A 144,179-nucleotide genomic window follows, 5' to 3' on the forward strand; every position below is an offset into this window, starting at 1 on the left:
AGAACAATCCAGAATGAGTAAAGCATTCAAAGAACCAAACTTTCAAAAGACCTGTTGGATTTAAAGATTCTATCCAAGAAAATAACTCCCTGGATTACTTAAATGGCCATGCAGTTCTTCAAGGCTCAGATGAAAGACACCATCAAAGTAGAGTGTTATTAATAACCCTTGGTGTCCAGCCATCTTCTTCCCTTGCTCTTTTGGGCAAGCATCTGCCTAGTTCTATTTTGTTATTTGATTTCATTATGTAGTTTTCCGACATCTGCTCCCAGGCTCTCTAAGACAACAGTGAATTCTCCTTAGAGAAGAAATTGCACAAGAAGGGAAGGTAAAGCAGAATTCCTGAAACCAGATTATTTAGTTAAAGGAGTTTGGGGAACTGAATGCACTGTTTCTCCTTTAAATATTGCTCCACCAGAGGCCAATGAGTCTTATTACTGAATAACTCCTTGAACAAACATATAAATAGAATAACCCTCCCATAAATAAGATCCAGTTTACTATGCTGAATCAAACACTGTGCTCTTTGGTTGCAGAGATGACCTTGTCAGTGTATTGCCTCTCATCCCCTCAGATCTCTCTCTCATGTTTGCTGGATGCACCTGCTGGTTGGCATTTACTCTCTGTAGCCAGGACCTGTGTCACTTATCAAAGGGATGTTCCCAGAATCCTACTTTGTCTGCAAGTCAGGGAGCCTAGGAATGATGCCCTTCTCACCTCAGGCAGCCCTTAGTCAATGATTGGCAGGTGTGAGGGTGTAAATACTTCAGCTCCAGTGCCCCTGATGGAACCATTTGGAGGGGTTAAACTTTGTTATCTTCAGAGTTTCCCTGCAGGACTGAGCTGAAGTTAATGTAGTGGTTTTAAAATATATACACAAATTCTTCAATACTCCCCCCTTCGAAAGGTGGAACCTAATCCCCTCCCTTTAAATGTAGGCCAGACTGAGTGACTTGCTTCTGAAGAGCAGAAGATGGGGAAGTGATGTTAGATGAAGTCCAAGGCTGGGTCATAAAATGGATGGTTTTTGCCTGGCTGTCTCCCTTGGAACACATAACTGGGACATTCCCATTGTTGAGGACACTCAAGCAGTCCTGGGAGAAGCCCATGTGGAAAGGAACTGAGGCCTTCACCAACAGCCAGTGTCACCTCAGCTCATGGACTACAGGAAGTCAGACAGGTGATGGGATAAGCCAAGCATAAAGGGAGAAGGCCCTTACTACCTACCAGCTGGCAGTGTGAGCCTTTCGCCACCTTGGCAGAGAATGCCCGTGCCATGCCTGCATCCTCAGAATCCTCAGAGTAACCCATGGAGGGCATGGGTCTGTCACCACAATGGAGGGATCCCTGCTGCCCTGCCTGGCTGTGACCTGGGAAATGGGAGAAGCCTCATGAACTTGGGCCTCATGAGCTCAGACCACGTGTGAGGCAGGCAGAAGTCCATGTTCAAATGGAGTGCTTCCCTGGGCATTTTGCAAAGCAAACTTTTGAAACAATGTCAACTCCTTTTTATAAGTATACTTAAAGGGGGACATACATTTTACAAAATCCAGGCTCTGTCAGTCTCTCCCAGTGAAGAAAAAAAACAAAAACACAAGTATTTTTGGGGTGTTTCCAACTCCAGAAACTGGTGGACTTGGGAAGCAATCCCTCTGTTACACAGACTGTCCCGAATGTCCGATGCTGCAGAGAACACGCTCAGCCAGAGACTAATGAGAAGGAAACCCGCAATGACAGTCCACACAAAGATTTCCTGAGACAGAGAGAGCCAGGGAGGGTTCATGTAGGAGATTATGTTTCAAGATGAGCCTGTTTTCAAACCCAGAAATATCTGAAAAAAAAAACAAAACTAATTTGAATTCTTTCCTTTGTAATATAGGATCATTTGCCTGTACTATATATAAGCTTATTTTTCTACTATCAATGAAAAAGTAAATAATCTGCTGAATGAATTAACAGGATAGAAAGTTTGTGGGGAACATAGTTGACCTACTTATAAGGAAAATCTTTCAGGAAATGTTAGCACATTTAGAGTTGATCTGTAAAATGTAGCTTCAAGAGGAAAAATACCTTCAGGAAAAACATAGTTCACAGATGCTTAAGTGAATATACTAATTTTAAGTAAATTTGCATCCCTTTAGAAGGTATGTTTCTTCTTCTCAAGGAGAGTGAGTTAGTTTGCGCAGGCTGCCATAGCAAAGTACCAGAGACTGGGGGTGCCTTATACAACAGAAATGTATTTCCTCACAGTTCTGGAGGCTGGAAGTCCAAGATCAAAGTGTCAGAAAATTCAGTCTCTGCTGAGATCTCTCTCCCTGGCTTGAAGATGGTTGTCCTTTCCCTGTGTCTTCACGTGGTCCTCCCTCTGTGCATGCCTGTGCCCTGATCTCCTCTTCTTATAAGCACAGCAGTCATACTGGATTAGGGCCCACCCCACTGACCTCATTTAACCGTAATTACCCCTTCAAAGATCTATCTCCAAATATAGGCACATTCTGAAGTACTAGGGGTTAGGGCTTTAATGTATGACTTTGGAGAGACACAGTTCAGAGAGTTTTTATTTATAGTCTAGCTTTGCCTCTAAAACAGTTCCTTGAAAATGAAATTTTCTGTGTATTAACCTTAAAAAAAAAAAAAAGGACTGGACAGGATAATACAAGCCCAGTGGGGGCCATACTTGTAATAGAGACGAAAGAAGAAACATTGTGTGTAGAAAATCAGATATCTTTGTAATCTCTGGAAGGGAGAAGGGTGGGAGGGAAGCAAAAATCCTGATCTGAAAAGATCTATGGAAGTAACCCATCCAGTTTTTTCTTTAGGTTTGCTTTGACTTCCCATGTCCACTAAGGCTCTAGGCAAGTCTCTAGCCCTCTTCCTCGTTGCTCTCTTCCACATGATATGCTCAAATTCACTAAGCACAGCGTGGACCACACTCTTCACTTTCCTGATAAAGAGGAAAAGCCAACAATTCCATGGCAAAGTCTACATTTACAATGGTACCAATTTGTAGTGACAGGCTGGACAGATCTTGACCGAAAGCTGGCCCAGGGTGAAGTGCAGAAGCCCATGGCAACCTCTCACAACAGCTTGTTTGCCAGCTTCAAGGACTGACCCAATTATGTAGACTCAGAACAAAGAGAAAATATTTCCAACCCTATTGAGAGATTTTACATGGTCAAAGCCGGGCGCACCTGGAGTAGCAGCAGTCTACTTGGGGGGAAGACATGATGGAAAGGCTGGAAGTTTTATCCGTTTTATTTATCTGAGAAGTGTACTCACATGCCTCGTTATGTTCCCAGATCCACAACTCATAGCCAGACCAAGAAATGTGTAAAGTTGTATGGTGGGAGCTGAAAATATCCAGACTTGTGAAAAACACAGAACAGGAAGACTGACCTCCCTCTGGAGATGATGAGAGAGATAGTAAAAACTTGAATTTTCACACGGATGCACACACACACAGACATAATAGTGCACAGAGAGGGAAACCACCAATGTGATAAGAACTGTGGGGCTGGAAGAGTCCCTGGTAATATGAAGGAGCTGGATACCAGCTGATACATGTTACCAAGCATAAAGAACATGTAAGAGGATTTGACTGGATGAATCAACAAGATGCCTGGCTGGAGAAGGTCCCTAGGGACGTGTGGGACATATTAGTGCTTTGAACTCAAGGGATCAGAACTTTTTTTAACAGGCTTTTGAAAAACAAGACATAGAGATCATATGGGAAGGTGCTAGGCTCCTATTGTTTCTGGGCTTGAGTCCTAAAAGTCAGGGCCAAAGGGAAGAATTAAGTGTGGCTTAACACGCACACACAAACACATACACAGTGATTTTTTATATATATAAATTGTGTCTGCAGAGGATTTTTCAACCCAGGCTGCCTGTGATGAGAAAGCCGTGACTATTTAAATACCTCTCCAGGGAAGGAGTTGAAGGAGACAGACGTTTAGTGAGCTGGAAGCAGAACCCATGTGGCCAGTGCACCCCTTCACTCAATGGAAAGGGCCATCACAGGGGGCTCCTCCTTCATTTGGATTTGAACCTGTTTCTAACCTTTCTTTGTTTGACCTTTATAATCTGTAATGTTGCCCTGTCTTTAAAGGGGATATGAAGTTTAATAGCCATCTGTGTGTGCCTGCAATAATTTACTGCTCAATTTCTTTATGTGTATTGTGATTTTGAAAAGACCAGATTCACTTAATTTCAACCTCAACATATGTTGACTTTAGAGGACATGAATTCTTATTCCAATAGGCTTTATCATGCTTTGGCGGCAAAGAAAACTTCCTTCCTTGACCAATTGTGATTAAGTCTGGTTAAAGAGTCTTAAAGAATCCATCAACATATGGCTACATGTTAGCAGAAGAAAATATGGTCTAATCTTGAATCCTTGACAAGCATTTTCCACAGAAGAGCAAGGGAGAAAGAACACTGATTTTCTCACCTGTTTGCTTAAATTCTTACTGTCTTTACGTGTTTTCCATTCATTAGTTCATCTAATCCTCACAAGAACTGGGGAAAGAATATTTTTAAATGAGTTCTCTATAAAGCTCAGAGAGGTTAAGGAACATGTTTATCATAACACAGACAGTTGGTTTGACTCCAAAGCCTAATTAAGTTCTTTCCTTTTCAGTCTTTGGAGATGTTAGCTATAGATAATGAACATGACATTTTCATCATAAACAGTCATGATATGATTTTTCTTTATTCAGAACTGTAACGTTAGGAGAAAAGAAAGTGCATTTAGGGTGGGGCCTGGCAGAGTGTGGGTCCTGAATAAACTGACTGAGTGAATATGTATGGAATTTTTGTAGTTATCTACTGCTCTGAATAGAAAACAGGACATTCTATGACACCTTCCTATCAGTGTCTTTGATTTAAATTCCCAGCTCCTTTCTGCTTCTCCTCTCTGCTCCCTATCCCACACTCAACTGCTGAAGAAGTTGCCAACTGTCATTCACCTATGATGATGCCATGGGGCGGGACTGGCTTGGTGATGATAGCACCACCACTGGGCACCAGCAGAGGCAAATGGACTCCCAGAGGGGCAACAAACCCATAAGCCATACTTGCTACTCCCTGGCAATATCCAGCTTTGCAATGGTGGCCCACACCCCTCAAGTTCAGATCAAAGTGGTGCCTGCTCCCATTGTAAAATTGCAGTGTCCTTATTTTCTGAGAGACAGAAAGTATTTAGAGGGTGTTCCTTTTCACATCATCATAACATTTATCTAAAAGAGCCTAGTTCATGCACACATATAGACATATTCTTACTAGAACACACTTCAGTTATTTTACTTCAATAAAAGTTTCATTGCCTACAGGTTCTGGGCCTCTTACATGAGCAGTGACAATGTAACTGGCAGTCTTGTGCACCAATACAATATCCTCTGGTACCAGCCATTATGTGGATTCAATTAGTCTCTGAACAACTAATGTAGTTAGAGCAGATAGAATATTCTTTGCATACATTGGGGATGAGCCCCCAGGGGTTGGGGGAACTGAATCTGATGGGTAAAGACAAGACTAATCAGATTTTCAGGTGATAACTTAGCTAAGCTTCCCAATTTTGCAAAATTAACTACAAATCAGAAAAGAATCCCCCTGGCCCAAAGACAGAGCTCTGGCAATTCAATGGAAACCACAATTCTTTAGAAATTTAAGACCCAGACAAAACCCAGAGGGATTCAAAATCACACCCAAAAGGAACTAAAAGAAGAAATAGTCTGAGTTTCTTGTTTGTTTTTGCACAATAAATTTTCCATCTTAAATTGTATCTCAAGTCATAAAGTGGTTTTTCTAATTTTAGATACTGACGGAGATATTAATGGAAAAGGAGACATGGGCTAATAAACTAAACATCACAAACTCATCTCTAGGCCTGTACTCATGCCTCCAATGAAAATAATGTTGGACCCGCCATCCATGTGTCCATGAAAGAGCAACCCCAAATATTTCTAAAATCAAGAAAGCCTCCATGGCTATGTATTAGCATCCCACTGGCTGTTTATTGACAACTTGGCATGTTCTCTGGCAGTGGGGCCACTTTAACATCCTTAATTGGTATTATTTTCCACACCACTAGAACTTCAAACAGCAGCTTCTACGCCCTTTCCACATAAAACCCTAACCACTAACATGCCTCACAAAGGCCCACTAAAATATGAATCTACTTGAATACATAGTGAACTTAATTGCTAATATTCCTTGGCAAATCAGATACACTATTAACAGCATAATAATGAGTATGCATAGAGGCTCCCCAGTGTGACCAGATGCGTGTGTAAAACAAATAAATAAATTAAAACTGCCATGCTAAATAAAGTTGTCCTGCCACCTCAGGTTACCATCTGTTTCTACTTTTCCTCAACAGTTTTCCCTGAGCCTATTTTCTCAGCCCTGAACAACCCCAGCTGGCAGGTCTTACGATACAACGTGGATAGGCCCAAGAGCGCCTGGGTTACCTCCGCTCTGTGAGCTCTGACTTGGATGTTACCTCCACAAACAAGATCCCTGCCATCCTGCAACTCTTTGGTCTCACATCCCCTCAGCTTAGAAAGAAGGAAGAAGGGCAAGGAAGTAAGTGGGGGGCGGTGGGGGGCAAAAATTAAAACATTTTCCTGTTGGGGGGATATTAATAATAGACAAGTGTTAGATTTGGCAATAAATTATTGTCCAGATGAAGGGAAAACAATTACAAATTAGAAACAGATTTATTCACACTCAGTGCATTAATGAAAACTTTAAAAAAGAAAGAAAGAAAACTAAACTGTGTGTACTGTGTGGAAAAAAATAATGGCCCAGCAGGCCTACTTTTTATTAACAACTCATCAGTAAGCAGGTTGTAATTCATAACAAAGAATTCACCCCAAGGAACACCACATGACTGTGAGCTTTTTGAGTTTCCTAAGAAAATACATATGTTGTTCCACTTGGTTTCCTTTCAATAAAACCCACCAGTTAGCACTTCATTTTCAAGCTGTTCTGACAAATCAGGTGAGTTAGCTTTGTAGAAAAAAACAGAAGCCAATTTTTCAGCTGAGAATTTTAGGGAATTTTTTAATAACTTAAATAAATTTCCCAAATGGCAAGCAAGCCATGATAACGGCTATGAAATGAATTCATTTGGAACAGGTTGAAAGAAGGTCTGTTTTAATTCACTTCATTAATTTTTCCTGAGGAAATATTTAAGGATACATCCCTTGCTGCTAAGGTATGTGTCTGAAGGGAGGAGAAAAAAGGACTGTATGATTTCTGTGTTTTTATAATCCCTCAAAACATGATTAAAGATTTTTGGAATGTCCTCTCAGCAACTCCAGTAAGTAGAAGACTTTAAAATGATAGCAGCAGGGGCTTCCTGCCCCCAAGTACTCACTGAACTAAATACAAATTCCCAGAGACTCTCTGCATATGACCACGCCCATGATCCCCACCTCATTTCCCACAACTCCCCTCAAGGCTCCAGGTAAACTTAACCGTTTGATGTTCCCAAGACAGAATGAGTACCTTCTGCCTTTCTCTTTGCAGTTAATGGCCTCTTCATTCTTTCAAACCCACTTTACATCCAGCTGCCAAAGAAATATTCCCTGATCACCCTAAATGAACAAAGCAATGCTCTCTTGGAATCTGCGTGACAAAATGTTTCTTCCTCTGTTATTCAGTCTTGTATAAAGTCCTATGTAAAAGAGTTATTTGAGAATTCAGCTTTAGGAATAGATTAGCATAGCCTGTATGTGTGGCACATGACCAAATATTACATTTCTTGGTCCCTTGTAGTTATGCACAATCAGCCATATGACTAGTCCTGGCCAATGAGCTATGAGCAGAAGTGATATGTTTTCTACTTCGCCTCCCTCTACCTCCCACAGCCATCACAAAGGCCTTGGCTTGAAATGCTAATCCACAAATGGAGATGGCCTGGATCTTTGAGTCACTGGTGCATTTTACTGGGAGCTGCTGTACTTGAAGCCTATTTATGGGATAAGTAATAAGTATTTGTGGTGATGTAAGCCTCTGAGATTTGGAGACAGCATGGCCTGACCTGTCCTGGTCCACTCAGTGCAGACCTTTGTCTTGATACTGAGAATTATGTATTTGACCATGTTTCACTTTTCACTTTGGATACCAGGAAACTCAGAATTTGAAGCCCTAGATTGACTTCTGTGGTCACTATCCATGTTTTTCCCCTTCTCATATGCTATCATGATTTTTTATTTTAAAATTTTCTAATTTAAAATTATCATGTGGAGGTTCTTCTTGTGAACAGTTTCACATACATTCTTTAAGGTGAGCCATGGCACACACACACACACACACACACACACACACATAATCTAGGTATATAAATATCTATATATCTAGATGAAGAGAGTGGGAGGGAGAGAGAAAGAGACAGACAGAATGAATACATTTGTTTATGTATGGGCTTGTCTTACCCTCAGTGCTGGACTGTAAACTTCTTCAGAGCAGGGACTGAAATCGACCTATCTATACTTCCCTCAAAATTGCTAACATCATGCCTTGTTTAAGGACTATTTCTTGAGTTAAATGAACTATTAGGAGCCTGAAGATGAAGATAATGAAACATTGCAGGGTCACTATATCTGACTGTACAGTTTGTGTTCTATACAAAAACACCTGCTGAAGGGACAAAAGGGATACAGAGGGGCTGAAATCCAGCCCATGTTCTGTTAAGTCTTATATCTTAGCCCTGGAGGAAAGAGTCTTTTTGTCATTTTATCACTGGGAGGGGGCATCATTTTTTACTTTATTCACCTAGTGGGAACATCCTTTTATAATTTATAGAGCTAGCAATGCTAGCTTCTGCCCACTGAGAACATGAAACACCTAATTATGGAATTAAAATATATTGCAGTAAGCATTGATTATAAAGTAAAAGAAAAAGATAAAATGAAAAAAAACACCAAAATAAAGATATCACTACCCCAAAGAATTATATATCACTGAACAGACATACCAAGTTCCTTTCAAGATACAGTATTTCAAATTCAATTTGATCTTAACTCTTAAAAAAAGAATATGTAATACTTTTGGATAATCTCAATGTCAAAAATTTAAAACAATGGTCTGTTGTTCTTAGAGATAATATTACCAGAAAACCTGTATTTGTCTCTACATGTTTAGTTAGTGTACTGATGTTTCTTTTATTTGGTTTCATTAAATAGCACCACTGTCTAAAGCCATCCTCCCCGGGGCCCCACCTTTCTCCTTTGGTGTGTAAATAACACACTGTGCTGCTGAACTGCAAGCATATGGCTGCTATGCCTGGCTGAGGGAGGAAAGGTTTCCAGATCTGTGAAACTGTCACAGTCCAGAAGCTTACCCTATGACACAGGTGACACCTAGACACTAGCACCAGACCTCAGCACACTTTCATAAAAATGGTCCACTAATTCCAAAACCAGGTCAAGACACAACAAAGAAAGAAAATTACAAGCCAATATCACTGATGAACACAGATGCTAAAACCCTCAACAAAATATTGGCAAACCGGACCCAGCAACCCATTAGAAAGATCAGACACCATGATCAAGTGGGATTCATCACAGGGATGCAAGGATGGTTTAATATTTACAAATCAATAAACATAATACACCAATAAACAAAATGAAAGACAAAAACCACATGATTATATCAATAGATGCAGAAAAAGCATTTGATAAAGTACAACACCCATTTATGATGAAAACTCTCAGCAAAATGGGAATAGAGGGGGCATACCTCAACATAATAAAGGCCATATACGAGAAACCTGAAGCCAACATCATACTCAATGGGCAAAAACTGAGAGCATTCCCCCTGAGATCAGGAACAAGACAAGGATGTCCACTCTCTCCACTCCTATTCAACATAGTCTTGGAAGTTCTAGCCACAGCATCAGACAAGAAAGAGAAATAAAACGCACCCAAATTGGAAAAGAGGTAGTAAAACTGTCATTATTTGCAGATGACATGATAGTGTACATAGAAAACCTATAGACTCCACAAAAAAAACTACTCGATCTAATAAGTGAATTCAGCAAAATAGCAGGGTACAAAGTGAATATTCAGAAATTGAAGGCATTTCTGTACACCAACAATAAAATCTCAGAGATAGAAACTAAAAGAAAAATCCCATTTACCATAGCGACAAGAAAAATGAAGTACCTAGGAATAAAAAATAAAAAAAAATTTAAAAAAGGTCCAATGTAATTTTCCTTCATACTTTTTGGGAACAATGCTCCCAAAGTGACACAGTCTTGACAATAAACTTTGAGCTGTGGTTATTGATTAGATTTATAATAAATGCACAGGAATTACTAAAATAATTCTGTACATAACCAAAAAAAAAAAAAAAAGAAGAAGATTACAGAAGAGCCAATAACCTTCCCAGCTGAAACTTCTCCCCTGACATTTATGATGAACCTGTCTCAGAGAAAGAAGTATTGCTCCTGAGATCCACTGGAGATGTCATGTACCTGAGAGGATACAACCCACAATCATAGCCCACATGGAAAAACACATAAGCTCATACTACTTTCTTTCAGACCACTGGCCACTATATACGACTCTTTGGATAAAAATAAAATTTTTATACAATTTACAAGGCCCCACATGGTCCATGTGCACCTCTGTAGCCTTACCTGTACCCTCCCTTCCTCACTCTCTACTCCAGGCATGGGGAACTGTATCAAGTTCTAATGGCCTCTCTCTTTTTCCTCCTTCAGGTCTTCATGTGCTAAAGCAACAACCCACTTCACTGCCTCTCTTGCCCCACCTCTTCTTGCCTTGCTAGCATGTCCTGGCCCTGCAGGCCTTGCTTTATAAATATCTTCTTTAGGAAGGCATCCTGGAGCCTTGGGCTACGTTGAACCCCTGCATTCCCTACACTTCTCCTTCATAGCACTCAGCCATCACTCATATTCTCATCAAGCTTCTTGAGGGAAGAATTACCTCAGTCTTTCTCCTCACCATACCCCTAGTCCTAAGCTCATGTTTAGCCCTTGAATACTTACTGAGTAAATACAGATGCAGGTGGGTGAAAGTCAGTAGGGAAGAAAGGAAAGCCAACAGCCCTGCCCCTCCTATCACCCAGATTATGAAATGTCAAAAAATTTTGCCAAATGAAGAAAGTCATTCCCTGCATTTGACATTGACCTCATCTCTGGGCAGTTTCCTTTTCTGCATCTCTCCGTGTTCAGAAAGGGGACACAAGTTCATCTCTGGCGTGAAATTGTCCATATTTCAGCATGATTTGCACAAGGACATATTAGAAAGCAAACTTTGTAAAAGAAATACAGTATTCCCTCACTTATCATGGGTATTATGTTACAGACCGTCCCATGAAGTAGGAACCTTACATTTATTCTACACTTGTAAACCTACATAACTTTAACAACATACATATAAAGTACCACAAAATCCTGCAATATAGCAAAAAATCCAAGATAAATAATTAAATATAATATTTTTTAAAATCCCGCGATACAGTGAGGCCATGAAAAGTGAACCGTGACATAGCTAGGGACTACTGTAAACAAATACAGGTTTGATCTTTTAGTGAAGGAAGACATGGCTCTACTGAAGGCTGCTCAAACTGTCCTACCTACTGGGGACCTCTTAGGTCCAGCCCTCCTGCCTTGAGGATAAGACAGAGCTCAGCACCAGATAGTGTCTGTCCTGCTAAGCTCGTGCACACTTCCTCACTCTGCCACACTTGCATTTCCCATTGCCTGGTATTGGTATCTCTCTCCTGCCACCAGCCCAGAGCCACCATCATTTGGATGATCCACTTGGGGCCACTGTTCTCATAAGACCTCATCTTGATCCATGATCCTTGATTACCGATGTCACTCACCCTTCGTCTAATGCTCATTTTTACAGATAAAAGACTCTCTTGCCACTAGCTCTAGACCTGCTGAGGCCACAGATGCCAACCTAACTCCTTAAATGACCTGTCAGAGAAGAGGAATCAAACTCAAAACACTCACCATTGCATGCTGGTCTCAAGTGCAGGGATCTCAAACCCAGCATGCCTGACTCATTGGCTCCCCTCCTCTTCTAAATCTGCTCATCCTCTTGGTTAAAAATATCACCATTGACCCACCCTCTTAAACAAGAAACACAGACTCACATAGGGTTCTCTTTCTCTCTAATAAGCCTAAATCAGCCTTATATCTGATCAATTCCACCAATGAACTATCTCTGATTTCCATGCCCTCCTTTACATTATAACACCTATGCAATCACCTATTTTCTCCAACCCAGACTGCTGTGATCATCAACCACCTGCCCCCTCACCCTTCAGTCCCATTTCCCTGTAACCATCTTCTACAATATTATCAAAATTGACTTTAAAACACGAATAGTATCATATTATTCCCCTTCTCTGAAAAAGTCCATTACACATGGCCCCAGGATGAAACTTATATCCCTAGCATTGGCATTCAAGTCTCTCCCAATCCAGACCTGAAATCTTCAGCCACTTTTCTCTCCATTCCTCTGTCTTATATTCAGTTTTATCAAACTATTATCTTTTTCACCCTGGCTGGTTTGGCTCAGTGGATTGAGCGTCGGCCTGCGAGCTAAGTGTCGCTGGTTCGATCTTCCAGTCAGGGCACATCAGAGAAGGAAAACTCTGACTCCAAAAAACCTCCGCTGCCTTGCGGCATACCTCTTCAGGGGAAAGGCTAAGGGAGTAAACCCCGACAGAAAATCTGGAGCCGGAGTCCCTAAGCCGGTTTGACGTTGTAGTCAACACCGGCAACTCCTGCGGCGCACCTGAAGCCAAGCTGTATTGACTCCGTCTTTCCCTTGGACCCTTCAGCTGCGAAGAGAGGGGGGGTCTGCTGCATGGGCAACCGCAGACCCTCCATATCACCCTGCCCAGGCTCTGTAGCTCCAGCTTCACTGGAGAGGACACTCCAGTGTCATCACAAGATGTCGATTCAACACGGGAGGAGACAGATACCGTGTCACTCCCGAGTTGGACTGCACAGCCATTCTCTGCGGTGCAGATAGACTCTTAAGAAGCTACACCATCGTCTCTCGAGACGGACGGCTGCCGACGACGATTATCTTTTTCTTGTATCCTTGCACCTGTCTGGAATTCCATTCTCTCCCCATCTCCTTCCCCCACCCCAGCCCCACCTCATCACAGATTTTTCTACTTTGGTGGGCCCTCACTTTATCTTTAACCCCTGAAGAGTAAGTTATTTATTCAAACACCATTCACTGAACATTTATTAGGGTCCTTTCTTTCTGTCCCTATGGCTTTTCCTTGATGCCTCTACAATAATATTTGGTGGGGTGTGTTTATTGTTATTGTTTACATATCTGTCTCTAGACTGAGTTCTATTAGGCACAGAAGATATCTCATTTACCTCTGTCAACATAAGAAACATTCAAACCTGCAAAGAATTTTTATTTTATTTGAGCCAGACTGATGACAATTGCCAAGAAGCAAAATCTCAATAGCAGTTTTACCACTTATTTTCTACATCAGAATCAAAGGGGAAGAGGTAAGTGGGGTTACTTGATATTCATTGGTGATAGATTAGGGAGGCAGGAGAAAGCAAAGCAGGGAAATGGCTGGGATTGGATAAAAATAAAGTGAATAAACACATAATTCTTTTATACTTGTAGGTACAGGAGAGTTAATAGTCAATGATTAACATGATAACAATAACAATGAGGGGATCTGTAGGCTCTGCTCTGGAGCATTGTGCCCTGAGGGTCTGGGAAGAAAAAGAAAACTACCTTGACAATGCAAAGGTATGTTAATGTAGATGCAAAAAAGACAATAAACAGGCTCAGTTAAGGTAAAGAATGACCTTTGTCAGGGAAGACGGAGATCTAGGACATGACTACCTGCCATGAACTGCTTTAAGTTAGAAAGTTTTAATTTCTGACCATCCTATGTAGTTGCTTTCAGTCTCTGACTTTGTAAGGCCACCATGCTGGCCTCAGAGCTTGTCAGGGTTAGTGTGTGTCACCTTTTTTGTTTACGCCTACAAAACCAAAGCACCTGAAGTAGTGCATAATTATGATTCTGATGAGAGCGTGAAAGAAAAAACACTCAGGTTAATCATTTGATTCATGGAAACTTTCAGTTGAGAAACTTAATTCCTAGTATACTCTGACACACTGTTCATGAGAGCATCACCATGCAACATTGATGATGGCGACCATTTCCTTACAGTTTCCTTGGAAAAGTACATCTGGTCACCTTACCTCCTGCCACCCCCACTCTGTTCCTGCTGCTCCCATTTTCCCCCTCTTGATTAGATGCCCTGGGAATAATCTTGGACTCTTTCCTTCTACTCCCTCATCCTGTATATTAGCTTTTCAATAATCCCAATTTTATTTTTGGCATATCTTTTAAAGCCATCACTTTTTTTCCTATTTCATGATCACTACTATGTTTAAGGATCTTTCTCTTTATTTGAATCCAAGGTGATTGTAATCACCTATTTTCTCCATCCCTGGCTTGCTCCCCACTTCAATCAAGAGGAGCTGTACAACCTTCATATTAATCTATAAATGTGAAATTCTCTTGTTTCTCCCTTGCTTAAAGCCCTCTGATGGCTTTCCAATGATTTCAGGACAACATCCAATAATCTCTTGGATTTGGCATATAAAATGTGTGTTTGTTCATGCAATGAATACCTACTAAGTGTTTACTGTCTGTCAGGCACTATTGTAGAAGCTGGGGCTACAACAGTGAACAAAGCATTCAAAAGCTCTGTTCTAATGAAGTATTTATTTCAATTGGAGAGGTAAACAGTAAACAAAATAAATAAGTCATTGAGTACTTATGATGAGTACTAGAGAGAAACAGAACTAGAAGTGCTGTGAGGGAACTGCAATGTTAAGTGAGAGGACAGAAGAAAGGAGAGAAGAGGTCAGAGTGTTACAGAAACAGGGGAGTCCAAAAATCCCCAGAGTTTGCGGCTGGGGTATGGGGAGAAGGAAGCAGCTTTTAGAATGCCTCCACATGCCTGAGACTGGTGGCTAGTGTCTTTTTTTATGCAAAATAGCTTTAATGCATCCAAAGCCTCAGGTAGAAGGGAGGGGTCTTGGACCAGGGGATGGTATGGAGAAAGCACACAGAGCCTGCGTGAGGTTCTGTGAATGGTCAGAACTGGTTACTGCACCCACTGCATCAGAGGACGCAGTCAGGGATTTAAAAATAAGCGGCAGACATTTTAGCCAGGCTGACTGTGCGGATTTGACTGAGGCTGAGGCTGAGGCTGACTGTGCGGATTACAAAAGGACTAACTATGCAGTTTACAAGGAGGCTGAGAATCCATGAGATTCTGGATTAAAAGCTGGCGGACCCCATAACACAGACGAGGTCTCCCCAATCAGGTTTGAATGATTGGCAGCTACTGGTAAAGCTGAACTGTGTTTGGAAAGTAGGGAACCAGTTTCTCTAACTTTTCTAAAACTAGCCTGGTTTGGTGGGGGAGAAGCAAGGATATGTGTTTATGGGTGTTTTAAAGAACATAAGACTTAACAACAGAAATCCACAAATAACTAAATCTATATAACTGTTAAATAAACTATTCTTTTTCTTTTCACTAAACTCTGGTGTTGAGAGTTATAATTTTGGCGGCGGGCAATCGGGCCCCTAACTAAAGAGCCCGTGGGTTTGTTTTCAATTGGAGCAGCCCAGGAGTTCTGTAACAAGAGAAGAAACAGGGCAGATTACGAAGGGCTTCACAGAGCCTTATAGACCCTAAGTGAGGGGGTCGTTGAAGTAGGATATAATCTGATTTCCATTTTACCAATTTTACCAGGACAACTCCAGCTTCTTTGCTGAAAGTAAATGATAAGATGGTGAAGGTGTCTTTGGCCCACACCCAGCCGCATCTCCCATCACCCACTGCCCCCTCCTCACCTCACACTCACACTTTATGATTTAACAGCCTACCTGATTGTTTTTCACACTGTCCTGTGCCTGGAGCTCTCCCACATAGAATCCCTGGGCCTGGAATAACTGAGCCCAACCTCTGGGCCTGACATGCAAAATCTCTTGTGTATTTTGCAAAACCCAGCTCAGAGTTGCCTCCTCTGGGATACTGCCACATTCTGGAAAAATCCCAAATGGGATTAATTTTGCCCTTCTCTGGGCCTCCTCTGAACCTCTGTGCTCTGTTTATTGCTCTTCTGCACATTTGTCTTCCTATTAGACTGTGAAAAACTTAACTTTTATTTATCTGGATCTTCACATCACTAAACTGAGTGCCTGAACTTTATAGGGGTTTAGTAGATTTTTGTTGGATTAGGAAAAGAAAAAAGAAGGTTCAGGAAAGGCCTAGAGTTGGTCTGAGGGCCCTTTGGGTACAGTGTCAATCATGGTTTTAGATTTGCAGCTCTGCCTTCAGGGAAGGTTGTAAACAAGATTGTGAACAAGGCTGTGATGATCTGGGAGACGGAGTGGTAAATGAGGATGATGATCATGCCTATGTGCTATATTGTGCCACCCTCTGTGGTTGTGTTATGGCCTGTACAACTGCAGGATTGGTGGGATGCACCCAGCTCAGGTGAAGTGGTCCCCAATACACATCTGGACTGGCCTAATGCAGAACCTCTCTTTGTATAAAAGGCTGGAGTTTGGGCTAAATTGAGCTTCTACAAGTCTAATGTGACCCACATTTGCATTAACTTTGTCATCCACAATTGTGCATCACCCCTGACATAAGTTTTTGGGGTCTGTAGGCTTATAACCAGGCCCACACTAAATTTATTCTATATCTTTTGGAAGATATTTAAAAGTTAGAGGTCAATTTGATTTGATTTATTTTGATGGTACTTGTGTCAGACCCCTCCATCAATCTGATTTTACTATTGATATTTGTCAATACATTGATCATATGGTTGGAAAGAGGGAGAAAGAAAGATGAGGCTTACACTTATGACTGAGTGGAGCTCAGCTTCTCCACGAGGATAAACAGTACATTCAGAGAACATTTAAAATTGTACCTGTCTCAGTATGTAGTAGACCAAAAAGCCATGTGGAGGCTATGATCCAAGAAGCTCCTGGTTCCTGTTTTGTACTGCCAGCATGGCCTTGGTCTAGAATCCTTGTGCATTCCAGTAAATACTGCCATTGCAATAAGAGGACATACCCCCTACTCCAATCAGAGTCTACTCAATGACCTCTGACACATAATCTGACGATCAGATGCAGTGATTTTGTTCACAGGTTTTCCCTGATCTACAACACCTCCCTTTCCTGATCGTGACCTATCCAAATATCCCAATCCTCTGGAAAACCAGTTGGAACATCATCTCTCCCATCGACTGAAAGACCCACTAGACGTCACATAAAGAAGTTAGATCCACACTGAGGCAAAGAAACCAGAAGAGACATACACTTACCTCAGCTTTCACTCTTAGAGACTGTGCTGGTTCTTCCCTCCTCGAACCTCCTATGGTACATAGAGGCAGGTGATTCTGGATCCTTGTTCAGACCTACAAAATCAGCAATCTGTGATTTAATAAGCTTTCCAGTGATTCTTGTGCCCACTGCAGTTTAAGTACTCCTGGAACAGATAAAAAATAGACTTTGTTCTCTGAATCACTTCGTGGATTTTATCTTCCTTCCCTCATTATCTTTAAGGGAGAGTGTCTTATACACCAGCACAGGGCCATGCACTTAGTAGGCACTCAAATGTTTTATTGAGTTTTATAAACCACCCCTTAACAATACTTTACTGGATACCCACAGCACCTGGCATGAGCTGAGCATAGACTAAGTTTGGCTTGTTTTGTGCCCTAAAATTAGATACAATTCAAGAAAGAAAGAAAAAGAAATGGCCCCCTAAAGCAAATTAGAATAATTGACCACCCTCTAACAGCCACCTGCAATTCACTCTCTCACATAAACAACCAATTTTTCAGGAGGCAGGAAGAAAAGACTAAATTACCTGACTGCCACCGGGCTGAGAACAGCATTGTCTTAGTGGAACCACATAGCCTGCCTCCCAGAAGAGACAGCAGGGGAAGGGTCATGGGTCTTGGGTGGGCAGGAGAGGAGAGGGGACTGGTGAGAGCCAACTAGAATGTTTTTATTTTGTTGGGTAAAGAAAAGTTCATGTCCTACCCCTAGAGATTCCTGTAAATAAAGATAAAAGCAGAGGCAGTACATTATCAAGTTTTAATACAGCTGCTGGAGCTTGTTACCCAAGGCTCAATCAACAGAGCACAGAAACAGCTGGCTTTGAAGCCAGAGCAGGGAACCCAAAGGTGCTGATGTTAATATGACTAAACCCACATGTTCTATTAAACCTCTTCCAGCCTTTCTCTCCAAGGCCTACAGCAAGGCCTTGTCATGAAAACCCTCCCGGATGTGAAGAAATTGAACCAAAAGAAATTGACCCAGAGCTGGTAAATTATATAAGATTTAGAGGTTTGATTTAAAAGGTGGCCCAAATGAGGAAATTTGGTTTACCTTTTTTTAAGAAAAAAAGTAGGACAGCACACATGTAATAAGACAAAACCATAGCTATTCACTTCTAAGCACACATGCACACACGCATGCACACTCACTGGAACCCCTTTTTCACTTAAAATTTCCAGACAATTAGGATATTATCTAGTTGTTGAACTATTGATTCTCTTTGCAACTCAGTTTGTTCTCTAGGATCAAATTTCTTCACATTTTTGCAAATCATTCAATTTATAGAGTGGAACTTTCCATAAAAGAAAAACTGTGAAAATTATTACGATCAGTTTCATTTTTCAAGTGGGAACTATGGAATGTATGCTCATCCACCCATGTCTTACCTGGGAGCTCAGCAATATGGCAGATGACATGCATGGGTGGGGCAAGGGTGCCTGCAGGCTATACAACATGGATGAGGATTAAGAGGTGAGGGAATATATTCTTGCCTCTAGAAGCTCTAATTCTGGTGGAGAAGACCAGCAAATCAGTACTTATTGTAGAGTGTGATGAGATAACACAGGGTGGCATGTACACAGAGGCTGACTTTGAATGACCTTGGAAGAGGAGCTTTGACAAGAGAACAAGAACACAGATCATGTATTTGGGGAACTATAAGTAGCCTCAGAGAACTGGATCAGAAGAGAAAGCTTTGATTGCCAAAGATAGGACATAGAAGTTAGTTATGATGAGAAATAGTAAAAGAGTAGAAATGGGAGGGAAAAAATTCATGAAAATCTCATCAACAGGGCTGATTGATGGGCCTGTTGCAAGTGGGGATAAGGAAGAGAGACCTTTTTTAAAGTATATTTTATGGATTATGCTATTACAGCTGTCCCAATTTTTCCCTTTCCCCTCCTCCACACAGTATCCCCCTTTCCTCTAGCAATCTGTCCCCTTTATTTCATGTCCATGCGTCATACATATAAGTTCTTTGGCCTCTCCATTTCCTATACTATTCTTAACATCCCCCTGTGTATTTGTACTGACCAATTATGCTTCTTAATCCCTGTACCTTTTCCCCCATTCTCCCCCTTCCTCTTCCCCACTGATAACTCTCCATATGATCTTCATATCTATGATTCTGTCCCTGTTCTAGTTGTTTGCTTAGTTTGTTTGTTTTTTCTTTTAGATTCAGAGAGACTTTTCTAGGACCACCTCAGCTTTCTGGAATGATGGCTCTCTGCCACCTTCTCTCGTAGTGGGAGAAAAACCTGTGGCTGAGAAGATAAGAACAGAGGAAATTCTACTAAAAGTTCTTAAAAAGGAGGTCCCCCCACTATAAGGCCTGCCCCTCAATCTTTCTTTGTCCAAAGTCTCTATCTATTTACGAAAAAGTGGCCATATTCACTACATCCAGCAGACACTGTGGTCCTTTTCTTCTAGGAACATTCATTCATATCCCAGCCCACCATGAGGGAGCAATAGAGAACAGGTGCATTCATCAATTTCTGGCCTGGCAGATGGTTTTTCCACATCCAGCCTGGACAACGGATACAGTTATATTGCCCATAGCACTTTGTGTGGCCAATTAGATAAGAAAGGCTTATAGTTTGCATTACTCCACACACTATGCTTAGGTTGGATCACTGGTAGAAAGCTGTACTTTTCAATCAAATTTTCCAAAGTCTGTTTCTCAAAGTATACCTACTCAGAATAAGACAATATTCTTGACATTTTATAGATGTGGGTACAGGCACAAGAAAACAGATAATTTGCCAACAGTCATTTAGGTAAATAGTGTCTAAATGGATTAGCTTTCAAATCCATGGTCTGCATCATTGAACTTCATATCTGTATCTTCCCAAAACCATACACTCAAATGTTTGGTTGTAAAACCTAAGAAAAAAATAATATGTTTGGGGAGGAGGGGGAGAATCATATGAACAGTATTTAAGAGTTTCATTTATACATTACTAAAAGGACATAATTCTCTTTACTATAGTTTTGGTGCATGTATTCTATGTGCAAAACACATTGTTAATTACAGAAAAATTAAAGAATACAAAATACAAAAAAAAGAAAGACAAAGAAAATTATTAAAATCCCCATTGGTAACATTTTCTAAAACTGTATTTTACTGATTATGCTGTTACAATAGTTCCAATTTTTTCCCCCTTTGCTCCCCTCTGCCCAGTACACCCCTTCCCTCCAGCAATCCCACCTCCCTTAGTTCATGTGCATGGGTTGTGCATATAAGTTCTTTGGTTTCACCCTTTCATATATTATTCTTAACTTCCCCCTGTCTATTTTGTACCAACCGATTATGCTTCTTAGTCCCTGCACCATTTCCCCATTTTTCCCCCTCCATCCTCCCAGCTGATAACACTCCAAATGATCCCCATACCTATGATTCTTTTCCTATTCCGGTTTGCTTAGTCGGATTTTGTTTTTATTTTTTAGATTCAGTTGTTGATAGTTGTGAGTTTGTTGTCATTTTAGTGTTCATAGTTTTGATCTTCTTTTTCTTAAATAAGTTCCTTTGATATTTCATATAATAATGACTTGGTGATGATGAACTCCTTTAACTTCACCTTGTCCGAGAAGCACTTTATCTACCCTTCCATTCTAAATGATAGCTTTGCTGAATAGAGTAATCTTGGTTGTAGGTTGCTTTTCATCACATTGAATACTGCTTGCCAGTCCCTGCCTGCCTGCACAGTGTCCTCTCAGAAATCAACTGATAGTCCTATAGGCACCCCCCTGTAGACAACTCTCCGCATCTCTCTTGCTGCCCTCAGGACTCTGTCTTTATCTTTCACCTTTGGCATCTCAGTCATGATGCATTCTGGTGTGGTCCCCTCTGGGTCCAGCTTACCTGGGACCCTCTGTGCTTCCCGGACCTGCATGTCCATCTCCTTCGAAAAATTTGGGAAGTTTTTCTCATTTTTTTCAATTCTTGCTTCCTCATTCTGCACTGGTTGACTTTTTTCTTCCTTATGTTCCAAATCATTGATTTGAACCCCAGTTTCTTTCCCTTCACCATCGGTTTTGTGTGGATTTTTCTTTGTTTTACTTAGCATAGCCTTCACTTCTTTTCTTATGCATTTGCCATACTCAAGCATAAAGGTCAAGCCTGTGAGCATCTTTATCACCAGTGTTTTGAATTCTTCATCTGTTAGGTTGGCTATCTCCTTGTCACTTATTTCTCCCACTGGAACCTTGATCCATTTCCCCTTTTGGGCCATACTTCTCTGTCTCCTCATTCTGACAGGCTCCTGTGTTTGTTTTCCTCCATGTCCCAGGTAGAGCTATCACTCCTGGTATGTTGTAAGGGGCAGAGCCTTAGGGATTTGTCAGTACAGGGCGGCCTGTTTCACCAGGTTGTGATGCTGTATGTGGGGGAGGGATCCAAAAGGGAACAATGCCGCCTGCCCAACATTCGCCTCTTTTCTAGGCACCTCTCCTACTTGCGCACTGGACTGGCACCCCTTTAGCTACTGCCCTGGCCGTCGTTCTCTGAGTGGGTGGATCCATGGATGTTTTAGGACCGTTGGGGCCCTTTAAACAAGCAGATTCTGCTGAGACTGGCAGTTTCTGCCTCCAACCCAACCCCCACTGGTCTGCACAGTCAGAAGCAATGAGGCTTGATTTTCCCCAGTGCTGGGACCATGAGCTGTGAGGTCCGGGGAGGCGCTGGAAATGCTCCCTGGTATCCCTCCTGACTTTTTAAACGTGTGACTGCACTTTCTGCTGTCCTGCCACTGCCGCCGCTGCTGCCACCACCACACCAGGCCCTCTCTCCCCTGGTTCCACCCCTCCTACCTGTCTGATGAGTATTTCTTCTTTCTCTGTTTGCTGGACTTCCATGCAGTTTGATTTTCTGGAACTTCTGGTTGTTTCTAGTTCTAAAGTAGTGTATTCCTTAGTTGTGGAGGGAGATGCAGCATGTCTGTCTACACCTCCTTCTTGGCCGGAAGTCCCCCATTGGTAACATTTGAAATATGTGTGTATGTGAATGTGTTTGGACACATACTTTTTACAGATCTGAAAAATACTAAGTGTATTTTTATTTTAGATAAAATATCAATAATCTTTCCATAGGAACAAAAATACTTTTGCAACATTGTTAATGGTTACATAGTATCACATTTTATAGAATTATCTTAATTTATTTAACCTATTGGACAGCTAAATTGCTTCCAGTTTTCTCTATTATAAATAGTTCTCACTTGTGTCTACCTGGAAATTAATATCTATTCACTTTCTTTGTTCCTATTCATTGAAATATTTCCTTCACTGAAATGTGTAAAAATCAGGTCACATTTAATTGATTTAATCTCAAAAAAATCCTAGGTAACAAATTATAATTTGCTTTTCTAGTAAAAAAAACTTTAAACTTTCCCCTTTCTTTATTTAATTGTAGTTCACTTTCAATAAGAACTTTAAATTTTTATATTATGTACATTTTCCATATTGTGTTGTATAATTTACAATGTAAATGCATCCTATGAATAATTGCTTATAAAATTTAATTCAACAAATATTAGGACTGTGCTGGAGACAACTTCAGGACATTGCTCAATGATCCAGGTTCTTGTTACCTGAGAATATGTAATGGAAGTAAGATGGGGGTACAAACAGCTGCAAGGTGGACCATTTGTTCCATCAGAAAGGCACATATGATTACAGGAATCCCTGGGGGGAGGTCACTGCTGGTTGGGAGGATGAGAGAATGCTTCATGGAGCAGTAATCATTTGAAAAGTATTAGATTTCATATGTAACACAGAAGAAAGTCAACACATTAAAAAGATAAATTATATAGAGAATTCTTACTCATTACACATCTTTTAAAAATTTCAAATCTAAAATGATTTATTTTAGTTTTACTAAGACGATAGGAACTGGACCAAATAGAATATTTATTATCAGAAGAAAACTTTCCTTTGAATTCCAGTGAGGCCCATTTCCTCCTCAAAAAATAGAAAAGAAATAGACAATCTATGACATATTAATTGATACTGTTCTCTAATTTTCCCTTGGAGGAAACTGAAGTTTCCAGAGGCTATGTACCTCATCTAACCTCTAAGTCACACATCCTGATTTGGCTGAGCTAGCACTAGAATCCATGGATCCAGACTCCCAGCTCTGGCTCCTTCTGTCACCTGAAGTGGCTTTCCCAAGAGCTGCTAAGCAAATTTATTAAGAGCATGATTTCCAGTTCAGCAGGTGCAGAAACGTGAGAGGATTCTTCACCTGTCACATAGAGTTGATAAACTTTTTCCTGCAAGTTTGTGAAACTGAGGAGTTAATTCAACATTCATTCATTCACCAAGTGTGTACTGAGTGACTGTGATGTACCTGGCATTGCACTAAACATGGGGCCAGGCAGGGAACAAGACACATCTTTGGAAACATGCCTGTCTAAAAATCAGTGTCTGCTGCTTGACTTGGGGAGATGTAGGTAGGAGTGACCAGGTGTTGATCTGGCTCCAGGGAAAATGAGGGGAGTTCAAGTGTTCCAGTTTAATTCATCCTGTTCCACGAAGATCTCCACAATGTAATCAATAATCTGAAAACTACACTTCAACATGTGAATGATATTTCCACACAAAGATAGACAACCATGTCCTCCTGTCACCTGCCTCTTGGAAGCCCACTGGATCACTTCTCCCACATTCACACTCTCTCTGACTTTGTTCATGAGCAATAGTTTTTTCAATGATAAGCTGTGTGCTTGGCTCCAGCCCTTAGTCTGTCAGTTTGTGGTCAGTGATTTTATCATGTTCTCTCAGCTTTACAATACAGTATTCCCTCACTTATCATAGGTGTTATGTTCTAGACCCCCCTGTGATGGGTGAAAATCCGTGAAGTAGGAACCTTACATTTATTTTAGTATTTATATATATTTTTAAGGCTTTATAAACCCTTCCCAACACTTATAAACCATACCCAGTCTTTTATTAACCTTTCCCACTCCCTTATTAACCTTTTCCACACTTTTATAAACACTACTTATGTTTTTAAACATATTCTACACTCTTAAATCTACATAACTTTAACAAGATACATATACAGTACTGTAAAATTTTATATGGGTACTCATCAGTGAAGTATACTACAACTTGAATGATGAAGATAATGAATTAGCTGTGCAGTACTGATGATGAAACCCTGGCTGGTTTAGCTCAGTGGATTGAGCGTCGGCCTGCGAGCTAAGTGTCGCTGGTTCGATCTTCCAGTCAGGGCACATCAGAGAAGGAAAACTCTGACTCCAAAAAACCTCCGCTGCCTTGCGGCATACCTCTTCAGGGGAAAGGCTAAGGGAGTAAACCCCGACAGAAAATCCGGAGCCGGAGTCCCTAAGGCGGTTTGACGTTGTAGTCAACACCGGCAACTCCTGCGGCGCACCTGAACCCAAGCTGTATCGACTCCGTCTTTCCCTTGGACCCTTCAGCTGCGAAGAGAGGGGGGGTCTGCTGCATGGGCAACAGCAGACCCTCCATATTACCCTGCCCAGGCTCTGTAGCTTCAGTGTCATCGCAAGATGTCGATTCAACACGGGAGGAGACAGATACCATGTCACTCCCGAGTCGGACTGCACAGCCATTCTCGGCGGTGCAGATAGACTCTTAAGAAGCTACACCATCGTCTCTCGAGACGGACGGCTGCTGACGACTGATGATGATGAAGGTGATGAAGATGAGATGAATGTACTGCACAGCAAAGAAGAGCATTACAGCTCTTCCAAAGGCAACAGTTCATCAGGCGGTGCAGTAGTATCTTCAACCTCATCTGTAACTTCTACTTCCATTAAAGGCATAGGTGTAACTGACCTCTTTGTTCAAGTGATGAACATAGTTATGGGGAGTTGCTGGAACTGCCTCTTCTTCTGATTGAGAATGTTTTTGTAAATTGACATGGCACTGTCGACTGAATTTGCAAACTGCAATGAATAAACCATATGGGGGTCCCATTTTTCAGCCAGTCATTGAAGTTCTTTGGCTGTTCTGACCATGGCTGCAAGAAGATCAAGTGTTAAGCCAAACTCCTCTTCTTCTTCAACCTGTTGTTCATCTTGTTCCTCATCCTCTTCTTCACTTGCTGACTTAGCTCCTCCAGGTCTTTGTCAACAGTTGAGACTGCACATTGATCAGGGTATTTACATCTTCAGTAGTCATGCCACTGAAGCCCTCTCCTCCCAGTATTTTTGCCAGCTTCATGGCCTTTTCCACCACAGAGTGATGGATTTCATCAGGAGAGAATCCCTTGTAGTCATGAACCACTTCTGGCCACAATTTTTTCCAGCTGGCATTCAAAGTCTCACTCTTCATCTTCTTTATGGCCTTTTGAATATTTTGGAGACATGATGCAATTGTGTACTTATGCCAGTCCGCCTTTAGCAAGAAGTCTTCATCTGAGGCCATAGCTTCAATGAGGTTTTGCAGGATGCTTTGGGTGCAGAGTGCCTTAAAAGTGCAAATAACGCCTTGATCCATTGGCTGAATGAGCGATGTGGTTGGTGTTTGGCGGCAAGAAGTCTATTTGGATGCCATCATATTTCAGGTCGACAGCATGGCCTCCAGCATTGCCCATTATCAGAAGCACTTTGAAATCAAGGCCTTTCTCTGCCAGATAAACCTTAACCTCCAGATAAAACATTGATAAAACCAATCAGTCGTGAGGAGTTTTGTGATCCAAGCCTTAGGGTTGTGCATCCAATACACAGACAACACATTCTTATTTTTGTTTTTTAGAGCCCTTAGGTTCTTGGACTTAGAAATAAGCCCTGGCTTTATGATAAAGCCCACAGCATTCTCACACATGATTAAAGTTACCCTATCTTTTGGGGCCTTGAAATCAGGGGATTTTGCTTCTTCCTTCATAATGAAAGTGCGAGACGGCATCTGTTTCCAGAATAAGCCCGATTCATCCATGCTGAAAACTTGTTCAGGCTTATAGCCTCCTTCCTCAATGATGTCTTTGAACATGTTGTTCACATACTCCTCGGCTCTGGCTTTATCCACAGAGGCAGCCTCTTCATGCAGAGAAATGCTCTTGAGTCCAAAGAATTTCTGAAATTTGTCAAACCAGCCCTTGCTAGCACTGAATGAGGTTGGTCTGGTTGGAGAAGCACTCGAAGGTCCTGCTTCAGCATTGTCATTGTTATCCTCTTCTTCATTCTCATCACGTTGTGATCATCCCTTTTTGCTGCTAAACGGTCATACAGTTGCTTGGCCTTCATCCAGATGGTGTTTGTATCCAGCGAGATATTCTTTTTTCTGCAATCGTTTATCCACACAGCTAATGCAGACTCCATCTTCACAATGATCTTATTGCAGGAAGTAACCACCCTCTTTGCTGTTTTTTTGAAAGCCACTGATGCCATAGACCTGATATTCTTCTTGTCCTTCTTTATATAGTGAACTGTAGACTCGTTGATCCCGTAATGGTGGCTAACAGACGCATAGCTTCTACCTTCCTTCAACATGTCGAGAAGTTCCACCTTCTCTTTTATGGTAAGCCTCTCCCTCTGGTGGTTGGGTTCACTGCCAGAATCCTTAGAATATGCAGAACCTTTGGTTGGCATTGTAGGGCTTGCAATAAATTCAGTCTTTAAGGAAAATTTCACAAAACAAAACACCACAGAGCAAAACTATGCACAGTGATCGGAGGTAGGAATGAATTGGACAAGGCGAGCTGCTGAAAGTATGTGCACAGTGCAGGATAGCAGATAGACTGATGCTACGGTCACTGAGCGAATCAGCACCCAGGATACACAAGACAATGCTCTGGTTAGTCGCCTTCCATCAATCAGCCAATCGTGTGCCATGTACAATCTCACATAGGCAAACAAGCTTGAGTGTACATCTCATTTTCAGCGTAATGTATGTGTTTATCCATTAAAAAAATACATACTGACACAAAAATGGGGAGACAGAGAAACAACCCCCCATCGAAAGGAAAGGCAGAGTCCCCAGAAAGAGTGCTAAATGAAAGAGAGGGGAGCCAACTATCAGATACGGAATTGAAAGCATGTATTATGGAGAAGCTCAATGAGCTCAGCGGAAACTGCAAAGAACTCCAGAAGAACTATAAGGAACTTACTGAGCACTATACCAGCATCAAAAAGGACATGGAAGCTATCAATAAGAGCCAGGAGGAAATGAAGAATATGATCTCTGAATTGAAGAACACAGTAGAAGGAATTAAAAACAGGCTAGAGGAAGCAGAAAATCGGATCAGCGAGCTGGAGGACAATGTAGACAAAAACTCACAGACAGTGCAACAAAATGAAAAAAGGCTGAACAAGACTGAAGAGGCTCTAAGACAGCTGCAGGACAACATGAAACGTAATAATATCCGTATCATAGGAATTCCAGAAGGAGAAGAAGAAGAGCAAGGGATAGAAAACCTCTTTGAAAAACTAATGACAGAAAACTTCCCTAACATGAAGAGAGAAAGAATCATGCAAGTCCAGGAAGCACAGAGGGTCCCAATGAAGATGAACCCCAACAGGCCCACTTCAAGACACATCATAATTAAAATGGCAGCATTCAAAGACAAAGAGAGAATCCTAAAAGCAGCAAGAGAGAAACAACTAATAACATACAAGGGAGCTCCAATAAGGCTATCATCAGATTTCTCAGCAGAAACACTACAAGCCAGAAGGGAATGGCAAAATATATTCCAAGTAATGAAAAACAAAGGCGTACAACCAAGAATACTCTACCCAGCAAGGCTCTCATTCAAAATGGAAGGTGAAATAAGGAGTTTCCAAGACAAAAGAAGGTTAAAAGAATACATCTCCACCAAACCAGTATTGCAAGAGATGCTAAAGGGTCTGCTTTAAGAAGATGAAGAAACAGAGAGAGACAGAGAGGAACAGGAGTACAAAGGGGGAAAATGACAATGAATAAATACTGAAAGAAAGAAGGAACTTCTACCATTTGCAACAACATGATTGGAACTAGAGAGAATTATGCTTAGCAAAATAAGCCAGGCAACAAAAGAAAATTACCTTATGCTATCACCTGTTAAAGGAAACTAATGAACAACACAAACAAGTGAGCAAAATTGAACCAGAGGTATGTAAACGAGGAATAAACTAACAGTAACAAAGGGGGAGATGGGAGGGAGAGAAGTGGTAAAAAGGGGAAGGGTCTAGTCAAGGAACATGTATAAATGATCCATGGACATGGACAGCTGGGTGGGGACTGAATGTGGGAGAAGGGAGGGAAAGGGTGCAGAGAAGCAAGAGGGGGAAAAAAGTGAGACAACTGTAATGGAAAAACAAACAAACAGAAAAATTTTTAGTGGGGGGAAAAAATAAAAATATAAAGAATAGAAATGCAAGTTCAGTGAATATTAGAAGGACAAGGATTTTCCTTCACACTGCATATACTTTCTCCCTATCTGATCCCTCCAGAACTTGGCATTCTAAAGAAGTAAGTAATGACCTAAGTTTCTTTGCATAAAACTAATAAGACCAGTTGTCAATAGCGATTTTTTGACTAAGACTTTGACTGGAATGTCATGCCTAAAGGAGACATGCTTGGGCTTTGGTTGTTACCAAAAAGCCCTGAGCAACTGGGACTGACTTTCAAAGGTAATAAAAGTCCACGAGATAAAAGGCCTGGTACCTTGGATGGATGAGCGGTCCATAGCAATCTTTCCAGGGAAGGAACGAAGGTTGTTTTCCTGAAAGATTGCTGGAAGGGACCTTAAGGCACAATGGAAAACCAGGAGGACCTGGAAAAGACAGGTGTTTACAGGCAAGGCTGAATGCCAGGTATGTGGCTCAGCTTCTGTGCCCTGAAGGGCAGACTGAAGGTCACCCTAAATGTTCCTTGCGTAAGTTCCAGCAAAGCAAAACTAAAGATCATAAGTGATCATTTGCTGCTCTTGTTGTGTTTATGCAAATGAACAGGATAAATTAAAAATGGACTTAATGCAGTCCCTTTAATGACAAGGAGGGTAATCCTAGGGAGAAAAATCAAGATTCAAGGAAGATCACAATGCCCAGTGGCAGACTATAAAGTAGTGCAGCTAACCGTCTTTAAAGTTTCTTTTCATTTAAAATTTGTTTTCATTTGAAAGTTAAACTATGTCTGTGGCATTATCAAAGATGTTTAATTTACAGGCAAGAAGAATGTCAAATGCCTTGCAACTGGATGTCTTTCCGATAAGACAGTCCTACAGATCTATAAACTTGTGTGTGGGTTATGTTACATAAATTAACATGTGTTTTCTGTTTTCAAAGGGCATAAGCCTACGATCTCATTACCTGAGTGATTGTCTGTACGTATAGGCCTCACTTAATCCTGTCTGCATTGCTGCCTCCAGAGACTCAATGGTTTGGCTGAACTAAGTGGCTGGGTTGGTGAAGAATGGGGTGGTCTGTGGGCTTCACTTTAAAACTGGTTTCTCTTTCCTATCCTAATGGCTTGGATAGAAAGAGCCCAGAGGCCTGAGAGGGGGGAAACCTAAAATATTTCCCTCAGTCCAAACTAAGTATAATGGGCAAAAGGGTTTTGGACAGGTGAGATGTACCTGGAATACCTTCCTCTAAAGAAGCCCTTCTTTTCCCTAATGTGGGACATTGAAAAATTAATACCTGTCTTTTGTCATCTAGTGGTTATGGATTGAATGATGTCCTTTAACCCTGTTGCCCCCAGAATACAACAAGGATGCCAGCCTGTTAAACCAAGCATGCCGTTGTCCAGAGACAGCCAACCAACCTGGAGTCTGCACGATCCTTCCCCTTGTGGGAAGGCCACCCTCCCCTCCACAACCCCACTCTTATTAGGGATTTCTTGACCCAAGGGTAGGTAGGACGACGACCATGCCCAGCTTGAAGCAGCTAGAGGAGCTCGAGACCTTCGTCCATTGTCCTTTATAAGATTGTAAAGGGTCTTAAGTCTGAGAGGGAGGGATTGTTATTTTTTATTGTTCAAATATTTAACTAATTAATTAATTATTTTTAAAAAAAAAAAAGAAGAAGAATATATGAAAGCGTGAGCAATGGGCATGGACTTGGGGGGGGGAATGTCGGGGAAGGGGGGTGCTGGGCGGAGGGGAGCAAAGGGGAAAAAATTGGAACTATTGTAACAATATAATCAATAAAATATACTTAAAAAAAAATAAGTATAATGGGCAAAAGGGTTTTGGACAGGTGAGATGTGCCTGGCGCACCTTCCTCCAAAGAAGCCCCTCTTTTCCCTAATGTGGGACATTGAAAAATTAATACCTGTCTTTTGTCATCTAGTGGTTACGGATTAAATGATGTCCTTTAACCCTGTTGCCCCCAGAATACAACAAGGATGCCAGCCTGTCAAACCAAGCATGCCGTTGTCCAGAGACAGCCAACCAACCTGGAGTCTGCACGATCCTTCCCCTTGTGGGAAGGCCACCCTCCCCTCCACATCCCCACTCTTATTGGGGATTTCTTGACCCACGGGTGGGTAGGACGACGACCATGTCCAGCTTGAAGCAGCTAGAGGAGCTCGAGACCTTCGTCCATTGTCCTTTATAGGATTGTAGGGGGTCTTATGGGAGGGTGAGGCGGGAGAGCTTGTATGTACGACCCATGGGCATGGACTTGGAGAGGGGATTGTTGGGGAAGGGGGGTGCTGGGCGGAGGGGAGCAAAGGGGAAAAAAAATTGGAACTATTGTAACAATATAATCAATAAAATATACTTAAAAAAAAATACATACTGTAAACAGTGTGCAGTATTTTATTTAGATTTAATATTCTTTTAATATTAGAATCATTTATTATATTTTTAATATATTTTTTGAAAAATTTTAGGCAAAAATCATTAAAATCATAAATACTACACATATAAATATGTATACAATACCACAAAATCCTGCAATACAGTGAGGCTGCAATAAGTGAATCGCGATATAGAGAGGGACTACTGTATACCTTCAATGAAGAGGAAACTTCTCATAGAATAGTGACAGCTTCATAGAACACAAATAGAACAAAATCTTTCTTGGGACTCTAATTGAGATCATAGCCCTAATCATCTAAAATATAAAACCAGATCGATATATATGGCAATGAATGGACACAGTGGAGCAGGAACACTTTATACTAAAAGATTCTCACCTGAACACTGTGCTTTTCCTATTGTGCTGGCTGCTCCATTTCAGTCTCCTTATCCTGTTCTCTTTACCTCCTATGGTAGAAACAGAAACAGAGATTTGGTCTTTGTCTCTGGTTCCCGGCACACAGCTCCTAAAACACCTGAATCTCCAGAGCGATAACAGTGTCTTTTGTATGATCATGAAAAGACTGGTGTCTGGTAGATTGAGGATAGGGCTGATCTCCAGAAAGATCAAAGCATGATTAGAGGCTTGGAACTGTCAACCCTACATCCTGACCTCCAGGGAGGGGAGAAAGGCTGAAGACCAGCTTAATCTCCAATGGCCAATGATTTCATTAATCATGTCCATGTGAGGAAACCTCCATAAAAACCCCTAAGTGATGGAGTTTGGAGAGCTTCCTTGGTGAACATATATGGGAAGGGACCTGCTTAGAAGGGGTGTGGAAGCTCTATCCCCCTTACTCAATGCCTTGCCCTATGCATCTCTTTCATTTGACTGTTACTGAGAGGTGTCCTTTGTAATAAGCTGGTAAATGTAAGTATTTCCTGAGTTTTGTGAGCCATCAGGTAGAATATGTATTTTACTTACATATTTTGTAAATTTTATATGTCCTCCCATTAGAATGAAGGCTATGCAAGAACAGGAATTTTTCTGTGGGGGGGACTCCATATTATTCATTGTGTGTCCCCACAATAAATAATAGTTGCTTCATAAATATTCTCTGAGTCATTAATATTCCATAATTTTTATATCAGTGCCTTCTGAAAAATAAATTCTAAAATTAAAATATTTGGATGAAGATGAAAAACAACTGAAAGCATTTAAAGCCCTGAGACTTCCCTGTGCCTGAGATCTGGTTTGCATGCAGACATTGGTCATGGCAGGTCCAGCATAATGACAAGAGAATAGATTGAGCCAAAGACCTCTGATGTCAAAACTTATATTAAGAATGCTCAGAGACTTCCAGCCAAGATGGAGGCGTAGACAGACACTCTGTGTCTCCCTCCACAACTAAGAAGGAATACAACTACCTCAGAACTAGAAACAACCAGAAGTTCCAGAAAATCAAACTGCATGGAAGTCCAGCAAACAAAGAGAGAAAGAAGAAATACTCATCTAGACAGGTAGGAGGGGCGGAGCTGGGGCAGAGAGGACACGGTGTGGTGGTGGCAGCAGCGGCAGCAGCAGCAGGCTGGCAGAAAGCGCAATTACATGTTTTAAGAAGTCAGGAGAGACACCTGGGGAGCATTCCCAGCTCCTCACCAGACTGTGCAGCACTGGGGAAAATCAAGCCTCATTGTTTCTGACTGTGCAGACCAGTGGGGGTTGGGACAGAGGCAGAAACTGCCAGTCTCTCAGCAGAGGCTGCTTGTTTAAAGGGCCCCCACGGACCTAGAACATCCACAGACCCACCCACTCTGGGAACAATAGCCAGGGCAGCAGCTACAGGGGCCCCAGTCCGGTGCAGAAGTGGGAGAAATGCTTGGAAAAGGGGCAAGTGCTAGGCAAGTGGCATTGTTCCTTCTCAGACTCCTCCCCCGCATAGAGCACCACAACATGGTGAAACAAGTGACCCATTACTGACAAATACCTAAGGCTCTGCCCCTTACAACGTAGCAGGAGCAACAGCTCTCCCTGGGACACAGAAGCAAACAAACACAGGAGACTTCTGGCCAAGATGGAGGCCTAGACTGACACACCCTGTCTCCCTCCACAACTAAGAAGGGATACAACTTCCGCAAAACCAGAAATAACCAGAAGTACCTTAAAATAAATGGAAGTCCAACATATGACGTTATAAAGAAGTGGTGCTCATCTGGACGGGTAGGAGGGGCAAAGCCAGGGAGGAGAATTCAAGCTATGCTGTCCATGGCAGCAGCAGCAGCGATGGAGGCAGGACAGCAAAAACATCATAGCATGGTGAGACTAGTTGCCCAGTTGTGATGAGTGCATGAGGCTCGACCCCCTATAGCGTAGGTGTGACAGCCTTGCCCAGGAAACAAAGGTAACCACAAAACAGTCAGGATGGCACAGATCATGATAGAGATCCCAATCACACAGCTGATCAGACAGCAAATATCTTATCTAATGAAGCAGCAGATAGGAAATCTTTCTGAGGCACAGTTCAGAGCTTTGGTTATAAAAATGCTTACTGACTTAACAGCAGATCTTAAACAAGACAGGGAAAGAATGAAAGCTAGTTCTGCTGAAATGAACAAAAACACATATGAAACTAGTGGTGAGGGAAAGAAAACTGGGGATCAAATCAACAAATTGGAACATTGGGAAGTAACAAACAGTTAACCAGTGCAGAAAGAGGAAACAAAAAGTGAGGAAAATGAGGAGAGGCTCAGAAACCTATGGGACAGCTATAAGCGGGCCAACATCTGAATCATAGGGCTTCCAGAAGGTGAAGAAGAACTAGAAATTGAAAAATTATGTGAAAAAATAATGAAGCAGAACTTTCCTAACTTGGGGAAGGAAATACGCTTACAGGTCCAGGAAGCACAGAGAGTTTCAAAAAACTGGACCCACAGAGAACCACTCCAAGACACATTATAATCAAAATGTCAAAAATTAAGGATAAAGAAAGAATCTTAAAAGCAGCAAGAGAGAAGAAAAAAATTACATACAAAGGGGTCCCAATAAGACTATCAGCTGATTTCTCAAAGGAAACTCTGCAGGCAAGAAGGGACTGGCAAGAAATATTCAAAGTAATGAAAAGCAAAAACCTACAACCACAATTACTCTATCCAGCGAAGCTGTCATTCAGAATAGAAGGGCAGAGAAAGTGCTTCTAGGACAAAGTAAAACTGAAGGAGTTCATCAAATTCAAACCACTGTTATATGAAATGTTAAAGGGACTTGTTTAGGAGAAGAAGGATCAAAACTATGAACATTAAAATGAAAACTGTATCACAACAACCAACAACAGAAGCTAGGGAATTGAAACAAAGGCAGACTAAGTAGGCAACGAGAGTGGGAAAAGACTTATAGGTATGGGGAACATTTTGGGGGGAGGTCAGTGAGGAGGGGGAAGGGGAGAAAGGGAGGGAGATGGTACAGGAATTAAGAAGCATAGTAGGAGGGAGTAGAGTAGATAGGAAGATGTTGAGAATAACTATATGCACAACCAATGGGCATGGACTAAGGGGTGGGACAACTGGAGGGAGGAGGGTCACTGGGAGGAGAGGAACAAAGGGAAAAAGTATTGGGACAACTGTAATAACATAAACAATAAAGCATATTTAAAAAAAGAAAAAGAATGCTCAGCCCCAGCTGCTGTGGCTCAGTGGATTGAGCATCGGCCTGTGAACCAAGTGTCACTGGTTCAATTCCCAATCAGGGCACATGCCTAGGTTGCATGCCAGGTCCCCAGTGGGGGGCGCATGAAAGGCAACCACACATTGATGTTTCTCTCCCTCTCTTTCTCCCTTCCCCTCTGTCTAAAAACAAATAAATAAAATGCCAAAAATAAAATAAAATAAAGAAGAATGCTTGGATCCATAAAATTACAGGTTAAAGTAGTTTTATCCTCAACTAAAAGTAAGGGGAAAATGACAAAAGAAATTTACGTAGTAGCAGAAAAATATTTCCTGAAGAAAATGATTAAAAGTGTCAGTACAATTTTTAACCAAAATTTAACCCTACATGGTTAAGTCCATTATTTTATGATTTGTTCAGTGAATTTTGGTTACTAAAGGCAACTCTGTAGACCAGAAGAATTCTAATAGATCTCAGCTATTCCATCACACAGGAAAGTGGGGCACAAACACTGTCGCTCCAGATTACCCCAGCACTCAGCGGCTCAAGGTTTTCATTTATGAAAGGAAAACTGGGAGAAAACAGAATGTCTGAGCACAGCAAAATGTAGGAGAGCAGTGCTGAACTAGAGTTTCAACAGTGAGCAATTGAGAGTGGAAATATATTGTGCGTTTATTATCTCTTCTTGGCAACTCCAGCCACAGAGGATCACCTCTAATTCACCAGAACTTATTTGGGATCTCCTAATTGTTCAAATGCTACTCCACTGGGAAAGGAGAGGAGACCCAATCATTTGGACTTCTGAAGAGGAAGTAAGGTTAGAAGTTTACACTGAAGGAAAATGTAACTAGCAGGTAAAATGAAGTTGTGGCTTTGATCTATCTATGATGCAAACCACAGTTTGCTTGTGGAGTTTATTTCCATATTGGTATATTTTCAGTGATGTGGATCATTAAATGACATAAGAGGTGGCATGGATCCATCATTAGTCCCCACTGTACAAGAACATTTAGAAACATTTCACTTATATTCAAAACTAACTCCTGATCTTCTCACTGAAACCAAGTCATCCCCAGTTTTTCCATCTCAGTTGGTTGCAACTTCCTTTCAGTTGCTCAAGTCAGAAGTCTTGGAATCATGTGTCTTAGTCAGTTTGGGCTGCTATAACAAAATACCATAGACAGGGTCTGAGTTCCTGGCACAGCATGGTCAGATGAAGGTTTTCTTTCTGGTCATAGCCAGTGCCTTCTCGCTGTGTCCTCAGATAGTGAAAGGGGCTGGGGACCTCCTTGGAGCGTCTTTTATAAGACATTTTTCTCATTCATTAGGACTCTACTCTAATGATGGAATGAACTTAGAGCAAATGCCAAAAAAGAGAAACTCTAGTCACTACTGCTTTCCAAATATCCCTGCTGAGAAACAAACTGTTTAAAGCAAATATTGAGTGTTCCAAAGGCTCCTGTAGTGTTCCAAAAATATAAGCAGCACATCCTCTCCATCATAGTAGAATGGGCTCACAATATCCTCTGTAATTTCTATAATTAGAAATTGCTAAATAGTTTAAGGATACAGATTAGAAGTTCTGGGCAATCGGCATCTGTGAAATCATCATAAGCTATAACACTTAATCCTTTGAGTCTAAATCCAAATTGTAAACTACCCAGGAAAAGAATGAGATCATATATCTGCTACTCAAGTCATTTTCCTATCTGCCAACAACTGTCTCTCTGAGGAGAATTATGTGTATGTACATGTGCACATACAATACCCACACACATAAGCACACACTCACTCCAGCAGCAAAACTGTTGAAAACATTAATATATATTAATAAAAATGTAAAGGCAACAGCTGTTTGAGTTTTAGATAAACTAAGGACAATTTTTTACCATTTAAGTCATCAAGAGTGTTGCACACATGATTGAGCAAAAACACAGTAAAAGAAAAAGTAAGTAGGCTAAGAAAGAAAGTTAAAGAATTTGAATTTAAAAGAATTTATCATACGTTATTAGTTATCTTGCTTGGTTGCAGAGGGAGATGCTCTGGTGAATTAAGAGTTATCATTTGTTCCACATGTGAATTAACAATTTAGACTATAATAAAATACACTTAATACTGAGTACTCTAAAAAGAATACAGCCTTTCTTTGATGAGTCAGCTAACGATTCTTCAAGCTATTCCTGGTTCTTAGTCACCATAGTTAGCAAGAAATATCATTATGTTATAATTGCATGCCAGTGCCAGTTAAAAGAATTCTGATATTCTGATAAATAACAGAAAGTTTACTATAAGAGGGAAATTCAGGCATATGTAGAGAGATATTTGCCTCAAAATGTGGCCCTCCCAGTTTTATTAATGACAAGACTTGGAATCCTCAAAGTGCCTGTCTAAATACAAGCCCACAATGCACTGATCTAATTCACTGTGGCATTCAGCTCTTAGGACTCTTAGTTACACCTGCTGACATTATCAGAAATGGTAATGACTGGAAACATATTCTCTCATGGCCAAAATGCTTACATCTAATATCCCCTCCCTTGAGTTTATCTTTTATGATTGCATCTTTTAAAAACTATTTTCCTAATATAATGAGGTCCAAACACCTCAGCAGGACCCAGAAAGTCCTTCACAAGCATTCTTAAGAGTAGGCTGATCTCCTGACATTCTTTCTATCCCAACTCTACCAAATCCCTACCCCGAAATATATATACATGATGCTGTAGCTACACTGTGCCTGCCTCTATTCCCTATGCACTTCACAGCCTCCTTGTCCCTGCTAAGGCAATTTGCTTTGCCCACATCTTGTCTACCTAGAATACTCTGATCTCAAATGTCACATCTTCCCTAGAAAACCCATTACCAACTATATCCTGTCATAAACTCACTCCTCGCCACAGCCTGACCCAGAAACCCTCAAAGACAACCTGGAAAAACTGTCTGATCCTTCATCTGAAATTTTAGACCACTTTTATGGTATCTTCAATGTGGTACATTATCTCCAAAGGTCACCAGTAACATCTCCCATACTTGTAGGCACATGCCACTCCTCCAGTGTGTCTTCCTCTCCTTGAATTCTGGCTGGCCTTGTGACTTGAACAGAGGCCAGTGAAAGTAACCAACCCTGTGTCAGTTCTAGGCTTTAGAAGAAACAGCCCTCCTATAAGAAGCTTGACTATGACTAACAAGAGACCATGTGGAGGATAACTAAGGGCCCCCAAACCATTCCTAGACACCCCATCTGAGGGGCCAGACATGAGTGAAGCCATCTTGGGCACTTCAAGTTTCTAGTTAAATGCAGTCACATGAGTAACCTCATTCAACACATATGACACAGAACCACCCACTGCATAATCAATAATTGATCTTCTAAGGCTATCAATTATGGGGTGGATTATTCCCAGTGATAGCTAACTGAAACATTTAATGTTGGGTATTATAGTTACATGTGTACATGTATAATTCCTTGGTGCAACCCATCCCCCATGCTTTTTTTACATGTTCTGTTATTCCACCTTCAAGAGATAGAGTCTAATTCCTCTCCTGAGGAAGAAGTAACACTGCATGACTTTGAGGTTAGTTTCAGCATCCACCTTGGTCTCTTGGAAAGCTCTTTCTCTGGATGGAAGCTCTCTCTTTGGATATTCCCTCTTGGGTGCTTCTTTCCAACCCAGTTACCAGGCTAGAACAAATTGAAGCTACATGGAACATCTGCCATGTGTAGATATTCCCATTAACAATGCCAGCCTAAATCAAACTTCAAGTTATCCCAACTCAGGTACAAGATATGGGAGTCAGAAAACCTTCAGATGATTCCATCCCCAGCCATTCATGTCCCTCCCAGCCACTGGAGCCTTCCCAGCTGAGTTCCCAGATGTAGTGGAGCAGAGATAAACCAACTCCATAGTGACTTGTTTGAATTTCTGAGCCACAGAATCTACAAGCAAAATGATAATTTTTTTATGCCACCAAGTCTAGGGTAGTTTGTTACTCAGTAATAGATAACTGAATAACTTTCTAACCAGACTGTGAGCTCCTGGAAAAGTTCAGTCATCATTGAGTTCCCTAGTTAACAGCATGTTACTCAGGACATGAAAAATACAACCATCAAATCTCTGTTGAGTGTAACTGAAACACTGAATGTCTTCTACATTTTTTTTAATGTTCAGCTTTATGAAATTTTGGAAATCTGTACATTTGAACTAAAAATACTATAGGAAATATATCTATGGACTATGTTTATCATAATCTGGTTTTGAGTTTTTTTACTAAAATGGCTCTCTACTTTTCCTTTCTTCGTTGTATATAATCTTTTAGTAGAAGTTAGACTTGCTATTGCAAAGCAAACTGAAATGGAACAAAATAGAGGAAAGTATTCAGTAATAAGGTAAAGCAATCCAATTCAGTTAAGTACAGCTCATTTGTTCCTTTTTCCAATCAAAGTTTTCATCCTGTGTTCTTCTGTTCCATTTTACATAAGGGAAAATTTTTTCTGAATTGTGCTGTGTACCCTTAGTTTTTCTGTCTCCCACAAATCAAAATTCAATACCAAAATGCCACACTCAAGTTTGATAAGATGTCTGTAACATTGAAAAGTTTTGTTGAAAAAAAAAAAAAAAAAGGATTTTGAAGACACAACACATGATGACTGGCTTTCCTTAGGTGGCATGCCGATTTCTCCATTATCTGACTTTGTCAGGGAATGGGATGCATGAAGTAAGTGAATTTTCCAGATAGCTTACTTAGAAAGTAGACCTTATTTAGAAAGCCTATTAATTCTCCCAACACATGAAATTGTTCATCAACTGTGCAGATTTGATATGTTTCTACTCTCACTGTGACTCACTCAGTCAAGGTTCTTTTTGATGCCATTAAGTGTTTAGTTTCCAACTTGATATTAATTCATTTATTCATTTACATATTTATCTGTGTAGCATTGTTAAGCAGCTACTATGTGTCAGGCCCAGATTAGATGATGACCATAAAAAGGTGAATAAGATCAGCACTCTCACTTAGGGAACTCACAGACTAGTGAGCAAAGGGACAAGTAAACAGTTGATTTGAATACATCAGGGGTCAGCGAGCTACAGCCCATGGTCTAAATATAGCCACTGCCTATACTATATGTGACATTGTATAGGAACAGAGACATACCCATTTGTTTAAATGATATCTGTGGTTACTGTCCAATTATAACCTCTAGCCCTTTACAGAAGCAGTTTCCTGACTTATGCAATCCAGTGTGATGAGTACAATAATAGAAGTATATTCCATATTCAACAGTCCACAGAGAAAGGAAGGAGCAACCAAGCAGTGTCCGCACAGGGCAGGGAGTGCCTGAGCCATGTGCTGATGGGTGAATAGAGGATCAATCAGGTTAACAGCAAAGGCAGAGGGTCAACAGGTAAAGTGTTGGAGGTGAAAAATCAATGGAGCCCTTTGGAGAATGGCTAGGTAATTGGGGTGGGGAGTTGAAAATCAAATCGATAGTGGAGATGAAGCTGAAGAGGGAGGAAGGGCAGTTGTCAGCAGACCATGGGTAGGCATACTTGCTTCCATTCTGCCAGCAATGGGGGTTCACTGAAGGGTTTTAAGCGGAAAGAAGCTATACACAGAAAATAGATTGAAAAGAGATGAGATTTTATTGTAATGGTCTAAGGAAGACATAATGAATCAGAAAAAAAAAAAAAAGAAAAGGCAGTGGTAGTGAGGGCGGAGAGGAAGATTCAAAGGTCTTAAGGAAACTGAATTAATCACGGTACAAGCTTTGCATATATATTTAGTAAACATTCTGTGCATCATTGTAACTGCGGGTGGCCAGGACAGACAAGATTGCTTCATTCAAACCCATCCCTGAAAGGCCCAGACAAGAATCATCACTTAGCATACCCATGGGGTTCAAAAAGAAAAATCTTCAGTCAGTCTTTTTTTTTTTTAAATAATAAAAACTATTGTTCAAGGGCAGCTGGTGAAATGAGTGGAATGGTGACTTTACTGTTGATCATGGGACACCTTTACTTATATTTGATTACCTGCTCCCACTTTCACTTTGTGAAACTAGCCAAACACGGAGGCAGTCAGGGTACCAGGTAGTCATAAGCACAGGCTCTGGATCCAGATTGACACTGGGGGAAGACCTGACACATTCCCTTAATCAATCTGTATTCTTTGGCAAGTGACTTAGCCTTGCTGAACCTCGGGATCCTCCTCCGTAAAATGAGGATAAGAATAGTAGGAATCATGTGGATGAGACAGGACAGCACAGCTGAGTGCCCAGCACCAGCCCTGGCACAGAGAAGTGCTCTGTGAATGTCAGTGCAGTTCTGTGAGGTGAGCACTGGAATCCCTCAGATCTCAACCAGCTGGGAAGCCTCAGCCCACCTCCCCCAAATAGGTGAAATCCCACTGCGGCTGTCACCTAACACACTGCAGTGGAATCACTGAGTTACTGAGTACGTTGTGTAATGTCTCTTTTCCGAGCTATAAAAACCATGCCTCTTTTGCGAGCTGCTCCATGCTCAGGGCTAGCACTGCACCAAGCATGCGGTAAGGCTGCCAAATGGATTGCTGAACAGCAAGAGAGGGGGCAGAGGGGAAGAAGGGCCCGGGAGGATGGGGGAGGAAAAAAGAGGGAGAGAAGGAAAGACACAGCACCTCTCTCCTGTGTTCTTCCTCAGTCTCTCAGAATTACTGCCCCTAAATGTAACTGTATAGAAACAGTATAGGGCAAGGGACTGAGTGCCTGAGGTGCACAACACACTGCTCTGATCCCTGAGGAAACCTTTTGGGATGCAAGGTATTCTCAGACTCACTGCCTAGCTGGAAGCAGCTTCCTTGGGCTTCAGTTAGCAACAGACTTCCCCAGGCCTGGGAACAGGGGAGTTCTGGCTGCCATGGGCCAAGGGCCAAGGCAAAGCATGTCAGGGTAACACAGCAGCTTAAAGGGACTTCAGAGGACTTTGTCCAGGAATTCATTAAATTCAAATCCCCTTATAGGCAGCTCAATTTTTTTTTAACAAAATTGAGGCTTCTAGAAATCTCAGTGGGAGGCCTTGGATTTAGCAATCTGGGCCCCTGGCAAATGTAAATTCTAGAGCAGAAATCTTAAATTGAATAATGCTTTAATCACCAAAACAATTTTTAACTATTTTAGTGGAAATCCTTCTAAAATGTATTACATATTCCCAGCCATGATAAACAGTAAATATATCACACCTTCTCTTGGTGACCAAGGCCACTGTCATAAACAGCAGAGACTCTCCCAAGTTTGAGGTGCTGTTGATCATTTCTCTAAGGGGCTCCAGGCTTCTAAACTATCTTAATCTGTGGTACTTCTTACCCACTTTTTTGGCATTTCTGTCTATGTGGCTACAGTGAGGACAATCAAACTATTTTCCCTATATCAGAGGCACCCAGAAAGTAATGGTGTTCTAGTTGATATTTCTTCTATTTCTATTATCTACGGTTACCTCTGTTTTCCACTGTTGTTTCTCATGTTGCAGTTGAGCATCCACATTTCTCCTGACTCTTTTCTGACTGTCTGCTGCCCCTCACACCTCTGGGTTAAAACTAGAAGAAGGTGAAAACTTTTCAGATAACCCACTACCACATGTAAAAATTAAGTCTCCAGTTTCTAGAGTTAGAGACACCATGTAAGCTCATGTTTAGCTTATTACAGATATAAATGATTACCTAAAGAAATATCTAGAGGTATGTCTATATACATGAGTTGGTTTACACAGACATATATCCCTGCTCCTCCAGCTGATAAAGCCTAGAGGCAATGACATGCCAGAAGCAACCAGCACACCGAGCACCCAGATCCTGTTTTCTAATATCCTTCTTTAATAAAAGGAACCAGAATCTTTGGAGAAATTGCTAATTCTAAGACTGTAGTGGAAAATGCATAATATGAGCCTGGATCATCTTATAGTGCCAGAAAGTAAGGAAAGGCTCAAAAAATGTAAGTCCAAATAATGAGGATATGTTGAAATGGTATAGGGACCAAATGAAAGTGCTCCCAATGTTCAAAGCTAGAAAAATTTGAGCAACAAAATAGATAAAGAGTACTATTAGATTAACACCCTGGCTGGTTTGGCTCAGTGGATTGAGCATCGGCCTGCGAGCTAAGTGTCGCTGGTTCGATCTTCCAGTCAGGGCACATCAGAGAAGGAAAACTCTGACTCCAAAAAACCTCCGCTGCCTTGCGGCATACCTCTTCAGGGAAAGGCTAAGGGAGTAAACCCCGACAGAAAATCCGGAGCCGGAGTCCCTAAGGCGGTTTGACGTTGTAGTCAACACCGGCAACTCCTGCGGCGCACCTGAAGCCAAGCTGTATTGACTCCGTCTTTCCCTTGGACCCTTCAGCTGCGAAGAGAGGGGGGGTCTGCTGCATGGGCAACAGCAGACCCTCCATATCACCCTGCCCAGGCTCTGTAGCTTCAGCTTCACTGGAGAGGACACTCCAGCGTCATCGTAAGATGTCGATTCAACACGGGAGGAGACAGATACCGTGTCACTCCCGAGTCGGACTGCACAGCCATTCTCGGCGGTGCAGATAGACTCTTAAGAAGCTACACCATCGTCTCTCGAGACGGACGGCTGCCGACGACGACTATTAGATTATAACTCAAAGTGAAAAGTAAATATCCATGTGTCCTTATTGACAGAAATGACTGAATATATAAATATTTGGGAAAGAAAAGACAAATCAAATATCCAGTAGAATTCCAAATGATTTATGTAGATATTCTTCCCTCAAGGAGATGGACCATAATTTCTCACTCAAGTGTGCACTGCACCAAGTGACTTCCTTCCAGAGTACAGCACAGAAAGGTGGCAGAAAAGTAAGTTCACAGTGGAGAACCCTGACAAACATGATCTCAGCCCGGTGATCAAGATTAACATCAACATCGATGTTGATGATCCGTACCCTTGCTTGGACATAAAGATGGCACTTTACCTCTGTGATCTTCCTCCCCAAAACTATTAACCCCAGTCAGATCATGAGATACACATACCAACTGAGGAACATTCTATAAAATACTTTACTAGTACTCCTCAAAACTGTCCAGCTCATAAAAAAATAAGACAAGTCTAAGAAACTGCCATAGCCAAGAGGAGCCTAAGGAAACAGACATGATGAGAAACGTAATGTGGGATTCTCTGGGATCTTGGAAAAGAAAAGGAACATCAGGAAAAACTAAGGAAATTTAAGTAACTGTGGACTTAGCTAATAGTAAAAATACTGTGTCGATCTTGGTCCATTTATTACAACACATGTACCATACTCATGTAAGATGTAAAGAAAAGGGATAACTAGGTGTGGAATGTATGATAACTCTTTGCACTATCTTAGCAATTATTCTAGAAATCTGAAACTCTTCTAAAATAAGTAGTTTATTTAAGAAAATTATTTCATGGGCCTCAAGGGCTGGGAAGGGAGGGTGCAGCACCCCACTCCTGCAGACCATGCTCTCCTGGGGCTGAGGTTCCTGTACATCCTGGTGCATTTATACCCTCAAGGTACTAGACTTCTGATAGTGGATTCAGGCAACTCTCATGCACTTAGACTATGCATGACTCAGCCTGGAAAGCTTTAAAAGGCTGTGTGAACAATTATTTACCATATGCTCTCTTTCCCAATTTATTCTTCTTCTGCAAGATAACAGGGGTTGGATTCATCATGGAAGAAAAGTCTCCCCCCAGAAATGACAGAAACTCATGTAACATTAGGAAGCCAATTGTTCAGAATTAGTTAGGGAAAGACCACTTATTGCAGTTCTGATTTACAAGCTTCTCAAACTGGCTCCTAAACTAACTTCCAGCTAAGAAAATGTGTTAAAGCATCAATAAAACTATTCTAATAAGCCCTCCATAATCAAAACCTAATTGAAGCTTATAAAGAGAGAGAACACCAAGTACTCTTTAAAAAGCAAAGGGAAAGACATAATTTGGCTGCAGCAAGAAAGTTAGGTTCTAGAAGGTAGAACTCTAGGTAGATATGTGAGATTCAGTTCTATTTTTCTGTCCTTGATTAGACCACTTAATTGCTCTAGCCAACAATTGTCTCATCCACAAATGAAGAACAATACAACACTTATCATTACTTACCCACCTTAGTGGCATGATAATTAACGAAAACATTTTTGTGTAAGCCTAAGAGGGCATGTCTTACTTTAAGGCATTTGGAGTATATAATTTTAGTAGAATTTTTACAGAAGTAAATCTGTACTTTAGATTTAGTAAATGGGTCTTTGTTTTAGCCCATTACTTGACAAACATCTCTTAATCCATGCATTTGTTACATACACTTTCTCTTTCATTGCATGAGTTCTTATTTGTAGATCTAAGTAAGCCACAGTCCAAAGTCCTCTTCCATCTACTCTGACCCCTCTTCCAGTACTCCTGGGAACATCTGAAATATGGAATTAAGATTCATACCACAAAGACACATACAAAAGTCTTGTGGACCAAAAACATCATATTCTATAACATATCTTAAATTGTCCATGGATGGAATGCCTGGAAACACTGAGGATTTCTGGTGACTTCAGTCTACATCACCTCTTTGCCTCATCCACAAGCAGAGATATTTCACTGTATTCTTGGGCTGGCATGAGGGTCTTGGTGTTGCTCACATGCTTCTGTGTTCACCCTCTCCCATTTCTATAGCTTCATTCTGAGTCTTACTTTGGCAACACCTTTCTTAGGTCACTAACTCACACCATCCCCAGAGATAGCCTGCACCTTCTAAGCAAGCTCTGGTTCTTGTAAATGGCCAGGAAATTCTTCCCAGACCTTCCCAACTCCAGCCGCATCTTTTCTCTCTGCTGTTACCATTTTGGCCCAGGCAGAGGTCTCACCCTTTTCCTTTTGGTAACTTTCATACTACATACAAATAGGGATTTCCTGTTCTCAGTTTTCTTGGTATTACTTTGGGTAGAGCTGACAGTGCATTTAAGGGGTAGAAATAGCCACTAGAAAAGGAGGGGTGATGTTAAATATAACAGAAAATAGTAGATCTTTCAACAATGTCTTAGAAGAACCAGAATGGACTTAGATTTTGGAGCCTGGGTGTTTGAATTGAGAAGAAGAGTAGGATGGAGAGAGATGTGAGAGCAAAGTGGGTAGGATGTTAAGGTGTTTCTTTTCCATAGAATCTTCTTATTTTTAATGAAAGGAGAAAGGATTCCAGCTGACACTGCATGTGGGCAAGAATTATGGAGAGTAATAATATGTTAAGGAACAGCTGTTGAAGAGAATAGGAGAAAGGACTGTTTGGGGACAAGGATGAGGATTTCTCCCATCACAGTGCAAGTACCACTGAGACTAGCCATTTTATCATGTAGATCTTTTGTTTTCACAAACTTTGTTTGAAGGGAGCTGTGACCCAAAAGGTGAAGCCTCACTGCTCTAGACAATCTAGTAACTTTTTCTGACAGAGAGCTTCTTTCTTGGAATAACTTTCAACCATAATAAAGTTACTCAACCACTTCTATCTAAATTTGAAGTCAGAGACATAAGGCACTAGAAAAAATGTTTACATTCTCATAACTTTCCTTCATCATAGGGATTATTTTGGTGTGTTGCCAAGCACCAATCAGCTCTGGGTAGTGCCTGCATTCCAAAACAATTCTGCAAGAATATATTATTCTATGAACAATAAACTATTGTAATGTTTCTTAGTTCCAATATCAGACCTAAAAGAATACCACATCGCTTAGTCTCTTGATTATTTTCTCATGAACCTGTAGTATTTGATTTATGCTCAACTATTTCTACATCTAAAAACATTCGGGTATTTTATAATCAAGTTTTAATCTTCTAAACTAGATGATTCAGGAAAAATACTTAATCCATCAGAATGACTCCAAACCATGTGCTTTTCAAATCACCCCAAAAATGGCATATAGTTTCCATCATGTTTGGATTGTAAAAGGTTTTGTAATTTATAACCATTGGCTTATTTCCAGTTCTCTGAGTTGCCAGTGCTATACTAATGCCATCCTCCAAAGCACCCCTGGCAGGATTTCACAGGGATATTGGTGAGTTCAGATTGGTAGGAATAACCAATGAATTTATTAAGAAATAACAATCAGTCTTGAAACTTGTTCCTAAATAAGCATCTCTAGTTCACTAAAATTCTGCTTTTGAATAGGAAATAAGCTTGATGAAAAGAAAATATCTAAAACTATTATGTGCCACCAATAGACAGGTACTCCACATATATAATCTTATTTAAATTTAGGAAAACATTTATCATACAGAGAGAAAATTAAGGTACAGAGTCTCATAATTTATGTAAGGACACAGCTTGAAATTAGATCTCAGGTAGGTCTCAGTCTTAAGATCTTGGTCTTTCTACTACTCCATTCTGTTGAGTCCTTCTAATAATTGTAAATCAAGAGTAAACCATTCCAAAGCCAATCCTAAATTATTTCTGCTGAGGATGTGATCATATTTTTTTCATCAAATTCACACAAGTTCTGTGTATTAGTGAGTATATATTCTACGTGTTAGTGGGTATACTAATATACAAGACATGTATGAATTTCATTCACCAAAATAGTAATAGTTAGGAAATGTGTCTTTTCCTAAATCACAGGTGAAAGTAATATACAGAAATAAATAACTTCTAATAACTTCCCAGACTGAGTCTGAAAATACAAATTTAGAAAAAGAAATATCATAGTTAATAGTACACTAAGTGATTAAAAATAAGGAAAATTATCTCTAAGTAAATTTCCCAATGAAGACAGCTTTTCCACTGTAAGAATTTATTATTCATATTGTTGGGAATAACTGCCCTTGTCTTAGTTCTATCTTTAGAATGTGCACACAGACGTTGTTGAATATAAAACATGTACAGCATGTAATCTTTTGACATAATTCATGTCTGAAGAAGCAAAACAAAACCACTCCTTCAGAAATTCCTTTCTGGATTCTTATTTTGTTTTGAAGAAGTCTATTTTTAAAAAATAAAGAATTTTACTGTCTATAGAACAGTTTCTTACTTCAAATTATTCCTTAAAATATTTTTAGTACTCTACTACACAAATAAATATATCTTTATCAATAAAAGGCTCTTAAGAGGGTTTACTTCTTATTAAATTCTTCCAATTATTTTTTCCAGGGAACATGTTGTAATTCTCCTTTTTCTTATTCTTTTAAATGCATTTCTATATCTTGCCTTTGCAAAAAAGCAACAAAAATAATGAAAATAACAACCATAACTTAAGGGGCAGTACTTGTAATTGATAAAAGATTTCAGGGCTTTGTATTAAACAGTTAAAAGTTCATCACTTCTGAGCCATGTGATCTCCACAAGTTTCTTAAACTCTCTAAAGCTCAATTTTCCCATCCCTGAGCTGAGATTCTAGCACTCTTTATATAGAATCATCAAAATAATTACATGAGGCATGTCAAACATTTCTGATACTATCAGTCAATTAATGTTAAGCATCATTAGCTCTTCATTTCAGATAGGTAGAGCCTATTCATCAGAAGACTCAACAATCCAAGAGACATGGTCACATGAGCATTTTCATGACATTGTCTACTTTGAAGCACCATGATTGATCAGACCTCTCCTGCAGAAACAACTTAAGGGGCCATCCTTGAGGTTCCTGTGAATGCCCTGAGATTTTACAAAGAGATCCACATCCATATAATTGCAAACATGAGAGCACAATGACATTTTCAAATGTTATAAACATTCCTAGGTTTTTTCTCTGATTCTTAACTTGTCTGTCAAATCATTTGTTCCTTCTCATCTATCAATCAATTGAATTATATTTCCTAAGTGCTAAGTTTGATGCTTTAGGAGGAGAATTATATGTTTTGATTTTGACATTAGAGTTTGGAACCTGTGGTTGAGGTAAGAACTATATGCCAGAGAAACAACGAGAGTGCAGTTCAAGATGGTGGATTACTTAATGTGAAACTGAAGATACTAAGGAGTTTATAGGAGAGAAATAACTGTTGGTGTGAAAAATACAAATTATTGACATTACCTGCCCTCCAGACTGACTGTCTCTACCTTTCTGAGAGTCAACAAATGCACTAGAAAGTGATTTGTTTGTTTCCCTTGGGTCCTGGGATATTTAAGTTTAGGGAGTATGAGCATACATGTTCCAGCCAATTTTAAGAGAATAGGGAGGGTAAGAGAGGTTACTCCTTAACTCTCAACAAAACCCATGTGTGTGCCTCTCAACATTCCCACCCAACTCCCTGTGTACAATATTCAACATTCCCTCACACTGCCAACTTCAAACTCACCCAAACTAGAAGGAGAAGGAAGGGGATCTGCTGTGTCACAAAGTATTAAATAAATTGTGTTAGCTCAGCTTGAAAGTAACCTGTGAGGCTTTGAGTGACTTGAGCCAGAGCACCATTTTTTGCAATTAAGGTATAAATCCTACGATTTTACTTTTCTCTTAGGTTGTTTTCCAAAATGTTGTTGTGTGTGCCGTTGTGGTTACCTAAAGTTCACTTCTTTGGAACACTATTTGAAAGTCCTGGCAAGCTCTTTACTGGTCTCTTTGTGTCTCCAGGGCTTAAACTTTTTACAACAAAGGTGCCTCAGAAGTGGGGGGAGGAGTAGGGAAGAACAGGACAAGGGGGGAGGAGAGGAAGGGGGAAAGGAGGTGGCATTATTCTTCACAGTCTGGGAAGAAAAAGATCTCAGTTTGGGCTTGTTAATAATGTGTTGATGTTTCTTAGCAGAAGCTTCTTGCCTTCAGTTGTCTAATGACACCTCTTTTAATCATTTGAAGTTCCATTTTATTTATAAAATCTGAAAGTCACTAAGTACGAGTTATTCAGTGGCAGAGAAAGGATAGGAAAGAGTGTCCTAAATAAATGGGAAAGGATGTGTATCAGAATATATATAGAAGACTTAAATTTTAATGGAGTATGTTGTAACAAGATAGACTCTTAAGAAGCTACACCATCGTCTCTCGAGGCTCTGTAGCTTCAGCTTCACTGGAGAGTGCAGATAGACTCTTAAGAAGCTACACCATCGTCTCTCGAGACGGACGGCTGCCGACGATGTTGTAACAATGATCAAAATTACCACTTTGGTCTCTGTGATTCTCACCCTTTTTATTTCAGACTCCCTCCCAGGAAATCTCCAAGTTTTAATAATTTCTGAACAATAGCAAAGAGACATAGCTATTACTTCTAGTAGCAAAATCCAAATAAGAGATACAGAGAGGGAAATCAAAGACGGCAGAGTCAAAAAGAAAGGAGTCTGGTGCGCAACCTATATCTTCTATAGGAGCTCATATAATTTTCCAAATAAGTTTGTGATGTGCCTAGTTATAATGTGCTAGAACTCATCCAGAAAATCATGCAATTCTACCTAGAGGAGAATTTATAGATATTTTAAAAATAAAATAAAATGAATAGATCCACACACACACAGGTTATTCAATACATGCTTAAATTGCTATATGAGATAACTAATGAGTAGACAATAGAAAAGGCATTTTAATGATGGGAGACAAAGGTGAGGCACACAGTGATCAGAAAAATAATTCCTGAGGCCCTTTTCCCAGTTCAGCAGTAAGTATCATACGTATTTGTCTTCTTAGTAGTTTCTGTGTCCCTGATATAAGCCAGGGGTTTCTATGAGGAATTGTTTTAATCTTTAGTTTTAGATGGATGCCATAATTCAGTACTTGATGACTATTCTTTTACTAATTTATTCCTTTCATTCTATGTCTGTGTCATGTGCCAAGATCTTAGCACCTTCTTTCATTGAGCTCCCACTCCTACTAGGGAGGCAGACCTCGAAAATCTATGTCTGTTACTGGGAGATCTGTGGAAGCCTAGTGGTGGAAGGGGGAGTTCTTCTGCAGGAGCATCTTTACCTGCTCACCTACTAGTGGGATATTAACTCTGTCTCCTTCTTTCCCTGTAGTGCCTTGTTTTGTAGCCATCCCCCAGATCCCAGCTACCACAACTCAATTCACTGCCTCCATCAGTGTGTGTTTTGAGGCAAGTAAAATGGAAACAAAAGGAACCCCTTAGGAAGTAGTAGAGCTCTGGAGTTGAGATACGAAGTACAATTCCTCATACGTAGTTCTAGGCCAATCCTTTCTGTATCTCTGTCCTATGTCTGTTTATGTATTTATCACCTCCATATGTATTTTAAAAGCCACCAGAATTGTAACAAGTACATATTTCTAATTAAAGAGAGGCTGTGAATCTTTCAACAGATATTTATTAAAAGTCTACCATTTGCCAAATGCTGGGACTTCTCTATTAACTTCTGCTTTTTTGTTTAAACATTGGCCAAGTAGACATTAATAATTACAACAACTGAGCTCCAATCCTAATGCCAATAATTAGCTGTGTAACCTTAGACAATTTATTTTTCTGGGTCTCAGTTTTTTCTTGGCAAAAACAGAGACTATGATATCGTTAATGGGTTGAATTGTGTTCCCTCCCAAAATTCATGTGTTGTATCCCTAATCCCTGATACCTCAAAATGTGACAATATTTGGCACTAGGGCTTGTAAAGAGGTAATTAAGTTAAAATGAGGTCCCTAGGATGGGCCCTAACCTGAGCTGACTGGATTCTTACAAGAGGAGATTAGGACATGGACAGGCACAGAGAAAAGGCCACGTGAGGATATACGTGAAGGCAGCCATCTACAAGCCAAGGGAAGAGGACCCAGGAAAACCCAAGCCTGTCAACACCTTAATCTTGGACTTCTAGCCTCCAGATTATAAGGAAATAGTCTGTAGTACTTTGTTATGTCAGCCCTAGCAAACTAATACAGATACAAAACTTAGGTTTCCTTCAGTTGTACAATTCTGGGGCCATCTCTTCCCTTAAGGGAAGTAAAAATATAATACACCTTAAGTAACAATTATAAGTATTTAAAAAATATGTTTATCATATCACTTCTCAAACAATTAACACTGGCAAAATGAGTCCTATAAAGATTTTTTTTTTCTTTTTTTTAAATATATTCTATTAATTATGCTATTACAGTTGTCCCAATTTTTTTCCCATTTGCCCCCCTTCACCTGGTACTCTACTTCCCTCCAGCAATTTCCCCCTTAGTTCATGTCTATGGGTTGTGCATATAAGTTCATTGGCTTCTCCATTTCCTATACAATTCTTAACAACCCCCAGTTTATTTAAAAAAAACTTTTTTATTTAAGGCTCCAATTGCTCAGTAGTTAGGTTAACCTTTAAGGGAACACATTTTGAAGTGTTTGTTTCTCTATAAGCAACTGGTTCCTGAAATTTTACTTCAGTACATTTCTGGCGTGAAATTTAGCAGAGCATTAGGTTCCCCTCAGACCCCATGCACGTGACTGAAGGAACAAAAAGCATCCAGGGTGGTGAAGCCACCCTGGGTGCTGAAGACGGTGAGGACTGTTGGTCCTGCTGGAGCTCTAGTGAGGTTGTATGCCCTGAAAAAACTGATAAACTGTAACTAGCTGGGCGTTCTAGTTGTTTGGGTTTTGTTTTGTTTTGATTTGTTTTGTTTTCACCGAATTTCTCTTCCTTACCCCATTTCACAGTGATTCCACTGATAATGGCTCAGGAATCTGAATTTAAGTAAATGACACCTCAACTATTATATTGAGTGTCAGCTTGCAGATTTCTGAACATTTTGGCTTGCTAAGTTTGACAGGCTGATAAACTTTAAACAAAGGTGAAAAAACTAACTGTAAGACAAAGACCTATAAATTTGAAGGAAAGGGAGGGTGGCCTGGGTAAGGGTTATGAGGGTGACATTTTTTCTTTTATTAACTGCTAGACAGGAAATGAGGCTTAAAGTATTGAAGGGATGATGAAGGAGAGGGGAAAGAAGGATCAGGTAAACGGATTGCAAAAACACCACAGCAAAGGTTAAAGGGTGTGTGCTGAGAAATTGGTTTTAGCAACTGATTCTGTTACACAGAAACAGAAGCCAATAACCTGGAATCCTGTGATATTAACTCGTAAATATTTTAATTGGTATACTCCTTCAGGCAAAACCATCAAAAAAACATGTTTTTCTTCCCATTCCTCAAACCCATATTAATATATTTGAATGGTAAATTTATTACTTGGTGATCATTCTTGAAAACCATCACTTTATTATTCTGTTGTTTCAGGCTTTCCCAAATGTCATGACTACCCATCCCAGGAGAGCAATAACTGCAAGGAAATATCAGTAGCAATGTTGTAACTATTAATAGTGTTTGCACTCTATCGTGATTGGATGTCACAGCAAGGCATTTTAAAAGAAAAGGTATTAGGAAAAGTTCTGTGGGTTTGGGTTAGGTCACTATGGTAATAAGACCAGGTCTATTAGCTGGTCATTTAAAAACTTCCATGGAACTTGATTGCCTTCCAGTGAAATACTTCATTTAATTTCCTCATAATCCATTCCCTCTCCTGCCCATCACACCTTTTATAACCCTACGTCATATGCTCATTAATCTTTCTACCTCTACATCATAGAGTTTTACATTTTAATATTAGAGCTGGTCATCTTGTTAGTTTGATTTATTGTTTTCCTCTTTCAAAAAGTCCACACTCTTTTTCTATGTACTATAAATAACAAAGCATGGCTCCAGATTGAATAACAGGGCTGTAATTCAGGCTGGGGACTTAGCTGCCTTTCCTAAAGCTTCAAGCCGCACCCCTGGGGATCCTGATGTCAGTAGAGGCTGGTGATTGATTTATGGCCCTGCAGTCAATCAGGAGCCCTATACTATTCAAAGTATTTCTACAAATGACAAGTTATTAATGCTTTGAAATGAAAGTCAGAACTACAGTAGATCAGATGTTAATTTAATGAGGATAGCTATTTTTTCCCTACTTAATGAGGTAGGAGCTTTTTAAAAATTTCTTAAGGAAATCATAAGCAATAAATAGTCAAGATTTATTGTTATTGTTGTTGTTACTATTACTTATAATATTGCACAGGGTTCTTTGCAAAACACATTCACTTTTAGAGTACTAAAAAAAAAGTAAAATGAATAAAACAAAAAAGAAGGAAGGGAAGGAAGGAAAAAAAGAAAGAAGGGAAAACAGGAGGGAGTAAGATTATTTGAATGCTGTCCTAAGGCTCCAATCACCTCATAACTGAAGTGCACTGTTGAAGAGCTATGAATGTGAACACTTGGCAAACAACAAAGTAAAATCAAACAACTAAATTATAAGCCCTAAGATGTCAAGTCAAATAGAGTCATATATCTTGCTTATTAATGCCTCAGGAAAACAGAACATAGTTGCAGAACATTGTAAAATCCTGGGGAGCTCCCAAGGGCTATTTCTTAATTGAATTTATTGGGGTGACACTGGTTCACAAAATTATACAGGTTTCAGGTGCACAGTTCTACAACACATTATCTGTACACTGTATTTTCTGTTCATCACCATTTATCACCCCTATATCCTCCACCTCCCCCCACCCTTCTCCCATAATCGCCACACTGTTGTCCATGTCCATGACTTCTTTAGTGTCCATGTTCATAATTGCATGTTTTAATTTCTCAAACATTAAGGTTTTTTATAATAAAGATTATTAGAAAAGACTATGTCAGAAATATAACACAATCTGCTACCATCTGCAAAATAAAGGTTCTTACAGCTCACCTGAAAAAGTATCCTTACCTTTGGTCAGGAGTCCTTAATCAAGGACATTTTTGGGGAATTTGATGAAAGCTGCATAACTTTATCCTGAAAAACAAAAGACATCAACAAACACAAGTTCCCTCCTTTCTCTCTCTCTTTCTCACAATTACTCACATACAAAATTTTGCACATTTCAGGGGATTCATGGCCTTGCCTAATGGGGTAAACTATATCTAAATTTAGTATCCTAAAAAGGAACCAAATTTTTCTCTAGTTTTTACATAGATTACATCTAATTTTGGTCAATTAATAAAATATTTAATTCTTAATATAAAGAGAGAATTAAAGTTAGTTCCACGGGAAGCTAAACTTTATTAAGTGTTTATTTTGTTCTGGAGAGAGGAGGGAATCTCATATCAGAGGACCAAAATGCTTGATAAAGGCCTGCTTTGTATTCTTGACAGGAAAGGGTAACATGGACCCTTAATAATCTAAGAATTAGTGTGGTTTTTTTTTTTATTGCCAGTATTCTAATCAAATATATCACAGGAATAATTGTTATGATATTTATAATGAAACAATAGATGTAACTTAAAGTATTCTCCAGTCTCATTTGCTGATCAAAAAATAAAGCATACTTATAACTCAATCTAATGTAAGCTATTTAAATGACAAGACTGAGTAAGAGTCTAATATTGTATAATGTACAGTATAAGCTTACTAATTAACCTTTGCATGACCAGAGGCCAAAAGCAATGCAGGTAAAATCATAATATGCTCTTTAATGAACTTTGTCTTTCCCCCAGAAATTTATTTGAGCTACCATATTCTTTCTTTCTTTGATTCAAAACTTTTTAATCATTGGTAAAAATAGTTCATTTACATTTATTCTTTTGTTTTCATTACCTTTTTCAATATATTTGTGTGTACATATTATAAAGGATATGAGAAGGGTATGTGCTGAAGATAGTTTTTTTCTGTAGCCTTAGTTAAGTCACATGAGAAGCAGTCCAATTGCCAGAGAGTAAGCCATGGTCATGACCAGGTGACCAGTTGGATTCTATTCTCTATGTCATTCAAGGTCTTTGAAACTTGCAGTGACAGAAGCCCTTGATGTCTTTCCTCTGCTCTGACTCACAGGGCAGCAGTGCCCAGAGGTTACTTCATCAACTTTTCCTTCTTCACTGAGCTCAGAGTCATTTTAAGTTTCATTCAAGACAGGGAAGATTTTAATGGCAACTAACCCTGCCAAACCAACTATCACAGTGAATTGGAGTTCTCAGTTTAAAATAAACTGGAAAAGACTTCATTCCTGTGGCAGGAATGTCCTCATTTAGTAAATGTCAAAGATAATCTTCACTCACCCTGAGTGAGCCAAGTCGAAGCCTCTACATTTTGCCTGATACTAATGCACACTGGGGTTCCCAGTCTGTGTACCCAAATGACCCTAAGTCATTTTCTGACTTTCAGCAATTAAAACCCACTCTGTAGACAAAAATTACACATAAAAAAATGGTATAAAAATGCAGTCAGTAAGTTGGAACATTTTATCCTTGATTCTATGATCCAAGAAAGTGTCCCACATTTACCACAGTTACAAATGAGCAGCCCTGTTGAGAATCAAAGTAACAGGCTGATGTCTAAAATCTATCAGGCTTGAAGAGTTCATGTTCCTTAGAACTTTGTGGGAATTCTTTGAGACCTCTGTTTGAAGGCCACCCACTGGAATGTTTTCTTCAGGGTGATTTTCCCCCTACAATTGTCTTTCATCATTCTATTAGATTTAGTCTAAGTTCTCATTTTGAGATTGTCACACACCTGTGCATTGACTATGTCTCTAAGAAAACTCTGGAAAGCTTCTATCAAAGTCCTATTAAGAGGCTGAGTCAGCTTCACCCCCTATTTACTGAGTGCTTACTGTATGTAAAATTTCATGTAAAGTATTTGTGTATGTTTCCTTATTAAAGCTCCACAAATCTGGGAAGAAGCAATATTCATATCATTATATTTATAGAAACTGAAAGAGAGGAAGAAGTAGAAATTTTGGAACTGGCTTGGCAGATAGAAAAGAACTTATAATGATAACTCATCCATGCTCTGTACTTCCTTTTTTCATTCATCCTTTTCACTGCACTATTTTCTCCCATACTCCAGAATAATACAGCTGAAAAAGTAAGTCCAGACACATTTTCACCTGAAATCATAGTTCAATGCTGGATTGCTCTATATTTTTAGTTTCCAAATTATATTATAGACTCATCTTTCTATCAACATGGGCATCCTTCCAAGTATTGCACAAAGAAAGATGCCGGTTAAAATATAAAATTATGATTTTAATGCCTGGATAAGTTGGCCAGAGAATAAGAAAATTCCTCAATGTCAGAAATGATAAGAAAGCACAAATCCTCAAGGGTAAGTAAATGCTGGAGCCAGAATTTCCCTGGGAGATAAATGCCAATTGTCAGTACTCTGAGCGGAGCAGAAATCAGGTCACAGACGCCAACTTAAAAGCCAGAATCTCTGGGAAGGAGTTTTCTCAGTGGGTGAAGTAGTATAAAATCCACCCCAAGGAGTGAGCCAATACCAATATATGCCTTTCTCTGCCTCTCCACTGGGAACTCCTAACCTCAGGCCACACTCACTGTGGACCAGAGGTAGGGACCTGAAATTATTCCATCTATGTGGTCAAAGTGAGCAAACAAACTCTAAATCAAAGATATAGTTTATAATAGTCTCAGATGTCAGTGGTCTCTGTGCCCAACAGAGGCTAAGGAAGATCTGCCCAGGAGGAATGCGCTTACAAACAGGCATAAAAGTCAAACCAAAGTTCACAATCAGGACATTAGAAACATACTGACTGCCCCAACTGGTATGGTTCAGTGGGCTGGGTGTCATCCTGAAAAGCAAAAGGTCACCGGTTCAATTCCCAGTCAGGGCACATGCCTGGGTTGCATGCCAGGTCCCTGGTTGGGGACATGCAAGAGGCAACCAATTGATGTTTCTGTCCCTCTCTTCCTCCCTTTTCCTTTCTCTAAAAATAAATAAATAAAATATTTTTTTAAAAGAAACATACTGAACATATGATAACATGATGCAATATGGGAACCACACAAATATTGACCTTAAGCCAATAGATATATATAGAAAATGACACCCACAACTAAAAAATACACATTCCTTTAAAGCACACAGAAACATTTACAAAAATTAAGCAAGTAGTAGGCCCAACAATGCTCAAAAAAAATTTAAAGATTCTATAGCCTGTTAATCACATTTTATGACAACACAATTAAGTTGGAAGTTAAGAGGAAAGTGTATCTTAAAAATGCACATGCATTAGGAAATTGAAAAACATACTTCTAAATAATATATAGATCAAAGAAATTTTAAAATACTTAAAAGTGAATCGTCATGAGAAATACTTCTTATCTAACTCTTTGGAGGCATCTACAAATAATATTTGGAAAGAAATTTAAGCCTTACATACTTGTATTAAAAAAGAAAGAGTATAACTGGCCTACATACATCTAACTTAAAAAGCTAGAAAAGAAGAAAAAACACAATAAAACTAGAGAAAAGAGAAGAAATGAAATTAATAGGAGAACAGAAATTAATGATATATTAAAATGATACATTAGAGAAAAGCAACGGAATAAAAGCTGGCTTATTTTGGTTAAGTCTAATAAAATGGATACAACTCATTCAAGATTAGTCAATGACAAAATAGAGAAGGCACAAATAAACGGTATTAAGAATTAAGAAGATTGCAACTCCATGTTTGTAGCATATATTAAACACATAGTAAAAAGAATATTATAAACAAATTTTGCCAACAACTGTTAGGTCATAAAGCAAAAATTAAAAACACACTTCAGAAGACCTGTAGTAAATAGACTACTTAAAGTGTAGTGAAAAGGAAATATTCTTTTAAGATATTTTAACACACTAATTCAAGAAAATCTTGAAATCTGACTCATCCTATAGTGATTAAAGAAATTGAGTCTATAGCTATAAATTCTACACAAAAAAGATTTTAAACATGATTTTTACCAAATGCTGAAAGAACAAGATATTTCTATTTTTATAAACTCAGGGAACAGAAAAAGAGGGAACCCTTTTTTTCTATTTACTTTATAAAACTAATAGAGCAATGATACCAAAACCAAAGACAGAACAAGAAAGTCAAGAAATCTAAGCAAAATATCTGAAAATCAAACCCAGAAATGTATAGAAAACATATGTTTATTTCAGTATATGCAGAATTAATTTTTAAAATATTCAATGAAAAACCTTATTAAACTAGAAATACAAATAACTTCCTTAGCCTACAACAAACCTCAAACAAGCCCACAACAAATTTATAATGAAACATTGGCCTTTTAAATATGACAAGGGTGTTGGCTCTCACTGCTTCTAATGGCATTTTATTGGAAATCCTAGCCAGAACAGTATTACAAAATATATATATATTTTTTATTTTATGTGTATTATAAAGAAAGAAGCAAAATTGGTAAAATTTACAGGTGCTAATATTGTAAAAAATTAAAAAAACGTATACAAATATGTTTTTAATTAATAAGAGAGTTTAATAAGGTGGCAGGGTACAAAATCAAATTTTAAAAATCAATTTTTAACAAGATGTTAAAAATAAAATGTAATAATGTAGTTCATAATCAATAAATATGTAAATAATGTTACTTACAATAATACTAATATTATCAAATACTTAGAAATCAATCTAACAAACATTTACAAGACTTTTACTAAAAAGTTATACAATTTTTTCAGAGAAATTGAACAAGAATTCTCTATTATTGATTACTGTTGTTATATAACAAAACATCAAACATAAGTGTCTACAATAACATTTTATTTTTACCTATTTTCCCATGAATCAGAAGGTTTGTCTCTGCTTGGTGATGTGTAGACTCTTAGCTGGGGAGATTTGAAAGCTGGGAGTGGCTCTACATTTGGGACCTGGAATCATCTGAGGATTTGTTCACTCACACACCTGGCCACTGGGCTGACTATAAATATTTCAGAAGATCATACACAAGAATTTAGAAGCTGATTTTAGATTTAAAAAAAAAAGATTTTAGAATGAGATGTTTTCATAACTTCATGGAATGATAGAGTTTTCAACATAAAAAGAATCAATCATAAATGATTGATGATTTTGATTACATTAAATCAAGAAAGTAGTTCATTAGAAGACACTTTACAGGGACTTAGTAAGTGCACAATAGAGTAGAAAAAGATATTTCTGGAGTTATGGCCAAGATGGAGGCAAAGACAGACATCCTGCATCTCCCTCCACAACTAAGAAGGAATACAACTACTTCAAAACTAGAAACAACCAGAAGTTCCAGAAAATCAAATTGCATGGAAGCCCAACAAACAAAGATATAAAGAAGAAATACTCATCCAGACAGATAGAAGGGGTGGAGCTGGGGCAGAGAGAATGCGGTGTACTGGTGGCAGCAGTGGCAGCACCAGCAGGCCAGCAGAAAGCACAGTTACACGTTTTAAAAAGTCAGGAGGGACACCTGTGGAGCATTCCCAGCTCCTCACCAGACTGTGCTGCTCATGGTCCCAGCTCCAGGGAAAATCAAGCCTCGTTGCTTCTGACTGTGCAAACCATTGGGGGTTGAGACAGAGGAAGGGACTGCTGGTCCCTCAGCAGAGTCTGCTTGTTTAAAGTGTCCCCATGGTCCTTGAACATCCGCAGACCCATCTACTCTGGGAACAACAGCCAGATCAACAGCTAGAGAGGCACCAGTCCCATACGGAAGTAGGATAAGTACCTATAAAAGGGACAAGTGCTGGTCAAGCAGCATTGTTCCCTCTCAGACCCCTCCCCCACATACAGCGCCACAACATGGTGAAACAGGTCGCCCTATACTGACAAATCCCTAAGGCTCCACCACTCACAACATAACAGGAGCAACAGCTCTACCTAAGACACAGAGGAAAACAAACAAAGGAGCCTGTCAAGATGAGGAAACAGAGAATTATTACCCAAAAGAAGGAACAGATCAAGGTAACAGTGGGAGAACTAAGTGACGAGGAGATAGCCAACCTAACAGATAAGGAGGTAGACAACCTAACAGACGCAGAATTCCAAACACTGGTGATAAAGATGCTCACAGCCTTGACAGATATGCTTGAGTATGGCAAACACTTAAGAGAAGAAGTGACGGCTATGTGAAGTGAATGAAGAAAAGTCCACACAAAATCAATGGTGAAGGGAAGAAAACCAGGGTTCAAATAAATGATTTGGAACATAAGGAAGAAAAAAACAGTCAACCAGTACAGAACGAGGAAACAAGAATTGAAAAAAATGAAGAGAGGCTTAGGAACCTCTGGGACAACTTTAAACATAACAACATCTGAATCAGAGGGGTGCCAGAAGGAGAAGAGAGGAAGAGCAAGAAATTGAAAACTTATGTGAAAAAATAATGGAAAAACTTGCCAAATTTGGTGAAGGAAATAGACATACAAGTTCAGGAAGCACAGAGAGTCCCAGGCAAGCTGGACTCAGAGGGGACCACATCAAGACACATCATGATTAAAAAGCCAAAGGTGAAAGATAAAGAGAGAATTGTAAAAGCAGCAAGAAAGAAGCAAAGAGTTGCCTACAAAGGGGGTACCTATAAGACTATCAGCTGATTTCTCAAAAAAACACTTTGCATGCAAGAAGGGACTGACGAGAAGTATTCAATGTGATGAAAAGCAAGGACCTACAACCAAGATTACTCTATCCAGCAAAGCTATCATTTAGAATGGAAGGACAGATGAAGTACTTCACAGACAAGGTAAAGTTAAAAGAGTTCATCATCAACAAGCCATTATTATATGAAATGTCAAAGGGACATGAAAAAGAAGATAAAAATTATGAACACTAAAATGACAACAAACTCACAAGTATCAACAACTGAATCTAAAAAATAAAAACAAAATCCAACTGAGCAAACCAGAATAGGAACAGAATCATAGGTATGGGGATCATTTGGAGGGTTATCACCTGGGAGGGGGAAGGGGGAGAAATGAGGAAATGGTGTAGGGATTAAGAAGCATAATTGGTTAGTACAAAATAGACAGGGGGAAGTTAAGAATAATATAGGAAAGGGTGACACCAAAGAACTTATATGCACAACCCATGGACATGAACTAATGGGGGTGGGATTGCTGGACGGAAGGGGTGTACTGGGCAGAGGGGAGCAAAGGGGAAAAAAATAGAACTACTATAACAACATAATCAATAAAATATACATAAAAATAAATATATCTTTATAAAGTTAAAAAAAGAAAGATATTTCAAACTTTTATGAACAACAAAGGACTTTTATCTAGAATACTTAAAGAAGTTCTACAGATCATTTCTAAGAAGACAGTCCAACCAATAGAAATATGAGCAAAGGACTTTGAAAAGTACTTCAAAAAGAAGAAATTGAAATGCCCAAAAAAACATTTGAAATGACTTTTACCTCATTGAGTAATCAAGAAATATAGTATAAAATACAATAATATATTATTTCACAGTCACTAGATTATAAAAAATTAAGAACTCTGACCACGCTGAGTATTGGCAAGAACATAGAGCAATGAAGATTGTTAATACGCTCCTGGTAGAGGGTAAATTGTTACAAACAGTTTGAAAAAGATTGGGGTTACATAGGAAAGCTAAACATGCACATGTACCTTATGAACCAACAATTCTCCTCATAATTTTACTATTATGCATGTATGAGGGTGTTCAGAGCACACTGTCAGAGTAAAAAAAAATGCAAATGTCTGAATAGTAGGATGAGTAAATTATTGTATAATCCTAAATGGAATATTATATAGCAATAAAAATGAACAAACTGTAACTATATGAATTCATATGAGTGCAAAACTGAGTGGAAAAAAGACTCACAAAATTCATACATTAGAATTCCGTTCATTTAAAGTCCAGAACAAAATAAACACAATGTATTGTTAGGAGATATACATATGTGTTAAAAATATAAAGTAAATCATGAGAATGATTCACTCAAAATTCAAGCTAGTATTACTTTTGAGGGGAGGGAGGAAGATAGGATCATATAAAACAGAGGGGGATTTAAAAGGACTAACAATATTGTGTTTCTGGAACTAAGTGGTGATTAAATAAGTGTTCATGTTATTAGTTTTCTTCAGATTATACATGTATCTTATGCACATTTATGTATTATATATTTCACAATAAAATTTTTAAATTATTTTATATACCACAGTATATAAAGCTGTTATCTGATTCTCTGGCCACAGCAGAATAGACCCCAGACAGTTAAAAAGCGAACAGTTCAAATGATATTTGAAAGTATAGCTCAAGAGATACTTCAGTCAATGACTTCACCAAAGTGGGAGACAAATTTCCAGATGGTAGAAATTTCAGCAAAATGTGTGTGTGTGTGTGTGTGTGTGTGTGTGTGTGTGTGTGTGTGTGTGTGTGTGTGTGTTTTGGAAAAGTTGTGGCTCTCTATAAAACTACTAATTCTGAGCATGTGCAGAACGTAGGAACAGAGTCTAGGAATAGTCAAGGGTCCAAGGAGGGTTGAGAACCCTGTGGTGAAGATGTGAGGTCACCCTTTATATCCCAGCCCTGTGGTTTCTCTCTTGTGTGAGCAAAATAGAAACAGCAGTTGTAGCCATTGCAAACATACAGTTAGTGAAAATCATGAGTTCTGAGCAACTGCAGTAGCAACAGTAAAAATTGCCACATGAGGATCTTCATCTTATTACAAGGCTGTCACTGTTCAAACAAGATACAGAGCATCATGGGACACTGAAGAGCAGAAATCATCAGCACAAGGTGACAAAAGAAGAGGGTGGTTTGAACAAAACCCAGGCATGGGCCATTCTCCTGACCATACCTGGCTAAAGGTTACGCTGATGACTTAGGGTTGGGAAATTGAAAACAGTATCAGATACCACTGCATATCAGTATTGGTTTGTTAAGTATATTTTCTCATAGGTGAATATTTGTTTTGTGAGGTGCAGTGCTTGCTCAGCAGTAAATGTTCAATCATATTCAAATCTCTTTGTTATATTCATAAATTTCCAGGTAAAGAAACCCCTCCAGTGATTTCTGTAGAGATATTTACACAGGGTGGATCCAACCGAGGGCTAGAATTAGAATTCTAGATGGTGACAGAAAATAAGCTGTAGCCTTCCTTATACAACAGAGCCTGGCCCAAACTCCTCCCTACCTGGACAGAATTGTATTATTCTTACTATAACAACTTGTTAAAATAGTTTCTCTACCCAGGTAACTAATTACTCTCCCTTTGCTGCTCTTTCTGCCTCTTTATTAATGACCACTCAAATTGAATAAATTCAAAATTTTGAATTCAACTAGTTAACTCAGTCCTGCAGTTTTTCAGAGAAACAAACTTCCAGATGCAGCCAACTCACAATTATCCCTATTAACAGGGACTAGGTACAACAGGCACAACTTAATTCCACAAATGATCAAGAACATTTATTTGTCGTCTCCTTTACCAACTTTCACCAGAATTATTAGCCAGTGTCTGAGAGGACTGCTTCAAGTTTCATCTTTTACTTATCTTGTTCCTCTAGTGAGAGGACTGAGGCAGGCAATAGGAGAAGGAGATTCAAGGAGAAGAAAATCACACAAGCCCTCAACTGTATAATCACCCCTGAGTCAATAAAGGTGATGTGTTTTCTCTTAGACAGTAAAGGTTAATTTAGAAACTTCACGCTTTTCTTCAGCTATTATAGCTGAATGACCATATGTCCCACCATTGCCACTCCTGTCAAGTATATGTTTATCAATATGTCCTTCATTTTATCCTTCTTCTCGTATATTTTTTTCATTCCTCTTTTTGTTATTTATCACCAACCAGCCCTCTTTTTTTCAGGGCCTCCTTTTTCTGAATTCTTTCCTACAGCAGAAAACATGTAAGATCTACAGGAGAATGGGTCCCAAAAATTAGTTGAGGGCCTTTAGAATGGGGGACATGTCCTAGCCCAATCCTGTTTCAGCTCCCTCTTCTTACCACTTTCCTCTGATGCCCTGGAAGAGAACTAATTCTTGCTGTGACTAGATATGTGCCCCATATTGGGGGCTACCCTACAAACATCTTCTACTAAGTCTTGCCTTCAGCTAAATGCAATGTTAATTTATTATGCCTATTTTACAGTGACCTCAAAGGAATTAAGTTTTATTCTGCTACTAAGTAGCAGAGGCAAGATAGAGATCCAAACCTTTATTGTTTCTAACACACACACACATACACAAAATGCTACCAGGCACAAGATACACAGCTTCTCTTACTGTCTTCTCATTAACTTCAGTCTATAATTTGGTCAACGTATTGTGTTTCCTACAGTAATCCCCACATTTACAGAAGAAATTTACAAATTATAGACAATTGAAATTTTAATTATGAAATTAAATAGAAGAAACTTATCATTTAAAGAATTTAGTGAATACTGGAATCAATCTGCTTTTAATTAAAATACTTCAAGGGAATTTCAGAGAAATGTGAAGATCAAGGATTTTGTGTACAAATATTTACTTCTGCTTAAGGATGGCAGCTTATTCTATTATCTTAGATTTCTCCAAAATCTCTACTAGAATGATAGCAAAGATATTTATTTAGTCATAAACCCAAAAGACCAGGGGAATAGAGGAGAAGATAGAAGCAACAAAATTCTGGGTCCTAAAAAGCAAATGATTGAGCACAACAGACTTAGCAGACCCAATAAAGCTCAATACTAATCAGCAGTAGAGAAAGGCAAAAAGAAACAAGATGTATGTCATAGAACACCCAACAGGCTCAGGAGCTGGAAGCACCTAGGACTTTTGGGGTTAGAGGTAAAGTAGAACTATAACAGAAGTATTGATTGACAGTCTGCCTGAGATTTCCAAATATCTATTCCAATACCAAGAACCAGCCAGTTGACTGCTACTCCTTACCATAGAAAAAAACAAAAGTTTATCCTCCAGAGAAGATAAAAGAGAGCTGAGCTGAAGGACATCAGAGCAGTTAGTATGGAGTTACACTGAAATTAGGTGGTTAAGAAAAAGTACAGGGCAAGGCGAAAGTAGGTTTATTGTTGTGAGTATGTGAAACAGAGTAATTCTTTTATTGTTAATTAATTATTGTATTATTTTCCATACAATTATAAACCTATTTTTGTCCCACCCTGTATTCTAAGAGCCTCTGCTCACCAGCTCTTTTCCACATTGCCTTTTAGAAATCTTGAATAGTTCCTCCAATAAGATATAATGTCCTTCTCTAGGGAATCTGAATATCCTCCCCCAAAAAGCTCAAAGATATTGACATTGGAGCTGCCTACATGAAGCAACCCAAATGGATCACCCTGATCTTTAGCCTGCAACTGATCTTAGCAACATGCACAGAGTTTGGAATTAGCTCTGCAGTGCCCTATCCTAAAACATGAACAAGTGACTCTGTTCACTTTGAGGAACTCATCTAATATGGAAAACAAGAAGTCCAAATAAATAAACACTTAAAAATAAATTGGAGGTAAAAATCATGCAAGAAAAATTTATAAAAGCGATTGCTTATAGTCTTGAAGAGATATTGCATTCATTAAAAAAGAATAGTATATCAGTGCTCGGGATGTCGTGCTCTTTGGTGTTGGAATCTGTGTGCGTGTTGGCCTGTGTGTGCGCTGACATGGCCTCAAACGACTATACCCAGCAAGAAACCCAAAGTTATGGGGCATACCTCACCCAGCCTGGGCAAGGTTATTCCCAGAAGAGCAATCAGCCCTATGGACAGCAGAGTTATGGTGGCTACAGACCCAGAACACAGGCTATGGCACTCAGTCAGCTCCCCAGGGATATGGCTCAGCTGGTGGCTGTGGCAGTGGCCAGAGTTCTCAGTCATCTTATGAGCAGCAGTCCTACCCTGGCTATGGCCAGCAGCCAGCTCCTAGCAGCACCTTGGGAAGTTATGGTAGCAGTTCTCAGAGCAGCAACTATGGGCAGCCACCAAGAGGGGTCTATGGTCAGCAATCTGGCTATGGTGGACAGCAGCCTGGCTATGGACAGCAGCAAAGTTCCTATAATCTTCCTCAAGGCTACGGACAGCAGAACCAGTACAACAGCAGCAGTGGAGGAGGCGGAGGGGGTGGTGGAGGTAACTATGGTCAAGATCAATCCTCCATGAGTGGTGGTGGCAGTGGTGGTGGTTATGGCAATCAGGACCAGAGTGGTGGTGGTGGTGGTGGCTACGGAGGAGGCCAGCAGGACTGTGGGGGATGAGGCCTGGGTGGTGGTGGTGGTTACAACCACAGCAGTGGTGGCTATGAACCCAGAGGTTGTGGAGGTGGCCGTGGAGGCAGAGGCAGCATGGGTGGAAGTGACCGTGGTGGCTTCAATAAATTTGGTGGCCCTAGGGACCAAGGATCACATCATGACTCTTAACAGGATAATTCAGACAACACCATCTTTGTGCAAGGCCTGGGCAAGAATGTCACAATTGAGTCTGTGGCTGATTACTTCAAGCAGATTGGTATCATTAAGACAAATAAGAAAACAGGACAGCCCATGATTAATCTGTACAGACAGGGAAACGGGTAATCTGAAGGGAGAGGCAACAGTGTCATTTGATGACCCACCTTCTGCTAAAGCAGCTATTGACTTTTTTGATGGTAAAGAATTCTCTGGGAATTCTATTAAGATCTCATTTGCTACTCGGTGAGCAGATTTCAATCGGGGTGGTGGCAACGGTCGTGGAGGCCGGGGGCGAGGAGGACCCATGGGCCATGGAGGATATGGAGGTGGTGGCAGTGGTGGCAGTGGCCAGGAGGATTCCCCAGTGGAGGTGGTGGCAGTGGAGGACAGCAGTGAGCTGGGGACTGGAAGTGTCCTAATCCTACATGTGAGAACATGAACTTTTCTTAGAGGAATGAATGCAATCAGTGTAAGGCCCCTAAACTAGATGGCCCAGGAGGGGGACCAGGAGGCTCTCATATGGGGGGTAGGTATGGAGATGATTGTCATGGTGGCAGAGGAGGCTATGATCGGGGAGGCTACAGAGGCCGAGGTGGGGACCCTGGGGGCTTCCGAGGGGGCCAGGGTGGTGGGGACAGAGGTGGCTTTGGTCCTGGAAAGATGGACTTCAGGGGTGACCACAGACAGGATTGCAGGGAGAGGCTATATTAGCCTGACTCCTGAGGTTCTGGAACAGCTTTTCTTCTATACCCAGTGTTACCCTCGTTATTTTGTAACCTTCCAACTCCTGATTACCCATGGGATTTTTGTGTCAGACTATGTAATTGTAACCGTATCTCTGGTTCCCATTAAAAACAGTCGTTTTTTTTTTTTTTTTTTTTAAGTAGTATAATGTTTTAAAATTCAGAGAACATAAAAAAGCTCAAAGAAATTAGAAAGAATTTAGTCTATGTAAAAAAGTTTACTGAATGGGTTGGCCTCCAGTGAATGTGTCTTTAGGAGTTCCCGAAGACATTCCTCCACTGTGGCCAGGATCTGATGGCCTTCAGTTGTCATCAAGAGTCTCCATTGATTCATTCACACCCCACTTAACACTTAAGGACAGGAAATCAGAGGGCAAATGAGACTCCTTGTCAACTCTACACAAGTGGATAGCATCTATAAGCTAAGCTACATAATTTATAAGTCCTAGGGCAAAATAAAAAGTTCAAAATAAAAACAGGGAAAGGTGCTATTAACAGTACTAAAATATAAAGCTCTTTTTTCTTCTGTGGTCTCTCCATGTGCTATGGTGATTTTGTATTTGCTAAATAATGTCAGTCTAAGTAGAAAAATATAAAATTTTAACTTAGCATATATTTTACTGCTAATCTTCATATTATGCAATGCCAGTTTTAAACATAAATATAAAATCATTTAATGCCTATGCAGAATTGCCAAAATTACTTAATTTGTATTTATAGCTCACACATGCACATATATTTAATTCATATCAGATCAGTGGAAATGTTACACAAAGCTAACTCAACTACTGTTATTTCATTTTTTATACATGCACATTCCACCCAAATTTTATCTTCATCTTATTATTAATGAGTACAGAAGACTGAAAAGAACAGGATCAATGGGTTGCCCTATCTTGCCCTTTCCCTGTATGTCATCATTTTTAGTGTAAGTGGTTGACTAATACAGGGAAATAACAATGGTAAGAAAGAATATAATAGAGTTATTAAGTCATTCATGCTTCTTAGAATGCCATTGCCTTTTTTACTGCTTGCAAAGCAAGTTCTGGTTCAAACGGAAAGCATGGCACTTAGGCTGTAAGTGTCCTGGCTTACTTGGTCATTGACATAACACACTAACCTTGTACTTGCTTTGAGTCTCACTCAGCTTCTACGCATCGTGGGTCCATCATAAGTCTGTGCTTATGGGGCATAGCAAACCCTATAAGAAAGGGAGGAGCAAGGAATGGCATGGCAGACATGCATATTGTGCTTATCTCCTCCGTTGGCACACTTCATTGAGTATCAATCTTCACTTAAGAACACATTGGTTCAAAGACAAAATTATTGAGAATTGCAAGTCTGCAACAACAGTATTAAATTAAGCATGGGCCCATCTGAGCATGGTGCCTTGTGCACTATAAGATATCACACCCAAGAAGCAGCCTTGTGTAAGGATTATATACTTCTAGTACTGGTAGCTAGGGAGAGGATCAGGCTTGGTGTGAGAAAGTTTCCAGCTCTCCATATACAAATAGAAAAAAATCTACTGAGTGCAAAGCTGCTCAAGTCAGGAAGAGGACACCAATGGGTACGTATGTAAGAGATATCTGAGATGCTGTGAACTTAAGATTTACTTTATAGAAAATACATTCTGTTTTCCTTCATTTTTTTGTACAATTAAGTGTCTTTCATATATATATATACCCATATATACAAAAACAGGTGTCAGTACCAGCTAAATGAAGAAATGTTTCTGAGGTTTCATCAGTGGGAGCTTAACTAAAAACAAAGCAAAACAAAACAAAACAAAACTTTAAGCATGCCAACAGTCACATCATAGGGATGCCAGAAGGGAAAGAGAAAGAGCAAAAAACTGAAAATCTATTTTAAAAAATAATAAAACTTTCCTAATTTGGTGACAGGAATAGGCATGCAAGTCCAGGAAGCACAGAGAGTCCCAAACAATATGGATGCAAAGAGCCCTACTCCAGGACACATCATAATTAAAATGCCAAAGGTTAAAGATAACGAGAGAATCTTAAAAGCAGCAAGAGAAAAGCAGAGAGTTGCCTACAAAGGAGTTCCCATAAGACTATCAGTTGATTTCTCAAAAGAAACTTTGCAGGCTAGAAGGAATGGGCAAGAAATATTCAAAGTCATGAAAACAAGGACCTACAGCCAAGATTTCTCTACCCAGCAAGGCTATCATTTAGAATCAAAAGGCAGGTAAAGAGCTTCCCAGACAAAAAAAAAAAAAAAAAATTTAAAGGAGTTCATCATCACCAAACCATTATTACATGAAATGTTAAAGGGACTTATTTAAGAAAAAGAAAAAGATCAAAACTATGAGCAATAAAATGGCAATAAATACATATCTACCAACAACTGAATCTAAAATAACAAATAAAGAAAACAAGAACAGAAATAGAATCATGGATACAGAGAGCTTTTTGATGGTTGCCAGATGGGAGGGTTGTATAGGGGAATGGGTGAAGAGGTGAGGGGATTAGGATGTAAAGTATAGTATAGGAAATATAGTAGTCAAAGAACTTATTCTCATGACCCATGGACATGAACAATGGTGTTGGGATTGCCTGATGGAGTGAGGCATACTAGGAGAGGGGGCAAAGGGGGAAAGATTGGGACAACTATAATAGCATAATCAATAAAATATAATAAAAAGTGTGGCATTCCAATAAAATAACTCAAGCTTTCATGCCATGGAGTTGTCTAAAATCACAAGTGCTCCATTATTCTATAATTTTTTAACAAAAAATACATATTGATTTGCCACTAGAAAAGTTAATGAACAATTTTTAGTTCAGTTTTGTTTTTGTTGGGTTTTTGTTTGTCTCTTTGGGCTCTTATAGTTCTGATGATCTAGGACAAAGGCACTAATCAACAGTAAAATCTACCTACTAACTATCACCAGGTACAGGAGTCCTCTAGCTAATCTGGTATAGAAGGTAATGTTCAGGAATTTAAAATGAAAAAAACATATAATACTTTATATTATGGAGGGCCTACTAGGAGCCAGGTACTAGAGATACAGGGATTAAGGAAATTTTAATTCTTGCGAAATTTCATAGCCTACAAAAACAGAGAAAAACAAGAAAATAAATTTTTGTTATAAATCTTGTGAAGAAATTAATGTGCTTAGATGTAGATATTGGGAGGTATGGAGGTAAAATGCTCATTGGTGAAATGTTCAGAGACAGCTTCTCTGAAGAGGTGATATTTACGATGAGGCTGAGCAGGTAAGAGGAAACCTCTAAGCAAAGATTTGGGGATGAGAACACTTTGGAAGAGAATGTAGAAACTCAGAGGTGGAAACAAGGTTAAAAGGTCAAGAAACTAAAGAAGACCATGTGCCTAAAGTGAGCAAGAGGGGTAAAGAGAGCATTGAGGAGTTAGCTAAGCAGGGACTTGTCAGCAGTCAAGATTGGGGTTTGGAGTTTCATCTAATTTTCCTAGTATTTTAAAATATAATCGAATGCCAGATTTTAAAGGTTATATATATATATATGTATGTTTTAATATTCACTTGAGGATATGTTTATTGATTTGCGAGAAAGAGGAAGAAGAGAAAGAAAAAGAGAGAGAGAAAAACATTGATCAGTTGCCTCCCTACATGCCCAACCTGGGATCAAACCTGCAATACAGGTACATGTGCCTTAACCAGGGATAGAACCCGCAACCTTTTGGTGTACAGGACAACACTCCATCCAACTGAGCCACCTGGCCGGGGCAGCTTTAAATTATATTTTAACCCCAAACCATCTAAATGGGATACTTAATCTTCAAAGTGTTAACTTTAAGGAGACACTGCTTACACAATGTGACCAGTGAAGGTGTCAGAAAATGAGCATAATGGGAAAAAATTCTTCATTAACAGAACTTAGAACTCTGAAACAGAAATTGTGATTTTACTTATTTATTTTGTGACCATCTAAAAATGTTAAGTTATTGATCACTATTGAAAATAATAGTTTTTCTTTACCACACCAAAATATCCTGTGCTCCCAGGCTCAAACACTTTAGTCTCACAAGGGAAACAATTCATTCCAAAAATGGCCACCCATCTTTATCAGCAATGGCCAATAAATTAACTGAGTGGAACTCAATTGCAGCAGGCTTTCATAACATCTTCAAACAACCACAGGGCTTCGGCCCTAATCCCTTGGATTAGAGACTCTAAATTCAGCCCTTTGATTTGGACCCTGCCTCCATGTTTACTTGGGAATGCAGGCCAACAGGAACAGTTTAGAGATGTCAATCTCTTGCTGAAACATAAAACTGACAGCCTCCTCATCTGTCTGCTCTCTTCAGTTACCATTCCTGCTCTAGAAATGCCACTTGGAAAATTCAAGGGCTATCTTTTTGTACAGTACAGCACCCCCTCCTTCAGTAAATCTACCCCAGATTAATTGGCACTAATACAGCTGTTCACAGCTGTATACAAGATGTTGAGGAGTGCAGCCGAGAGAGGGGTGATTATGGTTGCCTGCACACTGTCATTGCTTAGTAAGAACAGATTCCCCTCCTTCAGAAATGGCATGATAATGAAATGTAATAGCAGAGCCTCTTGGCAATCAATGCCATGGTGGAAATAAGTACACATCTCAGTGACAATAACAAAGATGGAATGTGAAACAACAAAGCCCTCTCTCTCTTGGCCAGAACTCTCAAGAGCAGCTCATTACTTTAACCTTTCCACCTTCACTGAATGCACAATTAGAAACATGCATTTCAGTGGGCATTAAATTCACTTGCTTGCTCACTCTGCCCTCATTAGAACACTCAATGGAGCCCAACTAGCTGAATGGCCATAAACAGATGTTTGTGAATTGAGGAAACAGAAAGAGAACATTCTTGGAACCAAAAGAGTGTGGGGAAAATCCAGCAAACCCCATCTTATTAATTACCTGAAATCCAAGTTTTAGTTTTGACATGAACCTACTTCTGATAAGAAAAATTTATGGAAAAAAAAAACCCAAAAACATGGAGTTCTCCTACAGCAGAAATCAGTATTTCATGTGGGTCATGGAATTTTTTTTTAATCCAGTTGATCTTTTAAAATTGAGAGATTTTGCAGATTGTCTGCATCCCTTGAAAAGAAGTCAGATGGGACATGGACCATGGAGTGGGGATTGACTGTGGGAAAAGGGGTGGATGGGGTCGGGGGGAGAAATGGGGGGAAAAGTGGGACAACTATAATAGAAAAACAATAAATAAATAAATAAACAAACAAATAAATAAGTAAATAGAAGTCAGATGGTTTGGCAATAGTGAGCCAGGCCCTTTCCCTGCTTGGCCACAGTGGTGTCTGCCACTGAGCAAGGAATATGTGTTTCACATCCCCACCATCCCAAGCACCCTGCTTATCTCCTGCACCTGACTGACTCACTTCTGTCATTCATGTTGCCTGTTTTATGTCCATATATCTCTACAACTTGCCGGTTTGGCCAATATAATTACCTTCCCTATGCCTCAGTTTTGTTCTTTTCTTTTTTACATATAAAATGGGGTTTAATATTCAACTACCAGATTGCTATGAGAAGTAAATCACTTAAAATATATATATTGTTAAGAACTGTTTCAAACACATAATTAGTACTCAGTAAATTTAGCCATTATTTGATCTTTGTCAATTTCATCATCATCATCGTCTGTCCTGGGGAACATACCCCAGTCTGATTGCTTCAATTCTCCAAAGGAGAAGTCAATGCAATGTAGTTACCACCAAGAGCACAATCTACAATAAAGGTGGTTTGAGAACAATTTTTTTTAGAACACCTTGCTAATAATTCGTCTTATAATTATACTGTGAAGTGAGCACCAGACTAGATACAGAGCAAATAAAACAAATGCCAAAACGAGACAATAGTCATTGCCCCAACTTTGCTATCCTCACAGTGCTAGAGGGCAGACATCAGGGGTATATGAGCATGCATGGCATAGATGGAGAGAATAGAGAAACATAATACTGAAGGAGGAACCGCGGAAGAGCAATGGCCCCATGAGTGCTAGGGAGGTAAAGGCACTTGGGAGATACATAAGGCCCAGATCTTACCTTTCCCGGTATGGGAATCAGGCTTTGCTCCAACAGGGACCAATTTCCCAGGTTTGCCAGCTTCAACACTGTGCCTTTCCAGGGGTCTTCACAACTCTGCAGGAAGAGGGGAGGATTAAGAAGCACGTTACTAAAATGCAGCTAATAGGAGGAGTGTTTCCTGGTGCCTTAATTAATTCAGATTGTATAATACCCCACTATGAATACCTTCTAGTTAAGGTTTTCAACCAGGTTTAGTACCACCACTCCTCTCAGGGGTATTTGCAGATGTGAGAGTATTTATTGGTTGTCATAGTTAGCAGGTAGGAGCCAAAGATGTTAAATGTCCTATACTGAAAAGTCAGGCACAACAAACTAATGTCCATCCCAAAATGTCAAGAGCAACCCCATTGAAAAACACCAAATGATTCATTATTATTCCTGTTCAAATAGAGCATGAGCAAAAAATCTTCTCTGAAGCATAACAAGTGCATTCTGATCAGCTGGTTGGTTAATATTTTATCTCAGCTCCAAACACCATTGTCAGAAAGTAGTTCACTTGAATTCTCACTTGTGAAAGAGTATTAGTGGTGGCAACAGCACTGTCTGTTCAAGATGCCCCTCTATAACTTCACTCTTATTCTTTCTTGAGTAAACTCACATGATTCTAAAGTTTCTTCCAGACACTCCAATTCCCCCTTTACATGGCGATACAATGAAAAGCCTATTCGTACTAACTCCTGTTATGGGTAGTGGGAATATATTTTAATGAGTCAACTAGATGACACTGATGTTCTCATCAGGCTCCCATTCTAGAAAGGAGAGAAAGAAATAAACTAGTAAATAAATTATGGAAAACATAATTTCAGCCAATGGGAAGGGCCATAATTGTGATAAATCTTTCCATGCTATGATGAGATATGATGGGAAAGGGCTCCTTAGATGGAGCATTCAGAAAAAGGCTCCCTGAGAAGGTGCCATTGGGGCTGATTTCTGAGTGACAAAAAAAACAGAACTCTTGAGAACAATTCATTGCTTTGACTTTTCCCACCTTCACTGGAGCACAGTTAAAAACATGCATTTCCATGGGCATTAAGGTCCACTTGTCTGCTCATGCTATAATTTCACTCTTCACTATGTGAAGATATATGATGGGTAAAGCATCCTAGGCAGAGAGAAGAGTGAGCACAGAGGCCTTTGGATGAGATGAAGCAGGCATGTTTTGAAAAGAAAAAGAAATCAATATACCTGAGTAAGGGAGAAACGAAATGTAAGATGGGATCAGTTCAAATGTTCATATAAACCATAGATAAATGTCTGGATTTTATTCAAGATGCAGTGGAAAGCAAAAGGTTTGCAATGTGAGAAAATGAATTGTAAGGAATCAGAGTAGAGGCAGGGGTACCAGTTAAAAAGCTATTGAACAAAACTTTGGACTAAATGGCTTCTAAAATCTACTTCATCTCTAAAATTCTATATTTGGTCCAAGAGTATCATAAAAGGTAATGAATACTAAACAGAGCTTAGAAAACAGGTCTTGTTATAACATGACCAACTTAGGCCCATTTGTTGGCAGTATCTTTTTCCATCAAAGACATCAATTCTCTAGACAGACCACAAGGACACTGTAGTTTTCTGTCCCCATACTCTGCAATCTTATCAACATCCTGTGAAAAGGAACCCATAGTATCAATTGTAAGAATTTAAAACCAGAAGGCCTCTACATTTGATGTTTTAAGCACAAATATCTCCAATTTTTTACATTGGATACAAAATGTAAAAAATCTTGATTTTTTTCCCATTGTGATTGTTAAGAAATTTGGTTTTTCAAAGATTCCCCATAATGGTGACTTCAAACAAAAACTACATTTTATAAAGTGCACTGCCCCCCCTCCCTCCAGAGCAGATGAGCCACATTCACCAAGAAACAGCATCTGGCAACCATGGCTACACTTGGTTCGCAGCTGCTCACAGAGGAGTTAAAAGGACTGTGAGAGACGCCGTGGAAATCAATTTTTAAACTCATTTTAATTACTACTTGATTTCAGTTTAATATTTGGTTACTGTTCATAAATATCTAGAGTTATTTGGTAGGCAGCAGATCTTTCCCTGATCAAAGGGCCTGACTTTTTCTTTATGCTTCCACCAAAATGATTGACTTCCATGCCACACAGAACTTGGCTTCCCTGGGGTACCTGCTAAAGTTTGGACTTTCCTTCCATGTGGATATTATCCTAGAGGAAAACATTCAAACCCCTCCACCCAGGTTCCATGAGCTCTCATCAGCACAGTAAAGCAGGCTTCCCCGGTACAAACTGCCACCCATCATTTCAGAGGGCAAAAACATAGCTGCTGTTTCTTTAATAGTTGTGCTATTAGTAAAAGGCTCTAAAGAAAAATTCTTTAATGGTGACATTTGCCTAAGAAAAGAGATAAGACTACATTTTGACTTGTTCACTCATTCAAAAATATCATTGGCGTTTACGTATCGGAGGTCAGCATGAAGAGCTAAATCTTGACACAGAATAAAAACAGGAGAGGAAGCATCTATATATACCACTTCCGGCAGCCGTCTTCTCTCCTCATGTTCATTAAGACATTCCTGTTCCGCACTTTCCTAACTTCCCTTGTGGCTATGGGTGACCTTGTGATACAGTTTTGGCCAAAGGGGCATAAGAAAGAATCTGCCATGATGTGTTTGCTTTCCTGATAAAAAGTAAAAGATGCAGCTAACATCACTATCCCCCCTGTCCTGCCTTCCTGCTTCCTGCTGCTGCCTGGTGAGCACAAGGGAAAGAACTGATTTTCCTCGGAGGACTGCAGAGATGCCAACCCCAAACCCTGATGTTGTGAAGCTGCTGGACAAGGAGCAGCAATTGCCAACCTCCATACTTGTTATGTAAGAGAGTAAAGTCCTATTTGATTTGAGGCACTTTAGTTAGGTTTCAGTATCTAACATTCCTTAGTTCTATAATAGATAAAGTCCTTTATTAGCCATGGATCCCAGGAAGATTCAGGGCCCCAGTCTTCTCAGGATCCAGACTCACATCTCCATAGAACGCTTCTCCATTGGGGGTCAAAAAAATTAAATAGGTGACAGAATTAAAAAATACCAATTGGTAGTTACAAAATAGTCAGTGGGATATAAAGTACAGCATAAGGAGTATAGTTACCAATATTGTAATAACTATATATGGTGCCAGGTGAGAACTTGAACTATAGGAGGAAGTACTTTGGAATCCATATGAACATCTATTTGCTGGGCCAGATACCTGAAACTAATACAAAAGTGTTGAATGCAAACTGTAATCAAAAAATAAAAATAAAAAAAGAAATATTTTTAAAACTCACTTTCATAAACTGTATTTTAAAAGAAACAAAATATTTTTATCCTTGTTAACAATTTAAGTTTGTAAGAAGAATGTTATATCCTAAAGGTACAGTTTATATTATCAGAACAAAAGTTTATGTATATTGGTCTCCAATTAAAATGGAAATGTTTATTTGAATAAAAAGGGTTTTTAAGTTTATATATATTTATAAATTTACAGGAAAGAAAAGAATGCTCCTCCATGAAAATAATCCTATAACTTGTAACTGGAAGTGTCCATGACCAGCTTTGGTTAGGCATTGCATTGGTCAGGGTCCAGTCAGGATATTAGAGCCACGTTAGAGAGTGTGTATGAAGGATTTAATATCAAGACATAGTTACAAAGGCACTGGAAGAACAGAGAAGCCTAATAGTCTATGGTAAGAGAACCTTGTCAGTACCAACACAAGGAGCCACAACAGCCTCCGGGCTGGAGGAATCCAGGAAAGAGAGTGAGAGCTACCCAGCAAAAGGCAGCACCACAGTGAAGGCTGCCCAGGAGGAGCCAACACCATGAAGGAAAGGTTTGTCAAGCAGGAGCTGGAACCGTGGAAGGAACAGAAACACTGCTTCAGAGGTCACCTGGAACAAAGAGAGAGGAAATAAATGCCTTGACTTGCCCTTTCTCCTGCCTCTGGCTCACCCTCCAATGTCTCTCATCAGCTGAACCTCCCGAATGTCACTTGTCCAGAGAACCTGAGAAAGGTAGTTTTCAGCAATCTGCTCCTCACAGTACAGAGCAGAGTCAGAAAGGAAGAAAATAAATGTGAAAGCAAACCGTGAATGACTAGCACCATCGCTTGTTGCTGTTAATGGTGAGGTATGCATAAAAACAATACCTTAAATGACTTTTTCGGCCTCCACATATTTTCCAGTGAATTTACAATGATTTTAAAATGCTCATTACACAAGATGCCAGGGGTGGGTGTTTCCATAAGAGAAAAACATGTATTTTTCTTAATATTTTCAGGCAAAAGCATGAGGAAGCCCCATTCTGAGCAGTTACAGGATTGAACTGTGGAACAAAGACAAAGAAGAGTAAATGACCTAGAAGCATAATTGCCATCCTAATAGCCCCTTTGATTATACTTAGATCATCAGGAAAAAATTCCCCCTCAGCCTGACTCCATGATTATGCTCTTCCCTAAACATAAGAAAGACCCGTCCCCATGCTTTCACCTCAGTGGAAAAGAAAGAAGGGCAAGAGGAGGGGCAGGGAATTTCAACATCATTGTCCACAGAAAACTTAGCATTAAGGATTTGTAGAGTTAAAAAAAAGAAAACCTACATAAAGTAAGATTATGTTGTTGAGTGGACACCTCTATCTGTAAAATCTCAAACTGTATTTACTTTACAGTCATGCATGGGTCTTTTCCACAGGTACTGGGAGAATACTTGCAAGCACTTAAAGGTGCTTGCAAATTGATAGCATTTAGCAAGCATGTGTTGTTATTGGTGTTATTTTTATATTATTTTATGTGCTATTGTGGCCTACTATTATTTTCATTATTAACTGCTCTTAAGCAAAGTGCCATCATTCGATGATTGTGTTATTGACTTTAGAAAACAGATAAAAAAATGTTCATTGTTAAACTTTAGCACATGGTTTTGGCCCTTTTCTAGACTTGAACTTGAACACTTATCCCCCCTTGGCACTGGTGCCACATTCCCACTCTTTGCTTGCCATGGGTTAGAGCAGCAACTTCAATGGCTTCACAATCTGGGTGGGGACAGAGCTCCTGGTACTGCATGGATCATCCCTCTCTTGGTTGCCATTGATCATTAATCATCTCTCTTTGGAAGCAATTCAAACAAATACCAGTGGACCAAGATAAACACTTATTTACCCACATTTCCCCATATTTTACATGAGGAAATCTCCAAGGATTTACTGAAATTCTTGGTCTCCTAACTTAGGGATCAAGACAGTTTTTGACAGCTACAGGAATACTATTTATTATGGGTGCATTACAACCCTTGAGTAGTTAAGAACCTAACAATTTTAAAAAATGGCTCTATCTAATGAAGTTAAGAAAAATGGTTTAAACACACTATATAAAAAATAAAAATTAGTTTTGCAAAACTTACTTTTATTAAACTCCTTCTTATAATTACTCATTGTTTTCCATTCTGTTTACAAGTGATCTGCTTAATTAGTTAGTCCAGAATTTTTCCAGGAGTACATAATTTTATTTGAGTTAACTCATTTCTCCATTTTGAAAATTAGGGTATTTTACTCCTATCTCAAGTATTCTGACACCTTTTTCATTTTGCATTTCCTGAAATGTTTCAGAAGAAATCGGAGAATTCAGTATCTGGAAGGTTTTATATATATGAATTTCTGTATATAGAACAAAAAGGCAGTTTAAAGAACAAATATTATTTAAAGTAAGACTAATATATTTGATTTATTATCAAGATAATTCTAACAAGTTTAGGATACTTAAGTTACCACGCATTGGACATTGGAGAGCAATTTTTAAAGTGACCATCATTGTTGGTAGAACTTTCTCATTTGGTATTTTTTCCCCCCAGCTGCTAACAATTACTTTCCTAAGAAAATGTTTTCTGTCTTTGCAAAATACAGGTTTTTAGTTTGAAAGTCCAGGATGGATTTCGCTAGTTAGTTAGTATTTGGCCGCACTGATAACAAGATTTATAGGTGAAAAAAAAATGCAGGTGCAAAATATGCTTTGATTTGGTGTTGAGCATAGGTTTATTATTTGTTCCAAGTTCTTCAAGGCACAGATGTGGCAATCTGGCCTGACCACAAAAAGGAGATATTATAATATCCCAATTCCCCAGCTATCTCATGATTTCAAAGTGAAGCAGGAATTAACAAGGATTCTTTTTGTAATTACAGGAAGTTTTACTTCATCATACTAGACCTGTTTTTGTTAGATAAAGGGGGAATTAAATTGCACCAATCGGAATCCTTCACTTCCCGTTCCTCAGAGGAAATCACAGGGTCATGAGGCTCTGTGGGGCTCAGTCTGAGTTGTCATTTTTCTATCTCTTAAACTTAAGGAGAATTCAATAGTATAGGATATTTCTACCCTCACTCACTTTGAGTGGGTGCACATTATACTCAGACCAATATAAAAATAAGTTATACAAATAATTTTATGGATAATTTTATTCCTCCATGATCTTATCATAAGAGGAAAATACTAACAACAGCTACCTTACACCAAGCACTCCCTATGATGTGTCACTTAATTTACAAAAACCCAATGAGGAAGGTACTATTACTATCTTTATTATAAAGGTGAAGAAGCTGAAGCTTAGGAAAGATAAGTAATTCAACATGACTCTATGGTTAATAAGTGATGTAACCCATGCAGACTAATGCCAAATCCTAATAGCTTAACCTTCTTATTACACTGCTTCCTAAAGACCTGATGAAGTCACCAGAGATGACAAGGAACATGATAATGAATCTAGTTAGTAAATAGAAAGGAAATAATGTGTGTGGAGGGGATCTAGGAGAAGGGAGAAGCCATTACATGTCTTCGTTAAGGCAAATCAACAGAGGCTCTCTTGATGCTTTACAAGTTCAGGTGGGACTGGGGCCCACTCTCCACATCCCAGCAGGAGAAGTTGTTATTGGAAAGTCTTGCCCACCTCTGGATGCTAAGACATAGGAGGTGTCATTGACAGAACGTGCTCTAAAATTGAGTTTGATGTTGAAAGTCTGTCATTAAGGACTCAGCTAGCTGGCCATTGCCGTCATTGGGTTTAGATTTACTCTGCACTCAGGAGTAACATTTCTGTTTCAAGGAAAGTCCTGTCTGCATTCTGAAGAGAACTCATTCTGAGTTCACAGACCGCACCTGCAAATACAAAATTCAGTTACTATTGGTCCTAATATATTTTTAGTCTAGTTCCTGCAAGAATCTATCAGCAATACACCTAACATTAGCCAAATGCCTACGTACATATCTTCTCCAGCTGCAGCTGATTCCCACTGTACCTCAGTTTACCTCACATTTGGCTCACATCACCAACAGAAAAACCACTCCCAACTTTAATGTGGAACGCTCTCAGACACAACCTGATTTGTAGATGAGCTCATATGTTGCTCTCCAGCCCAAATCAGCACTTTCTCCATACGTCTCCTGTAAGCCAGACTTTGATTTGGCTATGGCTGTGAAGAATAATTAAAGTTTGGAAAGGCAAGATGCTCTTGCCAATTCAGCCACTCTTGAGAGCAAGGGTTCCCCAGGCTGTTAGCACAGTCCAGAGGAGCCAGAAGTGTTGATCCAGCAACACCCAGGGAAGCAACAGCTGCCTGACCAGTGGCCTTCACTGTCTTTTGACTACAAGCCACAGTAAGAAATACTGCACATTATCATTGCAATCTGGTGCATCCGCAGCTATACACACATGTATGTGGGAATGTATGCACACACACAAACTGAAACTGTACTTGCATTTGCTATTCTACTTCATTTGTTAAAACATGTTAGCCATTGTACTAGTTTCTTGTGGCTGCTGTAATAAATGGACCAAAACTTAGTGGCCTAAAAACCATATAACTTTAGTATCTTACAGGTCTGAAGGTCAGAATTCCAAAATTAAGTGTCAGTGGGCTAAGGTCAAAGGCATCAGCAGAGTTGGTTCTCTCTGGAGGCTCTGAAGGGAGAACCCATTTCCTGACCTTTTCCAGCTTGTAAGGGTCACCTGCTTTCCTTGGCTCATGGCCCTTTCTTCACATAACTCTTACAACTTCTAGCTTCTGCTGTCACATCTCCCACTTCTCCCTTGATCATCTTGCCTCCCTCTTCCACGAACACTTGTGGTTATAATGAACCCACCCAGATGATCCAGGATACTCAACTCTAGCTGAAGATTTTTCATCACACTTGCGAAGTCCTTTTTGCCATGTAAAGTAATATAGTCACAAGATATAGGGGTTGGGAGGTGGACATCTTTTGGGGGGAGGAGCATTATTTAGCTCACAACAGCTATGAACACTAAACTGATTTTTCAGCTCACTAATAAGATGCACACTACGGTGTGAAAACCACTGGTTAAGCACATGTTATTGGGCATCTTGAATGGAGGTGATCAGTGAGCATGCCACCTGCCTGTGAGAACAAAGGGGACAGGGCATGTGTCCCAGGCACATTGTTTTATGTAATATGTAGTTCATCTCTTCCTTCTCTGCTCATTGTTCACTGTGAGTTAAGCACTATTGTCCCCATTTTAAAGATGTAAAAACAGGCTCAGAGAGGCTAGAAAACTGCCCCAAAACCACACAGCTAGTACTCAGAGTCCATATTCAAACCTCAATCTCTCTGCCTATGATGCCTATATCCTTTCTGTTAGAACATGGAGGCAGCTAGAATGCACACTTGAACTTTTGATATATTCTAATAAACCTGGCCCTGGCCAGGACTCCCAAACGATATGCTGATGGACCTAGTCCATTCCCAGAGGATATGTTAACTAACCTGGTGGGGCAGGGAGCAATGAGATCCAAATGACCTACTGAATATGTTTATAAGCAAACTCACCTTCACCAAAATGTGTGGTTGACAAGTATAGAAAAGGCACCTGCAGAAGTGTGGGTGGGACTCCTACGGGCCCACAAGAAGGACCAGGAGTCCCCATTCCCATTCCCTAGTCCCCATTCCCCACTCCCCTTGCTCCTATGGGCCCTCAAGTCGGTCTGGGAGTTGCCTCTCCCCTCTACCCCCCCACCCCCTTTTCCCTCAATAAATACGTTGCCTGCTCCCACATTGGTCTCCGGGTGGTTCCTTAGAGCAAGGCTGCCCTGATACTTTCCACCATGCATTGTGGTTGTCATCTCTCACATTTTCCTTAGCCTGCCTCCCAAAGCCAGGCCTCAGGTCTTCACTCCAGTCCTCCGGGTCATCATATAGCAGAGTGGTCTTTCCTACCAGGGCTGATTTCTTAGAAATTCTTGAGGTCTGAAGTTGCAAGCATCTTGTTCCACTACCTCTTTAGCAAAAGAATACTAACGCTCTGTCTCCTTGACTCCAACACAAGCTTGGTACCTGCACATTTTTATGTAAGACAGAGTCAGCTACTTTTTTAAGCCTTAACAACATCAAGAAACATGACAAAGCTTAAATGTAAAGAAAGAATGAAACTAAGTTGAGCAAGAAATTAATAGAATAAGCTATGGAATTTTATTTCAACGTTTATTTCTGTTTTCAAGTGAACTTGGAGCAGAATGTTCTTGGGATTCTTTTGAAAAGTTTCTAAAGAATATTGACTATTGAATAAAGTCAGGGCTAGGAGATGGTGACTAATATGACAGACAGTGCCTTGGGCTACATGTAAGGTCATCCCATGGGCTGTGTTGCTTGAGTGCTAAAGTGGAACTCAAGGACCCTCTGTTCTAGCCCAAATCTGCCACTAACCACATGTATGACCTTGGACTTCAGGTTTTAAACTCTCTAGTCTTCAGAGAGAAGATACAGTGCAGACATTAAACTTGTACTTTCTGCAGCCAGACTAAATTTTCAGCTCCCAGCTCAAAGCAGATCCTTTATTATTTATTAATTAGAAAATAAAGATATTCCCATTGAAAAAAAAATTCTCTGGTCATTTTCATGTGGCTCCCTGATATAGGGAGAAAGTTAAAGAAGAATGTACATCAAAGATAGTCATGGTTTAAAGAGTCACAGAGCCTCTCTGGAGACTCCTGCCACAGCACGGCTCCCCACCCTCCACCCCAACAACCCACAGGTCAACATACATTAGATTCCTTAATAAATCAACATACCTTTAGGGAAGTCAATCTCTATCTCACTCTGGCAAGTGAAGAGTTAAAGCAGAATGCTGCTTTATGAGATTAAAATTTTATTTTGAATACATTCGGATTCAAATGGAAAAAAGTTATATGTCAAAAAGCAAAGATGTGCTCTAGGAGAGTATTAAAAAGCCTGAGAAGTGAGGAACATGGCACACATTATTTATGTGAATAAGGCCTGGCACATAGTAGATGCTCAACAAATTTTTTACTAAATGAATAAGCAATATGATAAGCCAGCCAAAAGATCAGTGGTTTTCAGCTGGAAAAAAAAGTCACTGGTACATCACAGAGTAGAAGAAGAATGGTTAGGGGACCATGATATGATTCTATTGGGTAAGTTCATGGTCTTGTGGTCAGTTTTCAAACTAAGGTAAAAAATAATAAGGAAACTAGAAACAGTTCTGCCAGCTTCCACTCACCCCCATCATTATCCCTTGACAGGAAGGGAAAAGAGTGGGAAGGAGAGAAAGACAGACCATACGACGAAAAAATCACCTTAGAGTGCTTCTCTGTCCTACCACATGGAGAAAAGATTTTAGGTTTCTTGAAATAAACGGAGTGGAAAAGCATTCAACCTTCTCCCCTTTTTGCTTCCCAGCTTCTCTTGCCTGTACCTCCAGTACAGTGTGTAAGTAAGCTCTGATGAGAAACTAAGTTAAGCTAATAAAGAACCCAGAAGGGTTATCCAATAAGGAAAGGGGGTCGTGCTTAAGTCTTGTTTAAGAATCAAAGAAAGTTGAGAGCTGAAAGGGGAAAAAAAGTAAAAGAAAGACAGAAGAGGTATGTTATTTCATCTCAGAAACAAACTCATAGAAATGGGATAAAGAGGGAAAAAAAACTGAGTGATAGCTTGGAAATTTGCTAGTAATGAGAAGTCTATTTCTCTAGAGGCAACCTATTGTTTCAGAGCAGACTGGGCCATGCTTGAGATGCTGTTTCTTAGAAAACTGGTTCTTCCCTCAGCTCGTTTCAATGACAATGAGCATTTCTAGTTGAGTGCGAGAAGACATGAAGGGCATCTTTTATTTTCCTAAGAGGAAATTGAACCTATGCATTGTAAGACATCAGCATGTGCCTGTGTATGAAAATTATGAGCCAAATGCTTTTGAAAAGAAACAGAAGTATGCTGCCCTTGTGACAGAGAAGTGTCCAAGAACAAAGACAGAGGTATTTTGGCATGCCATTCCTATGTTATGGATTTTTTGTTGTGATACATTTTATGACCAGCTTTAAAGACATTGACCTGTTGATCTCGTTCTGGTTTTCATTCACTGCATCCTTCTCAGCATAAGAAAAAGTCCCTTAGGATAAGCAGGATTTTGATTTCTTAAAAAAAAAAAAGAAAGAAAAGAAAAACTACACAGAACCACAGTATCCCAACAGTCTCTCTACTGCTATATGGAGCTTTAAATGTCTGAAGAAGGGAAAATGTCATCATGCAGTGAAGTTGAGAGTATGGCAACAGTCCCACCCACGTGTTGCCCCATGGGTGGAATTAGAGACCTAATCCACAGACACCTCAAGTTGCCTTACCAGATGCCCTCCACTTGGCTGAAGGCTGAGTTATGCTAAGAAGTCACCCTTCTAGTGAACAAAATTTCTAATTAACACTGAAAATGCGTGGTAGCAGTTTGTGGTGAAGACAGGCCATCTCCTCATTCTTCTTAGCTGGAGCTAGATTAAACTATGAGAGGGGGACAGGATAATTGCTCACGGTGGGGCATGGTGTTTTCTCCTGCACAAACATATAATTAGGCTGTCTTAACCTCCCGGTACAGCAATAAACACCACTTCACAGACTAATTTACAGGCAAGAGTCACAGAAAGCTGTGGAATAAACTCTCAGGGCCACAGGCCCTGCCATTCAGTTAAAAGGGAGCAGCTTTGCTATTTCAAGTCAGCAAAAATCCTTTTGCACTTACCACAAACTAAAATGAGATTGAAATAAGGGCTATGCATTCAAAACATTGAACACACCAGCTAATAAAAAATACATTTGTGACTGGTCGTAAAAATAGAGAATGTAATTGGCTATACCCTAGAAATATCTTTTACTTACAATATTTGGGAAAGACAGAGGTCTCCATAATATTGACTTTGCTAACACGTCTACATTTTTCTGTCTGCCATAATTACGTGTCAGTCAGCAACACCTTACTTCTGTAGCTGCCAACAGGCCTTGACTCAGGCAGTGGGAGGTGTGCTGGCTGCAGCCAGCACCAGATGATATTTGCCTGGCCAATTCTGTTGGCTTTGGGCAGTAAGAGGGAGGTGCTCTTATAGAGACAGTTCCTTCACGGTCTCATCATTCTTCCCATTTGGACTCCCAGGACTGGGAGGATTTTCTGAGGGGAGGTGGGTATTGTTCTTCAGTTGCCTACTTTGCGTAAAAGCCTTCTTTAAGCATGGAACACAACACAGGTTGAGTAGTGAAAGTCACAGAAACACATACACCCCTCTGTGGGAACTGCTTTCTTCTGCCCAAATTAACCATCTTGAGACAGAGAGGCTGTGATTTGACACTGGTTGGACATCAGGAACAATCAGAGAAGGGCTGTGGGCTGTGCATGTACAGGACATGGTGTTTGCAGTATGAGAGTTGGAAAAAGGACTGTATACAAAGACAGAAAACAGAGGCCTACAGACTCATCAGTGAGATAAAAGAGGAGACAATGGAATGGTTTTATCTGATGGTTTTATCCAGAGTCAAATCTAAATTTTTGTAGATTATTTTTCTCTGATTCCCCACTCAAAGTATGAAGAATTAAAATGGGTAGTTGGGGGTGATCACTTCAAAAGGTATATAAATGTCTAATTGCTATGCTTTACACTGGAAAGTAATATACATATCATACTGTATACATATAATATACTGTATACATATAATATACAGTTGTAGGTCAACTGTAATTGAAAAGTGAATTTAAAATAATAGAATAAATGGACAGTTGGGTCAGATTTTTTCCCGTCCTCTTTTTTATCTGGTCCCCAATTCAGCTGAGAATTTCAAAGACAAGGAATAAAAGTGCCCATTACAGGCACCCAGCCCTTGCCAAGTGAGTGAGTGAGTGAGCAAATGAATGAATGAATAAAATACCCTATTGAAAGAATTTGAAATAAACAGATTACTCTTACATATTTAAGATACATGATAACTATGAAACCACATTTTTATTTTTTTATTAATGAAGAAAAATGATTGGTAAATTAATTCCAATGAGAATAAGCTATATAAAAGAATTCTCATTTTTCCTAAATACATATTTGTAAAGAATGCCATTTAAAACACTATTATGATAAACTAATAAGAAAACTTTTTATACTTCAAAAATAGTGATTTACCTATCAAGTAAACATATTTATGAAATAAACAAACAACCTTAATTTATAAACAACAATCTTTATTTTGAGACTCTTGAGAGTCATTGAGACTACTGTGTAGGATAAAAACATTATTTTTATTGAGTATTTTCTTATTTTGAAATTTAAAATAAATGTTTACCAAAATAACTCAATATTTTTTTTAAAAATCAAACAACACTAAGTTTAAATTGTTTCAAATTGGCCCCTACTTACATCAATTTTTTTTAAAGAATGAGATCTTTTTTCAAAATTTGAATACTAATTCTATAAATTCCTGATGGTACTCATGAATACAAAAAGTAGAGTTAATCCTTGAGAGAAGCATAGTTGTAGTTGATATTTTATAATTTTTAAGTTATAATCATTATGCAGGCAATTCTAATTAAGCATATTTAATTTCCTTACTATGCTTAAGGGGACTCTAAGAATTAGGCTTCTTCATATTTTAAAACAATGTTAAGTAACCGTGCAGTAGCAGGGGATGTGGTACTGAAATCAAAGATTTTAATAAAATATATGATTTAACAATAACTAGATATTTTGTGTTTTCAAAGTTATTACAATTCCCTGCTTTGATTACTGAGGTTTATGCAAAGATTAATTATTGCTATTGAAAAACTTTTTAAAACAGTTTAAATGAGAAATTCCATTGTCAAAAAGTTACCTTCTTATATGTTTAATAAATTTATACTTTATATAGTCAAAAAGATCATAATTATGATCAGGATTTCTAATAATTTTTTATAAAACTTTTCTTTTGACCTCCAGAAGAAAATATTGTATATGTGTTGTTGAAGTTTTTAAAGAAAGCAACTAGTCAATGAAATACATCAAATACTTGAAAACTTTAAGAAACAATGAAAAGTCACTTCAGAATGGTAATTTTAACATGCATATCCAAAGTCAAAACACAAATAAAAGATCCATGACTACCTTGGTCCCTTTTGTATGTGCACATTCACACGTGTGCACATGAATGTTTTAGCAACAGCCTCCTCTCAAGAAAGAGGTCAGTGAGGTACTTTAGGAACTTGTCATGAGTCATTCACACACACCCCTCGGGGGAAACATGGCAATGGTTTTAAAGTGCAAATAAGCACTGCACACAACTGAAGCTATGAGGAAATACTCGTAACCATAACCCACGGATATCTTTCATTTAAGGCTCTGGCTGGGACAGAGGTGAGAGCTGAAACGAATAATGCTCAGGTAGTGAACGGTTATGTCAAAACACAAAGATAGTTTCTATTTGTGAGAAAGGGGGAGAATTAATCAAGGTAAGGAGCAACTTAGTAGCTTAATTATGAGTCCTTTAATGTCTTTTCATAATCAGTTAATAAATACCTTAACAATAAAATTGAATTTAAGCTTTTAATAGGCCACGTTGGCTTGAACCTAAACAAAGGAATTAGCAGCTCCAGGCATTGTGCAATAACTGCTCCCTGTTTGGTGCCAGGAGAAACAAAGCATTTCAAGTGCATTTTTTTTGTGCCTCACCATAATAAACGCTTGTAATATCCCCCAATTTCTGGAGTGTAAGACGCAGATCTTATTTATCACAGTATGAGACACACCTGGCACGCGGATCAGGAAACAACTGTTTTACTTCATTTCTGTCATCACCTTCCAACAGATTTCTTTCACATTCCAATTTGGATGGGAGGACTTGGCTTTCTCTCCATAAGTTCTCCATTAACAGTTTCACAGCAGAAGGCGCCATTGGTCCGTTTCCTCTTGCAGCAATTAATTACACAGAGTGGCGTGTTTTGACTCCGACTGCAGCGAACACCGAAAGTCATGGGCATTTACTCCTATCTGCAAGCAACGTCTTTATCGTCAGCACGGAGTCCTCTGGCTAAGGAGTGAATTGTCAGAATTCCTCAAACAAGGAATGACGAACACAGTGTCAAGTCAGCAGCACAAATTACTAACTTCAACTCCCTTCAGTCACTTTTATTAATATGTGTTTTATTGAGGGAGGCCTTTTTTTGAAGGTTATGTCACTTTATGCGTCGGGCAGATGAAAGGCACTTTTGCTTTCTCTATGAGCAGCGGCAGGCGTATCGGACTGGGAGGCTTGAGCTCTGTGAGCCCCGCCAACAACTATGCACTAATAAACCTTGAAAAGCTTGAATTACACTATAACCCACAAAAATTTTCAAATTAAAAAGGCATATTTAGAGGCCCCCATGGATAGTGATTTTATTTAGTTTAATTCCCTCTTGTGGCCAATTAGATAGACACCCCTGCACACAGGCACACACTCCAGGGGGAAAAATGGGGCGGGGGGAGGAAAGTTTAACTTTGGTTTTGGAAAAAAACAAAAAAGAAGCAGTATATCATTCCTCCATAGACAGAAATTATTTTCCCGGCTGTTGTTCTGTAAAGAACAGAACAGTTAGAAATCAATGTTAGTGTATGTAAGCTGGATTTTTATTTGGATTAGTTTTTCAAGGCTGTGCAGTACTTTAACTTCTTCCTAATTTAGCTATAGTGAATTGCCAAGTTGAAGAATAAAATAAAACCTCCACCACCACAAGAAATCGTATTTGTTTAGTTCTCTTCAATAGCTTCTAGTCAAAAATGACTTCTTCCCCTTCTAAGAAGGGTTTGACTATATGGCTAATGCTAGGTTTATTTGTATTTGGTTTTCAATTAAGTGACTCGCACAACTTGAATTCATTTTCATCACCTATGTGTGGAGCTCATTTACCCAAATGGTACTCAGATCCGCATGGGAGATATATTTGCTACAAAAATTGTTCAGAGCGTCTCTCATTGCTCACTGCTGCTCTTTCCATCAGAATTGCAAAATGTGCCTCCTTCTCATCTGGTGGCAGGCTCCATATGTACCATATGAAAAAGGAGTTAATAAAATGCACGTTGGAAATATAAAACAAGGTCAGGGGCGACAGTTTGGCTGAAGGCCTTTCTTCAAGTGTGGAAAACAAAAGAACACGATTGTTTTAGCAGTTGCAGCTGTTGGGAGAGGCAGTGCCGGGTGGAGAGTGGCAGCTGAAGTCCTTGCTACCTGTTTCATGTGTCCCGAAAGAACCACTGTTCTCTCCCTAACACAAATACCGTGCCCCAAGCTTTGGAAACTCTTAATGGGGAAAAAATAGAAAAATCCCCATCTTGCTCCCAAAGGGAAGCTCTGGGGATGGGAGGGATGAAGCAGGGGGAAGTGTAGGGTCAGGCTGAGGGTGGGAGGGCCCACAGGAAACTGCAGGCTCTAGAACCCCCACTGCTCTGTGTCCCCCTTAGAGCCAGCAGTGATGAATGGTGTTACTGTGTGCCCTGCGAAAGCCACCCGGATTGGATGCAAGTCAGCAGTAGGTTTTTAAAAATAAGTACTTAAGATTCTGTGGTTGGGTCCATCTGATGCCAACCAAATCGAAGGAAAGAAAACAACATTGTCAGTCAAGCAGTTACTTGTTCCACAAGACCTCAAACACACCACTTGCCAGATTTATTTTCTTAATGAATGGACTGGTTACTTTGGCATCACTTAAGAGCCATGAGGAAAACAGGGAAACTCAATCAGGAGAACTTTATCATTTTAAAATGAAGATAAAAGAGAAAACACTTAATAATTATGTCACAGGACAAAAAAGAGTAGCCAACAAAATCCATTAATATGTGAACATAACTTTGTTTATCAGAGTAGCTGTGACCTAGCAAAAGAGAAGACTTTATAGCCTTGATAAAGAATGAGAAGACTAGGTCATCCAAACAAGACAAGCTGGGCTTCCAAAGAGGGGTGGGTACTCCGGTGGGGGCAGGGGTGCAGTTGAGACTCTGAAAACATGGATGGGCAGCACAGAGGCATCATTCTCCCCCAAACGTAATTCTTTCTATCCCTGGTCAACTAACTTCTGCCCTTTAGCCCTTTAGCCTTGGTTTCTGCATGTGTGAAAAGGAAACAATACCCTCACCTCGTCAGATTTTACAACACCTGGCATATAGTAAGTGCTCAACCAAGACTAGATTATGTGCTTTCTCATTTCTTTCCTGCCCTTGAAACACTTTAGCATAAGTAAATCATCACTCCGCATGGTGCATTGGGGATTGGTGTGCTGTTCTTAGGAAAATCTTACCTTTTAATAAGATTTACCTGCACTGAAAGTCATGAAAAGATCTAGGCCAATGGGCTCAGAAATGCCCCGTATATAAGACTTATGAGAACAGGGGAATGACTCTTCTACCCCACCTTCCATCTCCCTTCCATATCAACCTTCATAATTCAAAGATTACTTGTTCAGCGAAGCAAGTTCATACCAAAAACACTTCCTCTAGCCACTCACTACTTGGTGTGTGCACACAGCAGCAGTAGCATCACCCAGGAGCTTGTTAAAAATGTAGACACCTGCCCCTCTCTACCTACCTACTAAGTCAGATCCTATAAGGAGTTCTCGGTCATCACTATGCACATTAAAGCTAGGGGATTTATTAAAAATACTAATACTGGGACCAAATCCTAAGCCAATTATAGCAAAATCTCTAGGGTTGAAATCCAGGCATCAGTACTTTTTAAACCTATCCAGATGATTTTAATGTGCAGCCAAGTTTCAGAGCCACTGTTCAAGTCCCATTAACAAAAATAAAACTTAAAAATAGGAAAATATGTGAATAAGAAATATAAGGTAGAAAGAACAACACTTGAAGTAGGTACATTGAAAAAAGAAGTTTTCAAATGTATGCTTAAAGACATCCACATTTCTAAAATCCTAGGGGTAGAAGAAGAAGAACTGGCAAACATCTTCATGTATAAACCTTGGCCCTTATGCACCTCTTGCGTAATAAGGTACCCGGGTGGGCAGAACGTTTATTGACATAAGTCTCCGTGTTTATTGATGCTGCCCATTTTCCACTGATTTTAGAACTCTGTAGGGGAGGTGCTGTGACTTTGAAAAGGCTATGTTTTTTAATAATCAAATTGTTTTACTTAAAGGTTTATGTAACATGCTATACTATTAAACAGTAAATAAAACCCACTGATAAATCCGGGTCCCCCACAGGTAGTTTGGCACATCCTTAATTATCTGGTTTATGAGCAAATTGCCACCTCAGCTTTGGTTTCCAGCTTGTTAGATGCATGTGTGCGCACACACTTCTTGGCAACCTCTCAGCAGATTCAGTCTTTAAATGGTATTGCCAAAGTATGTTGTGTGGGGGATGAGGGGAAAGGGGAGCTGTAAGTAAAAATGGTTGAAGTTTGGAGTTAGAATTTTGATTTTTTATTTTTGCTTGCAGAAAAGACATTATGGTGGTTTTTAAAAATTGGGGCACATTTGGACACACTCATAGATTCAGGGGCCTGAAAAAGATGACAGCTGACTGCAGCAAAATAAATCCACTTATTATACCTAACTTTTAAATGAAAACTGAAATGCCTCTCTCACAGCACCCCTATCTATGCTTCATTCTACTTTCCCTGCTAGCAAGAATCTGTGGGAGGCTCACCACAGTCTTCCAGCAATTAAACCTTCCAAAGAGGAAACTCCTTTTCTTTGCCCATGCCATTCACACTTGAGCTAAATGACATTCGTCAGTGGCATTAGATGACTTTTGTTCATACTTTTGTTTTTACAAATGTGTGCACTCAGTGAGTGTCCCAAGTGTTTACAGTCATCTTGAATCCCAGAACTTTACGAAATCAATGTTTTGCTTTTGGGTCTCAGGCTCACAGCATCCTGTGCGCAGTGCCCCTGGGGCTCCCCCTAGTGGCTGCACCACACCCCCTCTGCCGGTCGCGGGGGAGAATGCCCCTTCATGTTTATTCACTGTAGCAACAAGGAGTGTGAGACAAGCAAGAGGAAGAAAAACAGTGGCTGCCCTGCCTCTTTCATTCAGAATAGGTCCCTATTAGAAAACATAAAGAATTAGCTTGCTGAGTGTGAGAGAGCAAATCTTTTTCTAATCAAGTTCCAGGTCTTAGAACACTTTACTGCCCAGACACAAGAGGACACACAGTTCGAGCATTAGTGGACAACCCTCCCCCCCGCCAGGCCATGGGTTCAGGCTGTTTCAACAAGGCACACCAAGTATGTATTACAAACTGTTGCAAAGCCCTGCATTCGGTATTGATTAGGCAAAGTCTGGAGTTGGCAAACATTATTAATATATAGAATGCTATCGAGATTGATTGCTGTACTTTCATTTTTCTTCTTCCTGCCAGCACCCTATAGGAGAAAACCTTGCAGCTGTTCTGAATCCCATTGCCAGAGGCAGATTATAGCTTGTTTTGATGTTTCACCAGCAAATTCTGTGCCTCATTCAGGCACAAGCCAATAAGAACATCCCAAGTTCCAGCTAGAGGCCGAGACACAATCACCCTGTCAGTATTGTTAGTAAGTCAGGATCATAAAAGATAATAAACTCTCTCCCATCTTTTATGAAGGCACACCAAGATCAAACACTTTCCATACCAGAGCACAAAGCCCCTAGGACCAGTTCTCCCTGACAGATGTTCATCTGCTATCTTGGTATTGACGTGTTACTTAATTTATTGATCCACAGAGGAAAGGAAATACGAAGACTCTAGAAATCTGGTATTGTACAAGCTGCTCTCCAGGGCTGTGAGCCCTAGAAATAAAGTGGAGATTTGATGTCATGTTTTAGGAGCTGTTTGAATGTTGCCCTTTTATTGTTTTTTTTTTTTTCCAATGTTTAAACAACAACAAAAAATAGGTCAAAGACAAATGAGTTATACCAAAAAATTTTTTTACTGTTTTTTATTCAAGGAACAATAAACCAAACAGCAAGCAACATGGTTTGTTATTTCTTATTAACTTACCGGCGCTCACCTGGTGTCCTCAGTCCCTGTACAGAAAAGTCTGGCTTACCCTAGGCTCTTCATAGGATGATGAGGAATAGGAAAAATGAGGTACAGTAAAAGTTCATAGTACAATGCTATGTAATCCAGTCTTTCTCAATCTAATCCATTCTGCACTTGACCTCCTGACTGCTCGCATTACAGAGGGACTCTGATTACATGTCTCCAGGTTGACGAAGTCTTGGCAGGTGACTGTGCCTGCCAAAGGGAGAACACATGTCAAATGGTCTCCCATCACTGTCACCAGTTTTATCCTCAACCATTCTCATTCACATGCATATATCCCAACCCAACCGATTAATGATTTATTCCTTTTTCCTACTTCTAACTGTTCATGAAGCCCTTGCCCATCTCTACAATTAATTCTTGAAGAATCAGGCAAAGTCAATCTGTCCTTCTTCCACTTATAGTCCTTTATCTTTATTGCCCCTAGAGGATACTTCTATGTATTCTTCTCTCTCTGGACTTCAAGAAATTTGAGTATAGAATCACGTGTTATGCAACTTTTTGCCTCACTGATTCCTTCTTTTTATATAACAAGAGATTGATACCTACTGTTCAGTGAATGAATAAATTGAATACCCTGCTCATTTTAGAATTCCCTGCCCCAAAACCTTCCACAATTTTGAATGGACTAAGAATAAAATTCAAACTCCTTAGGATTTCCTCCAGATTGGGCTCCTACACATCTTTAGATTTTATCCTAAACTACCTAGAAAAAAATGCCTGGCTAACTGGTCCACGTACTATCTCCAACCACATTATACCAGTGGGTTGGACTTACCTCCCTCCTCCCCTTTCCACACAAATTCATGTATCTCCTTCTGGTTATGGGCTCAGGCACAGTCTAGCCCTTTCTTTTACGTATAGTTTTTACCAGAGATCCCCGCCTTCATACGTCTCTGAAGTTATACAACAGCCCATATATATTCCACACATTTGTCAACTAATGCTTGCAAAGCTTCATCGCCATCATGAGCCAATATGTGAAATTTGCATTTGTTAAATTTTGAAGGCATGAATTATAGTCTCTTCTTTAAACTCCTTACAGCCACTGCCATCATATCATGCCTTGTTCATAATCATCAAATATTTTATCACTTTACTTTGAAATACACTAAAGCGAAGTGGTTGAAATATAGATTAAATTAAGCCAAAGGTTATTTCACTTAATGATTCCAAACCAAATGATTTGCCAGTAATAATTCATCAGTACTTCTCTTTCAACATCTAGAGGAGTGTTGTGTAAAATTTCACCATGACTCATTGTAAGAAACACAGCCTTTTAATTCAATATTTATCCATACTTTCTGCAATGCAATCTAATGTTTTCAATTTTAGTGCATTTAATTTTTTTTAATGTTTATTATGGCCCACTAATGATTTTACAACCTGCAAATGGGGACACAATCAATTAAGGAGCCAATGTTGACAAACATTAATCTATACGTTCCTTGTTTTATTTAACTACTGGAGAGCCTCCAAAATCTTATAAGGATAGAGAAGTCTGGATTCATTTTTCCTGTTCTAAATGAATAACCACACTCCAAGACTACACGATAAAATGACAACAGGTGACTCAGTAGCCTTCATGGTTACATGAATAAGTAAGTCCTAAACTGAAGTGAAATAGTCATAGATGGTCCTGTTGATAATCAACTTTAAAGCTACACCACATAGCTAGAAAGCATATGTCTTGCCTTTGTCTTTAGCTGATTGATTAGGCAATGAGAGCATCATGCTGGAGTGGCTGAGGACAGTCAATTTTCCTCTATTTTATTTGAATCACACCAAAGGTCTTACCTCTATCAGTTGCTTGCAAATGTGCATTATTCACTGGTCACTTGCAAAGAATTGTTTCAACTTGCCAAAGAGAGTAATTTTATTCTTGCTTTTTCTTAGTAGTGATTTTCAATGAGGTATAATTTTTGCCCTCAGGTAATATTTGTCAATGTCTGGAGACTTTTTAGTTGTTACAACTGGGAGGGAGGGGTAGAGAGCTACTGGTATCTAGTGGGTAGAGCCCAAGAATGCCACTACCCTCCTACAGTACACAGGACCTCTCACCACCGCCACTACAAAGAAGCACCTGGCCCCTAATGTCAATAGTGCCATTATTAGAAAATCCTACTCTAAGCATCTTTATGCACTCTGTGTTTTTTAAATTAGATTTCTACCATATTGAAGTCCATCTATGCACGTAGAAGTGGAGGAAGAGCCACAACTATTATTGGAGATCTTGCTCCATATCATCTCTGCCTTTGGGATTTAAAACTAGACTCAATCAGGAAAATTGAGCCCTACCTCTGAAAGGTCCTCATGCTCTCCAGCCAGCTTTGCTTACAGAGGGTCAACAACCTCAGAGCTTCCTTACTTGCATCAACCAAATTTCAGGACTCCCAGATGTCAACTTAACAAGGGGCACAGCTGCAGCCACCAGAAGCCAATCGGGGAAATGCAGATGCTCTTCCAACATCTATAAGAAATGTAATGTTTGGATCGGTAGTTCAAAACATGTCACTAAGCTGAAAAAAAAACATGTCCCCTTAAAAATATTCCTTGCTACGAAGTTCCTTGGTCATGCATTCAGTCGTTTTCACTGTGCAAAGGTGTATTACCAGCTGCTAAGGTGTTCTCTAACTCCCACAGTCAGCCAAAAAAGGAAATATTTATTTCCTATGTGTATGTGTATTGGGAGTCTCAGCTGGTGCCCAAGCTGTGACCTCTTCAGACTCAGGGGTGTCTGTTGGGTCAAAACCTCAAGTTCTCAAGGGTGTTTTCTATGATACATGACAGAGCAAGACACTCCCTCAACAAGAATTTCAGCATTTTTGTCATAGCTTCCCAAACAATTCTCTTACCACCAGTCTCCCCTCTCTGATTTTTTTACACTATTTTATCATATGACCTCTTTACCCAACAATCTGCTGTGACTTCTCCTTTTCAGAGGACTCCAAACATGTTAATATTTGATATTTTTTCCTACCCAGCCTTATCATCTTCTTCAAACTTCACTTTTGTGATCCTCCCTCTCATTTACTTCTTCCCTCTTGTCTGATTGGATTTGCCCAAACTTACTCCTGCTCTCACCTCCATACTTACTGCTTTTCTGTTGCTGTTATTGTTTTGCATCTAGAAAGCCTCCAATGTCGATCCGAATGCCAGCAGGAGGCAGGATAATAGCACTCAAAAGCCTTAGCAATGCCCTGACCAGTGTGGCTCTGTTGGTTTGGCGTCATCCAGCAAAGCAAAGGGTTGCCAATTCCACTCCCAGATAGGGCACATGGCTGGGTTGCAGGTTCAGTTCCTTTTTGGTGCTTAGTAGAAGCAACTGGTCAATGTTTCTCTCTCACATCAATGTTTCTTTCCCTCTCTTTCTCCCTCCTTTACCTTCTCTCTGAAAATAAATAAAATCTTTTTTTTAAGTTAGTAAATGAAGGGACTCATTACAGAAGTGTGGTCAGTGTTTAGGAAATCACGACAAGAAAGAGCTGTCATTCCTCTGTCTGCACAGCAAGAGGAAAGAACAATGTTACCTATGCCCAGGCAAAGAACATAAAGAAAGAGTGTTTATTGGTACCCAGGTTAGGAAGTGTAAAGGATTGGGTGTGGGGGAATAATTGGCAAGCCTAGAGTGAGGACCATGTACATATAAGCAAAAAGGGGGTTTCTCCAATAGAGCAACCTCAGGTGTTCATAAATAAGTCCTTCTATTTCAATCCTTTGATTGCCAAAGAATTATAAATCTTTTTTTAATCTAATATATTTTTTAATTTGCTTAAGCTTTTTAACCACAAGGTTATAAGAGGCAGAAATGTTAAGAGTTTATATGAACTTAAGATAGGTGTTCAGTTGCCATCCAGAGAGCAGGGAGCTTACTCTCTACAACACAACACAGAGATCAGTGAGAAAGTCAATTTATTTTTACTTAGATAGCAATGATTCTCACCGGAGTCCAAGTTTTCAACAAATCATATAATAGTGGAAAAGAAAGCCCAAGATTTCCTTCCATGATTCTGGTGAAGCTGCCTTCAACTCAACTCAATCCCATGTGGGTACAAATGCAAATACAGTAGTCCCTCTCTATATTGCGGTTCACTTATCGCGGCCTCACTATATCGCGGGATTTTTAAAAATATATTTAATTATTTATCACAGACTTTTTGCTATATCGCGGGATTTTGCAGTACTGTATATGTATGTTGTTAAAGTTACATAGGTTTAAAAGTGTAGAATAAATGTAAGGTTTCTACTTCGCGGGGTGGGGGGGATCTAGGACATAATACCCGCGATAAGTGAGGGAACACTGTAGTATGATTTTTGAAGCAAATTTTTACAAAAAATATATCTTAGAATTATCTGAACTGGGTTGGAAGGAGTGTTTTATTCACTTAGGAATTTCCATGATACTTTTGGTAATTCACTGAATTTTTTTAACTTTATTTGTAAAGTTCCAAAGCTATGTGCGCAATGATCCTGAATAAGGAATACAATCTTGAGTTTACTTAAATCTATTTGTTTTGGAAATAAATGAAGGACATATTTACAAATACAAAGTATCTTCCAAATGTGATTCCTAGTTTCTCTATAAAACTCTTCTTAGATACGTAGGCTTTTCTATAGAGAATCACATTGTTGGGTCTGACTGCTTGGACCTGATTTTCAAAGAAAAGTCACAGAAGACAAACGGATCTAGTTCCCTGACAACAGCCTGAATCTGCCCTCAGAACTGTGTTGAAAGTAAAAAATAAATGCTTATTGAGTTCTCTGGACGTCACAGTGGGACTCACTTATTTTTTCTCACCTAAACTCATGATAGGCCTGAGGTGGATTTTATTTCCATTTTTACAGAATAACAAAGTGAATCCTCAAGAGATTGGGAACCAGGCTGAGTCAGGATTTGACAGATTTTCAACTTTAGCCCTCTCTGCACTCTCTCATGATATGGTTTATATACTAGTCCCCTGCTTCTAAAGTCCAGATGATTTAGTTAAGAAAAAGATAGGATGTAACCTTATTTTCTTACCTACATGGTCCCCTGCTCATCTTCCTGGGAAAATAACCCCACTTAAATATGAAGTTAAACAAACAAAAAAATAAATAAATAAACACTTTTAAAGGGTCTATTTTTTGGTATCTAAGTCCCCAGGGTTTCCTTCTGTAACAGAGAAGTGTACAGGAGTACAGGGAATTCTGTTACCTTTCACAGGTAACTTGAGTGCCCATATTTCTTCCTGGAGTCTTAGAAAGCCATCCCCAAATTTTGAAAGCATAAAAAGAAAGGAAAGACTGAGTTGGGGTAGAGGATGAAAAAGAAAAGCCAGGGGCTGTGTTAGTATCTACTCTGCAACCCATTTGCTATAGAAAATTGTAATTCTCTCTTCCTTCCCTCCAACCCTTCACTCCTGCCCACTGCCCCCATACATACGCAGTACAAGATATGTTCCATTATGAGTTCTCTCAGCCCAAAGCAAAGCAAATCAGGCAGAACCATACAATTCATTGTACTACCCCCACCCACTTAAAAAAAAAAATCTGGCTATATTTCAGGGTAACAGCAGCCCAGCTCTGGCAGGGCTCAGTCAACGTGGGTGATCTGTGACATGTGGCAGAAATATAGAACTCATCAGATTTAATAAACCAAAGATCCACACATGACTGGAAGGCCTCTCTCAACAAAGGCCTGGAGGAGTTACTGCAAGCCGTCCCCAGGCTTTCCGGGTGAACCACCCCCTCAGAGTCCAAAGCTCCCTCTTCACTCAGAAGTTGTGAAAGACCAACGGGCTGCCCCCAGCAGACACAGGAGGTGGTGGAGTCAGGAACAACTGCTGAGGAAGATGAAACAAATGCAGTGCTTTTAAATAAGAAGAGATGTGGAGGGAGCAGCAATCAGTGTGGCAACCCCAGGGATAGGTTATTTCACATCTCTGAGCTCTTAGGGTCTGCTTGCATTCCCAGCCCATGCGAGAGGTGCCCTCTGCTGTCTGCCAGCCACAGTACACCAGGACGATGTTGAAGCCTATTCCCCAGGGTGAGTCCCAAGATCTGGTGGGGTGACTGGATGGAAGTCCTGTTTCTACTGCAGTGACACTAGTCTGTGGTGTCCATGAGCCACTGTCCAAATCCTCCCAGGATTGCCCACACAGGTGATATCCACATTTTAGGTAACAGTTTTAGAGCCCTGCAGCAGCAGAGGACCTCTGGGAAACCTTTTCAGAGCCTCATAGCTATTTCATCTCCCCAAGAACGCAACTAGCAAAATGGAAAGTTGGGCAGAGGAAGCCAGAGGCTGCACAGGTGAAGAGGGACAGAAGAAACATTCAGATTCTTAACATTCTGGACCCCAAAAATTGGTCATTGAAGCCCTAACGCAATAGTTCTGCAGGACCCCACCCTCCACTTTTTGGACCACTTGTGCCTCTGGTAACAGTAATAATAGCACTCATTAATCATCTGCCACCATACTAAGGACATTATCATAACTCTAAGAGGTATTGTCATCCTTCACAGATAGAAAATTGAGTTCACAAAGTGAGATAATTTGCAGAAGATTTGTAAGTGTCACATAAGGGCTAGAGCCAAGATTCAAACCCAGGTCAGTTTCGCTGCAAACTGCCCACTCTTTCCACCACACCATACCACCTGCTATTTTATTAAACACATGACTAAACTCACCCACTGGGGAAGGTCAGCCAATAGAAGCCTAATCCAAATGAAGTCAACCACAGTGAAATCAACACCATGGGTGAGAGATACACTTGTTGCATGTGTTGTTATGGCACTCTACTTTTCTTATTTTGATGACTTGTGGCTAACTATCCCAGGAAAGTCCTGACTCAAGCTCTCCTGGGTCAGTCAGTGGGCTTCACATTGAGTCAAAACTGTGGGGGAGTCAAAAGGCTCCTGGACTCAGTCAGAAGCCCTGCGTTCTCACCCAGACTATGCATCTCATAAGCTCCAACTTTTCAAGCTTGCCAGTCAATTTCTCTGAGTTCCAGCTTTCTCTTTAATTTAAAAAAAGTGTTATTTTATAAAGCTACTATCCATGTAAATATATTACATATGTATATTATTATTTTATAAAATTATGGAGATTAAATGTGATTACATGTTTATATTCATTTGTGTCTACATATACATACATACACACACACGCCAACCATGTGATATGTAAAATTAAGTCTTAGACTATAAGCAGGGTAAACAATGAAAAGGGTTGCTTTACGATTTTTTTACATCTACACTAAACTGATGACATGTTCTATGAATTACCACAGAGGAGGGGCAAAGGGCACATAAGGTTCTTAAAGGATCTATAATATTTGTGACTTGCCTCTCACTTGGGGGCTTAGTTTTGGGAAAAAAATGTGGCAGGAAGGCAGTTTCAGTAAGAAAGCATATGGAGACTCCCCACAGACCCTAGCATTCGCCAGAATTCTCTGAAGACACAAGGGTGGTCCTTCTTCTGGAATATTTTACCTCTTCAGCCTGGGCTCAAATCTAAACCTGCGAGCAGGTCCCTTGCTGCCATTGTCTATAGTACTGGTCCATCCAGTCACAATAGCCAGGCTGTATCCAGAGGCCAAGAGAGCAGTGGCCACCTTTCACTCCAGCCGTCTAGCCCTTTGCTGCAGGTCCTGACTCCTGCCTTCATCCCAGATCTTCTTGGCTGTTGGAACCCAGAAGCGTTATGGGCTGTCGGTTGCCTACCATTCCTCAAAACTGACTGCCCTGACCACTGCTTCAGAGACTTTCTGAAGAGACATTCTGCACTGTCAGTACATTTAAGAAGTATGTGGGGCACACATTTGTTCTTATCCTTTAGTTTTCTGACTTTTTAAAGAAAACTTTGCTCTACTAAGACAGACCTTCCTAAAGAGATTATTAACAGATGATACAAAACACTCTTTTTGAAATTCCCTTGCTCCCCTATAATATACACTGTTTCCTCTGCCACTTTGTACAATAACAAACCGCCCAAGTATTAGTATAATCTCCCTTCTCACAAATAAACTACTCTTCATTTTGCAGGTATATCTGCTGCTAGAACATCTAACCTTACACCCAGTGAGTGTACCTAGAAATGGTATTCCCATCAACCAAGTCACCCATAAGAAACTCATTTGGAGAGTTATTGTTGTTTTACCAAAATGACTAACCTGTATAGAAAGACTAGTTAAAATGAGCCCTTTAACCATATGTCCCAATGAAAAAGCACACTTTAGAAAGTGTGTCATTGATTCTACATAATAGATGTTTTTTTTTTCTTTTCTCTTATTTCAGTTACCAACTCCTAATCTAGGGTGTGTGTGTGTGTGTGTGTGTGTGTGTGCATGTACGTGCGTGTGTGTGTGTGTGTGTGTGTGTGTGTTTGGTAAATCATCTTTTAAGTTGGCATAGCTCAGTGGTTGAGAGTTTGTTCTCCGGTAGAGTTCAAACTCCAGTCCAAGCTTTGTCATTGACCAGATGGTGACTTAAAACAAGCTAGTCAAAATTTCTGAGCCTGTGAAATGGAGATAATAATACCAAAATCAGACATTTACTTATTAAAACAGGTGATACATTGACCAGTATTTTTATATTTCTACCTCATGTACTTGTTTGGTAAATTGGTATTTTTACAGCTTGAGTTCTTTTTAAGTGAAAATGTATCTGCTTAATGCTTCTTCTCATCACTTATTTGGAATTTTCAGGTACTAAATGACTTTTTGTGACCATATATTATTATTTGTTAGATTTTTTTACCCAACCCCAAATTGCTGTTACCAAGAGGGAGATGGTGCCACATACTGAGGATGCTGATTGTCATATAGCCACCTCTGCCACATTTACTCTTCCCATCAACTAACTCTGTCTACCATTTGCACACAAAATAAATATAAAACCATTGTTGTGGTTTCTGCCCCCTGCTGCATCATTTCTTCTGTCCTGTCAGATTACCCTAATTTAGGACACATACCCATGAGTTTGGTTACACAGGAAGAAGTTAAACTGAAACTAAAATATTCGGCAAGAATTCATTTTCTACCCACTTGGGATTCTCAAAAGGAAATGCCACTCTAACCTTTGCTGTCAACACATCAACAAAACTGTTCCCAAGCTCTAAGATAGTTTTCTCTGGTCCTCTGGAGAACACTTAGGGGCCATACTTTTCTCCATGTCAATTTCCTTCATCCCTTAACCCCATGCTAAGGTCAGTCTTCGCTGGACCTCTGCTGTCCTCAACTCTGTTCTCCTTCAATCAGAATCTTTATCTTTCATCCTTTATCTTCCCACCCTGAACACAAAGTCCAGAATTCTCCCCAGGCATCAATCAACAAAGTCCTCAATCCTCATCTCTTTGTCCCAAGTTGGGTCCCTCTTCTGCTTTATGATTTGAAACAAACTTCCAATTGGAAGTGGACAAATAAAACACAAATATTGATGTGGAATTCAACATTTTTGACCTGATAATAACCACAAAAATTAACCAATAATGATAAAATGTTATAAGCTTATCACCTCAAGTGCCACAGGTATTTCAGAGACATTCTCCATTTTAACTGCCACAGCACTCACTAAGTCAACAATTGAGAGTGGTTTTTAACCTTTCCAAGGTCATACAACCAGTAAGCAACAGGTTGGGATTCAAAGCTAGAACCATCTGATTCTAGAGCTTGTGTTTTTTAATTTTTCATCACAGTTGGTTGCCCAGACTTGTCAGGAACAGTAGGGCTTCCCAAAGGACAAGAGCAAGTCAAGTAACAACTCACTTAGCTTGTTACTACCCAGTGTTTAGGCTATAAAACAAGAGATGTGAGGCAGCATCAGCAGGTGCCCCTTGACTTAATGTCATCAGGCCAACTCAGACCCTCTATCCTACAACCTCACTCAGCTCATATGCACTATAACCTTTGCCACACTGCCTGGTAATTTTGATCTTTGTTCTGTGCTCCCAACCAGACTGTGAGCTCCTCAGAGGCAAGAACTATTCTTATTCATTTCTGCATCCCAGTGCTTCACTTAGCAGGTGTCCCAATACATGTGTATTGATAAATATAAACTGAGTCTAGGATTTTGGGTTATGACATCCCTTCCCTGATTGTCTTCTCTTGGCTTCTTATCTACCTTTATTACTTTTTTATGTTTATATTTTTTTTATTGTTTACCTATTTTGTATGGTTAATTTGTTTCTGTTGTTCTCACATATTGACCTAAAATAGAAAGCAATCCCAAAGATCATTCCTTTCCACAAAGAAAAAGCTGAATAATGGGACCAGATACTTCCAGTTGCATGGTTGTTCAAATAATCCCTCCCTCTATTGAAATCCAGAGTCTGGAGAGAATTATAAGAAAATTTTTAAATATTTCAAAATATGTAACTTCAATAAAATCTCAAAATGCAGAAACCTAAGCATGAAGGTGGCAAAGTGTTTTCAGCTCAGACACTAACATTGCATAGTGGTGCCTCCTGGGTGCTCTGGGCTGAGAAGGACCCTGAAGTCAAGCTCAGATTCAGGTGAAACAAGACTGCTATTGATGGAAGGTTGAGAGATAGCCCAACCTTATATTTGCCATTTTTAGGGTAACTTATAATAAAATAATATTACTAAACTACTGCACAATTTTAGATTTTTAATACTTCCCAGGAAAATAAAACTTGAGGATTATAGACATAACTGCTTGCCCAGAGCAGAGTTATAATCTATCCCTTTCATTTGTTTCATCACTGAGTTCTGCCTTAAGTAACTATTTTTAATGTTCTTTCTTGTTTATAATAAAAATCAGAAGTTCAGAGATAATAGGTGAAGAGAAATACAGAATTCAGGAGTGGCCACTTTGTGAGTAGTTACAATCAACAGAAAGGCAATTAAAATTCCATATAATCAGGAGAGACCAAGGACAGAGGAAGGACGTGAGGCCAGAGGTGGCTCCCTGAGTAGGACAAGTGAAAACAGGAACACGTGGAGGGATACTCAGGTTTGTAGTGAGTGGCCAGAGGCAGAGGAGTGATAATAAGTAGCAGCTACCCTTCTTTTTGATGCCTACTTTATTCCATGTCCCAATCTTGGCACTTATTATACATGGTTCCATAACAATATTCTTAAAATGTTGAGGTAAAGAAACTTGCCCAAGGTCAAAGAACTAACCATATTTGAAAACAAAGTCTATTTAATACACTAAATCGTATTTTGTACCAAATGATTTAATAGCTGACGTAGGGTCAAACTGAGGAAATGACCTGAAATAACGTGTGAGTAAGAGTAATTAAATGATGCAAATAAGTGAAAGGTGGCCTTTTGCTGTGGTCTTAAGTGATCTTTGTACCTAGGAGTCTTTATTTTCTTTCTTTCTTTCTTTTTTTTTTTTTTTACTATTTTCTCACGGGGCTTTTATAAAATTTACTAATTCTATCTTGTCATTTTAAATAAAATTTTAATCTACTGATGGGCATTTCTTGAATAGGTAAGTCTCTCACCCTTTTCTTTCTTTTTTTTTAAGTATATATTATTGATTATACTATTACAGTTTTCCCAATTTTTTCCCCCTTCTCCACTCTCCACCTGGTACCCCCTCTTCCCTCCAGCAGTCCCCACCTTAGTTCATGTCCATGGGTTGTGCATATAAATTCTTTGGCTTCTTCATTCCCTAAAGTTAACATCTCCCTGTCTATTTTGTACCTATCAATTATGCTTCTTATACCTGTATGTTTTCCCCCATTCTCCTTCTTCCCTCTCCCCACTGATAACCTTCCAAATGATCTCTATGATTCTGTTCCTGTTCTAGTTGTTTTCTTAGTTTGTTTTCATTTTTGTTTTTTAAATTCAGTTATTGATAGTTGTAAGTTTATTTTCATTTTAATGTCCATAGTTTTGATCCTCTTTTTCTTACATAAGTCCCTTTAACATTTCATATAATAAGGGCTTGGTGGTAATGAACTCCTTTAGCCTTACCTTGTCTGGGAAGCACTTTATCTACCCTTCCATTCTAAATGATAGTTTTGCTGGATAGAATAATCTAGGTTGTAGGTCCTTGATTTTCATCACTTTGAATACTTCTTATAAGTCCCTTCTTGCCTACAAAGTTTCTTTTTCTTTTTCTCTTTTTTCTTTTATTTTTTATTTTATTTTGGTTTTTCAATTACAGTTGTCCCCTTTTCCCCTAATTTATCTCCCCCACCCAACCCACCCCCTCTCCCGCAATCATATCCCTCCCCGTTGTCCATGTCCATGAGTTATTTATACGGGTTCTTTGATTAAACTCTTCCCTTACTTATCCCCCTTCTCTCCCTCTCCCCTCCCCCCTATTGACTGCTATTCTGCTCTTTGTTCTATTTAGTTCCTTTGTTTGTGTTGTTCTTTAGTTTCCTGTATTAGGTGATATATGGTATTTTTCTTTCTTTGCCTGGCTTATTTCACTAAGCATAATTCTCTCTAGTTCCATCAATGTTGTTGCAAATGGCAGGAGTTCCTTCTTTCTTTCTGCTGCATAGTATTCCATTGTGTAAATGTACCGCAGTTTTTTGATCCACTCATCTACAGATGGGCACTTAGGTTGTTTCCAGCACTTAGCTATTGTAAACAGTGAAGCAATGAACATAGGGGTGCATAAGTTCTTTTGAAATGGTTTCTTTTGAGAACTCAGCTGATAGTCTTACGAGAACTCCTTTGTAGGTAACTCCCTGCCTTTTCCTCACTGCTTTTAAGATTCTTTCACATTTTTATCATGGATGTGTCTTTGTGTGGTCCTCTTTGGGTCCAACTTATTTAGTACTCTGTGCTTCCTGGACTTGTATGCCTATTTTCTTAACCAAAACTTATTTTTTCAAATAAGTTTTCAATTTCTTGCTCTTCCTCTTCACCTTCTGGCATCCCTATGAGTTGAATGTTGGCATTTTTGGAGATTTCCCAGAGTCTTCTTATTCTCCCCTCATTTTTCTGAAGTCTTATTCTTCATTCTGTTCTGGTCAAATGTTTATTTCTTCCTTATGTTCCAAATCATTTATTTGAACTCCAGCATCCTTCCCTTCACTGTTGGTTCCCTGTGAATTATTCTTTATTTCACTTAGTATAGCCTTCATTTCTTCCCTTATGCTTTTGCCATACTCAGTGAGTTCTCTGGATATTTTTATCACCAGTGTTTTGAACTCTGCATCTGATAGGTTGGCTATCTCCATTTCATTTAGTTCTTTTTTCGGGGTTTTGTCTTATTCTTTCATTTGGGCCATATTTCTTTGTCTCCTTGATTTGGAAGCCTCTCTGTGTTTGTTTCTATATATTGGGTAGAGCTGCTTTTACTCCCTGTCTTAAGGAAGCTGTTAAATTATAAGGAGTGGAACCTTAGGTTTTCACCAGGATGTGGCAACCTACTCACTACTTTGTGGCTCTGTATGTGGGGGAGGAGTCATAGAGGGTTCAGTGCCTTTGCCTGGCTGCTGGAGACTTGTTCAGTGATCACTCCATTTCCAGTCACATCACCCCCTTCCCAGATGTGACTGGCACCCTTCTAGCTGTTGCCCTGGTGGTGGTTCCCAGAGTGGGCGCATTTGTGTAAGTTCTATGATGTACTATCTTAAGAGATCAGCAGTTTCTTCCACCACCCCAACCCCCACTCGCTTTCAGAGCCAGAAGTTGTTAGGCTTTATTTTCCCAGTGCTGGAGCCCTGGGATATGTGGTTTGGTCTGGGGGTAGATCAGTTGTTCATTCCCAAGATATCCCTCCCAATTTTTATCCACCATACATTAATGTGGGACTGCCCATTCTGCCAGTGCCACAGCCTCTCCCCTGCCACACCTCATCCTCTCCACACGACTCCCCATCTCCACCCTTCTATCCGTCTGGATTAATGTGGTTTCCTCAAATCTTTGGTTGTCAGACTTCCATACAGTTTGATTTTCCAGCAGTTCTGAGTGTTTTTTGTTCTGAGGTTAGTTGTGATCCCTCTTACATTTGTGCAAGGATATGAAGGATGCCTGCTTACACCTCCATCTTTACCAGAAGTCAGAAACCAATTTTAAAGTCATACAACTTAAGAAGAATCAGGCAGCCAGGGTCCTCGGACCTGCCTTCTCCTCCAGGTCTCAGCCCGTCCCACTGGCCGCCACCTCATGTGCCCTGCACTACCTTGCCTTTGCTGCCACCCTCCCTTCTCTTCTTCTTTGGCTGCCAACACCACCACTGCCATCACTTCAGTCTCCCCTCAAGACCAAAGCCTCTCCTGCCACTGCCCAGACCTGTGGGGAAATGCCTCTCACCCTTTTTTTTTCTATTCCTGAAAAATACAAAGACACACACATACACACACACAATTTCCTGACTACCATACTGAGTTGATCAGATAGCGCTCCAGCTGCAAGTGACCAAACATCCCATTCAAACCACTTAAGAAAAGATCATTTAGTGGCTGGTGTTAGCAGAGGAGAGACCATCCTCACATAGCTCAATTCAAGACTCAAACGACATCATCAGGGACCAACTTCTCACTCCCTTGGGGCTCTTTCCATGGCACTGCTCCAATTTGGCTCCAGATGGATGCACGAGGCCCGCAGCAGGTCTGCCTTCTCACAACTCCAAGAGGACAGCACCTGTGTGTTTCTCGGGAGCCCCAGAAAAGGTCTCATTGTTTCTCATTGACTGTCTTTGCATCACAGCCCATCCCTGAAGCAGTCCTGTGGCTGAGGGGCTGTGAAGCTCTCAGAAGCAAAGTCACAGTGGGCACCGGAGAGGATTTTCAACATCTCTCCAGGTCACCCACAGAAACCTCATGGCAGGGACGTCATGATTAATATCAGCAAGTGTTGACTAACAGAGATAAAGTCCAGAGCCTCCCAGTAGGGGAAGGAGAATTTCTCTTTTAGTAAACATGAATTACATGGCTTAGAAATGTGCCACAATCCCATGGAGAAGTTTTAACTCCAAAATGAAGATCTATGTTGTTTTAGGCCAATGGGAAGAAACTAGACACTAGGAGTTGTCAGTGAAAAATGCACTGTGGGCTTAGCAGGCCAGTCACACAAACACTCAGGCTGTCCTCTCACCAGGCGACAACAACAACAAAAAAAAACCCAGAGCACTTGAAATATTATCCAGGAGTGGGTAAAATGCATTAGGAAACTCAGGAGGCAAGGTCTAAGGAAGGGTTCATTAGTCCCAAACCTAAAAGCAGAAAGTCACATTTCTTCTCGATAAAGAGTCTTCTAAAGTCATAAATGACAAACCAAAGTGAGTGGAAGATTTACCTTATCAATGGAGAAACAGTCCAAGATAGCAATGAATAGAGTTGGTAAGCTCAATGATCCACCAACGTAACCAAATTTGAAAAACTTCACAAAAGGCCTTTGAGTCCTCTTGTTATAAAGGGAATGAAGAAAGCAGCAGAATAGCGTATTTGCATGCAATGACCTCTACATGGGATGACAAGAGTTACTAAGGGCTCAGATTTAAAGGTAAGGACAGGGAAATCCTCCTGGGCATGTGGTAGGAAAGAAGGGAACCAGAAATAATTGTGAATCATAGGATAGGAGAATATTCATAGGTGAAAAATGAGAAAGAGAAAAATAAAAAAGAAAATTCAACAGCTAGCAACCTTAGGTAAACCAGTTCATTGCCCCAAATCTCAGTCGCCACATCCATATGAAATTAGAGTCAAGACCTTTCTTCTGGGAATAATGTACTTCTTCCTTAACAGTTAAGAAATATGAGTTTAAGAGTCCATTTTTCATCCACATTACTTAATTGATTTTGCTCAGAAGTGGGAGACATTTTCAAGATGTATGTTTTTCTGGAAATCCTTTTATATGTAATAATAAATACTTGATTATGAGATTGAGTTCAATTTGGGTCTAGGAAAGAGTACAAATAACACCAAGAAAATAAATGGATAAACATTCTGACACTTGTTTTATAACCACAGAAATGTTGGTTACATTTTAAATTATTAGATAGCTCTTGGGAGAATCCAATAAAAACATTTAATAAATCTGTATCTTAGAATAGTATTAATAGAAATACAAGATCTGAAAACTGCCTTGTACCACAAAGCAAATCATATGAGCAGATAGATTCTCATGGGTCACGTCCTCGAGAGAGGATTTCAGTCCATTCACATGGCTCCTCACCAGAGGTGGGGCTCCCCACTCCCTTAGGTGGATCTCTACCTCTGATTCTAGGGTAATTTTGGAAAGAAGGGTTCAAAGATACCCACAGACAATACCAAAAGAACAGAAGAAAGAATTCATCTAAAGTTGTGAGTACATCTTTTCTTCAGTGAAGGAATAAATAATTCATCTGATTTATTAAATTTTAACAAGGGCTATTATTTATGATGGTTCAGGAGACCAACCTGACTTCAAAATAATTATAAGCTTTTAAAGAAATAAAATCTTATTCCATAGAATAGGTATGAAAGGAAAGCAAGTTCTGTATCACAGTGGAGATTAGCAATCTTGCTTAAATCAGGCCAAATCTTACTTACCAGCTCCCTTACTATGGGAGGGTGTCAGTGGGAGGGAGGAGACAAGTCTCAGCTCCCTTCATACTCACAGAGATCTTTCTGTTTTGGCCACCTGTGACTACAGTGCTGCCTTGGGAGCAATACGCCTGAGCTTCCAGCTCCAGTCTGTGCCATTCCTCAAGGGGCCTGACCTGGGAGTCATGGGGAGGTTAAGGCTGAGGACCATGAAGCAAGCCTCCCAACCACTCTGTCCCCGCCGTCCTCACAGCCAAAGGGCACACTGCTCCCCAGTGTGGAAACCCTCTTACTCAGAGGGCCAAGAGCTGCTCTAACAAAAGAAAGAACTCATTTGTTACTGCCATTAGTGTCAGTATTTAAAGTGCCAAAGCATCTCAAAATCAGTTTGTTTGTCATCTCATTTAAGCAGAATATGCCTGGCTGTATTTAGGGTGGCAATATGCTTAATATATATACTGTCAACACTCATATTTTATGCCATCTGGTTTACTCTGAATAGACTCTGAATGAATGAGGTTTAACATAATTAATGAAAGTGCTCGTTACCTAGTTAAATGCTTGAGTCAAGAAGTTTAAAATAATTAAAGTACTTGATAATACGTAAGGGAAGTTATAGCTTCTCATGATAAAACATTGAAAATTTTAAAATTCCTCATGTTTGCCAATGGAAACTTCAAGTTATTCTTTAAAGGTAAAGCTGACTTTGGAAAGATGTTCAGCAAATGATAACAATTTTTGAAAGTTAATTAAAGATTTTAGGTGGATTGCAATAAATTTATCATTACCTGATATGATTTTCAGGATAACTAAAAAGAACATTGAACCCAGAATACTGTCTGGCTCATACCCACAGACCCACAAGCATCACAAAACATGCTGGTCAAACTTTTCAGCCTCTTTACTTCTCAGAAATGTATCCTGTCTCTGTCTAACAGAAGCCTTCTTTAACTTCATTATATTGTAAGGGGAACTCCAAAAGTAAAATACAAAAAAATGTATTGAACTTCATTAACACACATTCATTCAACAGCTATTTATTGAAGCTCTTTTAACTGTTAGACTCTGTGGAAAGACACAAAGCTAAATGAGATAATCACAATATCAAGGGCAGTGATGAATACACATTAGCCTACAACCTTCACCCATCCATCCTCCCTCCTGACCCAGATTGGTGCCCCATTCCACTTTCCTCAGGGCTCACAGGACAAGAAAGGGAGGGGCAAGGGGACTTTGGGGTTAAGGTTGAAGGGATTACTATGCAAGTTCCCTATTTTTTTCTTTGCCCCAGCTCGAGTTAGATCACTAATCTCTATGGGACATGCCTTTACCTCTTTGCCCCTTTTGAGGTATGATTCGTCTCTATGGGACATGCTTTTAACCTATGTAGGACAAGGAGGAGCAGAGGGCTGATGCCTGTTCATATCATGGAAGAACATGTGTTCAGGGAAAACAGGTGACTACTTTCATAACCAGTGACCCTTAACCTAACTGTCCAGCCTTAAGTCCCACAAAGTTTTTCATGTATCTACTCTTTTCTGAAAATACTGCAGTTTGCCTTTATTCAACATATTTTCTCCTGGTGTATCTCTACTTGTCTAAGTGTTATTCATCTTTAAGGAACATCTTAAATGTTTCTTCCTGCATCACATATTTATTGATTTTTCCCTCCAAGCTCACCAATCAAATATACACTTGCCTTCTCTGAATACCCCTGAGTTTGTATCAACCCCAAGGATTTCATTATGTTCCAATCTGTATTATAACAGCCTGGGGACTTCTTATTCCCTCATCCTCATTAAACGGTAAATGCTTGAGAGCAAGCTCTGTATTGGATTTGACTTTCCCTCTCTGGTCAAAGTACAAACCAGGCCAGTTCGCAGTGTGTGTGTGTGTGTGTGTGCTCATTTATTTGAGCATAAACTATGTGCCAGACAATGGACTAAGAATTTAGCAGGGAGCATAAATTGCTTCCTTGCCACCAAGGAATTTACTCTATAGTGACCAAATAATCAATGTTTAATAAATATCTGTTAAATTGATCAAAATAACACCTCCTATACTCAAAAATATCACTATCCTTCTTAACTCCATTCTTTCTCCCCCTCCATTTACTCTTTCAAATTAATTTCCATGAACAGTCACTAAAGACTTCCCAACCTGTGGAAAGAAAGACTGAAAATGAAGAAAAAGATTTGAGAAAAAAAGATACTTTATATCTGAATTACTTCCACTTCCTTAGTTAGTGGTTAAGGAACCTATTTATATCTTATGCTTGACATTTATGAGCCCCTGAAGGCAAGGAAGGTATACACCCCCCGTGTCTTGTAAAATGGTAAAATTCTGTCTGAACAAATCGTGTTCTTTTCATAAAGGCAATAATAGTAATAATAAGTGAGTGGCTTTTGCTGGTTATTTCCCCATTAACAAGGATACTGAGAACTTGAAATTTATGTAACATTATGCTAACGTCTCGCAATGATAGGACTTACAGGAACAAGGCTATAGAATGGAAGCATCTTCAAAGGTGAAGGCACCTCCTCCCGGCACCTTCTCCCTAGCACAGCTCTTCTTCTGAGGCTGCACCCCTGCTCACTGGGACTGTATACACTCCCCACAACGTTCCTGAGTTATCTCACACACTCCGTGGTTGCCGCTATACCTGAGACTCCTAAATCCACATCATCAGACGTCATATCTTCTAAAGTTCAGATTCATATATCCAACTGATGCTGACAGTTCCACTTGGTTATCCCATGGGCCCATATCCCTCCAAAACTAGAAGGAATTGTTTCCCTCCTCTTCCCTCACCCTGCTCCTCCTCTACTTGTCTCTGTATTGCACACTCTTTTGCAGAACCTGCTTCCTGGAGTAGAATGCACTCCCCAACTTCACTCCTGGAAACACCCTCCCATTCTCCTAGCCTCGGCTGAGGCAGTGCCTACTCTAGGATAACCATCCTGACCAGAAAGCAGAGCTAAATGGCCCTTCTCTCTACTGCTAGGGACCACGTCCCAGTTTCTGGTAGAGCTCTTGTCACACTGTTGTTGCAACATCATGTTGAGTAATCAGCTTGCGATTGCTTGGAGTCCTGGCTACACTTTAGAATCACCAGGAGAACTTATAAAACTACAAATGCTGGATCAAACAGCCCCCTGCACACACACACACACACACACACACCTCCCCTGTAACTTAATTGATCTGAGGTACAGCCTGAGCATTGGGATTTTTTAAATCTCCCAGATGACTCTTAAGAACTTCTGGCCTTGAGGAGAGTAATTTTATCTGGATTATCTTTATGTGTTATACGTGTCAAGTGCTTAAGAAGTATTTGTTGAATGAAAGAATAAGTACAACATATACCCAGACACATGAATTAAAAGCCATGGCATCCCTATCCCATCCATCACCAACACCTGTCAATTCCACCTCTGGGAAATCTTTTATTCACCCTCTCATGTAGACATAGAACTATTACCTTATTCCAGGCTCTCACTTTTGCCTGCCAGACTACTGTAACTTCATCGTCATTATCTCTTTGTTTTAGAGTCCCACAAGGTGCCCTCTACTTCTAAAGTTATCTTCCTAAAAGTTTAACCATTTCTCTTCCCTGATTAAAATAAATTTGTGTTGCCTACACATGAACTCTAAACTCTACCAAATGAGCACCTCAGTTTTCCTCCTTCTCTTCCTGGCATATTTCTATACTCTGTTTCATGACCCATCTCAAACACTGACTTTCAACAACCTACCCCCGCACCCCACAACTCTCCCAGGAAAAGTTATCATGTCCCTGATGTGGCTCCATGGGCATCAGTGTTATGTCTCCTCTACAGCTTTTTTTATTGTGTGTTGTCATTATTGGTTTTCATATCCTGTCCCTGCATGAACTGCTTGAGGGCAGAGGCTGTGCCCTGCCATCTTTGTGTCCCTGTTGCCTAGCACAGGTCTAATTGGTAGCTAAACAAATATACATTGAACAGGAGGATAGATTAATGAGAGGGAGAGAGAGAAGGTAAAGAATTCCATTTATACTTAGAGGACAGAGCAGCCCAGGAGGTAAGGATGACATGGAATTTACCCCTGGGGAAATCCTAGGACCCTATTCTGCAGGAATGTGTTCCCAGTCACAAGAAGCCCCAAACTACAATGTCAGAGATTTGAACACCTGGGCCAGTCACAACTGGCCACTCCTCTCCATAGCTTTGTCAGCCCAGTGCTCCCCATGAGATGGTCACCAGGGCAAAACAACTCTAATCTGAGTACAGCTACCATTAGAAGTGACAGAAGGTTCTGGGGAAAGATTTTGGCCTTCCTTATCCAAAATGATCTCTACACATTTAAAATTAACTTGTCACTCTAAAGCTATCAAGAATGCACAACTTTGATACTTTTATTCTCACTTCCAAATTAGTCATACATCCTGTGATTTGCTGCATGAACTTTGCACTGTGGGAATGCTCTCTTCCCAAAGAACTACAAGAGATGACTATGCTTTAGGCACTGAAATAGTCATGACCTATCTGAACACTTGCAGATGCATGTTTTATTAGTGGGGGATTTGAGGAGTCAGAATCTTCTTCTCTGGACCAAGGAAGGGTGGATCAACTTGCCTGTAGCATTGGCAACTGGTCTACATGACACGGTCTTCTCACCCAGGGTAGTCAGGGGGCTAATTACGAAACCAGTGCCTGTGATGATTACAGGTTAGGTGTGAACTATACTGTCAGTGATAATTACCGGTTATTGAGGTGGTTATTTGGATTTGATTGACAAAATGCACACACTGTTGAAAGCACAGTATTTTTTTATTTTCAGGCACTACAGATGCTGAGTGAGAAAGTTCAGATTTCTGAGGATCCATGAGAAAATATACACAATGAAAGTTCTGTATTTCTGGAGTAGGAGGGACCCTTTCGTAAGGATTGACCCAAAGCAGGTGATTTAGAGATGGAAGTGGTGGGGAAGAGGGCAGTTTGGAAAACCAAGAAAGACCATGGATTTAAAGCCAAACAGTTTCCAAATTCATTCGTGCCAGACTTGACTCTGCTTTGGCCTTAGAAGGAGAGGCAAACACACTTTTTACCTACACGACCCTATAGCTACACACAAAAACATGGACACACACACAAACTGCTTTGTCCCGCCTCAGAAATTGTTTATTTCCCTGTAACCTTCAAAGTAATAAGAAAAATTAGCTTTGTCACTGATGAGCAGGGTTACTGTCTATGGGGCCAGCTCCAAAATGAGCACTAACAGGTGAAGGGAAAATGTCTCAGTGGAACATAAAGTTCTCTGTGAAAGTATTTTCTGGTGGCACAACCTGAGGACCCTGGGTAGAAACTGTCAACTATTTGACAATTTTCAATTTCAACCTTTTCCATCAACTCTGAAGAACAACTTTGAATGTCACTAAATGGTTATAACATGATCTTGTGGTTTTCTAATTTTAACCTGAAACTAAAAAATGGCCATTAGCACAGGTCTCACATAGATTATGATTCTGAAGTAGTTCTACATAAGCCAGAATCCCCCCCAAAAAATGCCTAGAAGTTTGCACTGTGCTCTGCACTGCATGTCAGCCTCATTTGGCTAACTTTTCTGACATTCCAATGGCTGAGATAATCCTTGTTAGTTTGTGGTTTGTGTCCTCATTGCTGTTTGCCATTGATTCATGGAGAAGGGGCTTAGTAGATCAAAAAGGCCAAAAATTTACACCTTATTCCTAGATTATACCCCCACTTCCCCCAAAAAGAAAGCCTATAAAACTACTAAACTTGCACTTACAAACCAGTAACTCTTAAAATAAACTCAGTTCTTGCCAAGAGGTGTATAAAAAGTAAGAAATTATACACGATAGGACATGATTTAAGCCATAAAGTGGAACACCTTGGTACAATTAAGAGGGAAGCCTAAGACCAAACTCCAAGGCTTCCCACAACCCAAGCAGGACCCAGATCACCATAAGCAGCATTATTAACTTTATATGTTTTCATAAGTTTTCAAAAGTTCTCCCCCAAATAGAAATGCCTTACTCATGTTTCACTCTGTAGTCCACCTTGGGAATAGCTGAAACAAGGAATGACAATCCCACATTCAAACATACATGCATTTATAGGCACATCCTCCAGATTCATAGTTAAGAATTCAAAGTTCTAGAACTTTCACAATCCTTGGCACCTATTTGAAGGTACCCCATATAATCTTGGAAATTGCAGCACTTGATGCTTCCAGTGGATAACCTGAGAATACAATAGAAGTCTGACTGTGAAGTGTTGAAGACACAAATTCCCTTAATAACAGAACCAGGGGGATAGCCATTACAAAAAAAAAAAAGAAGAAGAAGAAAATAGCTTCACAATCTAGTTAATTTCACATAAAATTATACACAAATATGATTTTGAAAACCAAATGCAAATTCTCAGTTCCCTGTTATTCCAAATTTATCAGCTAGAAAAATATCTCCATATACAGTTTTTTAAACGTTACTAATAGATGCAAATTCCAAGTGCTGAGAACTATTATAAGTAAATTGTTACATTTATTAAAAGCACAGAATTAACTTTTTTTTCCATTTTGTAAATTTTGGGGGCTAATATTTATGACCAACTATTCCAGTGGTTTTGATATTGACAATTTTCAGGCTAGCTTTTTCTAAAAGGATTAAAGGGGGGTACTTTTTATGAAGTGCAAGTCCTCATTTACCCCTTTTACACCCAGATCCAAACCTGATTTTATTTCTGAAATGGCACACACTTTTTCAGCTCATTTCATTCTTTATAAAAATTCCCACACAATATAAGGAAAATTAAGAGGGCGCAGAATTCCAGAAGCATGACTTGGGCCGCATGGTTTTCTGAACAGAAACCAATATAGTGAACACCAAGACTTTCTTAATACTCTCACTCTCCTGAAGTCTATTTATTCTCCACTGGCTGGAAAACATTTCTGAATGTTGCATCTGTGACTTTCTCCTACACCTTTTCAACATAGCAAGACATTAAAACACAAGCTGCAAATGCAGCCAGAAGAAAAACTGCCTCCCAGGGCCTGCAGCTGCTTTCATATTTGAGAACTGACTTTAAAATCAAAAAAAGCTGCTCTGAGCAAATTTTCTTTTCCGAAAAGAGTCTATGAGGTGCCAAGAGAATTACTTTAAGAAATGTTTTTGGAAGTTTCTTGACCCCAGAATGTTTTCAAGGTGTCAATTTGGGCTGATCCCCAATAATAGCAATCCATAGGTTAGTCAGATGTCAGGTTCTAAAGTGTGTGGCATTTTTAAGAGTGTTTTTGTTCCTTCCCTTCCTTCAAGCATTTGCCAAAAGTAAACACTAGTTCAAGTTTATTGTTATGCTTTTCAATTACAAATCTTGCATCTCTCTCTTCTCTCTTCTACCATCTCAAAATCCAATCAACAGAAGGCAGGGGTGAATAGGAACCATCCAGCACCATGAGACACCACTCAGGGAACATCTTTCTTCAACTTTTCAAATCTTTCACTTCCTCCTGATTGTCCTTAAAATTGACAATTTGATCTGGGTAAGTCCAATAGAATGCCATTCTTCTAAGATAATGAAAAATAATTCCATCAAACACAGGAAGGGTCAATCTTGAAAACCCACAGAAAGTCCTATTTTCTTTTTCAGATGAGGACTCACAGGTTGACTGAATAGAGGCAGAACTGAAAATAATGAGAATTGGAGGTTATAATCTGTGGGATGAGTTAGTTCTGACACATGATATAATACCAGAGAAAGTTATACTTTGTTAGAAATAAAGGTTAGGCTTACAGGGAGCAGGGGAGGCCTAGGTAAGAGAAATATGATATCATCATCTCTTCCTGGGACATTCGGTACCATCTTTAATTAGCTCATTTTTTCTTACTCCTGAATAATAAATTCAATACAAAACATTATTGGAAATTCTCAATGAAATGAGAAACATGATTACTAAAACTCCATTTTCTTCTTTTATTTTGAAAATCAGCGTGAAAGAAAATTGCATACAAAACATTAGCTAGGTTTCATGAAGACAACAATAAATTAGAGTTAGTGTATTTTGAACACTAATGGCATGACAAGCACAGCACTAAGCACTTTATGAGCATCTCACTCAATTCTCAGAATAACCCACTGAACTTGCCAACCGTGCTTCCAGCTCCACTATGACTTGACTGTAACTGCAGGAGATTCTGATCCAGGATTGGCCATTTGAGACCTTCCCAAATTTCTGGTCTATAGAAACTGTGGGAGCTAATAGAAGAATGGTTGTTCTTTTAAGCCAATAACTTTGCTGGTACATTTTTATGCAGAAATATATAAATGAAACAAATATTAGTGCCTGGAGTAAGGTGATGCTGTTAAAAAAAGCTAGACCATGTGACATTGGCTTTGGACCTGGGAAGTGGGTAGAAGGTGGAAGAGCTGGAGGAGGCTGTGAGAGAAGCCCACAGGGCCTCAAGGACAGCATTAGCAGAAGCCTAAATGTTCTTGAAGGGACTTCCAGTGAGAGCTTAAAGAAAATTAAGAATAATGTTATTGGAAGCTAGAGGAAAGGGGAACCTTGTAACCTAGAGGTACAAAGTTTAGTAACATTGTCACTGGAAGTAACACAGAAAATATATATATATATATATATATATGAAACTTAATAACCTAGCTAAGGGAATTTTAAGGCAGAAGAATATCTCTTGAAGACTTCAGCATTTGTATAAGCAGCCAGATTGCCCTAAGACCACCATTTTGACAGGAAGCCCAAACTAGACCCCACAGAGGGGCCATATGGAGAGATAATGAAGCTTACATGAATAGCATTTCTCCATATGGTCTTTCTCTACTCCCAGCTGCTTCAGCATCCTAATATTACATATCCAGCCACCATCTGATTGCTATCACATGATAAGTAATCTAGCTAGAACCAGAACAACCCAGCTGAGCCACTACCAAATTTCTGAATTGTGAAAGAACAATAACATAATTGTCACTCTTTAAAGCCACTAAGTTTGGGGGCTATTTGTTGCAAAGCAATACTAAGTTGAAATGATGTTAATATAAAACAAATAATAAAATGTTGTTTATACCTTTATTCCTTGAGGATGCAATAAAATTCTCCCACTATTCATCAACACTGTCAAATGAAAATAATGTCATTCTTTTTACTCATTCATTCATTTAGTAATCACCATTTATTTATTCAGGAGAAAAAGGTTTAGGTTTGAGTTTTTGACTTTCAGAAACACAAGCATAAGCTCATGAAGTCAATTCTTCCTAAAAGTATTTTTAAAAGGCTAAATGATTGATGTAATTATAAATTTCACTCTATTCTGAAGATTCTCACAGCTTCTCATATTTTTTCTTCACACAGTTTTTTTGGATTTTGTTTTGTTTTATGATGTAGTCACAAAAAGCAGAGGCTACTTTGAGTCACTAAATCCTGTTTTATTTTCCTCTTGGGCATATGGTGAGACTACCTTTCCCAGCATTTCTCACAGAATAGGTGGGGCGTTGTGACTGGCCAACAGAGCATGGGCCAGAAATGATGTTTACCATGACCAAGTCTGACCCATTAAAAACCTCTCACCTTCTCATCTCTCATTGAAAGCTAAATGCAGAGTTTCCAGAAAAGTATTCCAAAGGCCTGGGGATGGGGAACTCTTTAAATGAATGAGCCATGGCCTTAACGACTATAGGAGGTAGACCCCACCACACCCTCTCTCTAGCCCACAGTCCACCATGACATAAGCAAGAAGTAAATTTTAACTGTGTTAAGCCATTAAGACAAGAATTGTTCATTATAGCAGCTAGCTTGTCCTGACTAATATTTCATGCTTGGAAAATTACTGAATTATATTTCTTCCTATAATAGAAGTCACTAATATGTAATAGGATTGACTGCTTAGACTTCAACAGTGTATAACTCTGAACTCTGTGATTTAAAGACTTTTATAAACATCAAGTTTTAGTCATTAAAGTTGATTTCTTCATTTCATAAAATCCCTAATTTCAAATACCTTTTCTTGCCCTTCCAGGAAAGTACTTCCTTGCCTTTATGATATTCTTTCCTTAAATTTATTTCCTCCTGAAATGTGACTCACTTTTTGAAGATGTCATGTTTTTCCACCATCCCACAAAGCAAACATCGAATTTTATTTTTGTAACTATTAGCCAAATTTTATCAAAACTAATCATCTCCTGAGAAGGTTTATGGTAGAATAACTAAGAAAAATGGCAAATGCTGATTGTCCCAGACAAAACATTTTAAAAAGTAACTAATCTAGTTTCCTTTACTAAAAAAAAAAAAAAGAATACAAGCTCTTCTAAAGAGAACAAACTCAAGCGTCATTCACTATTTCTCATATATAAATTTTTCCTTAAGAGAAGGAGGAATCTTCACTAATGCAGCAGAGGTAGCAGAACTGATCACAGGTCTTGGAAGTCCTACTGCCTGGATGCTGTAGTATATGATCCAACCTGAGATCTAAGCCACCACGGGTCCCCATCTTCCTAAACAAGGTAAGATGTTTCAAGCATGACATGCCACTGCCTGTGAGGCAGGCAACACTTTAAAGTGATAACAAGAATTTGCACCATACAAGTCTTTATTTAGAATATCATTAGGAGAAATAGTCTTTGGACTTTAAACAGTGAATATAAAATTTCCCTTTGGAATTTAAGTGTATAGTCATCTTTATCCCTTAAACATTAAGGACTTTTAAGATGTAAAATCTAACCAACTCTTAGCTGGAGCTTAAGTTAGCTTAACCATAAAATGAGTACTTCCAGAAAAGACTCTAAAAAATAATTGCTTTACTACAGTAAAAAGCAGTAAGTTAGGTTATATGTTTTCAGGCATTAATGTACCCTTAGCACTTTTAAAGCTCTTAGCATAAGTTGGTAGCTAATTGCATTTCATTGACCTATGTATGTAGCATAATGTCTTTTTAGGAAGAAAGCACTCTTTCCAGATCTGCAAAAGTTGTTCTGGAAAAAATCTTAGCAAAACACATATCTGATAAATAGTTGTAGTCAAAATATGAAAAGTACTTATAAAATTCAGCAATAAGATAATAAACAACCCACTTAACAATGAACAAAAGACCTGGAAACTCCCCCCACCCAAAATAAAAATAAAAATAAAACATAAATACATGGCACACATAAACATGAAAATATGTTCAACACAATATGTCATTAAGGAAATGAAAATTAAAGTAACAATAAAATACCACTTACATACTTGCTAAACTGATTAAAATCCAAAAACTGATGATACCAAACACTGGTGAGGATGTAGAGCAAAATAAATTTTCATTCATTTCTCGTGGGAATGTGAAATGGTATAGACACTTTCGAAGACAGTTTGACAGTTTCTTACAAAGGCAAGCATAGTCTTTCTTACTATAAGATCCAACATTCAAGCTCCTAGGTGTTTACTCATTGAGCTGAAAACCTGTGTTCACACAAAACCGCACATGGATGTTTATAGCAGCTTTATTCACAATTGCCAAAACTTGGAAGCAACCGAGATGTCATTCAGTAAGTGAATGAATAAACTATGGTATATTCAGACAATAGAATATTAGTCAGCACTAAAAGGAAATGAACTATTAAGCCACACAAAGAACTGGAAGAAACTTAAATGCATATTATTAAGTAGAAAAAGTTAGTCTGAAAAAATCTACATACTGTTTCTTTCTAACTATATGACATTAGGGAAAAGGCATCATTCCATAGAGACAGTATAAAGATCAGTAGCTGCCAAAAGTTTGGCGAGAGTTGTGATGAACAGGTGACACACAGATCCTTAGGGCAGTAAAACTATTCCATATGATGTTGAAATGGTGGATTCATGGCATCATGTATTTGTGAAAAGCCATAAAATTATACCACATAAAGAATGAAACTTAATATAAACTATGGACTTTAATAATAATGTATCAATATGTATTGTTCATTAATTGCAACAAACATACTGCATTAATGCAAGATGTAATGGGAAAAACTGTGTATAGGAGAGGTGGACATATAGGAATTCAGTATTGTCCAATTTTTCAGTTCTAAAATATAAAGACTGTTAAAAAAACACAACACATGGTTTAAATTTTAATTTAGCTGATTTTTCCCTGATGAGGTGCTTAACACTTGGTGTGACCCTCTGCCCCATGCAGAAAAATGTTTATCCTGTACAAGGCCTGGGATTGGGTGTCAAGGGAACTTCAAGCCGTTCATTGCCATATCTGGCTAGGTTACTAAACAGATTAATGCCTGAGTACACAGATCAGGAACAGAAGGCAGGGGGAAAGAGAGCAAGAGTTGGTACTTGCATTATCCGGGAATTTCAGAAACGTCCGCAAGAATCAATAGCAGCAACTGTTAGTGGTCACTAGTCACCTCTGCAGGACAACAGGACTGATCTGCTCTGCATAGTGGGGTGTAAGTGAGGATGCCTGCAACAGTGAATACTTTGGTCACCAGCATCAGTCACCTAGGCAGGGCACTACCAGCCCTGAAGAGGAAGCAAAGAAACTTCCAGACACCTGTGTGTTTCAGGAAGCTCTGCCATAATCTGGAGAAGACCTTCCCTCACGCCAGCCAAGTTGGGACATATTTAGTGGGCAAAATGATCAACGGTGACTTTTTTGCCAAAGTGATAGAAGAAGTGCATCTTCCAAGGGTGAAAAAGCAAGTGCCTGTTGACAGATTTCTTCAATAGTAATGCTTGTCCATTATGTGCTATGGAGCAGGAAAAGGACACAAGTTTCCATTTGCATAGCTTATTCTACAATAGATTCCCTGAGAAGACTCAAATTGTTTGCATTCAATGATAATCTTGAGACTTGGATAATCTGTTAGTCCAGAAATGTTTGTGTGGTCCAATTAAGCATGTTAATGTATTTTAAAATTAATTTATTTTCCCAAGAGACAAATCCAAAGAAACAAGATAAAAAATATCACATTAAAACTCTTAATTGTTTTTCTTATTCAAGTAAAATATCTCTTTATCTGCTCCTATTAAAAACAAAGGGAGAGATGTTGCCATCAAACTAACAACTATAAAAATAAGAATTAGGGGGAATTTTAATGAGTTTCCCTAGGATACATTGTAGTTAATTTTATTGGAATATAGAGTTTCTTTTCATATTTAATTATTTTTATTTCTCAACCAACTACTTTTTTAGGTTTGGCTGATGTGTATTCTAAGATGTAACCCATTTCCTACTTTTTAAAATTAATAAATGCATTTTTTACAATTAAAAGGGAACTGTATCAGCTTTGCTGAGAGCTGTGTCAGAAAAGTCTACAGGACTCCCAGCCAAGATGGAGGCATAGGTAGACACACCGCATCTTCCACCACAACTAAGAAGGAATACAACTACTTCAAAACTAGAAACAACCAAAAGTTCCAGAAAATCATGCTGCATGTAAGTCCAACAAACAAAGCTATAAAAAAGAAATACTAATCCAGACAGGTAGGAGGGAGAGAGACGGGACAGAGAGGATGCTGTGTGGTGGCAGCGGCAGCGGCGGCAGCGGCAGTACAGCAGCAGGCCAGCGGCAGCAGTGGCAGGCCAGCGGAAAGCACAGTCGCACAATTTTTAAGTCAAGAGGGACACCTGGGGAGCACTCCCAGCACCGGACCAGACTACAGAGCTCATGCTTTCAGCACCAGAGACAATAAAGCCTCATTGCTTCTGACTGTGCAAACCAGAGGGCGTTGGGGTGGAGAAAGAAAATGCCAGTCTCTCAACAGAGTTCACTTGTTTAAAGGGCCCCCACATTCTAGAACATCTGCAGACCCTCCCACCCTGGAAATGATGACCAGGGCAACAGCTAAAGGGGCACCAGTCCCATACAGAAGTGGAAGAAGTGCCTGGAAAAAGGGTAAGTGCTGACCAAGTGGCATTGTTCCCTCTCAGACCCTCCCCCAACATATAGCGCCACAATGTTGTGAAATGGGTTGTCCTATACTGATGAATAACTAAGGCTCTGCCTCTTACAACATAAGAGGAGTGACAGCTCTACCTAAGACACAGAGGCAAACAAACACAGGAGCCTATCAGAATGAGACAGAGAGGTATGGCCCAAAAGAGGGAATGGATCAAGGTTCCAGTGGGAGAACGAAGTGATGAGGAGATAGCCAACCTAACAGATGAGGAGATAGCCAACCTAACAGATGCAGAGTTCAAAACACTGATGATAAAGATGCTCACAGGACCCCTAGCTGGTGTGGCTCAGTGGATTGAGCATCGGCCTACGAACCAATTGTCGCTGGTTCAATTCCCAGTCAGGGCACATAACTAGGTTGCACGTCAGGTCCCCAGTTGGGGGCACAAGTGAGAGGCGACCACACAATGATGTTTCTCTCCCTCTTTCTCCTTTCCCTTCTCTCTAAAAATAAATAAATAGACAAACAAATAAATAATTTTTTTTAAAGATGCTCAGAAGCTTGACAGATATGCTTAAGTACAGCACATGCATAAAGGAAGAAGTGAAGGCTATACTAAATAAAATGAAGGAAAATCCACACAAAGCCAATGCTGAAGGGAATGAAATCGGGGTTCGAATCAATGATTTGAAATATAAGGAAGGAAAAAATCAGTCAACCAGTACAGAATGAGGAAACAAGAATTGAAAATTAATGAGGCGAGGCTTAGGAACCTCTGGGACAACTTAAACATACCAACATCCAAACCATAGGGGTGCCAGGAGAAGAGAAAGAGCAAAAAATTGAAAACTTATGTGAGAAAAAAATGGAGGAAAACGTCCAAAATTTGGCAAAGGAAATAGACATACAAGTCCAGGAGCACAGAGAACAACCTAGACCCAAGGAGGACCACACCAAGATACACCATAATTAAATTAAAATGCCAAACTTTCAAGATAAAAAGAGAATCTTAAAAACAACAAGAGAAAAGCAGAGAATTACCTACAAAGAGGTGCCTATAAGACTATCAGCTGATTTTTCAAAAGAAACTTTGCAGGCAAGAGGAGACAGGCAAGGAGTATTTAATGTGATGAAACCAAAGACCTACAACCAAGATTATTCTATCCAGCAAAGCTATCATTTAAAATGGAAGGGCAGATGAAGTGCTTCTCAAACAAGGTAAAGCTAAAGGAGTTCTTCATCACCAAGCCATTATTATACAAAATGTCAAAGGGACTTACTTAAGAGAAAGAAGATAAAAATTATGAACATTAAAGTGACAACAAACTCACAAGTATCAACAACTGAATCTAAAAAATAAAAACAAAATCCAACTAAGCAAATCAGAATAGGAACAGAATCATAGGTATGGGGATCATTTGGAAGGTTATCAGATGGGAGAGGGAAGGGGGAGAAATGGGGAAATGGTGTAGGGATTAAGAAGCATAATCGGTTGGTACAAAATAGACAGGGGAAGTTAAAAATAATTTAGGAAAGGGTGAAGCCAAAGAACTTATATGCATGACCCAAGGACATGAACTAAGCAGGGTGGGATTACTGGAGGGGAGGGGGGTACTGGGCAGAGGGAGCAAAGGGAAAAAGTATTGGAACTACTGTAACAACATAATCAATAAAATATACTTAAAAAAAAGAAAAGTCTACAAAAGCACAGTTAATAAATTGTTAAAATTTAATTCGCTTTAGTGTACATTCAATTCTGACTTACTGAACATTTATCTTTAGATATATAAAAGAATATGGGGTTTTATTCATGTCCAATTTAAAAAAATTACATTATGAAAAGTTGTTATGACATATTCTCCTTGTGTTTTGTATTTTTCTTTTATTGAGTCTGCTTTGGCTGTTTTTATTAGTTAACCTTCAATGAGCATAACTTATATGTCAGATTATTTAGGTAGCCATCAAAGTCATGAACAAGAAGAAAGTCAAGCAAGACTCCTATGCTCTGAGGAATATAAAGCAAAAATCTTGGATCCAGCAAATGTTTAAACACATTAACATTCCCCAGCTGTATGGAAATGCTAGAGAGAGACAACTCTTATTACATAGTAATAGAGCTATGCATCGGTGGTGACCTTCTGGACAGGACAGGGATCAAAAGAAACTAAGTGAAAGGGAAGTAAAGATGTTCTCCAGACAGATCCTGTCCACTGTGTGGCATCTGCACTGGGACAAAATCATATGCAGATAAGATACCATTTCTCCCTCCAAGAGGGAAAAAACCACCAAAACCCCACATGGTCACAAAACCCTTGATATGTCAATCACTGATAGAAAGCCCAGCCCAGGATCCATAGCTAAGTGCAGCTACAGGGAAGATCAGTATCAAGGAGCTTGCCACTGGGTGTGCCATTGTAAACATTGGGAAGGAGAAGAAGAGATGGTCAACTGTTGCATCAACTCTGTTCTCACAGGGGTATATGGGCTGGTGCTCGTTTCCTCACAATGGCACACACATAACTATGTTTATGTGTACACTGACTGTAATTGAGAGGGAAACTTTTATATCTTCTTATAAACAAAATATATCAAAGTAACAGAATGTGGCACGGATGAATGTGGGAGGGATTCCTGTGAATGTCTGTGGGTTTAATGATTTGAGGGAAACTCTTCTTGAAACCAGCCTATTGTGTTAGCTGGTTTACAATATGCCTATTCTCCCATCCATGCAGATCTTTTAAATGCCTCATAAAATGTCTCATGATTTAGAAAACATTATCATTAATTATTCCCAAGGTTCCTAGTACACTGAATTATGCATAGCTCATTCCACATCACTGTCTTCGAACTCCCCTTTTCAGTGGAATTTCAGAGGCTAGAAAGGGATTTCAAGTCATCCTATAACTTAGTGCTATAGTTTTTTCATTCCTGGTCATGCTGTCACTCATAAAGATGTGATCCTTTTCCATAGCACACAAAGTGCACTCATATACAAGCTCTTTTAAAGGGAAAAACTGCAGAAATGGGAATAATGGGGTTTAAAATAGGAGAGATTCTGAAGATGCATATCCAAACAAGTCTTATGGGGGAAGGTTTCTGACAAACTCCTGCACAAATGGTTATTTTTGAAGCAAACTATTTGTTGACTTGTTTATTGTTTAATGTCTCTTACACTTGCCATCACTCAAAACCATTTGGCTGTGTAAACACCGCATAACGACAGGAAGCAGGAGTCTCTGATGCTCTTCACAGAAAGGTCCCGGTGTATATCATATTTTCAATATTTGTTTTAAGACCTACCCTGACTTCCTCTTTCTGGTTGTTTCTGATTAAAATACTACATACACTGTCTTTGTACATACCAGTGAATATACAGATTTATTATGTCATTAACTCCCTCTACACTCTTTTTTTATTAAGATTTTATTTATTGATTTTTAAAGAGAGCAGAAGGGAGGGAGAAACATCGATGTGCAAAAGATACATCAGTTGGTTGCCTCTCATATGTCCCCAACTGAGGATCTGGCCCAAAACGCAGGTATGTGCCCTGACTGAGAATGGAACCAGCAACCGTTCGGTTTGCAGGCTGGCACGCAATCAATCCATTGAGTCCTACCAGCCAGGGCTCTACACTCTTGTGAAACAGTACCAAGGATATCTGGAGCTGGCTGTGCCCCAACAATTTGTCCCAAGGGCACTGCAAATTCAGGGCAGAGGGGACTCTGCCCTGCTATAGGAATCAACTAATTGGGTGATGGAGAAAAAATTAGAAAAGCTTTGTTTTATTTTTAATAAGTTTATTCTCTAAAAGACAAAAAACCGTTCTCCTAACTCTTCCCACACAGACTCCTGAGGAGATCCTTCTCAGATAAGCAGGATGTTCATTCATTTAAACCAGATTTCACCTGCCAAAATATGGGACAGGAGGAGAATCCTCTGCTTGATTTCTCCTGAGTTCCATGCCTGTAAGAGACAAGCCAGAAAATAATGCTACATTTATACAAGTTTCTGGCTGGTCACCTCAGAGGCATTTAATGATTTTTTAACTGCATTTTTTTTTCCAACTGTAGCTTGATTGGAAAAGGAAAAACTCCATTTTTCTGGTCAACTTCATAATGATTCATATAAAGACTACTTATCATTCATTCCTCAGTAAGTTTCCTATGTTAAAATAAGATGATTTCCAAATTAGCAGCCTATCAATGTCAAGTCAAAGCTAGGAACTGTAAGCTGAAACAATTTTTCCCTGATTGCTAGCGTTTTTTTCTGGAAATAAAAAAAATTTAATTGATTATCACTTTTAAGGCTCAAATCAATTAAAAAATCTTTTTTAATATATAGCTGTAATGTTTTAAAATATAAAACACCAATATTAGTACATAATCTTCACTTTTATTGGTTTATTTAAGGAATTAAAGATTGGAAATCTTTTTCTGGATAAATACAACAAAATTAAAATTGTTGGTAAGTATAAATGTCTAAATTTATTTCATTAATCCAGCTGACAATGACTTTAATTCTTTGAAACACAGGCCAAAAGGATCTCAGGAGGCAGCACTAAGAGTTACAGCATTTTCTCCAGGTAGAGATAATTATTTTAAAATGTAGTGGAAACCTAATAGTTGTAGCATAGATAAAAATGTATGATATACACAAACAGGCTCTCTTATCATATTAAGCTATCATATGGTATAGTAATTTAAATAATGTCTCACTTAAAATGTATAGGTGCAAGTAAAAATCTAAATTCAGCATTTTATAAGTGCAGTTACATGTGACATAAATATACATTCTGTTGTTGGTGAAATAATTTTCTCAAAATGTTATTTTATTCCAAATAAGCCTGACAAAATAATCTGGAGAGAAAAAATTCTTATGTTTAAAGTTTTTTGTTGCTTTTCAAGAATTACTAAATTCAGAGCAATTCTCACTGAAGTAATAAAATCCTGAAAATAGGCTGCATTGTTACAGTCTAAAGATCTCCAGTGTAGTCTGTCAGAGGAGCCTGGAGATTGGCTGTCAGCCTTGTTGTGTGACTCACTGATGGTTTATAGCTTTCCCAACAGGAACCCCAGCCCTGAGTCCTTCCAGCCCAGTCATGCTCACTGAGGAGTGATTTTTACAGAGACCAACATCCCAGGTAACAAAGCTCCATTTCTCCCCAACCTTCCCTTGTTTCTATAGGAAACTCTGTGGGCCTGTCTCTCCATCTTCCCTCCTTGGAGCCTTCGCTGTCCAGGGAGAAGCCCGGAGACAGCTTTTTCCTGCTAAACCCCAATTGCCCCAAACCAGGCACTGTCCTCTCCCCTTAGATGCCATGATTTGCAAAAGCTGTTCTACTTCCTTGCTTTGTAGAAACAGACATACTGTGCAAAAAATAATAATGATAATTGATAGCAATGGAGCACTTAGGATATGCTCTAACACCTTAACCCACATTAACGTTTTTAATCCATGTAAAACCTCATGAGGTAGATATTAATATCATCCCATTTTACAGATGAGGTAATTGAGACACAAAGAAGTAGAACTGGGATTCCAACCCTAGAAGAGTTAGGCAAAAAAGAAAAATGATTAAAGTGGGCCAGGTTCCCAAGGTAATAGTGAATGGTGGGTAGTTGACTGAAGGGTAATATTTAGATTAAAAGGCCAAATACTACCTGGCCTCCTCACGGTCTGCAATCTAAAAAGAAACTTTATAGTACTATAGTGGAATGCAAGTAACAAGTTATGAAATGCCAGACATAAGTTAAAGAAAACATTCCTAGAGAGCTGGCAAAAAAAATACAAGAATTAAATTGCTTAAGTGACTTTACATAACAACAATGCCTCACCCTGTTATTCTAAAGCATCCTTATCCCCATGAGAATTACCACTATAAAATACATTTTTACTGAATATTTTATCAAGTTATTCATAGACCCTCTTTATCCAACTACTGCTAAGAAGAATTAAAGTGTTCTCAGCTAGAGGTGAACTTTTTGGTCTGCCTGTTTGTAAATCTTTCAGGCTTCAGATTGAGTAACAACATGAAGTTGGAGGGTCTTTCTCAGGAGCAGTTAAGCACTCAGTGCAGAGGTCCTGCCTACGCAGCCCCTGAACTGCTTGCTCATCAGAAATACTGCCCAAAAGTGGCTGTCTGGTCCATTTGAGTAAATCATCAAATTCCCATGTCAAGTTAGGAACCCTGAGTGATAATCCCTGCAGATTTAGAACTACATGAAATCTGGCCAGTTTGGAGTACAGGGTGTTGCAGAAAGCATTTTTTCCCACCTTAAATTTAAGAAATCACACATATACATCACCCACTTCCAAGCAAAGCTGCTGCACAGTTGTCATGTTGAAGATGTGGGGAATTTGTGAAAACATAAGGCCTCTGTGATCTTGTGGGCAACTTACCTCACTCTCAAATCCAAAGTAGCACAGGCATTTGAAAGGAACACAGTGATCAGTTCTTGAAGAGCCAGTCCAACATCACAGCCTCCCTGAAGCCATCTCAGACAGTCGTGATCCTCAGCCCAGGCGGGTGGGGTGCCCTGATCATGAACTCTCACGTATTTTGTTTTCCCCTGAGTGGAAGCGCTTACCACCCTGTGGAGTCATTATGCTTTGGCTGTTGGGCTCCCCCATTAGACACTGTCCTGTCATCATCACTCCAGGGCCAGCACCTACATAATTGTCTTTTTGGATGGACTTTAGAGTTATCTAGGAATGTTAACGAGTCATTTGTCTTCCATCAGTCATTAAGAGTTTAAGCAGAACATTGTAATCACGCTCAAGTTTAAAATGTGTGAACTGTACTAAAATACTATACCAATGATAACAAATGTTGTCCAAGAAGTCAAATGAGATTGCTTTAGAGAAGAAAACATGCGACTAATTACTGTGCCCAGTTCTGCAAGCAGTTCATTATTTCATTATCTAGTGCATCCTAAGATTCAGTGGTCCATAATAATGTATAGTTAATTTAGAAAATCTGAAAAGGACTTTTAAAACTTTCCTAGGAAATCATGTTTGCACTCTTTATTAATTTTTAAGATTTTATTTATTTACTATTAGAGAGAGGGAAAGGGAAGGAGAAAGAGAGGGAGAGAAACATCAATTGGTTGCCTCTCACACACCCCCAACTGGGGACCTAGCTCACAACCCAGGCATGTGCCCTGACCAGGAATCAAACCTGCTACCTTCCAGCTTACAGGTCAGCATTCAATCCGCTGAGCCACATTAGCCAGGGCACACTCTTTATTCTTTTAACAAGTCATTTTCTTCATAAATACTGCAAACAGAGTGTCAGAATCACTGTGTCCAGAATGCTACAATGTCTAATCTAGAAAAATCTAAATTAATAACATTTTATTATATCAAGAAACACAGACTGAAATATAGTTTTAATGGTGAAAAATAGGGAAAAAAAGAGAAAAATAAAAAGATAATAGATGTGGCCCAAAAACCTTTCTTCTCACATGTTCTTTAGCCACTTTTAGATTCTGCTAATTTCAAAGACTTGGAGAATTTGTTAAAGGATAAATTTTCACCTTTAAATTCACAAATTAAAAGGACACACATAAACAAGTCTTCTCATTTTGTTGGTCTTTGATTAAGTACTTTCTATGCCTTATTTCTGGGAATGAACATAATCAGAATAAAGTGAGGTTTGGGTTTTTCTGATTCTTTGTTGTTTTTGTTTTTTTGAATCCAAAGTGTGTATTAGTTTTGACATTTAACACAAAAATCCACTAAAAAAATACCAACAGTCATTGTGCTTGTTCATTATTTTTGGGGCATTTAGTTTTAAGGTCCTTTGGAGGGCTGGGGCATGATTAAACTTCACGTAAGTTGAATAAATTAATAAACCAGCTGTTGTCTTTAAAGCATGTCAGAGATTTCAGTGGAGTGGAAGAGTTGCTTTCTGTTACAGCTAATAAATTTTCAAGTTAACGTATCATCAGGTTTCAACTAAAATTAAATCTCAAATTCACAATTGTGGGACTAAACACACTGTGTGTACCACCTTTTCAACCATTACTTGTGTGAGTCTAACCCAGCTGCTTCTTTAATCCTAGTTCTTCTTCACAACAGCATTAATATTCTGGTAGGTGTGGGGGGAGCATAAGAGATCGGTGCTGCACTCACCTGAACAAGATTTGTTGACTCAGCAGATAACGCCAATGGCCAAGGCAGCACCTAGACCATCGAAATGAGCACTTTGTGCAGATCTCCCTGCCCGATTACTTAAATCCAAGCCCTAACCTAAAAACATGACCTCAGATTTATGCAGGCAATCTGCTCAAAGTGCCACTCACTTGAATATTAACACCCACTACCTCCACCTCAAACACTTTGGGCATAGCCTGGCTAGAAAACAGCTGAAAAATATTTAAATCCAGTGCTTACATAGCTTTGAGGATTACTAGTGGAATACAAAGTTTTTTCAGCTCTTGGTGTCTGATTCAGTGAAAAAGTTGGTTGACAGTGAGTGAAAATCCTGGTTGATGGTGAGTATGAAAGTCATTATTACCTTCTTATATGTCTTCTCTGGCCTGATTGTTCCCTGTGGTTTCTGGCTCCCTCCCTAGGTCCCTTCACAAGAAGTCTCACAACTGCAAGCTGATAAAAATGCCTCTGAGGAGCATTTGAACATTGGTCACAAATTCCAAGTGGATTTTGTTCTGCTTTCTTGTAAGTCTCTGTAGTTTTCATATGTTTCTAAAGTCTCTGGCCCAGCCAGATTGAAATGCTTGAAACCCCAAGATTCCTACCAAAGGAATGGTTTCTCCATTTATTTTGTGGCCTGGACACATAAGGACCGTGAAAGGTCACTCAGTGTCAAAGACTTATATTTAGTGGTTAAGAGCCTGGTCTCTGAAGCTGGACTCCTTGGGCTGAAGCCTCAACTTGGCTATTTCCCAACTGTGTGCACTTGGACAAGCTGCTCAGTCTGCTTGCTGAAGGGGCATGGCACACATGCATGGGATACATCTGGGGGCAGTGACGTGTACTAAGAAAAGCTGTTATGTAGAGCAACAGCAGCCACTCTGCACCCCCTTCATTATGCCACAGACGATGGTCAGGGATGAGCAGGGGTAAACACTGTAGCCCACATTTTGCTTTTCTACCTTCCCACCTCCCTTATGCTCCCTGCTTCAAAAACTCTTCCTTCCTTTTTCTCCCTTCAAATCTTCAACTTAGAGGTGCCAAATTCCTTAAAACCTAACTTTCTATTTATAACCTAATATGAATACAGGCTTCACATTACCAGGGTGTACTGTATTTGTTTTGTAAATGAAAAGCTTATTAACCAAATAAGTTATTTAACTGGTGAGTTCAAAAACGGTTATATTAACCAGGGTCCTAATAAATCAGATAATGTGTTCAAATTAAGATAATTCAAGGAAAACTCATTTACAGAGAGATTGATCACAAAGTCATAAGTGCATGAATGACAGCCACAAGGGATAATGCAAGAACCTGGAGAAAACAGCAGCAGAGTTGCCGCCACCCCAGGCCCACGGGAACAAAGAGAGGAAGAGAGCACTCTACCCAGGGGTAGAGTCACAGAGCATGGGCTTTCTTGAGAGGAGAAGTTACCCTATGTGAAGGGAAAATCTAGTCCAAAACATCCTGAGATAGGGCAAGGGACTCACCACCATGACCTGACTTTCTCCCTTCCCTCCAGTCTCCTGTTGGGGTTCCACACCAATTGAACCTATAGGAAGCCAGAAGTTTCCAGAGTCCATCAGAGCAGTCCTTGCAGGTGGGCTTTGGGACAGAAAGCAGGCTTGAGAAGGGTGAAGAGGAGAAGTAGAAGAGCAAATGGAGTATATCTAGCAGATGGGCTGGGAGACATTTGGGGGGCAGGACTGTTCACTTCAGCCCCTGTCATTCCTCTCATCTCCCTCAATAGATTCAGGACTCAGCAACTTGGCACAGTTTCTGAAGTTTTTGTGTTCACAAAAGAGTAAAAATCTATATATCCTCTTCCCACCACTATCCACCTTCCTCAAAATTTAAAAAAGAATCTTGTGGCCCTGGCTAATGTAGCTCAATGGATTGAGTGCTGGCCTGTGAACCAAAGGATTGTCAGTTCAGTTCCTGATCAGAATGCATGCTTGGGTTGTGGACCATGTCCCCAGTTGGGGGTGCATGAGAGGCAGCCACACATTCATGTTTTTCTCCCTCTCTTTCTCCCTCCATTCCCCTCTTTCTAAAAATAAATAAATAAAATCTTTTTTTTTTCCATCTTGTTTTGACCATTAGGGAGGCAAAGTAACCAGGAAAGGCAATACCCCCCTGCACATACACATAGCTGAAAGCCAGCATCTCTCCTCTGGAAAGGCATTTCTTAAACAGTAATATATCTCCAGGCTTTGGGTGGAAGCAAGGAAACAAGCAGAACATAAATTTAATAGAGAAAATGAACCCGAGAGTCCAATTCAAATCCCAGGAAAAGGGTGCTTTGTGTGGAACTGGAGACCATGACTCACACTTAAGACAGGATATGGAAGTGGAGAAAGAGACCCAACTTGAACACACACACCATGTAAATCCTCCTTTACTGTCAGCTCAAATAGGAAAGTCGATTCTAAATGCATTTTGCAAATAGCACAATGCAGAGGAACTGCATGGACAGCAAAAAAAAAAAAAAAAAGAATTGGCAGGGTGCTTCTGGCAGCGGTCAGTCTTACCTACGTGGAGATGGGTCGGCAGAACCACAAACGCACTATTGCAGGAGGAAGCAGCCTACCCTTGCACTGGGTGAGGGAAACCTTCTGAGGCATAGTTAATACGCCTGGTTTTTAGTTGAACATTGAGAGAGGTGAGTCTGGGACCTGTGGAAATGTTCTAAATTTGTTCTTTCATGGCTTTAAGACTAGCCATCTATAAGACACAATGAAAACTCATTTGCAACCCTGGAGAAATATTCTTTTAGGATGTATTCTTGGATTTCAACTTTGTCTAGCCCTGGGTGGAAAGTACAAAGTTATGCTAATGTGACATAAATTTACAAGTCATTGAACCAGACACATTAGGAATCAGTGACCAACATTTAAAATCTCCTCTGAGACATTTTCAACATCTTTTTGTTGCAGACATAGGGCTTCAAAGGATGTGCAGAAAGAGCCAGTGATTCAAGTCCTGTAGAGTCTTTCATGGGGCTGGGGAGACTCATACTCCATGGCTCTTTTCAAGAAATGTGATCTTGGTTTAACTATTCTTCTTTTCTCTATGAGATAGAGTGGGACACTAATTAGAAAATCATGCAACCTAGGCTACTGTTGAGAGATTATATCATCCTCCAGGGCCTAACGCAAAGTTTCTTTTCAGTTGGTTTCTCTCCTCTTTCTTGACAGAGGGGTGAGCATGTTTGTAATGCTGCCTGGCACTTGCCATCCACAGTGGAGCCATTCCCAATATCAAGCACCTTGGTGAATGGTGAAATCGGCAGTGTGCCACCTGGAATCTCTTCTGGTAACTTGCTATGGTCTTTTGATTTTGGTAGCAATCCTCAGGAAAGGAAAATGGACAGATTCAAAGGGCACATAGTTTCTTAAGTTACTTTGAGGGCTTCTCCATTTCAGTTTTTAAGGGTTCAATATGAATGTTTTCCAGGAACAACTTATCCCAATATAACAATAGCAACACACGTATTTGTTTGAGATTTTTGAGATGACAACACCCAGAGTTTTACAAAAACACCAAAGCTTTGAGTTAGCCAGTGGCTTCTACCACCAATCTTACTGGTATACAGGATGAAGGTGACTGAGTTATAGTTATAAAACAGTGTTGATGCTGATGTTGCTTGTTAGGACTTATTGATAGATTGTACAAACTGAGAATGAACCAATTGCAATTACAGGCATACCTTGTTTTATTGTGCTTTGCCTTATTATACTTCACAATTGTTGCCTTTTTTATAAATTGAAGGCATGACCCTCCACCAGCAGCAAGAGTACAACTCATTTTATTGCAGTGGTCTGGAACCAAACCTGCAATATTTCTAAGGGGTTTGTACTACTCTCATCCATACTTTCTCTAAAAGGCTGATAACCTTACTTATAGGCCTGCACGTTCAATTTTCTGGCCAAAAAATGATATGCAAGACAAGATGGCAAAAATTAACTCTTGAAGAATGCTAGTTCCCTCTCAAAGAACACAATGAGAAAATGAAATTTAGAATTTTGAGAGGCATTTTAACAGCAGAACAAATAATCTTTTGAGTTCTTTATGATTGTTCTTGTGCAAGAGTTTTATAATGTATCAGTTGAAAACTATTTCTTTCTCCCTCTTTCTTTCCCTTCCTCTCCTAACTTATTTATATACTGTCTCTCCAGAAAAGAGAGAAAGACTTTTAATATTTAACTGTCTAAAACAGGCACTCAAATCTTCACAAGACAGGCCCAGGTTTTAGCTTAGGCATAAATGGTCAACTAAGTGTGATAGTTAGAAATTGGATCATGGGCAAAGTTTTGTTTCAAGAGAAAAATATCTGGCCTTAGGGGACTCTTAAGATCAGTGGATTAATTGACAAAACCTTGAGTTTTTTCCTCAATTTTAAAACCTGGATTTCGCTATGGGAGCTGTGAATGTCATGCACTCTTCACTTGAGCCTGGTCCCACCAACACTGATGTGGAGGCAGCAATGAGAGGCACATGGCTGAAGAAAAGGAAGTGACGGAAAGTGACTGAGTTCGTTAACACACAAAACAGGTCAATTAACTCTCCCCTTTTCTCTGCCTTTTCAGCTATGATCTGTGCACTCCCTTCTTTGAGTTTCTCAGTACCACAGGGATACACTTGAGCCAAACTGAAAATATCGGCCCTAAAAAAGGTCCACTATTGCTCACTGAGAACAGGTCTGTTTTTAATACTGAAAAGAGAAGACTCATGGAAGTATCCACATGAACAAATTTCCTGTTCTTGATTACACTGTATGGTTTGGTTCTACACTAAGCCTAGATTAAGAGATTTAATCATTTTTGTTTTTAGACAAAGGGAAGAAAATAACCAAATCCCACTTCTCTTTCGAACTAAATTTAAGATTATAGTATATTTAAGGCATTTACAAACCAGCTGTCTGTTCCACATACTTTAGTCAAAGGTCAAATGCTTAATCTAACAATCTACTCTAGTGTCCAGAAAAGTTTTGTCCTTAAAATTGTCTTACATTATGAAAAATTTTTATTTTATCTAATGTTTTGGAGTAAAGACATGAAGGTAAAGACAAAAATATCTCTCTCTTTGCATTTTCAATTCACACAAAAAACTATCCAATGTATTATCAACAATAACATGATATGCCCCCTACTTTTTACTTATTTTAATGACATTCCCTTCAAAAAAAGCCCTTAGATGGCTTGAATGAAATGGGGAAAATGCTGGAGGGCTAAGAAGGCCTTGTTAATTCTGTTTCAGAAATTTTCAACTATAATAAGCTAAAACTAGGACAATTTTAAAGTATGATTAGTCACCAACTTGCAAACACTAGGAAAAAATTTATCTACCTTCTGTCCTCTCCTTCCTACCCTCACTTTGGGAAAACTTGGGACCTTTAGAGAAACTTTGGGATCATACAACAAAGAAACTGTGAAACACAGAAAAGTTCTATATAGTGTTTCTCATATGTTCCCCTTGAGAATCCAGGAGGTCAAAGACTGGAAACTGGTCCCCAAAGAAGGTCCGCTGGCATCGCTGGAGTGGCTCACTCCAACTAGGAAATGTAATTGAAGTCAAGTGTTTTACCCAAATGAGTCTGTACTCTATAACAAGTATTACTGTATTTTTCTTAATATTTATATATATTTAATTAATTACCATGAGTAAAATTTACACTCCACAAAGATACACCACCTTCCCTGCACAGGCTAATGTACTGATGTATGGGTGTCCGGTTTTAGAAGCAAGACTTCAATATCTGCTCTGTAGGATAGACTGGTATTTCTTACTAAGTATTCCTCCTATCTGAAGTATTTTTACTCCCTCCCCAATTCTGCTTAAAAGTATCATTTCACTTTCATAAACTCTTTGGAATTCTGCTAATTAAATATCTTTGACCCTCCTTTAAAAATATTATACAACTAGAAGAGTTAAGTAACTACCAATATTTGACGTTAGTGTGAAGAAATTGATTATTTTCCTGTTAGTATCTAGTTGGCATCAGCTACCCTCAGGATATTCAATGGTAAACTTGTGATATCAAATAAAGGAAAAGACTGTGTTTTCTGCAGCCCAAGACACCCAAAGAGAAGACAGCTGGGGAATAAGCCAAGGTGCAAAAAAGGGTAATAGGAAAGTGACACACACCCCAAATCATATCCATTTGAAAATCTCGTTGGAGTCAATTTTGCACTCTGTAGAGAATAAAGAAATCTTCTATCTCCTTGCCCTCCTCCTGCACCACATGTCCCCAGTTTTCACAATCTGATATATAGTAGTCTAATAAGCATTTTGAGTTTACTACTGGGTAGCATTAAGTATTTTTGATTGAGCTTGTATAAACACAGAAATGCCATTTATATAGCACTATATGAAGAAATTAGTAAAAGTTCTACACAACTAATTTATACATGAACTTTTGTAATGTAATTTATTCATAAGATAGATTGTTATGAAGCCTACAAACAGCTAACAAATGTCTGGACTGGCTGGATTATGGGCGAGGGGGAGTTAAATTGAAGAGCCATCTAGTCTTTCAAGTTCCAGCACCCCTTCTCCATGAGAAGTGACTAGGGAATGAAGGGGTCCATGAGAAAGGGACAGGTGTATCAAGAGAGAAGTAGAAGTCATCGACTTAGTGAACTACAAGGAATCACAATGCACCCCCTCTTTGGCCAATATCAGATTCAAGAACATCTTAAATCATCTCAGAATGACAGGAACACTATCTCATTTCTAAAGCTCATCATTGAAAATGCCACCATCTTCTTCAACAACTCTTGTAATTATCAAGACAGGCTTTTCAAGCCCATCAATTTTAGCTGGAAAAAATGATAGCTAACATTTATTGAGTGTTTCCCATGCTCCAGGCACTGTAGTAAAGTGTTATCTAGATACATAAAGCACAATCACACCTAGATTATCCCATAAGCCTCTAAAATTCTGAGAAAGCAAGCAATTAAAAATAAGAGATTAAGTAAGATAGTCACACAGGCAGTAAACTGAGTTAGAATTTCACTCTGAGGCAGTTTGAATCCAGACTTTGTGTTCTACTAATCTATGTTGCCTTTAATCAGAGGGAGAGATTAGATTCTGGCTCCCTGAGTGTCCCTGCCTCTCCACATGCCCCCAGGACCATCATCTGGTTAAACTCCACAGCCAACCTTAAGTCCCTGGACTCCCTGTGACTTGTGGCAATACGGGCTGTCTCATGCTGCTGGTGCAGAGAAGCTGGATGCGGAGGCTCCTCTGGGTGGGGAGCTGATTAGATTCTGCACAGAGCAACATGTCAGGAGGACAACTGGATACATCAATCCCTCTGTCCTCTCCATACATACAGACACATCTCCAAAAATAAAGCTTTTGCAAATACACTTCACATTTCTAGTGAACTGAACCAAAGTCAAAAGATATTACATGACATAGGGACAAGCTTTAACTAATTTAATGGATGTTATATTTAACTTAAGCCCTGTTTCTTCATTATGGATCCTAACTAAAGACCTCTACTCAGGGAAGATGAAGCAGTGATATGTACTTTTTTATTACCTCTCGATGCAGGTGTCTTACATTCAAGGATATTTTAAAAATACAATGAAAAGTTGCAACACATAAAAAAAAAGTTAAAAAGCAGATCCACCCTGAGCACATTGAGGTTACACTGTGGAGACGGTTGTTTATAAACAATGGACTCCTCAGTGCAAACACAGTAACCCACGTAAGAGTCACCACGGGGCTGGAGGCCATTCAGATACCTTTGGTAAGCACACACTTCTGGCAGAAACACACCTTAGAAGGGCTGGCTGTCACTTCATGTCAAGCTCAATTACCACATTTCTAAAGGAAAGGTCTCTTATTCTAGGAATTCCCTTGTATCTTTCTCAATATATAAGCAAAACTTTTTTCCTGGGAGGATTTTACATTATACTGACCAACTCTGGTGCATGGTCATTTAGAAGGAAGCATTATGGAAACAGCTCATCTGGGTTCATGAATGTACTTTCGTATGCCCAGGTAAACTTACCTTCCTTGGCATTTCAGACACCAGCCTGAGGATCTCAATACTGCTGTTTTGAACCTCATGCCAAACACCACAGTATCTGGCCTTCTGGAAATCATTAGTGTCCTGGTGAACAACAGACCTTGTTCTATCATGGTTTCATGCAACTTATTATTAAAGAAATTAGTTGAGTAGCAAAGAAAAACAAAAGCTTGAAGATAAAATATCATAATAGAATCACATTGTGACCTTCAAAAGCAGAGCTACCTGTCTCATTAAAAAAAAAAAAAAATCCTCAGGGGTTATTTCTGTCCTCTGTTCCATTGATTCAAATGGAAACTTAGCTATAGATATAGACATATAGATATATAATAAAAATATACAAACTTAACTATATCCATAATATATAGTATTTTATGTGTGTGTGTGTGTGTGTTATTAAAACTGGGTCAAGTTTCAATTGGTTTATATTCACATTTAGCTTTATAAATGTGAAACTGAGGTCAGGCCTTTCCCAGCCCAAGAGGTTTTCACATGCTTTATTTCAACAGTTTTGGAAGATTTACGATGGGCAATGCATTTGGTAAATATAAAAATACTCAGCAACATGCTATGGTGGAAATTGTGATATTTAGAATCAGATGATATGGTTAGGGCCTCAGTGCCACTATAAAAGTGACACAGTTTAAAAAGCTATTTTTTCTTTTGAGCTTCAATTGCCCCATATGTAAAATGAGAGTAAGTGTAACATGTACAATCAATTCTTATTATTCATGGTAATTATGTTCCATAAAATCATCACAATCACTGAATTAGCAAATGTTAAATTATTGTTCCTAAGGGAAACACAGAGATAGATTCCAGCAAATCTCTGGTCACAAGATTTTTGTCAACTCATCAGTATATACCTTAGTTTATGTGTGTTTCTGCTTAATGACACCTTACTTAATATATATTGTTGATTCATGAACATTGAACTCACAGCCAACAGTTCTATAACTCATGCCTGAATAAATCTTATCTAACATATATGCTTTCTTCATAAGGCACCTCACAGCCTTCTTGCATTTAGGAACATAAGACAGCACTTCGGCACTATTATCAGGAGCCATTTGAAAAGGCAAAATCACCAACAAAAAACACAAAAATACAAAAACATGGCACTACCTAGACCTCAAAACAGATGCTCCTTGATAGCATGAAAGCTAAATAAGAAGGCAGAGTCGCCTTGTTTGACCTCAGCTGGAAACAAGCATGATGGGCACTTAAATCTTTTATTGCTCAGAGCTCGCACATGTCTACGAAAGCAACGAGATTGTTGATTTGGGGAGGGGATGGTTCCCAAAATAACTTAGCAAGTAGGCAAGTAAGAAAACATGGAATCCACAAATAATGAGGATCAACAGTATATCATGGTTGTTACTAAAGATTAAATAAGTTAATAGTTAATGTGTAAGAAAATTTTTACATGATAAAACACTAAAAATTGTAGTCCAAGTTTCTTGACTCTACTAGTCTTCTTCAAATTCTTCCATACTAATGAAGTGACTAAAATCTCATTGATTCTCAACAAACAGTAGTTGCATGACTAAAGAATGACTTGTGTCTTTAGCTTCTACTCATCTCGTTGCTAAGACACATAGGAAGTTAGAGAGTTAGGTGATGGTACAAGGCACCAATTCAAGATGTTCTGAATCCCATTCCCCATTTGAGATAGTAAATTCTGAATTGCTGGGGTTTTTCCATTCTCATATCATGTTTGGAAAGCCTGGGGTGCCTAAGAGGCAGTATTGTCACCTGGTTTGCTCAGGTGGCACAGATCACTGAGTGAACTGAAAGGACACATCTCCACACCTGGCTGGAACCTGAGAAAAGCATACCCGTGAGAAAGACCTCAAGTTCCTTGAGTACCTCACCCACTTCATAGGCTTCCCAACATATCAGCTCCCATTGTTTCAATAATATTCCAGACCCGTTCACCAGCTGTAAAACTAGCCAAAAATCAAGGTGTGCAGTTTATTTTCTATTGACTGTTAGGTTAAAATAACTTTCCCTTTCTGACTCCTTCGTTGCTTAGCAAATCTCCTTACTGGTTTTCCATCTTTTCTTTTAAAACCATCATAACTGAAGCTTCTCTATAGCTCGGTCATTAAAATCAGGCAGGCAGCAATTTGGCAGGCAAATAAAGGGTTTCAATTCTAACATCTAAGGCACATGTGCAACAGGGAACTTCTCAACTTGGAAAAGAATAGAGATTAAAATTTGGCTCAGAGCTGATTTGATCCCTAGAGAATTTTCTTATTCTTTTTATCCAGAACTGCTTTTCAACTACAGAGGTTACTCTCCTTCCACCCCACCTCACTCCTCAATTGAAATTTTGCAGGATTTGTTCCTTTGACTCTTGGGACATTTTTCCCCTTTAAAAGTGTTTCTTTAAAATTTGAAAAATAAAAAATGGATACCATTCTTCATGCTGAAAGCCTAAGATAGAATCTTTGTTTCATTTGTTTCTCTGTTCATGTTAAAAAACATTGCTCAGAACTACAAATTTTGTTTTTTTGCTTAGTTATAGGATTTAACTTAACTATAGGTTTATTTATTCCTCCCTTACCTTTTTGCCTTTTTAAATTAGCATCATCAAAAATAAAAGAAACAAAATTACCTATTTTTAAAATATTTTTACTATTTTATTTTGTTTCATTTATTTGTTTTTAGAGAGAAGGGAAAGGAGAAAGAGAGGGAAAGAAACATCAATGTGTGGTTGACTCTCACATGCCCCCAAACTGGGGACCTGGCATGCAACCTAGGCATGTACCCTGACTGGGAATCGAACCAGAGACACTTTGTTCACAGGCTGACACTCAGTCCACTGAGCCGCAGCAGCCAGGGCAAAATTACCTATATTAACTATCATTATTTGACCTTCTAAATCCAAAACTCCAAGGTAATATGAGACAATATATTCTTAAGTCTAGTGTAAATAAATAACCATCCCCCCTCTATGAAAATTTATTTTTAATGATTCTTTTGCCATTAAATTTAGAAAGAGGAGGAAGAAGAGAAAGAAAGGAGAGGGAGGAGGAGGAAGAGGTGGAAGAGCAGGAAAAGAAGGAGAAAGACAAGATGACAAATAATATCAACAAAAATCTGTAAGTTAGAAAACAGAGGCATGATAGGTTATTGACCTGGGAAAGGTCTAAGCCTGATGGGAAATCCATAACTCAATCCAATTTACACTGAAACACCTAAAGGACTCAAGATTTGGAGACACAGTGTACTTCTGGAAAGTAACAGGGGCTGGAGGACAAAAACTGAGGTATTGGTTGAATGTCCATTTTAAAAGTGATTTATTCCCATCTCCTTCCTCATGCCAATAGTTGACTAGAATTTTGTTATATAGGGAAAGTAAAACAGAACTTTCTGAACTGTGAAACACTAGGCACAGCTAAGACCAGATAACACTGAATAAAAACAGGGAGATTAAACAAAATCTTACATGTTGAATGCTGAAACTCACTATTCTCTTTCTTCCCTTGCTTTGCAGAATGCTGGCAATCAGGTATATAGGTTCTAGAATGGAGACTGGAATAGTCTAACCTGGAGAACATCTCCAGAGGAAAGACCTAAAGATACAAACATCAGGAACCCATAGGAAACAACACAGATAGTCATCCTGCAATACAGTCTGTCAGTGAGACCCACTCATGAGCAGTTTCCAGTTG

The 144,179-nt window shown here is 39.4% G+C and overlaps 1 pseudogene; it reads left to right on the plus strand.

The window, feature by feature from the left end:
• Window positions 1–66,056: 66,056 nt before the first annotated feature.
• LOC150007413 (RNA-binding protein FUS pseudogene) lies at window positions 66,057–67,549 on the plus strand (annotated as a pseudogene).
• The last annotated feature ends 76,630 nt before the right edge of the window (window positions 67,550–144,179 follow it).

This window comes from Furipterus horrens, unplaced genomic scaffold (assembly GCF_987537825.1).
Source record: "Furipterus horrens unplaced genomic scaffold, mFurHor1.1.pri manual_scaffold_6, whole genome shotgun sequence".
Classification (NCBI taxonomy): Eukaryota; Metazoa; Chordata; class Mammalia; order Chiroptera; family Furipteridae; genus Furipterus; species Furipterus horrens.